General features: G+C 38.2%; 5 protein-coding genes across 6 annotated transcripts in view; 2 read left to right on the forward strand and 3 right to left on the reverse strand.

Moving 5' to 3' along the window:
- The window catches only part of dnase2b (deoxyribonuclease II beta), a 9,004-nt gene extending 7,416 nt beyond the window's left edge, over window positions 1-1,588 (reverse strand). The window contains exons 1-5 of the mRNA XM_057362538.1: window positions 1,473-1,588; window positions 1,161-1,329; window positions 881-959; window positions 522-683; window positions 184-381 (exon numbers count right to left, since the gene is read on the reverse strand). Of these exons, the coding sequence (XP_057218521.1) occupies window positions 184-381; window positions 522-683; window positions 881-959; window positions 1,161-1,329; window positions 1,473-1,588 (724 nt within the window). The remainder of the gene's footprint in view (window positions 1-183; window positions 382-521; window positions 684-880; window positions 960-1,160; window positions 1,330-1,472) is intronic.
- Window positions 1,589-6,865: 5,277 nt separating this feature from the next.
- Window positions 6,866-10,786, forward strand: uox (urate oxidase). Its single transcript, XM_057362539.1, has 8 exons — window positions 6,866-7,383; window positions 7,460-7,672; window positions 8,816-8,932; window positions 9,015-9,093; window positions 9,370-9,553; window positions 9,642-9,765; window positions 9,859-9,942; window positions 10,536-10,786. Exons 1-8 carry the CDS (start codon window positions 7,363-7,365, stop codon window positions 10,608-10,610), a joined length of 897 nt encoding a protein of 298 aa, XP_057218522.1. The 5' UTR covers window positions 6,866-7,362; the 3' UTR covers window positions 10,611-10,786.
- Window positions 10,787-11,466: 680 nt separating this feature from the next.
- Window positions 11,467-15,580, reverse strand: samd13 (sterile alpha motif domain containing 13). 2 transcript variants are annotated; one of them, XM_057362541.1, is made up of 5 exons: window positions 15,471-15,580; window positions 14,317-14,467; window positions 14,190-14,229; window positions 12,715-12,826; window positions 11,467-12,285 (listed from the first exon to the last, which is right to left on the reverse strand). In XM_057362541.1, exons 3-5 carry the CDS (start codon window positions 14,225-14,227, stop codon window positions 12,142-12,144), a joined length of 294 nt encoding a protein of 97 aa, XP_057218524.1. In that variant the 5' UTR covers window positions 14,228-14,229; window positions 14,317-14,467; window positions 15,471-15,580; the 3' UTR covers window positions 11,467-12,141. The 2 variants fall into 2 exon arrangements, with proteins under 2 accessions (XP_057218524.1, XP_057218523.1); XM_057362540.1 differs by having other exon boundaries at window positions 15,466-15,580.
- Window positions 15,581-19,218: 3,638 nt separating this feature from the next.
- prkacba (protein kinase, cAMP-dependent, catalytic, beta a) lies at window positions 19,219-24,750 on the reverse strand. The gene is made up of 10 exons (XM_057362537.1): window positions 24,473-24,750; window positions 23,810-23,871; window positions 23,593-23,721; window positions 22,626-22,724; window positions 22,433-22,515; window positions 22,225-22,351; window positions 22,032-22,127; window positions 20,390-20,512; window positions 19,929-20,093; window positions 19,219-19,836 (listed from the first exon to the last, which is right to left on the reverse strand). Exons 1-10 carry the CDS (start codon window positions 24,648-24,650, stop codon window positions 19,711-19,713), a joined length of 1,188 nt encoding a protein of 395 aa, XP_057218520.1. The 5' UTR covers window positions 24,651-24,750; the 3' UTR covers window positions 19,219-19,710.
- A 2,023-nt stretch (window positions 24,751-26,773) lies between these two features.
- On the forward strand, window positions 26,774-101,953 carry ttll7 (tubulin tyrosine ligase-like family, member 7). The gene is made up of 21 exons (XM_057362543.1): window positions 26,774-26,944; window positions 32,796-33,038; window positions 35,283-35,417; window positions 41,060-41,181; window positions 47,116-47,183; window positions 47,283-47,441; window positions 51,130-51,346; window positions 52,216-52,380; window positions 53,509-53,667; window positions 65,477-65,571; window positions 70,836-70,980; window positions 71,715-71,788; window positions 74,183-74,322; window positions 79,026-79,108; window positions 80,591-80,753; window positions 83,705-84,030; window positions 86,422-86,550; window positions 88,448-88,528; window positions 90,878-91,038; window positions 93,384-93,557; window positions 100,244-101,953. Exons 2-21 carry the CDS (start codon window positions 33,014-33,016, stop codon window positions 100,359-100,361), a joined length of 2,739 nt encoding a protein of 912 aa, XP_057218526.1. The 5' UTR covers window positions 26,774-26,944; window positions 32,796-33,013; the 3' UTR covers window positions 100,362-101,953.
- Window positions 101,954-144,179: the final 42,226 nt, after the last annotated feature.

Raw genomic sequence — 144,179 nt, forward strand, 5'->3', positions numbered from 1 at the left:
TGTAAGGACAGTTTACGTTACATATGACCTAATCTATGCGTGGAAGAAAACATGACGTGTTGAACTTATATAATCAATGCAAATAGTTGCCCAAGCACTGTGTTGTACTTTAGCATAATGTAATAAAAACAAATGATTGTATACCTACAGTATATACAGAAGCTTAAATGGAAAAGTTCTCACCGTCCACATAGTAGGGTGATTTAGCAAAACTGAAAAAAGTTTGTCCTCGTACAGAGACCAGCTTCTCTGAATTCTTTGGGGTTTTTATGAACGGTGTCTTTGCATCGCAGATTTGTGCCATGACTGCGATATGTGGGCGAAACGCCAGAGGGATGGAGCAGTTATACACGTGTGGATAAATAAACGCTAACTGCTGTGCTGTAAAAAAAAAAACAGGAACATGGTCATTTTTAAAACATGTTATTATATTAATGCAACATTTGTTTCTAGATGCCTTTTAGTAGGCCTAAATAAAAACATTACATTGATCTTATAAAATGAGAATTGTATGTGCTTACATATCAAAGGGAACTGTGTGTAGTTGTATGTAATACAGTTCAGAGTCTGGCCGTAGTATTTTCCTGAGGATGGATAACCGTAACCTCTCTCTGGAAATGGAGGGAAATGAGGAACGCTGTGTGTGAGCCAGAATCCTCGAGACTGATCGAACAAAATCACTCCTGCGACCACATACACAATACATACATCAGAAATCTTAAAAAAAGAACTGTTTAATCTTACAGAAAACCTTGTTTAAGTTTCAGGAGTGCATCCATCATTAGACAGACGGGGAAGTTTTTTCTTACTTTTAAGGTCTGACCACATTACAGTTTTTTTTGTATTGTGTAAATGCAATTACTTTGTCACATAAATGCACCTTTTGTATGTCCATAATGGCTCAGGTACTTCAGTTCTGGTGGAGCGTCGTTGTAAATCATATACACTGAACTGTTGGACTGGAAAGTGATTTGTCATTACAGTTACTGTACAATGACTATACTGTACTATATCTATTATAGTTCTATCGAGTAGTACAGTGTATCCATATGTGAAAACCAACTTAAACTTATTTATTTCATGTGTAAAACTGCAAATACTTATTGGAATAACAAAGAGCAATGTTGAAACAGCCGAGGACCATTTAAAGGGTTTCTTACTTTATATTTATAGTAGAGCTGTGTCAATGTTCTGCCCAACGCTCCTCGACTGCTGTTTATTGTGTGTTTACTCATCTGCCAGTTTGTGACTGTTGAATCCAGATACATGTACTCCAGCCCACTTCCCTCAACCTCCATCTTGTAAATGGGAAGTTTGTAAATAATAAACCTTTTAAAAGAATTCAATTAGACAGTTACAACATGGTAACATATTGGATGGCTTTTATGTGTAACGTTGCCGTGTATAGAGCGTGCAGCTGAACAATTGTCAAGTATGTTGTCGTGAAGGCTAAAGCAAAGATTATAACCTACCAGTCCACAGGCCGGCCATCCTCATTCAAACACGAAATAACTGCCTCTGAGAAACAAATCATGAATGACAAGACACACACGGAGAGCTTGAAGAAGAAGAACATTTTAGTCTGCATCTACAAAACAATGTTCGGATACAAACAGAAAACGCCGATAAGCTGAAGTGTGAAACCGTAACATGTCTCGCAGCAGCTTCTCTAATGTGAGAAAGAGGAAGTGAGTCTCATGACATGACAGACATCATGACAGCTGTGATCCAAACCTGCTTTACATCTTTAACACAGAGCTGCAGATATGTTACGACCAAAGCAAGCAAAATAAAAACATTGAACTAATCAAACTGATCGTTTTTATCTTTTAGGATTTTTGTGGCCTCATTTTTTATTTACCTTTGTTGTCTAGATTACATCTCTGCATACTCAAAGACATCTCCATAAGATGCATCTTAAAATGCTTCATAAACATAATAAAGTATGCTGGCATTAAAGGAGCAATGTGGGATTTTCTAGGAGGATCTATTGACAGAAGTGCAATATAATATACAAAACTATTTCTTCAGAGGTGTATAAAGACCTTACGTAATGATCCGTTATGTTTGTAATACCTTATAATAAGCTGTTTATATCTACATACAGAGCGGGCCTACATGCATTGAATTCGCCATGTTGCGCTGTCATGTTTTGTACGGTAGCCCTAAAAGGACAAACAGCTCTACAAAGCAAGTTTCCTCTCCCTCTGCGTAGTCCGGTTGACCCTGACTTTACAAAGAGGGAGAAAAACGTCTACTAAATTACTCCTAACTGCTATCTTACTGTCAGATCAAACCCCTTTAACAGCATTGCTATTTACTGTTAGCTAGCTCTGCCCTCAAAAGTGCTGTGCAATGCAAGCATGAAATGCTTAGCTTTATCATAGCTAGACCATGAAAATAATAATACAAATGAACACAATAAGCGAAGACGACACAAGCATACTGTATACAAGCAGCACACTGGTCCCAGATAAACAATGATGCTAATAATATTACAACAACAACATATCTTGGTTCTAACAAACAGAAAAAGCAATGTTACCAGGGGCGTTGCTAGACCTAAAGCTCTACTGGGGCACAGGCTCCCATTACTTTTTCTACCACATGCGAGTCAATGCACTATAGAAACTTCCCTTGCTTAAACCACTATTCCTACAGTGCAACAATACTGGGGAAGGTAAACATTTATTCATTTAAAAATATTTAAGTGCCTTGAAAAAGTATTCATCCCCCTTCATTTTATTCACTTTTTGTTATGCTGCTGCCTTACCTTAAACTACTTTAAATTATTTTTTTACAGTAATCTACACTCCATGCACAATAATGACAAAACAAAAAACAGATTTGTGACAGCTTTGCAAATTTATTAAAACTAAAATAAGTACATTGCATAAATATTCATACCCTTAACTCAGAAGATGGTTAAAGCACTGTAGCGGGTTCGCTATATTAAGGAAGGAAGAGGACGAGGTTGGTGGGACTGACACGAGCTTTTATTGCTTTGCCACACGAGAAAACAAAAAGTCCATTCATACAACACATGAATCCACAGCTTTTCCTTCAGCCTGGCTTGAGACGATAATAATCCAGCAAAGTCCTTCATTCTTTCCTGCGAGGTTCTGTGACCGTGGCAGCCCGTGTGCAGTCCTTCTCTCTCTCTCCGTTGAGCGTCTCCTGGGTCTTTATATATTGTCTCCCCGCGCCCTTACTGGAATGAGACACAGGTGTTGGTTGTTTGCATTTACTCCACTCACTTACCGCTCGTCTCCCGGCTCTCTCTCCTGCCGCAGACCTCGCTAAACCATGCCCCCCTCGCCACATACCCCCACCGCCCGCCTCAGGCCGGGGAGCCGTCCGGCATGCAGCCCCCCCATTCCTGGAGAGCAAGTCGGCTACAACCATTTGGGCACCCGGCCTGTGGACCACCTGGAACTTAAAAGGCTGTAGCGCCAGATACCAACGGGTGATCCTGGCGTTGGTATCTTTCATGCGGTGGAGCCACTGCAGGGGAGCGTGGTCCGAACAGAGGGTGAATTCCTGGCCCAGGAGGTAGTATCTAAGGGTGAGAACGGCCCATCTGATGGCCAAACATTCTTTTTCGATGGTGCTGTACTTAGTCTCTCTCTTTGAGAGTTTGCGGCTAATGTACAGCACCGGCCGTTCCTCACCCCCCACCTCCTGTGCCAGGACGGCACCCAGCCCCCTGTCCGACGCATCAGTCTGCAACAAGAAAGGGAGAGAAAAGTCAGGAGAGTGTAAGAGCGGCCCGCCACACAGGGCAGCCTTCACCTGGGAAAACGCCTGCTGGCACTGCTCCATCCATTGGACCGGATCTGGTGCCTCCTTTTTAGTAAGATCAGTCAGCGGGCTGGTGAGGTCCGAATAGTTGGGCACAAAACGTTATCCCGCCAGCCCCAGGAACTGTCTTACCTCCTTTTTGGTCTTGGGACTCGGGCAGGTCGCAACGGCTGCGGTCTTATTAATTTGGGGCCGCACTTGTCCGTGTCCCCATTGGAAGCCCAGATACCTAACCTCCACCCGCCCAACCGCGCACTTCTTCGGGTTGGCCGTGAGACCGGCCGCCCTCATCGCTCCCAGGACCGCCCTCAAGTGTTGGATATGCCGCTGCCAGTCGTTGCTATAAATGATGATATCATCTAGATAGGCAGCGGCATATGCCGTATGGGGTCGGAGGATACGGTCCATGAGGCGCTGAAAGGTGGCCGGCGCTCCGAACAAGCCGAACGGAAGTGTCACGAATTGGTGTAATCCGAACGGCGTGGTGAAGGCTGTTTTTTCCTTAGATAATGGCGATAGGGGGATCTGCCAATACCCTTTCGTTAAGTCCAATGTCGAATAAAAACGAGCCGTGCCTAGCCGGTCCAGTAATTCGTCGACCCGTGGCATTGGATAGGCATCGAACTTCGATACCGCGTTCACTTTGCGATAATCCACACAGAACCTGACCGAGCCGTCCGTCTTGGGAACCAAAACTATCGGGCTCGCCCAGTCACTGTTGGATTCTTCTATTAACCCCATCTCAAGCATTGCCGCTAATTCTGTCTGAACCACATTTTTCTTGTGCTCAGGTAAACGATATGGTGCTGAATGAGTTTCGTGCGTCCAGGTAGGGGCGAGAACACGTCTGCGAATTCCGCGTGCAACCTGGCTATGTCCGTGAGCTGGGAGGGTGAGAGATGATCTCCTCCCGGAGCCAGAGCGAGTGATGTTGGTTTTATATTCGCTTCTGGTCCCAGATCATCCTCTCCACTAATTACCGTCGCCAGCATCACTGGTTCCACCTCCTGCCATTTTTTAAGGAGATTGAGGTGGTAAATTTGACGTGCCCCGCTCCTATCTGACCGTACTACTTCATAATCAAGATCTCCCAATTGCCGTGTGACATTAAACGGCCCTTGCAACTTAGCCAGTAATTTGAAAATCGAGGTGGGGAGTAATACAAGCACTTTTTCTCCCGGTGAAAATTTCTGGAGGTTGGTTCCCCTGTTATACAGCCGGCTCTGTTTATCCTGGGCCTGTAACAAATTCTCCATAGATAGCCGCCCCAGTGTATGGAGTTTTGTTCTCAGGTCCAGGACATGTTGAATTTCGTTTTTACTGCTGGAGGGTCCATCCTCCCAAGTCTCTCTCAGGACGTCCAAAACCCCTCAGGGCTGGCATCCAAAGAGAAGCTCAAAGGGGGAAAACCCCGTGGGTTTTTCAACTAATATAAAGAACATATTTGATCTAAAAAAAAAAAAAAATATTTTCTGGTTTAACAGCCAAGTCCAAACAAAGCTGGTTCATTTTTGTACCAACTGTACTGCATTAAACTGTACTACCTATAATAGCACATAGTTATCTCAGCCATAGGTACTGCCAACTTTTTAAGTAATGTCCTAAATAAACTAGAGCTAGTAAATTAAAAATTAATTTCATTTCTGAAAATACAGAACACAAATGTTTTTCTAAGCAACCATGCAATTTTACAGACTTGACAAAGGTTTTCCTGAGATATTTTCCTCTAATGTCTGAGACCTGACTGGCTGGGGATGTAGTAGTTTGTTTATCAAGTCTTACCTCACTCCAACTCATCATCTCTCCTTTCTTCTTCCATTTCCCTGCTTTGCACAAACAAATTCTGATGTCCATCTACAGGGGCTATTAATGATCGAGTCAATATAAAATGATGGAGATTATTTAGAAACTTACTTTAGTTTCGTCATGATTTCATAGCCTGCTGCAGCTGTTGCAAGGAAACACACAGACGTGCAGGGACATGGATTTCTGCGCGAAAGTACGGCAAGAGTTTGTGTTTTCGGACCAGTTAAAATGCTTGACTGCTTTTACAATCGTGAATTACTACTTGCATATAGATCCGTTTTTGCCACAATTATCAATGTAAATGATTACACTGACAAATAAACAAAATTGTTAAAACTGAAACTTGAAATTTATACTGGGGCACAGCAGGTTTATACTGGGGCACGTGCCCCAGTAAAAGGGGTGTAGCGACGCCCGTGAATGTTACTCACATACTGATCCGAATCAAAGCAACCTCATCGGGGGTGATTTTTAGACGATATTTCTCTCCAACTCGAAAGTGTCTCCATAGATATCTATGAGTATCTCTGCTAAAAGCCTTTTAGTAAGATTACCACGGGTCCTAACGCATCTCATGCTGGGAAGTCTTTATCATATTAACGCAGGTCCTAGCTCCTGCCTGACTTTTATCCTTCTTTTTATACCTAAAATCTACAGACCCTTTATTTTATGTAATACATAAGACATCGCTCTTTCTACAGTATTTCTAATGCCAACACGATCTCTTCCCTGCGTCAACATGAGAAAACGTGCCATCTCAGCTGACGACATCTTTTTGTACTGTCTGTGGTGGCCACCGTTGTGTTTCGAAAGGGAGGGGTGAGCGGAGGACTGAGAGATTGGTTGCAATTCTCAAACTCACCGCTAGTGGCCGCTATAAATCCCACTCTAGAGCTTTAAATATTTATTATAGTTATGTTTAATTAAATTAATTTTAAATTATATGCAACTTATATGTTTGAACGATTATATTGTCTACAAAACTAAAATGTAGGCATTTTAGCACCAAACTTTTGATTGAAAGGATCCAGTGTGTCCCAATCTTTGATTGGCATATTGTGAGTATTTTTATAGAATAAACCTAAAACGAAAATTTAGAATAAAACAAATTATTTATATATTTACAAAATATATATAACAAATTATTAGTTTTATGTTATTTCATGTATAAAATGTTTTAATAATAATTATCCTCCTAAATAATAATAATAAATTATAATTTAATTTAAACAAACAAAAAAGTATTTATTGGTTATTTGGTTTAATTGTTTGTGTTATTTAAAAAATGAAATTGTTTTATTTTTTATTACATTTTTAATTAATATACTGTTTGCTGCAAAGAAATTCTATAAAAATGGTTTTGAAAATCTTGTGCAAATGTACAGTTAAAAAAAACTGCTCAGTCCCTACTGTCATGTTCCTCAACATGATGAACTTTAGTTCATCAACAGATAAGAGGGGTGACACGGGGTTAGATGAAATGTTGGGTCATTCCTATACATGAGGTGTAGTAGGACGTGACTGCGGTCAGCATGTGAACCTGTGTCCAGCAGGACAGAGGTATCAGAGAGAGGCGGCTTGTTTTGATGGGCCCTTAGCAAATCAGATTCTCCACATACTATCATGAAGACCAATGACCATTTCGACTCATTGCAAAACACAAAACAGGTAAACGACCCAGCCTCGCTAACAAAACCCTCTGCTCGTGCCAAAACCATCTAAACTCCTGGAGCAGCAGTGAGTTCAGTTACAGTCATGGCCAGTATCTCAAATCAGGTAACTGCATTTAGTTTTCATGCATGTGTAGATGTGTGGACAGGTTTAGTGTCATCTAATGATGTTTGTTCTGCAGAATGTCGAGTTTGTGAGGACCGGCTATGGGAAGAACACAGTGAAAGTTTTTCACATTCGCCGTGAAGGGACTCACCATCATATCACTGAGCTGGTGGCAGACGTTCAGTTAACACTGAAGAGCCGCAAAGATTACCTGACTGGAGACAACTCTGACATCATCCCCACCGACACCATTAAAAACACTGTCCACGCTCTTGCCAAACTAAAGCGAGTAAGTATTTCATTTATTTACTTACACACTTATAAATAAAAGTGCTCCAAAATGCCACAGAAAAAACGTTTGTAGCACCTTTTTAGAGAGTGTAATTTACTCAAAAATAAGGATGCCCAATGTGAGAAACAAGCTTTTAGAAACAAGATTTCATATTTTTTGACTAATTGACTAATTAAACTAACAGAAATGTTGATTTAATGACTCTTAAATGAGAGTGTACACAACTTTCAAATAAATAATTTTCCAAACTGTTTTTATATGCATTTTTGAGTATAAGACATTTTCTTTTTGCACCAAACAAATTCTGCCTTCAAAAAAGTTCATAAGAGTTCATAAACCTTGAAACAACTCAAGTTTAAATGAGTCTTCCTATCACTGACCCATCTAAAGTGTGTGATGAAGTTATATGTACTTTAAAAAGTATGAATCAGGTGTGCTAATCTTAAACAGTTAAAGGGGTCATATGGCGCGAATATGTTTTTCTGTGTCTTTGGTGTGTTATAAGTTGCCCATGCATGTATTAGACACGTAAAATTGCAAAAATGAAAGTGTGGGAACAAAAGATGCATTCTATCTAAAAGCGAATGCTCACCCAGACCTGCCTGAAACGCCTCGTGTAACCACACCCCCACAAATCTACGTCAGTTCATGGTATGATTTGACTAAGACCGCCCTAATGTATACGCAAGTAAGGTGGGCGTACCTGTCAGTACAATTGAAGAGGAACCTGATGTTCCAAATATGGTAAGAGGCGTTACATTTCCGTCACACGCTTGCAGTATTCCACCAATCACTACGCACTGGTTAGCTGGCCAATCATAGCACACCTCGCTTTTCAGAGCGATGAGCTTTGTTAAAAATCTGTGTGTTTCAGAGAGGCGGGGCAAAGAGGAGATACAAACATGCACGTTATGTGGAAAATACAGCGTTTTTGAACCTTAAATCGTGTTTACACATTGAATTACATCTAAAACAAACAATAATATTCGTTTTAGCCGTGTCATATCACCCCTTTAAACTTTATATCAGTATTCATGATGTAATGACAATGCTATAATGTCTAATCTATTCTATTCTATTTGTTTTTATTATAAACCTTTTATGTATAAGAATAATAATTCTTGGATTGTTTTCTTGCAGATTAAGACCATTGAGGGCTTTGCCCTGGATATCTGTGAACACTTCCTCACATCGTTCACGCATGTCACAAGAGTGAGGGTGAACATTGATGAAGTTCCCTGGAAAAGACTGGAAAAGGTGCCAAAAACGACTGTTTAAACATAATAGAAGCCTACAGTTAAAACTTTTGTTATTAATATGACTATTATGAATGTAACAGAATGGAATCGAGCACACACATGCTTTCATCCACTGCCCCGAGGCCTTGCACTTCTGTGAGGTCGAACAACATCTCAACAGTGAGTATAAAAACATGTTTCAAATTCTTCGAACTGTAACAAAAAAGCCTTAAACCTTAAAAATGAAACATCAGTCCAGCATTAGAGATTTTGCCAATTTTATTGAAGCAAGTACAACAATTGTAACGTCAACACTTCACTAACGTCAACATCAATTCTGATGAACTGAGGAAATTTCAATTTCAATTTCAAACTTTCAACATAAACATTTTTGGACCTTGCTTGGAAACACGTGTGAACGAACCATAAATACATTAGTGCATTATATTTTTCCAGTGACTCCAGTGGTTCACAGCGGTCTGAGAGATATGAAGGTACTGAAGACCACTCAGTCTGGTTTCGAAGGTTTCTTGCGAGACCGCTTTACCACTCTCACAGATGCCAAGGACCGATTCTTCTGCACTTCTGTTTATGCAAAGTGGCGCTACAACACCGTCAATGTGGCATTTGATGCTGCATGGTACTGTAAACCCAAAACTTCTTGGTACTGTGTGTTATTTAAACTCAAGAACATAACATGACGGTCTAAGATAAAAATGTCCTTGTAGGAAAACTGTAAGGGACACCATCGTTCAGAAGTTTGCTGGACCGTATGATCGTGGAGAATACTCTCCATCTGTACAGAAGACTCTGTATGAAACACAACTCCTGGTGCTCGACGGAATACCAGAGGCGAGTTGAATCGGTTGTTCTGTTTGATTTTCTTTAACACTTTCTATAGTGTTGTTATTGTTTTCTGTTAATCATTTGAATCTTGTTCTACAGGTGGAAGAAATCGAGATAATAATGCCGAACCAGCATTATTTCATAATTGACATGACAAAATTGGGACTCTCGAATAGGGATGAGGTGAGCGACAGATATCCATCAGGAGTTTAAATGCTTGTTTGTTTGAAAACGCGTATTGACACAGAACAAAGTCCAAAAAAAGGTTTCCGCACTCAAAATATCTAAAGTGATTTTATTGCCAAACTTTTAGGGAAAAAAACTACTATTTTTTCTTTTTGTTTAAATGGATAGTTCACACAAAATGAAAATTCTATTATTAACGCCATCGTGTTTTAAACTTGCATGTCTTTTCCTCTATGAAATACTTAAGAAGTTTTGAATAATTGTAGGCCTATACTGTACTTTCATTAAATGGGTACTAAACATTTTAAACTTCAAAACAAAATGAAACAAATTTTGTAGTGAACTTAAAAAATTCACTAGAAAAGTATCATATGAGTAGTCCATTCAACTCTTGTGCAAAATTCCAGGTCTTTCAAAGATATACAATAAGCACTGTGTTAAACTAACTGACATTAAGTCTCAATTTTTATTTCCTAGTGTATTTAAATCCCATTACTATGGTTCATATATCCAAATCCAGAAATCATACTGTATGATGACATTTTTAAGAGTATATACATTTACAAGTTGCTCTTGTGTATTTGTTTCAGGTTTATCTTCCTCTTGATAATCCATCAGGAATCATCACAGGAACAGTGCGCAGAAAGCCACGAGCCAAACTCTGAATATAGATCGAAAACCTTTAAACACTAAAGATCTTACTTCAGTGAAATTTTGAAGTAGAAATAAACTTTTTAGATAATCTATGCCAAAAAAGAAAATACACTGAATACATTCAAAGTACTGGATAAATAAAAAACGAGAAGAACTGAAATTCTGATCTCAGCTGTCATAGTGATATTTAGTGTTTGCTGATGATTAAGGACACCAGCAGGAACAGAGCTGATAACCACAGCACTGCAGGTCAATATGTGAAATATGGAAGTGATGTGGCTAAACTAAAATAACACTAAATAATATTATTTAAAATCATAGCAAAGATAATAAGGGCTAACACACACACGCACGCGCGCGCCAGAGTAACCAGAGGAAACTCACAGCAACACAGAGAGAACATGCAAACGCCACACAAAAAGACCCTTCAGGGCATGTTTCACGTGAAGATGAAATGCTACAAATAGTCATTCAAATACATCAAAAACAAACAAAAAACATTTAAAGATGTGCAAATGGAAAATCCATGTTTGAAAATTCAAAGTTGAACAAGCATAAGATTAATAAGTAATAAGGTGTAATAAACAGGGAAAATGAGCATAAGAAAAATGTAATAATTGACGTATGACTTTTACCTAATGATTTGTTTTACATTGCATACCTTTAATTTCATAATTTTTATTTAAACTTTTTAAAAACTTACATTTTAGGGCAAGGTTTTGAAAAGAGAGATGCAATCTATCCCTCGGGGGTTATTTCTAGAATAAAAGTCATCATTTAGTCGTTCAACAATCACATACACACACAGTGCACATAAAAGTGAAACTGTAATAAAGTAATGAGACAGTCAGTAGACATGTTCAGCAATCGGTAAAGCACCATTTATTGCAAGCTACACGTCCGTGTTACACACTTCAGCCTTTTTAAAGCACCCTGTTTCACAAACTCATCACAGAATTACAGTGTTGTGCTGCCTGTCCGTCACATTTTTAGGTACAGAATTGAATAAATAAACAGAATTAATAGCAGCACGGGGCACAATCGCTGTGACTGGACCCCTGCAAACAAACCTGGCATGCACCAAGCCATCACTTTCTGACATCGCATCATTTGTGCTGTTACTTTATTACACAAAGTTGGGGAAAAATAGTGGAAAAATGAACAACAAACCAATAAAAGCACCACATTCTTTCCATCTCAGTTCTGTTCAAACGTACTTCATGCTTAACACAGAAACATCTTCAGGAAAGCGTTTTAAATTGGTGATCATTGTTTTTAAAGCAAGCATTTTATGTTAAAAGCAATAAGGATTTATGTACAACCACGACCAAAAGATTTTTAAAGGGGGTAAACATCGATGAGACAAATGGTAAATGTGCATGTACAGCAGAATGACACCCTAAAAGCAATTCACCATGAATTAATTCATTTTTTTATCATTTATTTATTAAGATGCATAAGATGTATTGGTTCTGCCTGCAGTTACCCTGCGTTCTCCTGCTGTGATTGTCTTCTATGCGTCGACGTGGCATGTTGCAGCAGCTATGACACGTTGGTTTTTAAGTGTTGAGTTTGGAGAGGCTTCACGTGATACTCGTATATCTTCAGTGCAGGACCCAGTTTTATAGACAGTCCGGTCAGAACGTCATTGCGAGTCATAAGTAAGAGAGATTTTCCGTCGATTTCCTGTGAATGGCAGATGTGTTTGAGTACATTTAGAAAAACACATGAATGTAAATGTAAAATTATTTGAATTCAAATCCTAATGTAATTCATTATAAAGATATAGTATACAGTATATGATGAGTTTGGGGTTTTTTTTATTCTAAAATCCTGTTTTTTATTATGTTATCATGTTTTTATTGTGTTGGTTAGCTGTATTTTTTGAGTTATTGTTGCTTAAATCAAAACAAACCAGCTGCAGTTTGATTTATATTAATTGGAATGCACAATAAAAAAAAACAGGATTTTTGACATTTAAAAAAAAATGGAGTTATCTCATTTTGGAACCAAACTCTTCATATTTAGCTTGAAATTATTTTGTAGAACATCAGACATCTGCATTTAAAATGGAATCGTGTTGTTATTTTTGAAATCATTTGGAGAGACTCGTACCTGATCTTGGAAAGCGTTGGCTTGCTCCTCAAATCCTGTCGCTTTAAAATAATTGACCACATCTGCTACGGCCCAGTGGGCTGGATCTGACAGCTGCCCGTTCTCCACAGAACTGTCAGGAAGTGAGACATGTTTAATTGATGCATTTGTATGATTTAACCCAATATGCCCAACAATCACTCTGAAAACATTTTAGGCGTCACTTAGTTTGCTGCTGGAAGCAAATTTTATAGAATAGTGTGCATCAAATTACCCAATAACCTGACAGATATCAGTGAAATATGCGTCCTGATATTTCCATGGCAGCAGTTGAACCGAAGTGGGCTTGGAGTTCGGTTGCCATGGATCTGCTCTTATATAATAACTGAGAGTCCATCAGACTGGTCAATTACACAAGATGTTTCGAATTGGTTTTCTACACTAAGCTCCGCTGGGAAAGTTGGGAACTGAGAACTTTTGTAAAACACAAACTTTTTTAAAATGGTTCTGATAAGAGTTCTGAAACGAATGCTTTTGTCCAGTGGACCAGACCAAAACGTGCAGATTTGGACACAACAACCTCCTAGTATCTGTGGCTCTTTTTCTGTTTAAATGAAATATCTCAACCTTATTGTTTATTGTTGTCAACATGATAATAATGTGATAAATGCAGTTTAAGTGCCATGAGTGCTTTTATACACCTTTTTTTGCAGGCAGACAAATGACATTTACTGTGTGGGTATATTATGGGAGAGATAGTGGATTTTGCATTTTTTAGTATGTACATTTTGTTTAGCAGAGAAAGTACATTTTTTAAAAGCATTGCGTAACAAAAGCAGAAGAAATTACTGAAGAAATCGTGAAGAAACCAAAATCAGTAAATAATAATGGAAAATTATAGGAACGAGAAGCTGTAAATTCATGTTTCATATCCACGGAGAAGGCACACAAAGATCTTATATGGCCACTCTTAGATAAAGAAGACCATTAGAAACATTTCTGCATCTTTGTTACTCTTCTCTCATTTTATTCACTGGTTTATTTAATCCGAGTGCTGTGAATTGACTTGGTGCCATGCTGCCAAAAATATGTGAGTGAGCTGGTTATATAAGAACTTTTGGTCTAATATATATATATATATATATATATATATATTCTTTTACCTAAATGCTATTAGATCTGTAATAATATTATAACATATTTATTACGTTTATAAGTATTATACACTTTATTTGGTATTGTTTTATAGTGTATATTGTACTATATTATATTGTTTTTCACATGGTATTATACATTTGTATGTGTACACTTTTTACGCCTTGTCAGATGTATATTGCAGAGCTATTCTATTCGTATGTAACATGTAAAGGGATTTCTTCATTATTTAAGTTGCATCCGCAGTGAAATAAATGTGTCTGGTGAAAGGATGCACTGTATGCATGGCCACTCAAGTTCATCAAAGTGCTTGCTTTGATATCAACACTTTATACATTTACCTTTTGGTGTCGACCGAACCATTTTCCTTAGTTTCCATAACTGTTGAATGGACACAAATAAAACATGGGATTACCTGTAAGAAAACAGTGAGATTTTGATATGGACAGATCTTGAGCTATTGATTACCTGCTTGTCAGAGAGGCGAGACAGCTCTATTCCATTAGATCCTCATGACCTGATCATTCCCTTGTTGTGTTACTCTCCCGCTGTGCCGACCTGCCACATGTTCTACAGATTTACACAAGCCTTCAAGTCTCGGAATAGTTCTTCACTTATTCTGAGAATAAATGCAGCAAAATAACAACAAAACAAAACCAGGCGGTCAATACTCTTAGATCTAAAGAAGACAGTTAAACATTTATTCAATAATAACTTTACAACCCACAAGAAAAAGACTACAGTATTTACTATGGTAAACTGCAGTAACTTTTTTGAACACATTTTAAATATAGTAAATATTAGTGTACAGCAGTATGCACTACATATATGCACTTAGTGTACAGCAGTATGTAGCCTACTACAGTTTATCGATTTATAGTATTTATACTATAAATAATAAAAATTGACTATAGTCAAACTATATTATACCAATCACGATTATCTTTAAACTGAGTAAAGAAATAATGGTTGTGGACCACAAAAAATACTTTAAAGACACTTTGTCTGGGTAAACTGCAAATAAATAACATTTTGTGTATTTTGTAGACAATGCGACGTCGTGTGTTACGCAAAACGGCTCACTATTTTGCTATAAAAGCGCAAACTTGAATCTACATGATAACATTGTTATAGCAGATTATGTTTCACTGTTTAAAATATCAGGATCACAAGTAAATTGAATACACAATGTTTCCCTTCGCACCTCAACTGGTTTGACTGGTTTAGTAATAAACGAAAAGAAACACGATCCATACAAATACAGGCATCGCTTGAAAACGTATAATTAAATTTTTATTCTAAATAAAGACCGCGACAATTTACTGCAAATAAAGCATCTATGATTTTATTCGTTAAACAATATAGTATGTGGTGTATTTATGAACAAATGAATATGTGTGTCAGTATCACTGAACGTGGGAGAAAACATGCATTTACCATCACAGCACACATGTAAGAGCTTCCTGGTGAATTTAAACAGTCGGAGGATTAATATAACACATATCATGAACTCATTAGCCAGCTAGCTTCCATTAACTTCACATCTATGACATTTGTCGTCTTTCAAAGAAAACAAATAGAGAGTTCACAAAATTAAAAAATAGCCGTAGCTCTTACCTTACCAATGACACGGATGTTTTTTTCCGGATGCTTTAAATGTAATTGATTTCTGAACACTGGAACAATATTACGCTTTATTTCCAGCACAATCCGACAAATGCAGGCGCGGCGCATCATGGGTAATGTAGTTCAGAACGACGGGAAATGTAGTAAACAATCATGCGCGATGTAGTTTATATAGAGATGTTTTGGCCAGTCTGCTGAACCTTTTAATAATTTTGTTTTGTTTTGATTTTGACACACTTTGGGGTCACAAAGACACGTGTGCTGTAAAGTAAAATAAACATTCCGTTTCCGTTTGAAACGTCTTTCCCTCTGACCTACTTAAAACCAGTAGCCTACATGCAGAAACACATCGTTTCACAACAGATGAAACATGCACTTCTATGAAAGTGCATAGTGGGAAGTAAGAACATTATTTCTGCTAGGCAAAGAAAATAAATAGAATCAAATGAACCATTTTATTACATACTGTAAGTACAGTTAAGACATTTGTACCTTATACAGAATAAAATTGTCTGTAACCCCAGTCATGTGATGCTGATATTGTACTTTCATTCTTATAAATATGATTTTAAACTGATAAAAATATAGGCTTGTTTTAAGATCAGTTCATTGTGTCATGGCTCTGCTTCCTTAGTCATGTTTTTCTTGGTCCTGTAGCAGAGCCATGACAAAGTCTTTGGTTATGTGTGGAGAGAAACATATTATTGTCCGTTTGACAATAATATACGTTCTCTCCAGTGTCTTGTCATTGGCCCCATTCCTCTCGTTTCCTCGTTGTCTTTCCCTGAGTGTTTAATGTCCCACACCTGCCCCATGTCGTTATCCCTCGTTTGTCTTCCCTATATATACCCTCTTGTTTCTTTGTCCTGTGCTCTTGTATTATGTATGTGCGTTGTTCTGGATTGTGTTCCTTGCATGTTCGTGTGCTTACCCGTGTTCCTGTTCCTTGCCTGTTCGTGTGCTTACCCGTGTTCCTGTTCCTTGCCTGTTCGTGTGCTTACCCGTGTTCCTGTTCGTGTTTTGTGAGTTTTGTGAGTTTTGTGCCTTGTATTGATTTAAGACGTTTGGTCGTGTCTTTGAGTTTAGTTTATTTGTCTTGTTTTCATTTTGCCCCCTCGTGGGAAGTCTCTTGTTTTATTTATAGTTCTTAGTTTCGTTTTCCCCATTGTGGGTGTTTTGTTTCTGTTTTGGTTTAAATAAAAATATCTGTTAACCCCTTCACTGCCGTTGCCTGCGCTTGGGTTCTCTCCTTTGTCAAACCGTGACAGAATAACGAGCCACCAGAACCCAGTAGGCAGCATGAACTCTGGACGGTCCCACCTAGCTCGCCTCCTCTGGGACTCGCCAGGGGAGCGAGAGCGTGGACGAATATGTGGAGAGGTTCCTGGACGTCGCCGAGAATGGCGTCTTTGGGGAGGAGGAGCTTGCGTGCTTGTTCAACTCCGGTCTCAGGAATCCACTCTCGAGGGCGGAGATGAGGGCGTTGAGGCCGCTGGACTTTACGCCGTGTGGCTGTCCGCCGTGGAGTGTCGGAGTCCACGGTCTCAACATATCCATTACCCATCTCCGCTGGTCACGATCCCTGGAGGGTGGTTCCCTGCAGATCGGGGTTGTGGGCACGCCACGCCATCCTCCTCACCCTCTGCAGCCTCTCCACCGTCCACCAGCCTCGTTGGCAAGCGGGGGAGGCGAGCGTCCTGGGGATCCACCTCCGAGGAGTCCCAGCCGGAGCCAGCCGTTCCGTCTACATCCTTCCTTCAGCCGACCACCAGGCGGGTGGCTCGGCTGAAGAAAAAGAGGCAGCGGCGGGCAGCGGGGCTCTTTCCAAGCCGGCGTCCAGTCCGGTGCAGCCGGCGTCCAGTCCGGTGCAGCCGGCGTCCAGTCCGGTGGTGCTGCCGGCGTCCAGTCCAGTGCAGCCGGCGTCAGTCCGGTGGTCCAGCCGGCGTCCAGTCCGGTGCGCCGGCGTCCAGTCCGGTGCACCGGCTCCAGTCCGGTGCGGCCGGCTCCAGTCTTGTGTCTAGTCCGTGTCCAGTCTTGTGTCTAGTCCGTGTCCAGTCTTGTGTCTAGTCTTGCGTCCAGTCCGGTGATCCAGCCGGCGTCCAGTCCGGTGATCCAGCCGGCGTCCAGTCCGGTGATCCAGCCGTCGTCCACTCCGGTGATCCAGCCGGCGTCCCAGCCGGCCATTCAGCCGGCGTCAAGCCCTGTCCAGCCGGCCTTCCAGCCGGCGTCAAGCCCTGTCCAGCCGGCCTTCCAGCCGGCGTCAAGCCCTGTCCAGCCGGCCTTCCAGCCGGCGTCAAGCCCTGTCCAGCCGGCCTTCCAGCCGGCGTCAAGCCCTGTCCAGCCGGCCTTCCAGCCGGCGTCAAGCCCTGTCCAGCGGCCTTCCAGCCGGCGTCAAGCCCTGTCCAGCCGGCCTTCCAGCCGGCGTCAAGCCCTGTCCAGCCGGCCTTCCAGCCGGCGTCAAGCCCTGTCCAGCCGGCCTTCCAGCCGGCGTCAAGCCCTGTCCAGCCGGCCTTCCAGCCGGCGTCAAGCCCTGTCCAGCCGGCCTTCCAGCCGGCGTCAAGCCCTGTCCAGCCGGTCCCTGGGAGACTCCCAGGGCCAAAGACTGTTCCCCCGGGACTCCTCCTAAGTCCCCCAGGACTCAGCGCCCTCGAGCGCAGCCGGGGACTGGGACTGTTCCCCCCAACCCTTTTGGTTTTCCCCCGTGAACTCTTGTTTTGCCCCACCCCCCCTCCCATGTTTGTTGTTCTTGTTATCCCACCCCAATCCTGTAGTCTTGTTGTCCTGTCTACCCCTTGTCATGTTCACCATGTTTGTCTGGTTTTTGTCTTTGTCTCGGTCTGCCTTGTCTTGTCCGTCTACCCCTTGGTGAGCACCTGGAGGTGCTCATTAAAGGGGGGGCTTCTGTCATGGCTCTGCTTCCTTAGTCATGTTTTTCTTGGTCCTGTAGCAGAGCCATGACAAAGTCTTTGGTTATGTGTGGAGAGAAACATATTATTGTCCGTTTGACAATAATATACGTTCTCTCCAGTGTCTTGTCATTGGCCCCATTCCTCTCGTTTCCTCGTTGTCTTTCCCTGAGTGTTTAATGTCCCACACCTGCCCCATGTCGTTATCCCTCGTTTGTCTTCCCTATATATACCCTCTTGTTTCTTTGTCCTGTGCTCTTGTATTATGTATGTGCGTTGTTCTGGATTGTGTTGTGTTCCTTGCCTGCTCGTGTGCTTACCCGTGTTCCTGTTCCTTGCCTGTTCGTGTTTTGTGAGTTTTGTGCCTTGTATTGATTTAAGACGTTTGGTCGTGTCTTTGAGTTTAGTTTATTTGTCTTGTTTTCATTTTGCCCCCTCGTGGGAAGTCTCTTGTTTTATTTATAGTTCTTAGTTTCGTTTTCCCCATTGTGGGTGTTTTGTTTCTGTTTTGGTTTAAATAAAAATATCTGTTAACCCCTTCACTGCCGTTGCCTGCGCTTGGTTTCTTTCTGCCATTCCGTGACACATTGTTCCTCTTATTTTTATGGATGTGGCTTTGGGGCATTTGCATAGATAAACATTTTATTTATTACAACAGCACTTTTATCACCAGTCCAATGTGTTATTAGTCCTACAGCATAACATAGTTGTCAAACTTTAAGGGGTCTTATTTTAAGTGGGAAAGAACTGCAAAATCAGCCACAAGCCTAATCTTTGAGAATGTAAAAGTACACTAAACAGGACAACAAGCACAAAATATCACAACGGAATACAAATAATTTCTTTATTTTAAACAATTTGTTCTAAAATATATACAGCAAATATTGAAATTCCCTAAAAAAGCTATTATAAATCATTCGATGAATGAGAGCAATATGAACAACTAATTCAACTGTAGATATTTTATGTGCAATTTGAGACACGTTCGGTTTCAGTTGAATGCAGAACCATATCAAGATCAAGTTTAATGTTTGATCCTGATCCAGCAGAGTTTTGCTCACATGGAAGTTGACCTTTGTTTAATTCTAGAATAATACTGAACGTAACATAATGATAGAACATAATGAACAATTATGTAGAAAAATCTGAAAACCAGTAGCACCCTAACAATATTTTATTGCATAAATTACTCAACAAAATGATCTTAAAAATGCACAAAATTGTAATAATGGTATTAAATATAAGTACAGAAGGGTGTGCTTTTAATAGGCTTCATATGCAGCCGAGTACTCAAGTATTTTTCTTTTAGCTAAAATAAAGAACTGAATATCTAGAACTCCAGGAACTCTTTAGGACATTGCTCTGTGACAGACACCCTGACATCTTCCTCTTCATATTCATCAAAGTTACTTGTGTCTCCAGGTCCTTTGCACTTTGGTATAATTGAGGCATCAACCTGCAAACCAACACGAGAAATTAACCATCTAAATACAAAAACACAACTGCAAAACATAGTATGGATGATGTGTCAGAGAAATGAGGCCACACCTTCTTTTCAAAGATTGCAATCCAGTCTGTTGTAGCGAACCATCTGTGGTTTTTGATGTCGTTGACTCCGTTCTTCAGATTGCCAAAGCGCTTCGTGAGGTCCACCTGCAGCAGATTACGCAGAAGATCTTTCAGATCTGAGCTGAAATGGGACGGCAATCGTACCTGTGAAGTTGAACAGATTGGCGTGTTTAAAGAAGGGAATTTAATATTTTTCTAACATTAGTGTGTTTATCACATTTGGTTATTTTTTGGGAGGCTGTTCTTAATATTTTGGCAAAGGTCTTACATGTTTTACGTAAAACAAATGTTAAAAGAAGTGTTATAAATACATTTTATTCACTTTTAAGAAGTATGAATAAAAATGATTCATATTTTATCATTTTATTTATGAAGTTGAAAACTTAAATGCACCAGTATGTGCTGGAATGTGTTTAAAGAGTCAAAGTCATTCTTCTGACCTTGCCAGACACAATTTTCTCATAGATCTGAATAGGCTGATCAGCAAAGAAGGGTGGATATCCAGCAGCCATTTCATAGATCAGGACGCCCAATGCCCACCAGTCAACAGCTTTATTGTAGCCCTATACCGTAAAAAAAAATATATATATACATATATTTTTACTGTGTGTCTTGTTTAACTTATAAGAGTAACAACAGCACTGTAAAAATGTCAAATAAGTGTAAATTCTTGTTTACTATAGTAGTTCTACAATTGATCACAAATAAATATTAAAATGATATACTGTGACTTTACATCAGGGATGGATTACTGACCGGGCCAATTGGGCAGTGCCCAGGGGCCCTTGTCTACCATGAGCCCGAGGGGGCCCTGAGCTTGCGCCATCCAGTTTGGTACAGAAAACCCCAAAAACAATGAAAACAAATGTTTATCTATGTTTAAAATATGGGTCCCATAGCCTATACAAGGCCTCTGTGGATACCCTGTAAAAAATGAAATGATCAACAAATCATGGCAAGACATGTTTTTACGTTACTTAAACTTATTAATTAAATTACAGCACATTTAAATTGCACTTTCTGAATCTTTTGCTTGATGATTTGATGTGTCACAGGGGCATTTTATGGTGAGAAATCATTTTTTATTGATGTGATGCATTAAATAAGTGTATATTTGACAGTTAATTAAAGACGTGTGTTTCATACGCGTTAATTTGGTCCATTTTTGATTTTTCGCTGTGTAGCTAAATTTAGACTTCTATAAACCCTGTACAGGTTATGTTTAGCATAGCGCAGGCATTTGACTCAGAGCGAGAACGGCTTCAATATTCATTATCATCTTAACTTTCACTTTCTATAACTGTAAATGCGCAGCTAAGGGAAAGAACAGAAGAATTGTGGGAGGGGCGGGGCCCTTTGAAGTCATAATCCATCCCTGCTTTACAGTGAACAGGATCAGGAAATGACTGTATTCTAACACCATTGTATAGGATCACAAGGATTATGTATCATCATTCCAAAAATCTGTATAATTTTATTGTATATTTTATTCAATAAAAAAGTGTAATAATGTGTTCTGCCCTACAAAGGCAAAGTGCAGTAATGCACACACTTTCAGACAGAGATTGCAGCTGTTATACTGCAATTTTGACACTCTTGTTTTTCTGAAACAGGCAAAATTGAACCAGGAGACTGTTCACAAGACAGAACAGATGTCAAAGCACATGTCAAGCCTCATCTCAATTTTACTGCACTTTGCCTTTGTATGGCAGTTTTTACCACAGTACTTTCCTGTGATCCCAGCATGAATCATTTATACATTTATTTTTAATTCTTTGTTTGCCGAGTTATTTTGCTGTTGCTCATTGTTGTTTTGACTTTTTTGTTCATTTTAACAAACAATTCATTTTAACTTGCTTGTTTTCAGAGTGCTTAGAGTTCATTTTAATCTGCACTTATTATGCACATATTGTCACCTTTCCTAGCCAAAAGGAACGCCAACACCATAATGAAAAAACATACTATTTACAAAAGACCCCTCATTCCCTTTTTACTTTATATCTTATGTTGTTATACCAAAAGAATCTCCTTTACTGTTTTTGGAATTTCACTGTAAAAATCAACATAGTATTAAATGACAACCTTGCTGAGGATGATCTCTGGTGCCAGGTATTCTGGTGTACCGCACAACGTCCAGGTTCGGCCTTTAACTCTTTTGGCAAAACCAAAGTCCGTCACCTAAATCACACGCAAGAGCTATAGATTCACCAGGTCAATTTCAGGACATCAGAAAAAAACCCAGAAAACAGAGAGTAAAGACAACATCGATGCACACCTGGATGTATCCCTGCTGATCAATGAGCAGATTTTCAGGTTTCAGGTCCCTATAGACGAGGTCCAGGGCATGAAGATACTCAAATGTGAGGACAATCTGAGCTGCATAGAACCGAGCGGTCGGCTCACTGTGAGAAGTCAAAACACGGTTATCAAACTCACAGGAACATAAATACGTCTGAGGTGTGTTTAGTGTTGAAGCTATTTACCTGAATCTCCCAATTCGTCTCAGATGTGAAAACATCTCACCACCTTGGACATACTGCATGACCATATATAAATTTGAATTATCCTGTAAATGTAAACACGTACTGTAACTGAAGCATCGAATAAAAAGCATAATGTTACATACAGCATGTAGAAGTTATTGCTGTTTTTTGCATAAATCCTCATGTGGAGTACCTTAAAAGCATACTCGAGCTTCACAAGAAAAGGAAAAGAGACCGCCTGTAATATTTTCTTCTCGTTTAATGTGTGTTCTATCTGTTTGAGCTTTACCACCTGAAACATATAAAAAAGTCAGATTAGAAACAAGTCTAACTAAACAAAAAGTTACAACACAAGAAATACGACAGTTTAAAACAAACACATTTTCATGTAAAAATGAAATAAATCATCTTTTGATGTTTGACGGGGCATTGTTTCAAATCTCTACTCTCATGGTGTTATTTTGGATGATCTGCTGTACTATATTTGATTTAGTTGTGCACATTCTGTGTGTGCTTTGAAATAGGCACTGAAAAAGATAAATGTGGTATTATTGTCTGTATCTGTATTTCTCCAGGTCCGAGAGTGCTATCATGACATAAGATCCTGTATGCCATAAATACACCGCACTTTAAAAACACTCATCAGAGGAAACTCATTATCATTATAGTGCTTATCTGTTTGGAACTGTTTGGAACCACAGTATATGTGTCCTCTATAAGATCTGCAAATACATTCAAATATCACCATAACCAAATGAGACATAAACCAGACAGAATCTACCGAAATTGAATTTAGTATTGAAGTGAATGGGACGTTTCTTGACTCTCATTTCGATTTGGGGACATAACATTTTGCACAAATTCCAATATGGTAGTAGATCAAGTACACTGACCGCACATAAAATAAATACAATGACTATTATGTCAACCCAGTGGAAAACGTTATTGCTCAGAAGTTGCTCTGGATTTCTGGAAATCTGGATTTGGGGAAATTTGATGAGAAGATTTCAAATTGAAATCTTCAGTTATATTGACTTTTGATTGCAGACTTGACAAATCTGAGCTCAGTTTGACACATCTCTTCACATTTAGACATTTGTGAGATTTCCGGCTCTTTTTCTGTCAAAAATGTATAAAGAACTATATGAATGTGTTCTCACTTTTTGTTTGTCCAGGATCTTCATAGCATAATATTGTCCCGTTTGTCTGTGTTTGACCAGCATCACTCTTCCAAAAGAGCCTGTGCCGAGAGTTCTGAGTCTATCAAACTCATCCAGACACGATGTGTTCTGCAACAGTAGACCAAAGTTAACCAAGTTAATACCGAGCTCTACTTGAGACAGTTTGACCATTGCATTTACAATAAAGCTCTGTTACCTGTGCTTGACTCTCCCATTTTCTTATGAAATCCTCTTTGGCTTTGGCCAAGTATTCTTTCACTGTACAAAACATACACTGCATGTTAAATAAACTAACATTGACTAGATAATTTTTTAAAAATGCAGACATGTGATTAATAAACGATTAAATCACTGGAAATCTTTGTTTAAAGAATATCTACACATTTATACACGAAGACTGATCCAAAATTTTAGTTATGATGTAATGTTTTATTTTTTGCAGCAATGATGTGCATGCCTTTGACATTTTAGTAATCTATTTAAGATTTTCAGTTTCACTACAGCGTTCTGTAATTTAGTTTAGTCAATCTAACAGTTCAGGCTGTGAAACTCAAAAACTTGTACGTGTAGTGTCTGTAGGCTGTGAGATGGAAACCGGTCTCTTCCTGTCTAAAACCACAGAAAGTCAGACAACAATGAAAATGTACAGAAATGTGCACATAGCATCTACACATTACTTGACAATCAAACTAACAATAGAGGCACATTATTCTTCATTCTTATTGGGAGGTTATGACAGTAAGTTTGCAATGAACGAATAATGGAGAAACGTGTCAGTGTATGAAGAGATGGTACTTGTTTTTATGCTCTGTCATTTTAAAATCTATCAAATGAAACAGTGTTAAAAAGCTTGACTTACTTGTTGTGTCCCAAAGAACAGTGTATTCTGACACATGCGGCCCCTCATTTTCTAGCGTTTTCTCCTGGCTCCCTTTGCGATATTTGTAAAAAAATCGGCTTGCTAAGGTGTCCAGCTTCTGAAGGGCTGAATTAGTGCCTGCTGGATGCCCAAAGTTTGGATCTTTTCCCTGGGCCATAACGCACAACGTTCACACACTCTCAATTTGTTTGACAACCACAGACTTTCTTCAGCTAAAGTCTCTGGAGCTCAGAGTCATAGTCATTTCCTGTTTGACATGCATGGTGTAGATTAATATAGTGAGACTTTGTCTTACCACCAACTGAGCTTGTTATACTTCCTGTTAAGGGTCAACATGCAAAATGGTCTGGGGAAAAAATAAACAAACACAAAAAACACTATGATGTGTCAAAGGTCAATGCAGCAGGTATGCATTCATTTTCAATGAGTGATAAGCTACAATTTAGAGACACACATTAGACATGAACTAACAATGAAATAATGAAAATGTTTTTTTATTATACGTTCAGCTCATGCAAAAATAAAAAATCCTCATGGATTTTAAAAATATGACTTTCTTTCTTTGTTCTTCTGCACATAAAAGAAGATATTCTAAAAAACGTTGGTAACCAAACAACACTGACCTTGACTTCCATTATATGAACACAAAACCACATTTCTCAAAATATCTTTTTTTGGTTTCACAGACATGTTTTAATGACATGAGGGTGAAAAAATGATGACAGAATTTGTATTTTTTGGATGATTTATTTCCTTAATTTTTTTAATGTTAATAAATACCAACCCAGTTGTTCATATTCGTTTATGTGCATTAACTCATTCTAACAAAATAAAATGTTTGATTTGAATAATGTTTTAGTAAATGACAAAACATTTAGGAATAAAATGACATTCTGACCATCATGAGACGATTTACGATTTCTTTCTCCAGTTATTGTATTTTCATCTCAATATTTTCAGACACGATCACGTTTGTTATTTTCAGAATTACATAAAAGTCCACAGATTAATTATGTAGCCTAAATCAGTGGTTCTCAAACTGGGGGGCCCCAAGATGGATCCAGGGGGGCCACAGATTTTGTGGCATTTTATAAAATATAGAAATTTATCATAGATTTTATGCAATCAAACAATGACACCACCAACCAAACGAATTGAGGTTCCAGCATTGTATAACTGAATGTTTTTGGTTTAATTAAAATTCTAAGTTTAAGATTATACGTCTTTATATGGGGGGCCGCAAAGCGATGCACTTAACACAAAGGGGGCCTTACAACGAAAAAGTTTGAGAACCACTGGCCTAAATGTCAAAAGCAACACACTACATATCAATCTGCTGGTTTAAGATGGCTAATTTTAGTTTTAAGATACTCACTGTTCTGTAATAATAACGGAAAACAACTACAAAATGGCTAGTGAAAAGGTAGACAACTTCTAGTTTATTGGTCATTGTTTGTGTTTTTACCGATTGGTAAACATTACGTGAGTCTTGGCGCCATCAAGCGGATGACAGATGTCATCGTTGAGAAAACCTTTCCGATTTACATGTATTCATGGTGTTTTATAAGATAAACATAATTAAGTTATTATCTAAATTGAAATGAAACACGTTTGATATCTGTAATAATAGCTAAAAATCCCTTAATTTCTGCTAAACTACAACTTTACTGTGTTTCAGTAAAACGGCAAGAATGTATCCTACGCTTTAACTAAAAGAAAACAAATGAACAAAACGATATGGATTGATACGATTTTAACCGTAGCAATATTAATAACTCTATGAACTGTATAAACAACCCCTAAGCCTTTAAAATATTATGTTAATACGCTCAACGTACTTTAGAATTCATTCTTAATTCTAGATTCAAGAATTCGCGAATTTAATTCTAGAAAGTATATATTTTTATTGTTTTTATTTAAAATGACTGAAATCATTTTTATTTTGTTCATTTATTTATGTTTATGTTTATTATTAGTCATCTGAATCGGAACCCGGATGGAAACAATTGGTTTGTTGCTAAGAGTCCGTACGCTCCGGAAGAGTCCATTCATTTAACAGTGGGGTAAATATATTAACCATACCGTAAACGGCACGAGAGGAAACAAACACATACCGTGATTATCCTGGAAATAAGTAGTAATTTTAATTCTCAGTTTGCCCATATGAATGTTAAGGAACGTTAAATTTGTATTTTATTAGTAGGGTTGTAAGATATACAGTATTTCTTTTGCCCCATTTGAGCAATGGTTCAGTCCATCTTCATCGTACACTTGTTTTAACAGGGCAATATACAGGACATGTACAGTGCATTCATTCCAGACCTAACCTTTATTTATCTCTAAAAATAAACAGAAAAGTACTTTTGACAACAATAAGGTTTATTCACAAAAAAGACAGAAAAGAGCGACGAACAGCGACAGCACCGCGACAGAGATTTGGAGCGTGTTTAGGTAATCAGTCTACCTATAATCTATCGTCTAAATTTCGTTTTCATCGTTTTCCGTCTCATCCTATCTGTCACACTTATTTATGTAGAATAATAATTTACAGCTATTAACAAATGTCCCGTCAAAGATTTGACCAGCCCTAATGTCTCGTGGATGCCGCATCCCTCATCCTGCATATCTGCTGTTTGTGTTAAAGTCGTCATCTGCTTTATTAATACCATGCTTTATAACATCCATAGCATTGTATTTTGCTCCGTTTATGAGTGCAGGCACCCCGGCAAAAAATCCTGCCAATGCAGCTGTTTTATTATTGGGCTTAGGCGCATCAGTATCGCATTGAATGTAGTTGCGAATGAATGAAAATAACACGCCAGTGTACAGTAGTTCGTGCAGTATTTAACTGTGAGCTGTTTGGAATGGTCCTATTATGAAGTGTTAAAAGAGTAAAGCAGGTGTCTGGATGCAGATCTGGTCGTGAGCATCCTTGTGCGGCCTACATACAAGCAGGCCTTGATCATGACTAAACCAGTGCAGATGAGGCACATCAATACAAACCAGGACAAATCTGAACCATGTGGCTGGAAAAACAGCAGTAGGCCTATAGTGTTGGTCTTTCTCTCTGTATGTGTATGTGTATGGTTATGGTCAGCAGCTTAATACACCCATTTTACCCTTTGCAATAAATCAATGCTAGACGGCCACTGAGTCACATTTAAAACACATTTAGAGTTTAATGTCATGTTTTAAAGGACATTCAATATTTGTAAATGAAGCCATATTTATTTCTTATTAAATTTGATGTCTTTAATTAATGGGTATTTGAAACCCAGTGAGATCTGTGTGTTATTTACTCATCAGTCTCTCCATCCATCTATCCACAAACATCCATCTGTATTTGTCTTTCTCAGACCTTCAATCTGAATTTCACAAACTGGCTTCATTGCAAGTTGTAAAAGTTTTCTGTTGTGGATCTTGCGTATATTTGGTGAACTAGTGGCTGATATCGTGACTTGCAGGTCATGAGCTGCATGGCTGAATGCGGATAAGATCAGCACTGCATTATTTTCAGCTTTCTTACATAAGCAAATCAACTAACAAAATGACTCTGGTCTCCAAAGGCAGTTTAATAACTCTTTTAGTTTGGCTTGTATTTGTGTGGGCTGTTAGCAGTAAACCTCACATACAGTTGCATGTTTGTCCAGGACGTGCCATGAGCTCTGTGCCGTAACAAACCCGTGATTGAAGAGCAAGAGTGGATTGCATCACTGCCGTCTTCTGAGAGGATGACTTTCAGGATGAGATCAGTCAGTTTTCACTGCTTGTCATTAAAAGTTAGAGCTTTGAGTTTGGTGGTTGTAGTTTTATCTGTGTGTTCAGGTTTGGCTGCCGAAGTCATTTTGGTGTGGTTTTTAGGTCGCCATGGAAACACACTGTACTGTACTGTAGTGTACTATGGCTTAAAGCTGTTCCTAATTTTAGAGCACATGAAACTTAACACCCCATGCTTTGCTTAACTCCACACATATGGGCACATCAGGGGTTTTGAGTCTTTTCTTAGTCTTGCCATGTTTCTTGATGGTGTGAAAACTGGCATTTTCTTAGCTGACACAATACTCTCAATACTCACAATATGAGATAAATATAAGACTTGTTAAAACAGTTTGTAATTGTAAACACTTAATGCTGCTATTATCTTATTTCTATACATTTATTCAATTATACAAAAACACACACACACACACACACACACACACACACACACACACACACACACACACACACACATATATATATATATATTAATTTTTTAAGTCAAAGTAAAAAATGGATGAATGTCAGTACATCGAAGAACCACATTTAAACGATTTAACCTTTGGTAAAATACTTGGAACTGACTTCATACATTCACTGAAATTATCGTAACTCTAGTAAAATGTACTTACAAAAATGACTAATAGATACATAAAGGTCTTAAAAAAATCAAGCATAATTTGTTTGCAGCATGTTTTTATTTTTTCATCTAAGATTAACACATTTTTTAAGTGCGACTTCTCTGTTTAAATTTAAATCTAATCTCACATAAGTCACACATGAGTCTTATAATATTTTACAATATATTTTTTAACACATGGGATATAATGGTCTCAATTAGTTATCCATTTTAATAACTAGATAGTGGGTAATTTCATACACAATTTTCATCACAATGATCTATATTCTTGTTAGGAAGATTATATTATTTAATGTTGCCTGAAATGTGTATCTTGATCTGTGAGATCATTATTATGAATGGTTAATAGAAGTGTTTGTTTGGTGTGAATGAGTTAACGAAAAATCCTCTACTATCAAAGAGACACATGTACTTTCATGCTTTTCATCAACCAACCAACCAACCAACCAATCAATTTATTTATGAAGCACAATTAAAAACGTTAAAACAATTAAATGACGTTGACCAAAGTGCTGTACAAAAAAGTCAAACACTTAAAAAGACACCAACATTAAAATAAACAGACAGTAAGAAAAAAAATCATGGTTTCTTGAAAGTTTAAAATAATAAAAAAAGTACATCTTTAAAAATGCGATAACTTTGCACTTTTTAACAAAGCATTTTTTGGACATTGTTTAACTTCTGAAAAGTTTTTATTTATAGTTTAAATTTGATTATTTCACTGTATGAGCGTGTTAAAATCCCATTATTTGTCCTAAGTGCAGCTTTTTACAGAAGGGCCTCAGTAACACATTTTGTAGTTTCTTCAAAGCGTCACATGATGTTATATTTCTTCCCTTTTTATTGGAGATTCTACCTTTTTCAGGTATTACAGGCCTTTATTAGTAACAGTGACATTGTGTTTTGCTCTCTGGCTCCCTCTACAGCTGAGAGAGCCAACCGGAAGTGATGCGACGTCTCAGAGGAAATCAAGAGTGAGTGGATTATGGGTGGCGCAGCTGTCAGGGTGATACATGAGACGAAAGATTACTGAAGCACTCATTCATCATACAGCGGCCTGCCTGTCAGCGCTATAACAGCTTGACTGTAGCTCTATACGTTGTCTCAATGTCTCTTTTAGCGACTGGTCTAATTGCATTAGTACTTTACAGTTCGGGAACAGAAGTGATAGTTACTGAAACAGATGCTTTTTATGCAAAGAGACGTTCAATAATGGCAATGGCACATTGGTGACAGGGTCCTCTGGAATGATTTACAGTTTGTGGATCCCTGAGTGGGATCAAACCTTTGATGTCTGAATTAGAGCTCTGAGACTGCTGCCATCTCTCTGAATAAACCTACATTGACCGAGTCCAACGTGAAGATTTGTGGGAATGCATGCCGCAGAGGGAAGACCTCTGGGAGAGAGATACAGAAATGTTTTTGAGTTATGATTCCTAAGAAAAGTCTGCCTCCAGGAGCCTAAAGTCTTCTCATAAAGACTGATATTGTTTTAGATGTTGTTAGTGAAATTGATGGAGATGCTGAATCAAACATTTTAAAGCTACAAAAAGTTGCACTTTTTAAGAACATTTCTAACACTTTAAGGTGGTCTTTGTTTAACATTAATAAGTACGAATATGAACTAACAATAAGCAATAGTTTTTTAAAATGTATTCATCTTTATGAATGTTAGTTAATGTTACGGATCGTGTACATTGTGCTTTAACTAATGGTAACAGATACAACGTTTGACTTTAAACATGTTTTAAATAAATGCTGTATTGTTTACTGTTAGTTCATATTAAATAATCTATTAACTAATGTTAACAAATACAGACCATTTTAAACTCTTGAGTGTAGTTACGTATATACATATTCATTGTAATATCAACCCCAAAATGCTAAAACTATAGGAAATGTATTCAAAAGGAACTCTGAAAGCCGGCAACAGGTGGTCTCGTTCTGTGAAGAATCCAATGGCAGGTGTAAATAGTGATTTGTCTCGGTTGACCACTTGTGAGTGGATCACCAGACACAGATGTTAATACCAGCTGTAAACAGGAGGGCCATTGTGAAAGTGCGATGAAGTGCTTTTATTCAAGAGTTTTCATGTAATCTGAAAATATTTACCAGAAATGTTATTTAAATCAACTGATCAGCCATCTTATTCATGTACAGTTCTTAACTGTTTTTTCTTTGTGACATTAGTGTGGTAGCTTGTCTTTAGATGCGTGGAAGTGCACTTCGCAAACGCAACACCAGAGGTCAGTGTTGTCTTGTGTTTTGCGGTTGTGCGTTCCTGAGATAATCGAAGTTAGAAACGTTTAACAAAGATTTTAAAAAGTGCCTTACAGAGCATCTTAAATAAGAGAAGTAATGCGTTCAATGAAGAATCTAAAATGATGTTGTTTTATCAAAAACACATTTTAATGAAATGTTGCATATGTATTGACAGAATCAGAATCAGAAAGAGCTTTATTGCCAAGTATGTTTGCACATACAAGGAATTTGTTTTGGTGACAGGAGCATCCAGAACACAGAAACAGCAACAACAGTACACAGAGACCATAACACAATAGAATACAGTACACAATGATTTAAATAAGGGCCTATGGGTATAAAAAAATTAAGAAATACAATACAATAAACATAAGATAAAGATATAGAGAGTGTTTTGTGTTATAATAACAATGACACGCATTTAATAATAATAATAAAAAACAATTGTACTGTATAAGAAATACATTTACGAAAAAAGTATCTCTAGATTTATTTTGAATTTTTTAGATCTTTGAGTTGAGGCTCATTTGCATCAATGTATTTAATTATCCGACAAATTAATATATGTTAATGTACTAAAGTCTTTAGGTTTATCTAAATGAGGTTTTATCAGAGGTGTGCGGATGGTTTTTATTTGTTCTTAACACCATTCCAGCATCTCTGGCTATTTTTATATATTATCTTGTTAATCTAGATAATATAATGGATTTTAAGAACACTGTAAATTCATAAACATTTACAAATATTTGTAGCCCCTTTGGCGCATCACGTACGAGCAACATTACGCTATCAACACCACTATTCTTTAAAACCATATCACATCATTCATTTCATCATCAAGTAGAAGTAGACTATTTACATTATTACTAAACAAATGATAACACACAAGAGTATTTTGTATTAGATTGTTTGTAATTGTTATTATTACTAAGGGTTGTTCGGATGCTGATATTATTAGACAGCTTTTTCAGACTGTTAGTCAACAAACGCTCAGTGAACACTGCTGGTGTAATAAACGTCTCCTGTGCAGAGGTGCAACATCAATTTAACTTGTAAAAACTCCCCCACAGATCCTCATTCCAAATCATTTCACATTCATTCTGGTTCACAGGAGTCTGAAAGTGCTGCTACTTGTTTACTGACCAGTCAGTCTATTTATACCAGTTTACCCGGTTCGTGTTTCTGTGGATGAGCTACCTTCCTTGCATACTGTAGAATAAGCCTGTGTGTTGAATTATGTTGGGTGGGAGATTTGCATCATCACCATCTTTGCTGTTGAAAATGTAAATGTCAGAAATGCATTTCTGTTATTCAGTAATGTTTTTTTTTTTTGCAGAGCTGTTATGGCGTGCTCGGCTCCATAACAGATTACAGGCGTGTCCGTCAAGCATTAGAATGTTAAACATGCAGAAATCTCACAGGCTGATAGCCAGCGACGCTAATGTTGCGTCCGTCTGACAGACAGCAGACAGAAATTGCTCTGGCGTAGTTTTCGTCAGGCGTTGAGAGCTGATCAGTGAGGTGAAACCCGCTGTCAGCCCGCTTGATATGTTTGAGTGACACAGCAAACGTTTGGCCAGGCTGTGCCGTTTCCTCCAGTGTTTCTCTCTGTCTGACAATACCCATCTCACTGTTTTTCAGACACCTTGTCCATCTGTGGCTCTGTGACTCTGTGGAGAAGCCTTGACCTCTTTCCTTCAAGATTTACGGTCTACAGCCGCCCTTTGTACCGTATCCTGTCTCGTGATCTTGGAGGACAGATGATCTTGCCACCTCCTGAAACTGTTTCAGTAAAGACAGCGAGGGAGAAGTAGACTGGTGCCAAAAGTCACAGAGGCTGGGCAGATACTGCTTGAGATATGCCCTCACCCCCCCATGATGGAGGTAAGCATGATACTACTGTCCAGAGACCCCAAAAGTCAGCTAGAATGTTGAAAGAACTTGGGTTGGATGATTGACAGGGTGGTTTTGTGCAGGCCCAGATGAACTTTTTATTTTTCATCTTCAGGCTCCCTCATAAAGCCCTCATAGGCAAATTATGTTTGATGGAAAAAAATGAAACATCGTTCATCACTTATTCACTCTCATGTCATTCCAACCTGTATGACTTTCTTCTGCAGAACACAAAAGAAGGTATTTGGAAAAATGTTGATAACCAAACACCATTGGACCGACATCCATTGTATCCACTTTTTTTGTGTCCCTGTGATTTAAGTACATTTAAAATTTAGAAGTAAATTTGCTAATTACTTGCATACATTCTCCTTTCTGAGGACCAAGACTGAAATTCTGGTTTTAATTCATTTTGAGAGAATAATTGGGGAATGATTGCCGGTATGTCTATGAGGTGTAACCAAAAAAATCACAATGAAATTCTCAATAAAACACCATATCAGATAGCTTGGCATGACCTTACATTAGTCCTATTTAGTAGTAAATAAAAGTAAATGGAACACCATTGTTCTAAATATTATAATTAATTTGGGGAATCATGAGTCAAGTCAAATTCATGAAGTGTCAAGGTGGTGTAACTACCATTTAACCAGTTATACCAGTTATAATTTTGTTAATTGTATGCAAGAAGACACGTGACAGGAAATTAAATCACAGAGAAGAACCCTGGTGACTGCTGCATGCAAAGGTTAGAAACCATTTTTAAAAAGTGAAACAATTTGACATTTTAAGGGTATGGTCAGGTATTCTTGCATGTCAAATGGTATTACCCCAGAAATACATTGATATTTCATCATTATTCTAAAAATGAGTATTAACTTTAAAAATTGCATTTGAAATATTCCAATCAATGCCATATGTGTTTACGTAGGTGTCTATTTATGCCTGTCAAATTTGATTTTAAATTGAAATCTCAAATAGTGTTACAGGTTACACCATTGGACTAATATAACAAACCTTTCTGTTAGGGGCCAATTTAGTCAAATATCACAAATTTATGATTCTTATTAAATAATATAAACTAAACTACTATTCGCTTCAGTCTTAACTTTTATAAAAGTGGTGCAAATGTTATTTGTAATGACACACAATCAACTTAAATACACGAAGTTCATTTTAAAATAATATCTGATACATGTTTTTAAAAGCAGTTTTAAAAGATTTTACATTTTCTCATCTTGCCAACCCTGTTTTGTTACCCATAAACACATTACCACTGAAACATTTCTAAAAAATGTGTGTTTTTACAGAAGAAAGAGACATACAGGTTCACAAAAAATGTGAATAAATAATGATAGATTTATCATTTTTGGGTGAACTATATCCCTTTAAGTAGAGTTTAATTTAACACTTGTGTGGTGTTTGTGTCTGATGGTAAACCCATGTTCAATGTTTACTAAAAATGTATCATTGTTTTTCATCTCTGACACTTTTATTCAAGATAAACATTAAATAGATTTTTCTTTATGTAAGCAATTATAGAATATCAACTTATACTGTAAATATGATTTAACAGAGGTTTATGACAAATATTTCCCATATATGCTGCTTGTGTCGCTTGTGATAAAGTAAAAAAAAAAACTATACACTAAAATATACACTGTATGCTACCTTACAGTATATCTGTGATAGGATTATAGATAATACTAGCTTTGATAATTCAATTTTAGGAAACGTGAAGAGAAATATTTGAGGCGAGTTCATAAAATGTGTAATTTATTGTGAGATCTCTGGTGTTGATACCAGACTGTGGTATTTTGGAAAATCTAAGCATTTATAAGCACTCTTCTTATATTTAAAATAAAACACTTGGAATTGCAAGGCTATTTTCTCTGGAGAAATATCTCAAAAGCAACTAAATGTCATGCTGTTGTTAGTGATTTAAACCCATATCCTGTGTTCAGCTTTGCCAAGTACAGTAAAGTCTTCCCATATGACGCTCGCCTATAGCCAAGAGTAAACTTTTCCGTAGACTTAAATAAAAAAGTTCAAAGAAGAGTGAATGAACAACATGGTGCCCAGTAGCAGCAGCTTAAATATTCACTTTCCCTTAACACCTTACTCATATATTATTTCTCTGTATATTTGAATTTAAATCTAAATTCGTAATAAAATATCTTAATTTAATGAATAAATGGTTTTTTTTTTTTTCTAATTTTTGTTTATTTCCCACAGACGATCAAGGAACGTCCCCCGTTAACATGACACCTGTTCTGTCTAATCAGAATGGAGTAAAGAGGAAGGTTCACACCAAGAAAAAGAAGAAAGGCTTCATCACAGCCAACGTCACCGGGACAAAATATGAAATTGGTAAAACCAACAGTTTATCCATCTTATTATCTTATCAACAGAATAATCATATAACATGATATTTTAAAGCACAATAATGGATATTTTGCTCAGGTAATTTTTACTTACATACTATTGAAGCTGTATACTTTTACTGAATACACGTTTCTTAGAAAAAAAAAGTAATTTACTCTACAAAGTAAATATTACTAAAAATCTCTTGTATCTCTTGGAGTCGATCCGAGCTTTCGTTTTCGATTGTGCTCCTTGGTGAACAGCCGAGATATTCGCTTGCGATAAGTTTCTATTTGGCTCCCCCTATCCTTAACGGAAGGTCCTACCGCATCGAGTCGTATATCGTCGGAAAGGTCTCATCTCATCTGTCTAGGATTTTTGACCCTGGTGCTATCTCTTGACCCGAAAGTCCTTTTGCTTCAATTTTTAAGTCACAAAAAGCTTCTTTCCGACGACCGACGGTCACACACGATCAGTAAGGACCAGTAGAGGCCCCATGAGCTTTAGGTTGAGTTTTGGTGAGGCTCAAGTCAGAGGAAGGTCTTTAAAAAGAGCGAGGTGCGAAGGTGGTGCGTTCAGGGGCAGAACTACGAGGCTCGATAGAAAAGGACAAGTGTGAACTATCTCGGTCGTAGAAGCTCATCGTCGGTGTCGTTGGAAAGGGGGCGGATAGAGCTTTCCAATGCCACCACCCGCAGGACTGTAGGACGTCCCTAGGCTGAGATATTCGTATAGGGCGTGCGGTTGCATTTGGTGGAACGAGGGCGTGCTTGGTCCCGATCGGTGCATGCTTGGTGTCGTAGCTCTCGACGAGACCTTTCCAACGACACCTGTTTGAAGGTTGTGCGACGTTCGGGGGATGAGATATTAGGGCTGTGTATCGCCAACAATTTTACGATGCGATACGCATCCCGATACAAGGCCACGATGCGATACGTATCCCGATACGGGTCAATTTTTTTATTACATTTATCATACGACATTAGTTGCAGAATCGATACGGAGGCAGATGTTCAGCAGCTCATGACGATGTATCGTCATATCGATATTTTGAGTACAGCCCTATGAGATATGTGTTTTTTTCATATACTTCCTAATTAAAGTGCAATTAAATTTTACAAAATCGTGTCCAAAAATTGTTTATAAAAATACTACATGATATGTTCCTATTTGTAGTGTAAGAAACATTAAGAAATAAATTCATTTCTTAAAGACGACATCATTGTAATGGAAATTGAAACTTAAAGATGTGATGAACTGAGCTTGTTTATTGTTTTATACTGTTGTATGAGGTCTACTTATGATGTTCGCGTGGTTTTTACATTCAAAAACATCAAAATCAATAAGTAATAGGCTATTTTCTAGCCGGGTTTTGAGGCCGGCTCTACAGACGATCGGTTTAAATGGGCGTGCCGCATTGAAGACTTGAAAGTAAACGCCCACTGCTATGATTGGATAGCAGTTTGCGTAGTAAACTTAGTTGGAGCCTTATGTGAATTTGGTTAGACACGTAACGTTAGATTACACATTAGCACCATTCGCACGAGATTAGCATTATCTGGGGACCTCGTGTGATTTATAAATGACCTCCCCACATCAGTATTTCATATGACGCATTCGTACGGGATGATTTTACTCAAATTAACTGACTTATTTCCAGGATGTGATGGCAAGGCTTTACGTATAGTTTGTATAGCCTATACTTGTATTGCGTTTAATGATATATGACCGTACCTGTCAGCATTTGACACCCGTGATCGCGAACTGGACAAAAGATCACCGCGATCGCGGGTCTCAAATGATACGAGTTTCCATGATAAATAAACAAACGGGAGACTCCCGGTAACTTATGGATATCACCCAGCACCCGAAATAATACCAAAACACTTCAAAACAGCCTCCATTATTCGCAAACGGTGGATAAAACCTTGAAAAAAGATATATGAGCCCGCCAAATCACAGAGATGCCGATTCGCAAGGGATTAAGATCACAGACAACCTCTGCAATTATTACAAATGACTAGAGGTCCCCCAGGTAATACTAATCTCATGCGAATAGTGCTCAGGGCACATCAAGCGATCTCTAAGAAAGCAATAGTGACGCATAGTACAAATATGTTTTACTCACATAAGATTGCTGCGCCATTCCTATCAGATCCAATATGGACGGCACAGCACTGCTTTTTCATTTTAGTCTCTCCACAAATCCAGCGTCAACCTGTAACTTGTTCACAAAGGAATCCTAGGAGAAATGAAACGAACAAACGCTCCATGTTTTTCCCACATGAGCTGGAACGTCTTTAAAAATAAACTTTAACCACGCATTCCTAATATCGGAATCCGAAGGAAGGTTATGCAGCGACTGTGTTCTTCCACAACCAGGGATTGCACAATATTTAGCGATCTTTAACGGCATGATTGTTTATTGCTTGCTCGCTCTATCTGGTTCCGCGCAACTTGTGTTACTCCAGTATTGTCATGCTAGTGGGCGGGGCTAGAGAAGTAGTCATTGATATTCTTTCAATGGAGGCGGTGTTCAACCTATCATGTCGTCATAGATAGGTGCATTCCAGAACCTGGCGTTCACTGAGCCTGGTGTCAATAACAGTTGTTATCTCAGTAACAAGGGCGTTTTCAGGTCTGACACTTACATGATGTTCGCGTGAATACGATTCCCTCTTATATAACAAAAGCTCGGGTTAAAATTGAGGTCTTAATTCATGCCATCTTTAAAAGCGCTGAGTCACTGAGAGATGCAGCGGCTTTAGTTCTGCTCTTTTGAAAGGTGTAATCGCACAAAGCAGTTAATTTCTTTGCGTTCAACAGTATTTTAGGTGGCAGTGTGTCGGATTCGATAGGTGAAGCACGTCAGTGTAGTGCCAAAGTGTCACGATGGATGCGTTTTTCGGAGCCGCTTTGGAGAACACAGATAATGCCTGTGATGCGTAGATGTGGGGGTGTAGAGGAGTTTCTGAGGAATGACGATGTAATCATTCCACTGTTTCCCACAGAGATCGTAAGCGTTCAGGAGTACCTCGACTTTGAATTTGATTTTGATGGCATTGTCATTGAATTTAGGGACGTTTCTGGTCTAAAAGCACGCATTCACTATTTGTTCGTCGGGCAAGTTAATGTTGACATGATTAAGCCGCATTGGCATTTGTTGAAAAAATATTTTCCCCTGAAAAAGTACAGTGCCAAGGGCATTGCTGCGGTCCATGAGACGTTCGGGATGGTGTTGGGATTTGTGGACGGAAGGAATTTCCTCAACCTGAGCTGCGTGCCAGCTGATTGCAAACACCCAAGTCCGATTTTCGGGATGGAGTTTGCCATGAAAGCACAGGCCGTGCACATGATCAACTGTGTATTTGCCCATTTCAGAGAGAAGTTGAAAACACTTTCACCAGAGAATTTGAAGCGTCCTTGTTTGTTCAAGAACAACCTGAACAACTTGCGTAAGATGAACATACTCGCAGAAGATCAGATGTTCATACTCGAGTTGTTCATGACGTGCGTGAGACAAGTGGAGCGTGGTTGTTGTACGATGACGTTAGTCTTGACATTAACCAAGTTCGGTCAGAAGGACGTGGGCAAGTTCGACATCTTGACTTTGGTGTAAGGGTTAGCAGTCGAGTGCGTTTCCTATCACGTCCGGTGCACTATTTATGCCCAAGATTTCGTATTCGTTCAGTGGAAGATCTAACCAATTACATGTCCCTTCACAGCCAGAACTGGAATGCTATGTGCTGACGTGATGCGAATGAGAGCTAACCAATACTATTTTGTTTTACAGTTTTTAGAGAAGTGCATGACATGAATTAAACGTAATGAAGTCGTTTTTATTTGAAAGAACAACAAATGATACAAAATGCACACAAAACACCTGTGCTTGCAGTACAATAACTGAGTAAACAGGGCTTGCCTAGTCTTGACATTAACCAAGTTCGGTCAGAAGGACGTGGGCAAGTTCGACATCTTGACTTTGGTGTAAGGGTTAGCAGTCGAGTGCGTTTCCTATCACGTCCGGTGCACTATTTATGCCCAAGATTTCGTATTCGTTCAGTGGAAGATCTAACCAATTACATGTCCCTTCACAGCCAGAACTGGAATGCTATGTGCTGACGTGATGCGAATGAGAGCTAACCAATACTATTTTGTTTTACAGTTTTTAGAGAAGTGCATGACATGAATTAAACGTAATGAAGTCGTTTTTATTTGAAAGAACAACAAATGATACAAAATGCACACAAAACACCTGTGCTTGCAGTACAATAACTGAGTAAACAGGGCTTGACATTTTCCATGCAATAAAAATGACCATGTTAATTTGTCTGTTACATTCAACCATCAGCTTGCATTATTTTATTATTTTCGTGAGGATCTTTACATTGTGTCCGTTTCTGTTGAACAAGAGACCTCATCTTTGTTCACGAACGAGAACCAGCGGGTCCTTTGACTCCTTTCGTTCGTGTACGAATGAGATCTCTCTCGTTCAGACTCAAATACAAACACAGGCTCGTTCGTTCGGTGAAGGGTGTATTCTTTCAGTACATTCAACCAATCATATGCTTTGTCAAAGCTCACTCTCGAACGCCATTGGCTCGTGCTTTAGACACTCTTTTAAGCCAAGACGCTCTGTGCTCGAGGGAGAGATTTCAGTGAACGAAAAATATGAGTCATTGCCTTTCGTGAACGAGAACTATTCGTTCACTTAAAAGATTGGTTCAAAAAGAACGATTCGTTCACGAACATAACATCACTAGTGAGTACACTGAAGCACCCTGTCAGTTGGCGTGTGGCCTTCATATACAAAAGCACAATTAGGTGTTCGTACAAAACGGCACGCGTTACGTTGATCATTTCGATGATCTAAGCAGAAAAAATATGTGTCTTTGTATTTTGTCTGACTAACTGAGATAAGCCTGGGCCATTTTTGTTTGCTTTTGAAAGGAGTGTTGCTTTAACTATTGCTGTCGGTCTAAAAACTATATTCAAGTGTAAAATTTCCCTTTTTTGAGTGGAGGAATTTGGGGTAACATCGTATGTGTCCTTTAGTTTCAAGAATCAAGACTGAATAGAAATTTGAACCTTTGTAAATGTAAAAACAGTTTTACTTCAGACTCGAGTTGTTTATTTTTCATTTAGTTGTAATTTTTGTTTGCATGTTTTCTTTTTGTTTGTGTGCTATCAGAACTTTTTTGTTGTTCTGAAAAGCTTTTACCATAATACTTACAATGCCTGTTGCCAATTAACAATCAAATATTTCCTTAACATGGTTGCCAGGTCTTCTAACTTAGCTTTGACCGGATTTCAGTGTAAGCTTCACTTTATCCGGTAATACTGATGTTTACGAAGCCAAAATCACATCATGATTATAATATGACCAATTACTGCAATTACGTAATGTTTCATGGGAAGATCGTGAAATGCAGCCTTGACAAAAACCTATCGACTGCCGTCACGGCACAAACATCATTAAAGCGTAATCATTATTAAACATACGTTTTCAGTCAAGAAATGAAGGGGTCGCTTTCCGTTGATGAAAGGGATTCAGTTGTTTGTGTCCGTCCGGCCACGGAGACAGAAACGCGATCTGGTATTGTCAAAGTCATTGCATATCAAATGAATCTAATGTGATTTGTTTGCAGTTCGTGTCATAATAGAAGAGGTGACTTTTCATAAAGTCAGAGACGATGATGAGACGGCCAATCTCATCTGGAATGACTCGGCCGTGCAGCACGAGAAAATCGCTGAGCTCAGGAACTACCAGGTACCACTCAAAGAAGGAATTAATGATAACATCTGATGGAAGTGATGCTACAATCTCCCGCTAATGTTTGCCCTTATTTTCCTTGGGTTTGCTTAAGACGTGTGACCTTCAGAACTGCATATGAAAACTTTCTTAAAACCCTTCACAGACATATACTGTACAGCAATATTCATTGTTATGAAACCTACATGACTGAAAGGTAAAAGCTCAAGTACCTTATATCAATATTATACCTGAGATGTGAAACTCATATTAATTTCCTTTCATTAAAGAGATAGTTCACTCAACAATGTCATACTCACCCACACGTCATTCCAAACCTGTATGACTTTCTTTCCGCTGCAGAACACAAAAGAAGATATTTTGAAGAATGTTGATAACCAAACAACATTGGCCACCATTGACTTCCATTGTATGGACACAAAACCACTGAGCCATTTCTCAAAATAACTCCTTTTGCGTTTTTCAGAAGAAAGGGTTTGAATGATATGAGCATGAATGAATGATGACACATTTCTTTAAGAGGAAATGTTAATGTTTAGGCGGTATACACAAAAGTGGCCATCCAGGAGAAAAATGCTGAGTTTATTTACGATTAATTATTGTACCCTTTTGACAGCCCTTGTAATTTTTATATTCAGTTTCTAGTTCATAGATTTCACACAGCAAAATCAAAGTCTTTTCAACGAGCTCCTGGGGTACAAATCCCGCTGGTTAGGAATAACTTTTGTTGAGCATCAAATGAGGTCTGTTGAGGTCAGCTGTTTTCTGAGGAACAGATCTGAACCAACAGTCCTTTTAACAAATCAGTTCTCTCGTGGTAATGACCCCCAGGCTGCTGTTTTCTAGTCCAGCTCTTACAGTATCTACATGTTGCTGGTGCTCCCAACGAGAAATCACGAATAAAATCTCTGAACCGTCTCAATTGTTTAAAATGCTGTTTTGTGAAGTGATACAAAAGCATTAAACAAACCAAAATGTTTGACATTTTCAGAATATTGCATTTAAAAAAAAACTGTCAAATCTGTCACTTTTTCATATTTCAACTGGTTATTTGGTTACTTGACACCAATAACCATAAATGTCAAAACTGAGTGCATACAAATGAGATTTCACTACCGAGGAGAATATTTGAACAATGACTCAAAGGGATAGGTCACCCCAAAATGACAATTCTGTCATCTTTCACTCACCCTCTTGTCATTTCAAACCTGTATGATGTACTTTTGTCTGCAGAACACAAAGAAGATATTTCGAAGAATGTCGGTATCCATTCACATATACAAATTCACATTTTTCAAAATATGAAGAGTTTGGTTCCAAGATGAGATAACTCTCTATAATCTTAAATTTTTTTTAAACGTTTTTTTTTAGTTATTATGGCTTAAATCAAAACAAACCAACTGCAGTTTGATTAATATTAGTTGGAATGCACAATAAAAAAACATGATTTTTGAAAAAAAAATGAAAAACGGTGTTATCTCATTTTGGAACCAAATTCTTCAAATATTCTTTTGTGTTTTGCAGAATAAAGTAAGTCGCACAGGTTTGAAATGACACGAGGATGAGTTATTGNTGAAGTCGAATCTCACTATTAAATTTTATATTTACAAAAACACTGTAGGTATATTTTAGGAGCTGTTTGATTTGGGGTAAGTTTTACTTTTTGATAATATTTGTTTTTCTGAGGGTCTAGACTACATGCAGCTACTATCACTTGACGCAAAAAACAGCGGTGGATGACATTATGGATATATCGTCATTTTTATCGTTATCGCAAGAAATACCAGGAATTATCGTGATAAAGTTTTAGGGCCATATCGCCCATCCCTAGTCTTGACATTAACCAAGTTCGGTCAGAAGGACGTGGGCAAGTTCGACATCTTGACTTTGGTGTAAGGGTTAGCAGTCGAGTGCGTTTCCTATCACGTCCGGTGCACTATTTATGCCCAAGATTTCGTATTCGTTCAGTGGAAGATCTAACCAATTACATGTCCCTTCACAGCCAGAACTGGAATGCTATGTGCTGACGTGATGCGAATGAGAGCTAACCAATACTATTTTGTTTTACAGTTTTTAGAGAAGTGCATGACATGAATTAAACGTAATGAAGTCGTTTTTATTTGAAAGAACAACAAATGATACAAAATGCACACAAAACACCTGTGCTTGCAGTACAATAACTGAGTAAACAGGGCTTGACATTTTCCATGCAATAAAAATGACCATGTTAATTTGTCTGTTACATTCAACCATCAGCTTGCATTATTTTATTATTTTCGTGAGGATCTTTACATTGTGTCCGTTTCTGTTGAACAAGAGACCTCATCTTTGTTCACGAACGAGAACCAGCGGGTCCTTTGACTCCTTTCGTTCGTGTACGAATGAGATCTCTCTCGTTCAGACTCAAATACAAACACAGGCTCGTTCGTTCGGTGAAGGGTGTATTCATTCAGAACATTCAACCAATCATATGCTATGTCAAAGCTCACTCTCGAACGCCATTGGCTCGTGCTTTAGACACTCTTTTAAGCCAAGACGCTCTGTGCTCGAGGGAGAGATTTCAGTGAACGAAAAATATGAGTCATTGCCTTTCGTGAACGAGAACTATTCGTTCACTTAAAAGATTGGTTCAAAAAGAACGATTCGTTCACGAACATAACATCACTAGTGAGTACACTGAAGCACCCAGTCAGTTGGCGTGTGGCCTTCATATACAAAAGCACAATTAGGTGTTCGTACAAAACGGCACACGTTACGTTGATCATTTCGATGATCTAAGCAGAAAAAATGTGTCTTTGTATTTTGTCTGACTAACTGAGATAAGCCAGGGCCATTTTTGTTTGCTTTTGAAAGGAGTGTTGCTTTAACTATTGCTGTCGGTCTAAAAACTATATTCAAGTGTAAAATTTCCCTTTTTTGAGTGGAGGAATTTGGGGTAACATCGTATGTGTCCTTTAGTTTCAAGAATCAAGACTGAATAGAAATTTGAACCTTTGTAAATGTAAAAACAGTTTTACTTCAGACTCGAGTTGTTTATTTTTCATTTAGTTGTAATTTTTGTTTGCATGTTTTCTTTTTGTTTGTGTGCTATCAGAACTTTTTTGTTGTTCTGAAAAGCTTTTACCATAATACTTACAATGCCTGTTGCCAATTAACAATCAAATATTTCCTTAACATGGTTGCCAGGTCTTCTAACTTAGCTTTGACCGGATTTCAGTGTAAGCTTCACTTTATCCGGTAATACTGATGTTTACGAAGCCAAAATCACATCATGATTATAATATGACCAATTACTGCAATTACGTAATGTTTCATGGGAAGATCGTGAAATGCAGCCTTGACAAAAACCTATCGACTGCCGTCACGGCACAAACATCATTAAAGCGTAATCATTATTAAACATACGTTTTCAGTCAAGAAATGAAGGGGTCGCTTTCCGTTGATGAAAGGGATTCAGTTGTTTGTGTCCGTCCGGCCACGGAGACAGAAACGCGATCTGGTATTGTCAAAGTCATTGCATATCAAATGAATCTAATGTGATTTGTTTGCAGTTCGTGTCATAATAGAAGAGGTGACTTTTCATAAAGTCAGAGACGATGATGAGACGGCCAATCTCATCTGGAATGACTCGGCCGTGCAGCACGAGAAAATCGCTGAGCTCAGGAACTACCAGGTACCACTCAAAGAAGGAATTAATGATAACATCTGATGGAAGTGATGCTACAATCTCCCGCTAATGTTTGCCCTTATTTTCCTTGGGTTTGCTTAAGACGTGTGACCTTCAGAACTGCATATGAAAACTTTCTTAAAACCCTTCACAGACATATACTGTACAGCAATATTCATTGTTATGAAACCTACATGACTGAAAGGTAAAAGCTCAAGTACCTTATATCAATATTATACCTGAGATGTGAAACTCATATTAATTTCCTTTCATTAAAGAGATAGTTCACTCAACAATGTCATACTCACCCACACGTCATTCCAAACCTGTATGACTTTCTTTCCGCTGCAGAACACAAAAGAAGATATTTTGAAGAATGTTGATAACCAAACAACATTGGCCACCATTGACTTCCATTGTATGGACACAAAACCACTGAGCCATTTCTCAAAATAACTCCTTTTGCGTTTTTCAGAAGAAAGGGTTTGAATGATATGAGCATGAATGAATGATGACACATTTCTTTAAGAGGAAATGTTAATGTTTAGGCGGTATACACAAAAGTGGCCATCCAGGAGAAAAATGCTGAGTTTATTTACGATTAATTATTGTACCCTTTTGACAGCCCTTGTAATTTTTATATTCAGTTTCTAGTTCATAGATTTCACACAGCAAAATCAAAGTCTTTTCAACGAGCTCCTGGGGTACAAATCCCGCTGGTTAGGAATAACTTTTGTAGAGCATCAAATGAGGTCTGTTGAGGTCAGCTGTTTTCTGAGGAACAGATCTGAACCAACAGTCCTTTTAACAAATCAGTTCTCTCGTGGTAATGACCCCCAGGCTGCTGTTTTCTAGTCCAGCTCTTACAGTATCTACATGTTGCTGGTGCTCCCAACGAGAAATCACGAATAAAATCTCTGAACCGTCTCAATTGTTTAAAATGCTGTTTTGTGAAGTGATACAAAAGCATTAAACAAACCAAAATGTTTGACATTTTCAGAATATTGCATTTAAAAAAAAACTGTCAAATCTGTCACTTTTTCATATTTCAACTGGTTATTTGGTTACTTGACACCAATAACCATAAATGTCAAAACTGAGTGCATACAAATGAGATTTCACAACCGAGGAGAATATTTGAACAATGACTCAAAGGGATAGGTCACCCCAAAATGACAATTCTGTCATCTTTCACTCACCCTCTTGTCATTTCAAACCTGTATGATGTACTTTTGTCTGCAGAACACAAAGAAGATATTTCGAAGAATGTCGGTATCCATTCACATATACAAATTCACATTTTTCAAAATATGAAGAGTTTGGTTCCAAGATGAGATAACTCTCTATAATCTTAAATTTTTTTTAAACGTTTTTTTTTAGTTATTATGGCTTAAATCAAAACAAACCAACTGCAGTTTGATTAATATTAGTTGGAATGCACAATAAAAAAACATGATTTTTGAAAAAAAAATGAAAAACGGTGTTATCTCATTTTGGAACCAAATTCTTCAAATATTCTTTTGTGTTTTGCAGAATAAAGTAAGTCGCACAGGTTTGAAATGACACGAGGATGAGTTATTGATGACAGAATTGTAATTTTTGGATGAAGTTTCCCTTTAAATTTTGCAATTGTACAGCTTCAAAAGACATAAAATAGCACACAATCATATGAACTAATATTACAGAGTTTAGCTATTGTCAAAGAACAGCGCTAGAAAAAATACACCAAATAATTGGCTTTGATGCTCCACTTCATGGAACGTTTTATATAAAGTTGTTCACTATGTTTTTCTTTGGACAAGCACATCTTCCTTACGCGCTTAAAAGGTTTGTTCTTTGTATATTTCGCTGTGATTGGCTCGGTTGCAGAGTTACAGGTCATACGAGTCAAATGAATGGCCCCGTTCAGCCTCATTTGCTGAAAGAATACAGAAAAACACCTCCACCCCCGCCTTCCTCTTTGCATTCAAAGCAATTCATTCATCTGTCAGTACGTACAACTACACGAGCTCTGATGCAGAACCAATTACTTTGGCCCTTAGAGTCGAAATTGATCGTCTTTTTTAGTTTTAAATTAAAAACAATGTGGGGAACTAAATAGGGGTTAAGAAAGGTCTGACAACCACCTTTTGTTTTGAGTCCGTAATTGGACATAAATGTCAAAATCTTATAGTCTCAGTTCAAGACTTTGGCTGTAATGCTGTGTTTTTTCTCTCAGAGGTGAAGAACCAAGTGCCCTCTAACAGTATGATTCTTTTCCACAGAGGATAAACCATTTCCCGGGAATGGGTGAGATCTGTCGGAAAGACTGTTTGGCGAGGAACATGGCCAAGTGAGTTTGCAAACAAGTGACGGATGGCAGCTGCCCTCCAGCCGGGGAAAGTTGACTTAACTCTTTTGGTTTATTTGAATATTTTCTTCTGTTTCTAAGAATGATTAAAAGTCAGCCTCAGGAATACAGCTTCATCCCCAAAACCTGGATCTTCCCAGCTGAGTACACTCAATTCCAGAACTACGTGAAGGAGCTGAAACGAAAACGCAAGCAGAAAACGTTCATCGTAAAGCCTGCGAATGGAGCTATGGGCCACGGGTAAGAGGTTATTTTAGTGAACTAAAACTATCAAAACATTTCTGTTAATTGAAATCAAATAAAACATTGGACTAATTGAAAACGAGAATTGTTGCCTGAGCACTAAACTGAAAAAGATTTAAAGGTACAGTGTATGAAATTTAGCGGCATCTAACGGCTCACTCCCCCCCTCCCTTTCAAAGCACTACGGTGGCTGACACAGGACTAAGATGTCGTCATGTTTTCGCTTCTTTGCTGAAGGAGATAACGTATTTATGAAACACATTCTGTGGAGCAGTTTGTCCGTTTAGGGCTACTGTACTAGAAACAACATGGTGAATTCCATGTAAGGGGACCCGCGGTGTATGTAGATAGAAAGAGCTCTTTCTAAGATAAACATAACGCTTCATTATGTGAGGTCTCCTCTGAAGACATAGTTATGTATATTATATTGCATTTCTGTCAATAGATCCTCCAAAAAATTACACATTGTTCAAAACATAAGTTCAGGCACAAAATGTGTTACCTGAAAATGAATAAAAACTGAACTAAAAATAAACCAATATAGCAATATAAAATTAAATAAATAAATAATAAAATGACAAAAGCACATAACAAAATTGCTAAAAATAAAAATAAAATTAACATAAAAAATAGCTAATTAAAAACACAAATTAAACTACAATTAAACTAAAAGCCAAGCTATAAGCTAGTGGTTAATTAAAATGAGTATTTATTAAAAATATTTTAATAAAATAAAAATTGCAAAGATGTTGGTACATAATTCTTTACACAAATTACCGAATTAAAATCTTTTTTTTAATTAAAATTTTCATTAAATACTGCTGAATAGATTTCCATCTGCATCTTTTCACAGTTTTTTGTATCCTGTCTTGTGACTCATTTCTGACGCTGCTGATTGGCTGAAGATGGGGCACAAAAAGTCCCTTACTAATAGCAATCCTGAGCTGTAACATCAAGTCATTTTCTGGTAGTCCTTCAAAAATTGTCACTTGTTAAACATTTACTATAATAAAATGAAATACTTGCAATTTGCGACGTAATTCAATACAGAATGCACAAATAAATTTGATCAGTGGAGAAAGGTATACAGTATATACACCAGTGGTCTCATCTCCAGTCCTTATAATCACTTTAATATTCCTCACAAACCAATCCCAGCTGTAAGTGAATTTAAACGTGTACAGCACCAGAAGACAGAGCACAAGATGTGTTTATGGCTGTTTATTATCATCCTGTAGGAAAATGAACGTGACTATGCTGATACACTATAGAAAGCCACTACTTATTAAAAAGAGAAGTCATCAAAAGGTTGAGTTATTGTGGCGCATTTAAGCAGCGAAAGAAGATCGTCTGCTCGGCGGAGGAGAGACTTGGAGATTAAATTTGAAAAGCGTAGCGTGACGCAGGAAATTAAGTTATATCGTCCTACGTAATTTATTTCTCAGGCCCAAAACTAAATGAATATTGTTTGTGTCTAAGCAGAGGCTTGTTAAAAAGTGTGGAGGCCTCAAAGACGAGATTTCCAGCGCTGCCAAATTAAATAGTCGGCCAAAGTGGGTTTTGATTACCTGCCATAAGCCCTCATCAATCATGTCACGCAATTCAAACAACCCCATTATCCCGTACGACATAACACAACGCAACACAAGCTACTGGACGCGAAACAAACACACCTGAGCCAGCGGACGGCAAGCCTGAGCGTCATTACCTGCGAGATAAGGAAGGTTGGCTTGAGCGCTGCCTTTGACTGAGACCCAAATTCAAATGGCAATTAATATTTAATTTTTAATTATGAAGTAACTTATTTATGAAACAAAACACGTTTTAATGATAAGCCGTGATAGATGTGGCATTTCTTATTGAAAACAGAACACGTGCGAAGTGCAATAAATTCCGCAGACCCCTCAGGAGCCACTTATTACGCCAGCAGAAATGAGACTCAATCACGGTAAATCATTTTGAATCATTTTAATAGGGAAAATGGAGTGACTCGACGTTACGCTTGTCTTTCTGTGGCCCTCAGCCTTGTTTTTCTTCATTATGTTGCAATTTTGCTCTCGTTCGAAACAAACAACTGTGAATAATCAGAGGTCACATATGTATTTCGTAACGGGGCGTTTCTTCAACTACAGGCACCTTTATTTCCCAGAGGCTGATTGTTATTAAGACTAACAGGTTTAAACATTTGTTTTATTAAGGTCATTTTAAAACTGTATGGAAACTTTTACATGCTGTAATGAAAACTTCTTTATGCTTATAGACTTGGGATTTTAAAATATGTAAATAGAAAAGATTACAATATTACATAAAAATATTGAAAATATTACATTTAAAATGCATTTACAAATATGACAATTAGTAATATATTGCAATCTAATATTATAAAATAAATATAATCCATTTATATCATGTCAATTTATACATAATTTACTACTGTCCCATGTTTCCATGACAACAGACTATTTTAGACCAATAGCTTTTAATTGAAGGTTAGTATATCAACAGTGTCAGTAAAGATAGTTGACATGCATTATGATACATGTGTAATGTAAGAAAAATGAAGTTAAATATCACATAATTGAGGCAATTTTTTTGTAATTTCAAATTCTGCTATAATGTGAAATTGTGTAAAACTTGTGATTATTTGTTTATTTAGCTATATATAGACTTGATTTAGCTTTTATGTCTCTCAAAGAAATGACATCTCTCTTGTGAAGCATCCATACATGGGCTGCAAGATACAGAATTATTGAAATATTGCGCATAATGGCTCGCAAAAACTAAATGATTGACACATACAATACACAACTTTTTGAAATATTGCAAAGTTTTAGATCAATTTCGCTGGCAAACTAGATTTTCAGTTTCTAAATACATTTCATTTTTTATTATATATGTGTATTATTGTATCGCACATTGCATATTATTATACATTATTTCGCAAGAATATCACGCAGCCCTACTTTATACCCACTGTTGGACATTGTTAGTACGATTGAAGTAAAACTGTGTTTTGGAGTAGTCCTCAAGGCCAAAAGTACAAATACTTGAAGCAACGGCCAACCGCACGAATCCTAAAAGCGTTCAGCTGTGTTTCTGCAAGCGCCGAGCCTCCACGTCTAATTGCACCAAGAACAAGCCGACAAATTCAATTGGCATATTTATCAGCTGACACGGCTAACAAATGAGCTGTGATGACCGTGCCCTCCTTCAGCAGCTCGGGGGTCTTTGGAAACGACGGCGTCTCAGGTGAACGTTGAGGCCACATGCAAAGCGGAGGAAGAGAAACATGTAACTAATTAAGTCTACGCAGACCTAAGGCCGTATATTTTACCATCCAAACTGGTTTTTCTAAGGCCCCTTTGTTTGTAAAACAGCCAAACTTCACTTTTTCACGTGTTTGGCATTTGCTTGCATGTCGTCTGTATGCTGGAGCGGTAGAGTGCTGGAGACCTGCTCAAGCTCAAAATGAAAGGAAATAAATGATGGCAGGACTTGAAAAAGACAGAGACGTCGGGTCCTATTACCCTGGACCTATTCAAGCTCCATAAACCAGCGTTTTAGACAGAACCTTTATAAAGCCGCTCTCTTACGCTTCAGAGATTTGAGTTCTTAACTAATTGTAAAATATACTCTATATGAGGGACCGTTTTGGGATGTTCACTACAGAACCTTTCTGTTGCAGCATATCTCTGATACGGAACTGCGAGAAGCTTCCGGTCCGGGATCACTTCATTGTGCAGGAATATTTAGAAAAGCCCTTTCTCATGGAGGGCTATAAGTTTGACTTGAGATTCTACATCCTCGTCACTTCCTGTGACCCTCTGCGTGTCTTCCTCTACAATGACGGCCTGGTGCGGATGGGTACGGAGAAGTACCATGCACCCAGTGAGTCCAACCTGGTAAGTTAGGAGCACTGTGAAAATGTTAGGTATTTTACATTGTAAACTGTTCGCAAAACGAACCATTTCTATGCAAATTGTCGAACGGTACAAAAAAAACATGCGACATAAATTGTTAAATTCAAATAAAACGCTAAATTCAATGTGACAAATAACGTAAGAATGGCTTTACAAACAGTTTACCCAGTGCATTGTTCTACACGTGCCTAGTATGTTTTGGTACTATGAAACTATGAAATTCTAGTGAACATTTTAAACTCTTTCCCTCCATGTGATGAGATTTTCCTTCATTTATGACATAAATGCTTCCCCGCTGCTGTTTTTCAGACTTTCCATGTTTTCACTGTTTTAGATTAGGGGGCGCTGTTAGACATCTTCTGAAAGAGTACATCATCTACGCGTCTAAAAATAACAAATACCCTTATTGATATTTTAATCATCAAATTGAATCCCATCGTAAAAAACACAAGTTTTACAGCTTTTTAAATCACAATCGAGAGGTGATTAAAAAAAGAACAAGTCAAGATGAATAAAAACGAATTTTAAATTTTAGAATTCTTTCTTTGTTTGTTTAAAAAAGGTGGTCTGTTCATTTATTTGATATATTATAGGTCTATATATTTACAGAAGAAAGTATTCTAGGACCAACAAAGATTTGTGAAAATGATCAAATATATCATCAGATATACAACAATACAGCATATTGAATGCATTGTTTGCCTCACAGAGTCTCTTTATGTCTTTGTTTTGTCTTTTGCTTTAAACGTTTTTTTGCTTTAAATGTTTTTTTTTATTGGTTTTGTTTGCATCAAATAAATAAATTTGATCTTCTCTTAAAATAAGTTGTTTTTGTTGGCTCTTTCTTTCAGAACCAGCTCTACATGCACTTGACCAACTACTCGGTCAACAAACACAACGAAAACTTTGAGCGAGACGAAACGGTGAACAAAGGCAGCAAAAGGTCCATCGGCTGGTTCACCGAGTTCCTCCGAACCAACAATTACGACGTGGCCAAATTCTGGGGAGACGTATCGGTGAGTCGATTCGTCTCTGTTGCGTCTCCTTTCATCAGCCTCACAATTTGATCATATTTTCCTTCTCAAAGTGAATCTGTTTCCTGTCAGCGCGTTAGTGGTGTGACAGCTCTGCCCTTATCTTTCTCCTTTTTCTGTTTACGCTTCCTCATTCTTCCCGCCGCCCATCTAATTTCTCCATCTTTGTAAAATGAAACTTCACTCTCTCTTCATTTCAGTGTTTGCTGACGTCTTGACCAAGTGCACGCACAAGAGTGGCAGTTTACCCAGCGTGCCTCTTGCTTGTAATCCATTTGCCCCTTTGTTGGCTCACAGGTGTTGATATTAAACGCTCCTCATTTACTGAAGTCTTTTCTTCAACGTTAAAGCAGCTCAGAGCTTCGGGAATTTCTCGCACACACACCTCCTTCTGTTGTCCGGGTAGGGCGCGTGCTGGGTTCCAAACCGTTTGTTCATGCGTTCGAGGTCCACTGTACAAACGGCCCGCCGGTTATCAGACTTCATCACAACCTCTGTTTAATCATGCAAGGAGACCACCGGCCTGCCAGACCCGTGATAAGAGAGTACAGCAGCTGATATAGTCCGTCTGTTCCTGTCTTCCTGTGACGGGTCCGTGACTTCCTGCGGCAGGCTGTCAGTCTTTGACCTATCATGTCTCTTCAGGGTGTTGGGATGTTAATGAGTCGCTCATATGGGCAACTAACGGGACATTCAGCGATTGAGTGTGCTTGAACGTACTGTTTGGATGGCATTATTCTCATCAACAAAGTTTGTGGGAGAAAATTTTGATTAGAAAATATGATTTGACAATTAAATAATTTATTGAAATCAATATGATTATATCGCCAATAACAAAAGTGGAGGTTATAGGGATGTATTGAGAGGCCATTGTTGAGAGATGTTTGATACATGTTATGTAACGATTTCATCGCTGATCATTTCATCATTGGCTAAAATGGAATGGCATTTCAGTGTGAAATGGACTAAACCGCCAATTACTTTTAAGATAACGAAATATTGACCAGGACGTCGTGGTCAAAAGACAAAATGTCTCCAACCAAAAACTGTGTCTGTGTCTCAAACTTCTGACTTCTGTTATGAAACCAAATGGTGTGGATCTGTTTGCAGGAGCTGGTGGTGAAGACGCTGATAGTGGCCGAGCCACATGTTCTCCACGCCTACCGCATGTGCCGCCCCGGCCAGCCACCAGGGAGCGCCAGCGTCTGCTTTGAGGTGCTGGGTTTTGACATCATCCTTGACCGCAAGCTGAAACCGTGGCTGCTGGAGGTCTGTTCTACTCAATCGACCTTTCAAAATCACATTTCATCTCATTACTCAAGCTACGCTGTGACAGCAAGGGCTGTCTTAATGGGACGAAACCCCTTTTTATTAACCACTTTTGCATGGCTTTTTGCATTTTATATAGGCAGCGAGGCACGCAAATATTGCATTGTTGCTGATCTTATTGCAACACATTGATGCATTTTAAGTGCAGAAATACCCAGCACATGCAAATATTGGGTCTTGCATAATGTTTGAGATGTTTATACATGCCATCTAGATTGGCAGTACATTAAGATTTGGAACAGAGCTGTTTAGTGGAACACTGACTTTGATTTTTGAACTTTGTGGAAATGCGATACGTTCACCTCTCTAAAGATGTCTGGGGATTCGAGTCCTTTTGTTCTTTTAATGCAGCTAAACAAGTGTGTCTCATTGAAAGATGATCTGAAGAGGCAGTTATTTGTGTGGATGAAACCCCTCAGTTCTTCAGATTCTTAGGTTCGGCGTTTCTTTTGTTCTGTTTCTTATTTTCATTTGCGTCAGCAGCGTTGGATGACAGTCATCTAAACAACATTTTCCAGTCGTTCCCAGAGCCGTTCCTTTAACTCTGCTAACATAAAATGATTTCTCAGACTCCGCCATGTGTTTTTCATGGTTATTACTTAATGAAAAACATCTCTTGTGGCAGCTACAATTTTTGGTGAACCGTGCAGTACTTAAACCGGGGCTCAACGTTAAGGATTTTCAAGCTGACCCCGTCGGGTTCGGGATTATTAACGTTAATGAAGACTAAATAAAAACATGCTTGATAACTGAAAATAAAGCAGTAAATGTTTTATTGAAAAAAAAAGTACACTAAAATATATTGTGTATATATATATATATATATATAGATGTCTTCGCAAAAATGATTATTGTATTTTAAATATCAAAAATATATTATGTATTTAATATACATATATATTATATTAAAATACAGTATTAAAGTAACTTTAAAGTTACTTTGAATGTACTTAAAAAAATATAATCAAATCACATTTATTTTCACACAACCAAAACACAGGAGTGTAGTGTTCGGTGAAAGTCTTTGGTCTGCATGATATGTACATTAAACCTATACAGAAATAGAACTAATATCCAAAATATGCATATAATACAAAATATATACAAATATACACAACTCAGTACAAAGTGTACACTTTTAACTAAAATAAGTCAAAAAAGTATGAATGAATATAATAGAAAATACACAAAAATATATATTTTTAAACCTGATATAAAAGAATAATTTTGACTGACTTGACCAAATACGATTCTTGTATTTTAAAGGAATAGTTCCCATTCAAAATGAAAATCGGTCCCCATTGACTTGCATTTGGTTTTGTGTCCATACAATAGAAGTCAATGGGGACCAAGGGTTTTTGCTTAGCAACATTTTTCAAAATATCTTCTTTTGTGTTTTGCAGAAGAAAGAAAATCATACAGGTTTAAAATGACAACAGGGTGAGTAAATGATGACAGAATTTTCATTTGGAAGGTGAAGTATTGCTTTGAATGTAAAATATATTTTAATAAAATAAATATATTGTAAAAAATGGTAAAATATTACGAAAATTTTGATTTTGTTTACAAGAGTTTGATTCAAGCAGAATGTAGAGTCTAATCTGTTCGTGTTACATTAAAGTTCATCCTCCGTTCTTAGGTTTAGGCTGTTGTCATACTGTAAATATAAAGACTGGGCCTCTTAGAATTGAACATTTTTTAGGCTTATATTGAGATAAATATGTCAAATTTGTCGTTATTTTTGGCTCGGGCAATGTGGCCACCTTATAAATGTGACTCTGAAGTGGGGTTCATGCACATATGAAGTCTTAAATCGTAGCACGTTCAGAGCCTGACGTTCAGGGCGAGAACAGACACACACTCAGTCGTCTGACAGACACGCTGCAGAAATGTAGGTCAGAACTGAAGCTTAAGACGGTTTGGATGCGGGTGCGCCGCTGCTCTTACACGCGCCGTTCGCTCCCACAAAGTTCCATGTCAGGTTTTGCAGATGGCCCTCGCTTGTGTGCGGCAGTAAAGCCTGACCTAAATCTTTTAACCCAAACTTCTGGCAGCAGCTTCCCACTTACGATCTGATTCTGGGATGTCGAATGCTCGGAGATGATTATTTTTCTTACTATTTAGTTAAAACCCCAGAATCATTTCTTTTTTAGAAACTGAATTTATTGATGTTTGTATTTGTACAGACAACAGACAGGGGATAATGTCGCAAGCCAGATTCGAACCTGCATCTCCCACGTGAGCACCTACATGTAGCTACACCAGAGTGAATATTTGTTTCATATTTGTTTATTTACTGTATTGTTGTAAGTGGAGTCATGGTGGAATTTCTCTCGGGGATTTAGGAACGTCTGGTCTTGAATGACAGTGGTTCCTCAGCATCACCCGGCCGCGTGTACGTCTCTCTGCAGGTTTCGGGAGGAAAACACAAAGCGTGGCGGTAGACGCAGTCGTTCGGCTTCAGTGATAATGATCCCTCAGTGCTACTAGCAGCCCGCCACAAGCTCCCATCAATTAACATACCACAAGCTCCTCACTGAGGGGAAAAAAGCTGTTTCTTTTTCACGCTACATTTACGAAGCGAACATTTATTTCCGATTTCGAGTGATTAGTCAAGACACACATCCACACTGCAGCATTTGAGTTTCAAAGCCGACTGTTTCCTTCTTCGACGGACCAATATCGTGAATCACTCTGCATTTTTATTCATTCATTTTGCTTTAAGAAAATGGCACTGAAACCAAATGAGCTGATTTAAAGCAAAGCAACGGCATTTCAAAAAGTAAGGGTCTTTTTTGTACATTTTCTCAAATCTGACACAATTTAAGTTGATTCTGAAACACAATTTCAAACACACCCCTGTTGAAAAACCCCCAGCATATGCTGGTTAGGTATGTTTTGAAGCAAAGTAGCTGGATTGAACTGGATTAAGCTGAATTAAAATGAAATAAAACTAAAATAAAAAAAAACAAAAAAAAAAAAAAAAAGAAAAAAAAAAAAAAAGAAAAAAAACAAATTAAAACAGCTAAAACCAGATCAAACCAGCTACATTGCTTCAAAACATACCTAACCAGCATATGCTGGGGGTTTTTCAACAGGGGTGTGTTTGAAATTGTGTTTCAGAATCAACTTAAATTGTGTCAGATTTGAGAAAATGTACATCAGCACCAATTCCCACGCATAAACACACATATGTTAAAAAAAACACACAAATACATACACGTCTTAAAAACACATCAGATAGATCAACACACAGCTTAAATGACTCATTATACGTTGTGTTTTACTCATTTTAATGATGTGTGGCATTGTTTTAACACACTTAAACCCAGCTAAATGCTGGAAGAAAGCGTTTGGCTTAAACAAACACACACTCAAATGCGCATTATTGAAACGCCAACACGCAAGCTAAATGAACACTTAACGCACAAAAAGCCCAGTGTTAAAACAATCCCAACACACACAAACACATTCAGATGCTCATTATTACAACACCAACGCATTAAAAACACACACTTCAGCTAAATAAACACTTAACGGATGCACTCGAACACACACACACACACACGCACGCACGCACGCACGCACGCACACACACACACACACACACACACACACATGTTGGGTTTCCATGTTTTATGGGGACATTCCATAGACGCAATGGTTTTTATACTGTACAAACTGTATATCATATTCCCTACCCCTAACCCTAACAATCACACACAACTGTCTGCTCTTTTACATTTTCACAAAAGTTAATTCTGTATGATTTATAAGCTTGTTTCCTCATGGGAACCAAAAAATGTCCCCTCAAGGACAAGGATTTTGGATATTGCCATCTTTGTGGGGACATTTTGTCCCCATACCGTAGGGTTTACCCTTCCCACACACACACACACACACACACACACAGCAGCAGGATTCTAGGTCTGGTCAGACAGCTTTTGTTCTGATCTTATCTCCTCTGTGGGTTTTTATTCCCCATCCATTGGCATTCAAAACATTCGAGTCATCGATACGAGCAGGGACACAAACATGGAAACCGGAGAAACCTCACTTTCTTTAGCTCGGACGCGCAGAGGCACCATTGCCTACGTCTGCACCAGAGCGCGCCATTAACATGTTAATCTGGGTGATGCTCGTTCACGGGGCTGATGGGAAGGTTCGGCCACTCTACGGGTCAGACCGGGGCATCCAGAGGGACCTGAATAGCCATTAGTCAAATGCTGTGGTGCAACATTGATATCACTCCCCCGTCCCCCTTGGGCTTACCTGCTTTTTTTACTTTCCAGAGACTGCACACACTGGTGATGTTAAGCTGGCGTGACGAATAATGTAAAGGCACAAAGAGAGAGAGAGAGAGAGAGAGAGAGTATAGTCTCTCAATTGGGCTCATTCGAGGAGTGGAGGCGTTCAGTGAGAGCGTGTTTGGATGACTTTGAAATCATTTGTTACTGTAGCTCCATGCATCCCAAAATCTAGTGAGCTGCTTTTCTGTGAAGTCTCCACACACACACACGCACGCACGCACGCACGCACGCACGCACGCACACACACACACACTCCTGAAAATGTTATGATGTTTTCTAATATACATCATTTTGGTTGAATACTGAGGAATGTATCCTTCGTATCCTGTATTAGCCGAAGCAAACCAGCTGAAACATTGAGAAAATTTGAGCCGAAACAAATATTATTTAACTTGAAGACAGACAAGACAGAAATACAGGCGAGTTAAACCAGGGGCGTTGCTGGGGTTTGAAGGGATAGTGGGCTTAGCCCCCTGAGAATAACATTCAGCCCGACACATAAACGCACACATCAAACTTAATGCCTACATTATACTCGATCAGACAGAACGCGCCAGATTTGAAAACCGGGAAACACAGCAGAAACCGGAAGACAACAGATGGTGATCGCTTTTTGTTCCTCATATAAATCCATCGTTTGACCTCGGGACACTTGGAATATTTGTATTTTCAAACATTTGAACTGTTTTGTATCTGTCTCATGTGTTTTTAGTTATTTAATAAATAAATGTGTTCATTACTTGCTCAAAATGCCTGAACATGTGTGTATGTGCAATGTAAATACAGTTATCACAACATTTTAAAATGAAAATCAAACCACAACGCATGCTATTATCGTAAAATAACCCCCCAAAATGTACATTTAAATACATTGCATGACATTCATGCGTTTGGCAGTCGAAAACAAAAACTAAACTGAAACTAACAATCCACTCATACACTACACAAATGACTAAAATGATTAACAAATCATATTTAAAATAGTATTTTTGAAATAAACGGTATCAAGAATGAACACAAAATAAAAGAGAGCAAATTTATGAAGGGCAAACTGATGCTGGTCATGTTTTAGATCTATTTTTACACAAATAGACCAGCGGTGATCCGAACCAATGTTCTTTTCACTCTGTCTCATGGGTTGAACATCATTGCAGATAAGGACAAAGTAGGAAAACTCAAACAAATTGACTTGATTTTGTGTTTAGCTGTGTTGGAGGTTTTGTCCTTGACGCTGTTGGTTTTCTGACAGTCATTAGGGAAGCAGCGAGCAGTTGTCAAGTGTGTGCCAAGCGCAGGTTAAGCAGAACTTTAGAGCTCATCTGTCGAACGCATGCTCATCTTTACTGCTCACCTCTTCACTCATTTTCTACCTCTCTGTCTTTCTCAGAATTACAATCTTGAGGAATTGTTCTTTCTTGTAGCAGTGGTTTGTCATTTTCCTATCATGGTTATTGTGATTAAAATGTTAGAAAACTACAGTACATTCAAAAGCTTGAAAAGCACTGTAGTATCAAAACATTCATGTTTGTTTGGCGTGTCTCGACCGGCCTGTCATACCAACTTTGGCTCAAGAAATGATGTGAGGTTGGGATCTGTTGACTGGTGTCCTGCATCCTGGCTATTGGACCAGTTTTACATCCATCCCATTGTGGGATGCCATAATATTGAGAGACCTTAAGAGAAGATGAATGTGTCAAAAATGTTCATGTTTGGGCTTTTTTTATTTTGGGATTTATAACATACTTTTAAATTCTCCCACTGAAAGGCGTCCGTTTTTCAGCTTGTGAATTAGTTTTTGCACATTAAGAATTTATGCATGAAACAGAATTTTCAAACCCCCAACTTCCTTAAGATTTCTCACAGGACGATCATAAATTATGCAACGCGTGCCTCATAATATCAGATATCTGCTTTACTGTATGTATCCTTATAATGGGGTTCAGCCTTGAAAATCTGAGATTCAAAATCTAATTTACACCTGGAATTTTGGAAAATATAAAAAAGGTACGTTATGTCTTGAAATTATTTGTAAGATTTATGTTTTTTTTTTTTTAGGAGAAATATGGGAGACGCAAGAGACTTAAGGAAAGGTTTTCATTTGCTCTCTATTTAATCTGATTAATATCTACACTGTAAAAAAAGAAACGTTGGTTCAACTTACCTGGCTGCCTTAAAATATTAGTTAACACAACGAGTTTGCATGGAATTCATTAGTTAACTAATATTTTTAAGTTGAATGAACTCAAATTTTTACGACAGCCAGGTTACTTTCTAAAGTTAACCCCCCAAAATTATTTTTTACAGTCATTGAGATATTAAAGAGATCTCATGTGTGATTTTTCTAATGGGAAGTTATTGTGTGACATTGAATATGTGACACTATTTTTTGTAAGGTGTGATTTCTTTGCTTCCATTGGAGCACATGAGATGCTGTTTGGAACAAACCTGTGGAGAGCATGCCAGCCGAGTGCATTTATTCTGCAATTCATGTTAATTTTTCACACAAATTGTTATGCTGATAATATAATTTGCAATGAAAAGTTGTATTAAATTAGAAAAATGCAAAACAGAAGCATCTTGACTAGTGGTCTCGGACACATCTATCACATTCTCTGTTGGGTTAATTTGATTTTCCCCGCGTGCATTTGCCGTCACACTTCTCAATTCGATTTCTCTGCTCTTAATTAAGTCATAAAAGTCGTGTTGCGGTGCCGAGAGACTCTAGATGGCAGTGTTGAGCTGCTGTGCTCCTCTCTTCAGGTTTATTAAAAAATGATTACCGTGATGCATTCATCTGTCTGTCTATATCTGTACAAAACTAAATTACGTTGCTTTTTTTCCGTGAGACTGCAGTAAAAAAGCCGAGTCGAATCTTTTAGAGGAGGCTACAGCGTTCTCCGAAATAAATCTTTGAGTCATCTGGATGTTTATTTTAAGCACTGTGACACTCTGTGGGTTTGGGAGTCTCTGGGAAGGGGGGGTCAGGTCGCCGGCCGGCCCTTAACAGGCATAGAAACGCTGATTGGGTTTCGCTGCTGGAATCGAATGCGAAAATAGAACAAAACCGTGATTGATAAGGACGTGAAATGCGATCCGCACGTCTCTTTCCGCAGCTGCTGCATTAGCAAAGCCCGGATCAGTGTTCCTGAGCATTCAGAGCAATGTGAATTTGTGCCGTTTTGTTTATCGTGATGATGTTTGTTTTTTTCTTGATGTACTGGATGCATGGGATGGCACATATAGTTCTGCATAATAATGCGTTGCAACAGTGCAAAAAGAAATGATATTTTCTCACCATGTGTTTTAAATTACTGGAAGACCATAAAGACATCACAAGTTTGAGGTAAAAGTTGCATTGTTTTCACACAAATACTTTTTTTGGACTGTATAATAGTCAATACAACAGTAATTTCCAACATTTTTGAATGCGTTTGGTCATTTTAAGAGAAAACCTCACTAACAAATTGCAAATGACTTAAATGAGTCGGCTGGGTTTTCAATGCGATCCAATGTGTATTGGGTTTTAAAGGTGACACGGTTCAATGTTTGATGTTGAAACGCTTTCTCTAATCCCAGCAGAAGTGTCCTCGAAACAACTGAAACGTAACATTGGCTCAACCAATGGCATCGCTTTAAGGCGGGGCTATTTGTTTGCCCGACCAGTGGCAGACAGAGAGGGTTGAAGAGAAAGAAATGACTTCGTTTTCACGTTCAGGTGTACACTAGTTAGGCCAGTGGTTTTCAAACTTTTTTGTTGTAAGGCCCCCTTTGTGTATAGTGCATTGCTTTGCTGCCCCCCAAATAAAGACTTAGAATTTTAAACTTAGAATTTTAATTAAACCAAAAACATATTCAGTTATACAATGCTGGAACATCAATTCATTTGGTTGGTGGTCTTATTTTTCATACAATTCATGATAAATTTCTATATTTAAAAAAATTCCACAAAATCTGTGGCCCCCGGAGCCATCTTGGGGCCCCCCGCCCCCAGTTTGAGAACCACTGGTTTAGACAGACCAAGCGAACGACTAAACAACAAAACTCAAGAATGCTGGTTCATTAATGCACCACAAGTCTTTGTAAAACACAATGAAAATGTGTCATTTAAAATCCTGCGATGGCTGCGAGGAGCTTTGCTAAAACCCACTTGTGTCGGAACGATTATTATCAAAAGATGTTGAATTATTAAGAAAAAATCCAAAACTTGTCCGACATCCTAACTCCCGTGTGGCAGATCTCGACGAGGCGTCTTTTTTGCTTTGTGAGACCAGCGAGGGGTGACGTGGCCCGGCCCGGAGAGCTCAGAAAGCGTGAGGCGGATCAGTTAGCGCTGCTACGGTTACCGCTGCTAAGGTTACGGCTGGCACATTCATTGATTTCGTCCACCGTCAACCACCCCTCCCGCTGATCCCCCCCTCCGACGCTCAGTTGTGATGTAAATATTATCTTACGGTTCTCTTCTAAGCGATCACCTTTCTGAGAGAGAGAGAGAGATTAACATCCGAGCGGGGCAGCTCTATTAAGAGCCCAGCGAGGGGCAGCTACGGCTGCTGTCATTCCTCTCCGCGGTTGCCATCTTTCTCTAACCGTTTGTCCGTGCTGACACAGAAACACTAATGTTGTGTGTCTTACCCGCAGTAATGTGCAAACCCAGACCCAAAACCAATTTTTGCCATATCGGAGCTGGCAGCGGTGAGCGAATGCCTCTGGTGTTTATTTGTCGAGTGTCATGGATGGAATACAAAAGAGCATATTATTGTCTGAGGTGAAGAAATCCCTCAATGTGCCGAAATAAGCAGGATTTTTACCTGCTGATAAATGCTGTCGCTAACTTGAAGGCACAGTTCAGCCAAAAATACAAATTCTGTCATCAAATTGATTTTTTTTAGTGGAACACAAAAATGTGTTTAGCAGAATGCTATGTTTATGTACAAAGCAAATCAATTGTGACCAGCTGGTGGGGATAAGCTCCAAAACAGACATTAAAGAACTGTAAAAGTAGTCAATACGAGTTAAAGCAAATGTCAACAATGCAAAAGTCATTATTATAGAGATATTGGACGTTAACAAAGAATATCTTATCAAATGGCCACATTGGATAAAAATGTGTGTTACTGTAGCAACCAACGGATGAAAATTTGTTAGATTTAGTTCATCCGTAATAGTACAGTCATATAGTGAGCTTGAGCATTTTAAGGTGTATTTAGTATGTTTTTTTTTCTGTTAGATAAAACATTTTCGCTGTCCTTTCGAAAACTTGCATGTCCAAATTATGTCCAAAAAATAGCTATTTTTCAGGAAATGGATTAAATACTGTATTGTCAAAGTTGAAAAGGACTTTTTAATCCTTTTTGACAAACATACCCAGTGACAACGAAATATGGAGATACAAGGTTTCAGAAGGACAGCAGTGATGTGTTAAATTGCTTCTCATGATTTGATACACATTTGTTGTACATACTTGGCAACATTTAAGGTTTGAGTTTCAATGTATGTATATTCATAAAAAATGTATACTGTCGGTCTGTCGCTTGAAAATATAAAATGGAAATGAAAATTAAGAAAGCTACATTTTTCAAATCAGTGAAAGCACAAATCTATATAACAAAACATTAAAACATTATTTTTGATGCAGCTCAATTAAAAGGTCATGTTGTAAGGTTTAATTTGCGATATAAATAGCATATATCACATCTCATTACAGCCGTATTAAAGCTGCAATCCGTAACTTAAAGGTCCAGTGTGTAGTTTTTAGGAGGATCTGTTGACAGAAATGCAATATAACATACATAACTATGTGTTCAGAGGTGTATAAAGACCTCACATAATGAAGCGTTATGTTTTTATTATCTTAGAATGAGCTATTTATATCTACATACGCCACGGGTTCACATAATTCACCATGTTGTTTCTATACAGTAGCCCTAAACAGACTAATCGCTCTACAGAACATGTTTCATAAATACGTTATCTCATTCAGCAAAGAAGTGAAAACATGACGACATCTTAGTCCTGTGTGAGTTTCCGTAGTGCTTTGAAAGGGAGGAGGGGTGGAGTGAGCCGTTGGTTGCAATTCGCAGCCTCAGCGCTAAATGCCACTAAAATCTCCACATTGCTCCTTGAAAAATAAATACATAAGTATTAATAAAAATATATAGGTTTTGTGGGAAATGTCAGTTGTTTTTAAATATGTAAGGATAAGTATGCAAAGTAACCTGCAATTTTGTCTTTCAAACTGAGAGGGCGATAGAGAAGCAAAAGTTACAGATTGCAGCTTTAATGCCTCTACATTCAATTTTAGTGCTCTCACTTTTTATTGTAAAAACTGAATTTTTGTGCTGTACTACAAAAAATGTGTGTATGTAGGACAATACACGTCACTTCATATGAACTGCAAAATATATACTTGCTGAAGTTTTGGTCAACATTAGAAACACTGCATCATTACGCAGTGAAGTTGTGAGTGAATATACCATATATCACAGTGATTGTGTAGATATCGCAAGCTGGACTCATTTCCTCTCCTGTTTTTCACATCCACTCAGGAAAAAAAGAACTCTGGCATCTGATGAATTTGCTGGTATTGGCAAGAATGCGACAGATCATACTAATGCACGGCAGACTGATGCTATTGCTCAATTATCTCTAATTAACTGCTCAAATGACTCCGAATAATTATAAATGATCAAATTCAAACAATGTAAAGCACAATGCAAAGATTTGATTCTCATGCACTATTATACCAGCTGAACCGCATCAAAGCGAGCCGATCTGATATGCCACGATGCAGAAATACGAAATGTCCATCACGTTCTGTATTGAAAGGACTCGCACTATATTAGTGAATTTACTGGGGATTTTTATCATACTCAGCTGTCATGCCTCCACAGTTTAATAGATTCCCACAGCGAGATAAGAAAGAATCGTGCCCATCAAGTTGTGGCGTCTATCACCATCTGCACTGCCAGTTCGGCATAATGGACTGTTTGGTTTGTTGCCTGTTTGATCGCTGTGAGATTTGCTAAAAATTCTTTGTCCCGTTCAGACATCGTAATTAAAGAACCGCTGCAGATGTTTTTGTCACGTAACCACGATCGCATAAGTTGAAGGTTGAAGAAAGTTGAAGAAAAATGGGGGTTGAATTGCAAACAGGATTGTTATATGGTGGGAAGATCTGCATCTCTCATGAAGTCAGCTGGATGCTTTTCGCTTAAATTTTCGCACGCATCCCATTGTTCTGAACATCAATGCCAACTGTGGTTCTTGAGACTGAACCACGACTATTGATGCCAAGCTCAGTAATGCAACACAGAGACTGTTTTCAATGTGTCTTCTCAAATTTGCAGATTTCTGCAAAGCAGTGTTCATGTTTTCATTTAGAAATTGAGAACAATACATATGAAAAAAAAAAAATCTTTCTCATTTTTTTTCCTTCGCAGATCAATCGTGCTCCAAGTTTTGGAACCGATCAAAAGATCGATTACGACGTGAAGAAGGGGGTTTTGCTCAACACCCTGAAACTGCTCAACATCAGGTAAACAGCAACACTCTCTCCAGAGTCCCATTAGCAATAAAAAAAGAAAGAGTTCATCAGAAACCTCACTCTTCACTGTCTTTCTGAAAGTGTCGATCCACTCCAGAGATACTTGATACTCTTTGACGGGTCTTCATGTTGTTGCTACTGTTTGATTTGAAAGAACAATATTAAGGAAGATTTCAGACATTTTGTTATTTGTGAGCGCATGAAATGCAAGACTTCGTGTGAGCCTGTTTATACATGCATGTGTTTGAGTTTGAAGGAGAGGTTTCTTGCTACTTTTACGCAAATGTAATATAAATCTGAGGGGTCCACAGAATGTGTCTGTGAAGTTTCACCTCAAAATACACCGCAGATCTTTTATTATACCATGCCCTAATTGCCCAGTTTTGCATGTGAGGAGAAACGCTCTGTTTTGGTGTGTGTCTCTTTAAGTGCAAATGAGCTGCTAGTCTCCGCCCCCTTTTCACAGAAAACTCAGCCAGGGCTGTGAGCCTGTGCTTCCATCGACAAAAGAAGGGTCACATAAAGCGAATGAGAAACGCTGTTTCCGTCTTTAAACACCAAACACATTGTTTTCTATAAGCGACTCCAAACAAAGGCGTCATTCACACAAAGGCGTTTTCTACATGCGAAATTACACATGACAAACCGGTCGCGTATTTACAAACCGTAACACTGCTTTGTGCTTTCTATAAGTGAATGTACCCATGACAAACCGGTCGCGTGTTTACAGACCATACACACTGCTTTCTATAAGTGAAGACACTCAAGACAAACGCATCGTGTTTTCTCTAAGTGAAAGTAACGTCACACAGGACAATCCCGTTGCGTGTTTACAAGCCATACACATTGCTTTCTTTGCGTGAACGGAAAAACGTTTCACAATGACGTTTTACCTACTTTTAAGTTGCCACAGGTCCCTGAGGTCTTACTTAAAAAATAACGGTACTTACAATGTCTTTATTTGCAGCTTTGCCTCGTTCAGTCTGGTGGATTTCCATTGAAAACAAAATAAATCCATTGCTCTCCTGTCAGGCTGGGAACAGTGTTCTGTGCTGCTCTGTGCAGCCAACAACACAACACTTCGCATGCTTTGCTTACTTTTGCCATGGTGTCGGAACTAATTCACATATGTCGCTTGCGAAAACAAAAATGGCGGCAGCCCCATGGGTGGACACATTCAGAAAAGAGGGCGGTAATATTATAATAAGAACGACTACCTACGTCAGAAAGCGAGCGAAATCTGAACGGCTCGTTTTCTCACAGGCTTGCAGAGATAGGCTCACGTAAACAAAGTTACTGGATTGTCATTTTTAATGTTTTCTGAGTTGGTAGATGCACCAGACACCCGATTATAGCACTTAAACATTGAAAAAGTCAGATTTTCATGAAATGTCCCCTTTAAAGGATAATTTGGTCTGAATACTAAATTATATAAAAGTTACTATCCATGGACAGTACATTTAAATTAAATACCAGAGGGTTTAAAAGCATTTTTGTTACAGCGTTTAAATATCTTTGAATTATGTAGTGAAGATTGTGTAGTGTTTAAACTGTAAAATCCGGACTAAGGCCGTGTTCACAATTGACTTCTTTTTTGACAAGAAAAAGTTGACAATGGCGCTTTTTTAATAAAAAAAAAAATGCTTTCAGCGTTGTGGTTACAAATAGCAGCCAGCAATGTTCAAAGATAGCATTTGTGCACAACGGCAGCTTAGAAAGACAGGCTTCATAGGCAGCGTAACGGAAGTCTTATTTGAATTATAAACAGAGAGCGTCTTTGCAATAACCAATCACATCTTTAAAAACTACAATACTAATTTCGCGCTAGAAATGCAATCAGAAGTTATCGAAAATGAAACTTACATTTATTCAAAACTATGCTCCAACGGGCGTTTCGGCCGCCATTTTATTATTTCGAACTTGAGCCTTCTCGACCAGTCACGTTCCTCGCATATTGTTATGGAAACAACAGGTCTCTGTCATTGGTTAGCTGTGAAAAAGGTGCTTGACGTAGGTCTTTTTTTTCAGAAAATTTTTTTCAACCTCAAAAGACGCTCTGAGCTGCAGAAAAAGACGCTGGCGCTGCCGTTTAAAAAAAGCGCTCAGGACTTTTTTTTTAAACACGGTTTAATCCATAGTATTATAATGTAAAACAGATGCTAGCAAAAGAAGTCAAGTGCGAACATGGCCTAATATTTTCATTAAAAGAAAACATAGTAATGTCTTCACGTGGGGTTAAGGAGTGTGTTAGTTATAACAGTACAGTATGTCCTTTTCTGAAAGTTTTGTTATTTTTATCTGGTATTTTATCATTTTAAAGTTGACAGGTTTACTAGGTTGGTAAAAAAAGATAAGTTTGAAAAGCAATACTATCACACAGTTCTATTAGTCTCATATTCAGACACATAATATAGATGGTTTTGGTGGCAAAAACAAATGCTATGTGGCCAGAACTGAACTTCCGGTAGACCTCCGTAAAGAATCACTAGCTGTTCAGTAGTTTTAATAAAATGAATATACATTAAAATATTGATAATAAAAACTTTATATAAAATACTTGATATACTGTATAATAACTAAACACAGACCGGAAGTTAACTTTGAGCCAGCGCAAGATGTAAACATTGGTCCAGAGGCACTTCAACTATTTATTTATTTACTTTTATTCTTTTTTTAATATTACACATATAATTAAATCTTTAAGATATTTGTTTAACGTTTTGATTTGTTTTGGACCAGTGTTGGATCAGCATTATACATGTTACATTACATGTTTTATGGCTTTAATTTCAAAACATTCTGGGGTGGTTTCCTGGACAGGGATTAGACTAGTCCTAAACTAAAATAAATGTAAGAGCTGTCCAAACTGAAATCAACTTACACTGACATATCTTAAAATACGTCAGTGCCTTTGTGTTGCCTCAAAATGCACACAAGTAATGTTTTTAGTAAAGCATGTTTGTTAAAACTACTTAAATGTCCTAATTTAACTAAAGCCTAGTCCTGGTTTAAGATAATCCCTGTCCGGGAAACCGCCCCTCTATGTATTATTATATAAAAAAAACATTTGAATGTCCATTGATCTAATATACTTAAAAAAAGGTTACTTGCAGAAAATACTTTTTTTCAATCACTGACTGGTAACATTTTACATCAGTGTTGTATTTGTTAACAATAGTAAATGCATTAGCTAACAAAAACAATATAGTTTCAGCATTAATTCATCTTTGTTAGTGTTAATAAAATTATTCATGTTAGTTCACTGTGCATTTACTGATTATTAGCATTTACTAAATTATTATACATGTATTAATAAATGTTGAAATAAACATGAACTAAGATTAATAAATGCTGTAGAAGTATTCGTCATTGTTTGTTGTTATTAGCAAATGCATTAACTAATGTGAACAAATACAACATTATTTTGTAGTGTTATCCATTAAGTCTAAATGATCGTTGTATTTCTGTACATTTACAGCAGAATATTCCTTTAAATGTGTTCCTTTGTGTACTTTTATTGTGTTTATGCAGGTGTGTATATGTCTCATATGTGTATGTGCTTTTGTTTATTGAGTGTGTTGCCTATGTATTTGTGTGTGTGTGAATTTGTTTGCACACAGGGTCACCTCTGATTGATTATTGTAGCCCTGCTCTTCAGATCCCTGTTTCACCCTTTGTACTAAATATAATCCAGAGTGGCTTTACAATAGTCCTACAGTATAACAGCAGACACACTCAGACACACTCAGACCAGCAGCACATCAGGTTTCACGAATGCTAGCTTACGGCTTAGGCGGTAGAATGGTGACAGTAGAGAATGCCATATACATCATACCGGTGAAGATTCAACCAAACAGTTAACACAGCTGTAATATTGTGCTGTGTATTTACCGCAAAGCAAATAAATAGTCACTTCTTCAAACTGCTGAACTTAATTATTTGTTATTGATAAATATATTTTTTATTTACACCCCTCAAATTCAACAATAAATAATTAAAGTGTATAGTATTAAAAAATTATATTATAGACGGTTTCAAAGCAACAACATAAACAAACGTTACTGCGCATGCGTGCGTTCGTGGACTGCCCTTAACTTCTGGTACACATTCACAAACAATAGAGTACCTGTAGATTATTTCTGATAACAAGCAAAAGAAACAGAGAAGAAGCGTTACTTGGCTAAACTTGTCTCTCCAATATTTAGAATTTAGACTGCGATACCAACCTCAAGTTCTTGATGTCAATGTACCATACGGTTTCTCATGGGTCAAAACTACACAACCCGTTCAACAGAATGTTATTTAATAATATTAACATACGTCAAAATTCAACAAATTGTTTATTTAATACTATTATTATAAAATAAAATAATAATATAAATGAATGTTAACATAAATTAAATAAAATATAAATAGCTATATTATTAGACATTAGCCAGACCGATAAACATACACAGACGACAGTTAACGGCAGTCCAGGAGTGTGCGTCCGATGAAACATGCGTCTGTACTGAAACATGAGTAAAAAAATAATGACATGGTTATGTAAAAAATATAAAACACTTGGATAGTTGAATTTCCAGGAAAAAAAACTCTAGACCAATTCGCAAACATTGGTCCAGAAGCACATCCGGTTTCAGTTTTTATTTATTATTATTATTATTAGTTTAAATCACACATATATAATTCAATCTTAAAGATATTCATTTTAAAACATTTTAAAATTGGTTACAAATATTCTGTTGGTTGTATTTTGTTCAAACGTTTGTGTAGTGAAACAGGAACTTCTTCTGTAATTCTATAATTGATAAATATATTGTTTTTGTGATAAGAAGTGACCCACCTTGATAATTTTAGTCACAGCGTTCACCCCTAATTGCAACCATTTTGTTGCATTCAATTTGTTGTAGGTCCCTACACACATTTACTGTTTCTCAGCTGATCCAAAACTTTCATTGAACCAGCAACATATCAAAGCCTGCTTGTGTTTCTTATTTTCACGAAACCAATGACTTGGTGCATTTTTATTCACGCCACCAAGCAGCCCAAAGTGCGAAATTGAAGAAACGACCCCGCTGACCCTGAGTGGCCATTTACAACAGCAAATTTAAAGGGCCAGTGACCAATGAAATCATGAAGTGCTGAAAGCTGTCAAGCCGAGTGATGTATGGAGTGTGGAAGTCCGTCAGGATTCAGGCTGGAAGTTTAGGCTACTTTGAGTGCCGTTTCACGAGCGCATTCTTTTTTCTATCTAGAGCAAGTGATAAACGGCGGAATCTGGCCCAGCAGAAGGCAGAAGCCCAGCGCCGGCTGTACGGACAAGGATCTATGAGGAAACTGACGGGGTCATCTGAATGGGAGAAACAACGTCACCTACTGGAGCGTAGGAGAGAGGAACTGGTGCGGCTCGTATTTAAGTTAAACAGAAAAATACAGTTCATAGGAGCTAGTTCACCAAAGAATGAAAATTGAGCTGTGGTGCTCATGTGGGAAGAAAGCGAAAACGTATACTTACTGAAAGTCCATTGTGTGGTCCTTTGCATCTGTAATTCCGTTGCGAAATAAAGATGCCTGACCAAGTAGCGTTTTCAGAGGCAGTTCAGTGGAAGATGCTTTTGTGCATCTGTCCTTGATTGGTCTTTCAATCAACTTTTATTATAAGAAGAGATGAATGAGTGTGAGATGACTGCAGGTAGGTGGTATTTTCAAAGGGCAAAGCCGACTGAAGAAGAGCCGTGGGATGGGCGATTGGGGGCTGAGCGAATATGCCTGTACCAGCATTTAACAGAGATCAGTGACTATAATAGGAGACACCCTGCTGCGCCACTGCAAATTGACCAGCTGACCTTTCCACAATTATAGTTTTTGATGTATTAAAATGCTACGGTGGGAGTTAAATCTATATGAATTATGAATGGGCCCCCCGTATTAACAAGTGTCGAGAAGAGGCTGTTATTCGTGCCCGCTAACTCTCAGACTTCATTAAGGTGCCTCTTAATGTGGGGAAGGAGTCATCCGTCGACATTGTTATTGGGTTTCGGGTGTCTAAATTGCACCGCAGGATAGCGCTAGCTTTATTTCCACATTTCTTTGCTGCTCTTCTCACCACTTATTCACCCGTGCTGTGCTTTCAGAAAGAAAGACTGGCCCAAGTCCGCAAGCAGGTCTCCAGGGACGAGCACGAAAAGCGACACCTGGGAAACTACAGGTAGGGGGTCTCTTAGCGTTTGTTGTACTGCAAGACATCTCGCTTACACCTGCGGGTTGGGATACGTGACTGTATCCTTATGAGACTCTTAAATGGGGATGGGGCGAGGACAACATGTTGGGAACACGAAAGAAAAACATCGGTGCGTCCCAGAAATGCGGCAGATGTTCCGTTTCAAAACCCAGCAATCTATTTACGAAGGAAGCGTTTTAAAGAAACAGGTCCGCTAAAATTTTTAGATTTTGTCACCGACTCGCCACCATATTGTTTCAAACTTGTTGCATGTCCATTCTTTTTTGAAAGGGACATTTTAGAGAAAAGGATCAAATCTTTCATCATTTATTCACGCTCATGTCATTTCAAACCTGTATGATTTTCTTTCTTTCGCAGAACACAAAAGAAGATACAGTATTTTGAAGAATTGTCCCCATTGACTTCCATTGTATGGACACAAAACCACCGAGACATTTCTCAAATGATCTTCTTTTGGGTTCCACAAAACAAAGAAAGTCCTACAGATTTTGAACCATAAATGATGACAGGAATTTTATTTCTTTAAGCACACACAAAAAAATGTGAGGCAGGATGGGAAAGTTAAAAAAATAGCTTCATAAAAGTAAGTGCATGTACATTTTAAGTCCACTGTGGTCATGATATCTTCCTGTGAGAAACAAAGTTGTTATTCCCTGAAAATCTTGACCTCTGTTGACTTTCACATGACATACTATGGACATACAGCCGTGGCACGTCAATATGTAGAAATCAATTTAGAGTCGATTTTACCATGTGACACAACCCATGAGACGCATGAGACCATTAGGCTTGTTCGACTTGATGCGGCGCCACAAGATCCAACAGGCGGATGACATCAGAGTACCGCGAGAGCGATTCGAAAAACTATAAAAACGTTGGTTTCGAAACGCTCTCGCGGTACTCTGATGTCATCTGTCTGTCAGATCTTGCGGCGCCGCATCAAGTCGAACAAGCCTATTGCGTCTGCAGTGCCTCTTAAATTGGCCACTTGTGAGGGTCCATAACATTCAGGATGTTGTCTTTGAAGGTAGCTGCTCACTAGGTTTTGGAACAAACCTTAATACTTAAAGGACCAAATGTCATCAATTTGCTTAATGATCTGAACGCAGATTTATATCAAATCACTCTTTGATGACTTCTGATGTTTTACAAAGAAGGCAGATGCATCAGAAGCTAAATGAATCCTGTATTTTATTGCACCACCCATTCATTGTATTTCATGCCAGACACTGCTACATGCCCAACGAAGACCTGACTCTTTGTTAGGGAAGTCAAGCTAGTGTGTCTACTTCAAAGAGAAACCACGTCATTAAGCGTACACTGCATTTTTCACACGTCAGATCATTTGTAATTGTAACAAATCACTCCATAATACGACCTCCACTGCAGAGCCTCGGAGGAAAAATCCAACAGGAAGCCGTTTTCTAAATAGGTCATTTAACGCCCATGTGCTTTTCTGTTTTCTAAATAAAAACACCCCAAAAGATGCTGAATAGGAAGAAAAACGTTGGAGGTTTGTGGGTCAGACCCGGATTTCAACACGCGCCATATGCGCCATATGCGCAAGACTAAAGCCCGCTTCCTTTTGCTAGATTATTGCCGGCGCACAAGTTTGTCCGTCCGTCATGCTTGTAGCTCTTAATGGATTTGGGACGGTTTATCTTCTGATCTGAACATTTACATTACACGAGCTTCTGATTACGCCCAAAGAGCCTGTTTGAAAGCTCTTGAGTTCAGTTTTTTCGTCCGAAACATTGACAAATTGGAGGTACGACATGCCAAGCTCCTTGTTCAATGTTTATTTTGATTAACGCACCGCTATTGTTTTGATCAATGGTTCCCGACTGGGTCCTCACGGTGTCCAGGAAAAAATTTATGGGTGGCCTTCTTCTCCCTAGAAGACCCTGGAAGGGGCAACATTTCGGGTTTCCCAAGGCCTATTCACTTCAAGTTTGAGTAAATGTTTGATTTTCAAAGACATTGTTCTTTAAACAATTTTGCGTCTGCGTTGGGACGCCGATGGAAGTCTAACGTAAAATCCGTCTCCTGAAGCGAAAGCGTTTGAGAACTGGTTTTAATTATATACAGTATGTGACCCGGTACGGCACCCTTCGGAAGATCGGTCGTTAGATACGGTGGATGGTTTACACTTCTCTGGCTTTTGTTTAGTCTGAACATCTAATAAAGACAAACGCATGAATCATTAGCACGCAGCAGTAATGGACATGTGCATGTGTGAAAAGAACGATTGAGGTTTGTTTAGCTGATTAGAAAAGCAGGCGGACCAGACTGCTAAATCAGATAATCAGATAAAACTCTCTCTCTCTCTCTCTCTCTCTGTCTCTCTCTCTCTGTGTACAGGCGTATTTACCCTCCCGATGACAAGCTGCTCCTGGAGAAATATGAGAGTCTTCTTTCAGTTGCCTTTCAGACATTTCTCGCTGGGCGAGCAGCTTCACTTCAAAAGGAAATGAATAATCCGCTGAAACGAATGAAGGCACGTACCTGAGCGGCAACTCAACAACCTCTCGGTCTTTTCCCTCAGATCCCTCCCCATGTCACTTCTCCTCCTCTGAGAAAACAAGATGCATTGAGGACGACTGTGGAATGGTGTTCTTTTGCAATTCATTATGTCCTCTCCATCTGATTCTCATTACGGGTGTGTGCTAGGGCGGGCATCACGATTACTGTTGCTTATACTTGGGCTTTGTTCAGATCCATAGCTCTCAAGTAAGTGAGGCAATAAGGGCTAATACTTCTATAAGTGATCAAACTCGCAGGCAAGTATTTCCTGAATAGGCACCAGAGTCCTGGGCCCAGTTGCATACACTTAGACTACGTTCACACTGCAAGCCTAAATGCTCAATTCCGATTTTTTGCTCAGATCAGATTTTTTTGTTCGGCTGTTCACACTATTTTTGAAATGTCGCCAATATCAGATTCCAGTGTGAACTCTTGATGGTTCTCAACTGAATCGCATGAGCAAAACAACAATAACAAGCAGCAGGCTGTCATAAATAAGCCAGGGGTCAAGGGTCACTCAAGTGCTGAGTGGACCGTTCTCACGGCGCGATTTGAGAGCATTCCCGGTGCAGTCCGTATAATGGATCCTATAGCGGCTCGCGTGCGGTGTAGACAGTGCAAGGGCTTATGTTTATAATCTGATGCTTAAAGTTTGGCAACCGAGCTGTAAAGTGCACTTCCCTCAACAGAATGGCTCGTGAAGCTTTGAATCACCGCAGAATTGTGACGCATGTCGATCTACAATGATGCAAAAGTCGCATGAATTCCGATATGACCGTTCAGACTGAGGTCGCATTGCGAAACATCCGACCTGTATCTGATTTAGGACCACATATGGAAGTGGCTCAGATCAGATTTAAAAAGATCGGATTCCATGTGGTTTGTGCTGTTGACACTGTCATGCAGTAAACAGATCTGGGTCACATATGAGCAAAAAAATCGGATTTTGGTGGCCGTGTGAACGTAGCGTCTTAACAACTAGTCTCACTGACAATTCGTTTGGACTAATCGGTCTTACTTTTCATATTTCAATAAGCCCAGTCTATCTTTTATGTAACTGATTTAAAAAAGTTATGACCAGTCCTGAAGAAATAAATGAGATGACTAACTTTTAAGACTAGTCCAAGCAGTTTATGCAACCGGCCCCTGGTCAGCACTTATACGTCATTCCAGACACCTCCGATTTAAGATATTTCCACATCAAACCCGGAAATAAAGTCTGGATTTTGTAACATTTCAAGTAAGTAAAAGAGTGCCGTTCCAGTAATTATTTCCGATTTGAGGTTGGAAATATCCTATTGCTGCATTTCTGCCAGAAGCTGCTACGCTTTATTTGTTTTTATAACACCCTTAATGCAGCAATCCATTACTTTTTTGGTTTAAAGATCAGTTTTTGAGCAAGCACTTAAAAAAAATAAGTGTTCAGCGGTAAGCTTGTACTGCAGGAATAAATTATAGGTTGAGATATTGTATTTTGCGATTTTGCGGAAAAGCCGTTTGATTTTATGTTTTAAACAAGATGGCGACAGAGAGGCAAAAGAAACAAATTACAGCTTTATTTCAAATTAGAGAACATTTTGAACTGGCCTATTTTATATATATATATTTCTTGTTTTTAGCATAAACCTCATTATAAACGATAGAAAGACTGATTAGATTGGATTAGAATGGATTTTTAAAACAGAGCATAGCACAAACAGACAGACAAGACAGACAGATCGATAAACAGATAGATAGACTTAATGTTGTATTTATTTTTTTGTACGGATGGGGTGTTTGGACAGATGGAAAAATACAGACTTGTGATAAAACATAATACAACAGATAGAAAGACAGAAGAAATACAGATAGATTAGACAGACAGACAGAAGAAATACTGACTTCTAATAAATACAATAGATAGATTAGACAGACTGATAGTAGAAAAGACAGACAGACAGAGAGACGTGTAACTCAATACAATACAACAAACTTTACGATACCGCATATTCACAACATATAGCAAAGCCCTGACAACCACCCTCATCATTCTCCTATAGTGCAGCATCACATCAGTGAGCTGGGCACTGGCAAACGCCACTCACATTTTCTTCAGAAAATGACAAATGATGCTTTGTGTGCCTTATATAGAAGTTGTCCTGTGGCCTGTGCTCCTTGTTCTTTTTGTTATGAAGGCCTCTGTTGTGAAATTCAGTATTCAGCTGGAGTTCATTATTGTGCCGTTCGTTCTTTCGTGAAACCTCTGGATGTTCATTTTACGGGGATTTTCAAGGCCGGATCTGTGTATCCATGCATATGAATGTGACATATTGTCGGAAGGGTCTCATCTTCATAGCACATATTGATGGAATGTGAAATGGGACTTTGGAGTGTGGTCGCACATGAGTTTGAATTGCTGAGCGGAGGCTCGCCGGCATTGGCGAGATGGTCGTTAGGCAGGTTGTATTTTGGAGGCAGGAGCCGTCTGTTAATGTGGCAGGGGACCGTGTGAGCTGTTGCCTATGGAGCTGGTGTCTGGCTTGTTTGGGACTCAACCAAAAGCCATGAGCTGATGCCATTGCCGTGTGGACTTTGACCTTCCTGTCCGTCAGTGTGCTAAAGCTTTTCTCTTCAGATCAGCGCCTTCATTGCCAGCAACCCTGAGCATCAAACTCCAGTCCATCAGCCCCTCATAAAATACACACAGCGTCCAGCAGCGTGGGGAAGTCATCTCGACAAAGTAGTTTGTTGAGTTCCTAATGACTTTTGCTAGATTGTAATGGGATTACTTGAGTAATTATTCTCCGTCTGAAGAGTTGTTCTTGGACTCATTGCTTGTTCTAAAACCCACATTAACAATATAAAGATGGACACCAAATTGCCCATTCACTTCTTAAAGCTTTTCGAATTAAAGCTACAATCCGTAACTTTTTATTTTGATAAAAAAGTACATCAATATCTTCGTACAGTGCCTTACCTCAATTCGTAATGGTCAGTTTATAATAATGATTCATAAGTTGAGCTGTCTAGTGCGATTTTGCAGGTATCTGTCCGTTTGACTTCAACCTACGTAAAGATAAGTGTGGAAAATAACCTGCAGTTTTATGTTTTAAACAGAGATGGCGATAGAGAGGCAAAAGTTACGGATTGCAACTTTAATCTAATAAATTGTTCACGGAAACATTGTGTTAATGCGGATGTGTTTATCCAAAGTGAGTTACAGTGCATTCAAACTATATATCTGAATTTTTGCATTTGCAGGGAGTCGAACCCTGGAATAAACGATTGAAATAGTATATTGAATGCAAAAGAATGTGTCCACCCATACCCTCAAACCTGGTTCTCCAACAGAAAAATACCATAAAATCAGCTTTGTTAAACTGCGCCCACATCAAGGGCAACCAAAGCAAAATTTGCGGGTATCTCACAGTAGCAAACATTGGCAAATATTGACTCATCACCTGAAGTCAGAATGTGGGCTTATTGCGGCCCATCTTCCCTCAGCTGCCTGCTCGAACAAAGAGTCTGGATTTGAGGAACAATGGAAGGCAGATGAGCAAAAAAACAGGGTTTAATGCACTTAAACTCTCTCTCCATCTGAGCCAGAACAACAGATCAATGGCCGTCTTATTGAGTTAGAACCAGGATAATGTTTCTGCTTGAGAAGCATGCAACATTTGTAATGGAGAAACATCAGAGTCCGTGAGGCACAGATCTTACAGTTTTTCAGGGGAATGAAAATGTGTCGGAGCACAGATTCTGAACGGTATCGATCAGCCTCTTGATTGTGATGACTCAATCTCTACCGAATAACATTTTTGTGCTGTCATTGTAATGTCTGCCCTCTTCTCCTCTGAATCTTTCTCAGCGAACAGTGCTGTTTTGGCACAAATAACTAAACCAACATTGATTTTTTAACGAACCACTGGGCGCTCAGTCCTTTTGTATTCGAATTTAGATTTGGATAAGAAGTCTAATAAACAAGTTTTGTGCCAGAGGGAAATTGGATCAGTTATTATTAATACAAAAAGTTAAGCAGATTTGTTTAAAATAATACAATTAATATTATTATAACATAACTCATTATTATAATTATTATACATTATTATAACATAACTCAGTCCTTTTGTATTAGAATTTAGATTTGTATTAGAAGTCTAATAAACCAGTTTTGTGCCAGAGGGAAATTTAATCAGTTATTACTATTACAAAAAGTTAAGCAAATTTGTTTAAAATGATAAAATTAATATTATTATAGCTAATAATAATAAACTATAATGAACAATTAACTGTGTATCTGTGTAATCTATAACAAATATGTGTAATCTACTCCATTATTGACTGCTGTCACAGTCCAATCAGATTCCAGTTTATAAAATCAAGTCCCACCTCAAATTGAAAACTGTGTCTCTCTTCACACACATGTCTCTTCATGTCACGTTTCAAAAGATGACAGCATTCACGAATGAGGGAACGTTGGTTCAGATCCCGAAGAGATTTCTCCGGTTTTGATTTATGCCAAGAAATGATTTAGGCGACATGCAACATATGCTGTTTTGATTCTGAAAGTTTCCAAACACGACTCAATTGCTCATAGTTTAGAATAGTTAAAAAATACAGCCCACATATTACATGGAGCTGAATATGTAAGTGTTTGTGGCTTTGGTTTTAACTGTATGTCTGTTTATTGTTCTTAAGGAAGAGGATATCCTTGACCTGCTAGAACAGTGTGAACTGGATGATGAGAAACTGATGGGAAAAACCTCCAAACAGAAAGGACCTAAGGTAACCACACACACCACGTGAACTATATTAGTCAAAAACTCTAAAAGACAAAATGCTTTTCACATTTATTTATTTCACATTTATTTATTTATTATTGTTGCAGTAGTGCTGTCAGACTGCTTAAATCACCTAAGCCTGTCCTCCTTATTATACAAAATCAAAGTTTCTTTAGGTAAGGACTCTTGTAGCTATTCAATAAGAAATGCCTGATAGTCCACAACTACACAGCACTGCTTTAAGTCAGTAGTCGACTATTAGTTTAATCAAACCAGAGACTAATAGATTTTGAGAATGTGTCGTTTTGCTCATAGTCTTTATTGGGTGCAAGTCATTCTTAGTGAATTTGCCGTCTTCATAGTTCTGGGTGATTTCATTTAAAGCTCTGTCCAAATTAACACTGTGGGTGTAATCACAAACAGAGCGTCCCGGTGGAGAGTTTTATTACTTTGGGTATCGCTCTTCTCGGGCTCAGGAGACCTAATGGAGTTCTTAGTTATGGTTCATTTAAGCATCAACTTCGTCGGAGATGTTTCTCCTCACGTTTTAGGAGACGTTAAAATATACAGTACACAAATGTGTTGGAGTAAGAGAATACAGTAAGAAAATAGATTTATACGATTTATAGAGTTCAGTTTAGATAGTCATTTGTTTAATCTATAGTAAAAGAATCTGGTAAGAAATGTGGTAATACTCCATTTATTGCAGACGTCTGAAACTGAGATCTCTTTTAATCTCAACAAGAGAGACATGGTTCTTTTTCTTATGTTTCTCAAAAGAAGCGTTTTTAAAACAGGACACCTAAAATAATAATTCATCTAAACTCACTCATAATGAACTCACCAAATATTACATTTCATATAAAAAATACATATTTTGTATACAAATGAAAACATAGAATCACTTACAATTAACCATTCATATGTGTATAAAGTGATGGATATTTGTTATAAAAAAATCTTTGTGTTTGACTGAAGAGAATGAAGTCATATACATATGAGTGTGAGCAAAATGATGTGAGATTTTTGACTTGAGGGTGAACTGTCCCTTTAAGGAAAACTGCAGTTACTTCTTACGAATCTCATGGATCTCTAGAACACACAATTGATACATTGTTGAAATCTCATCTGGGGTTTTTCTTTCCTGTCGGGTTGAGCCAGATTACGGTTGAAAAGGTGAAATTAGCGCGTTCATGAGGCTAACAGTCAGTTCCTCCGAAGTGCGGGACAGTTATTCAATTCATTGTTCGATAACTTCTTGAAGGACTTAATAGATTAATTCCCCTGACGTGCGTGCATGTGTTTCGGAGCGAATAAACATGTTCCTGCAGTGACATTAATCAAGACTCGGCGCATCGGGCGTGCATCAGCGCGCCCCGCCACCCTGCCACCGGTGACAAACGTTAATTGGACTCGGGGTGAAGGCTGCAACACTGACATTTTTCTCTCTCCCTGCGGATGTGTTTGTGTGATTGTCTGTCTGTAGGCCCTGTCCTCCATGCCTGAGAGCAGCCCGTCACCCAGAGGGCACAGGGACCCTGAGGACTCCTCGGGCAGCTGCAGCGACAGCAGCTCCGGCTCTGACGCCGATGGAGAAGATGAAAGCAGCAGCATCACGCAGGAGAAGCTCAACACCTCTGAACGCTCTGGTGAGTTTCTCTGCTTTGGGTCTGTGAGGAGGGAAGGTGGTCTGGGAACCTCTTTATCACCGGCGGGCCAGGCATGTTAGGGGGATGGTGTCTCCTGTAGCCAAAACTTTGAGCAAATGACATAAAGTCTGATCTACAATGCAGCTTATGGCCAAATATTGTCCACCTAACAGACTGTGACCAGCGAGAGTTCATTAAAGTTAGCTTAAGTTAATAACTTAAGTTAATAAATAAACATGTTGTAAATTGTCTATTTCCTGGAAGTTGCATAAAAACATCCAATCAGATTACATCTTGCAAAATTAAGAAATAAAGAGTGAATTCAGATTAATTGGTAACCTGAAATCACCCTGTTTCCCTCTTTTGTGAGACATATGCTTTAGACAGTCCGTGAACGGATTATAGAAGATGTGGTCGTCCAGTGTTGGGTGTAACTAGTTACTAAGTAATTAGTTACTGTAATTTAATTACTTTCCCCTTGAAAAAGTAAAGTAAGGGATTACTCTTATTTTTCCTGTAATTTAATTAGTTACTTTTGATGTAATTAAACTAAATACTTTACTAAATACTTCGTGGAGGCAACCACCCGACACGAATCTTGGCCCGGAGGCCAAGATTCGTGTCGGGTGGTTGCCTCCACGAAGTGCATTAAAATCCTGTAAAGCACGGCTATCTGTGGATTATCCCTTACTAAACGCACACACATAATCCTGATTGAGGATGTCATAAATCCATGCATGAAAGGGTTAAACAGATACTTTTACATAGTCACGTATAGAACGAATTCACTAAAGTGAATTATACTTTCCACATTTCATTTAAAAGTGAGAGCGGATTTCTTAGGCGAGTGGTTATGATAAATGCGTCTGTGTGCTGTGTGCGTAATACTCCACCAGTCTTGTTTAAAAAAGTAGCTTGATAGTGTACTGTTAAAGCCACTCTGTTTTAAAACTGACCTAGTGTCATGACTCTGAAAAATGTAGTTGGGTTAGTTATGTCGCTAGTTAGTTAATCCCCAAAATCCCAGCGAGGATCGGAGACTTTCTCCCTTCTGCACTGCTGTCTGTTTTACGATTGCTTCCATATGACAACAAGAGCTGCTTACTACTTCAACTTTTCCCAACCTTTTGTCCGGCCAAACGTATTAAATCTACAGGGCCGTTTGCCGAGCCCAAGCTAAATTACAGATGTAAATCTACAATAATGCATTTGTTTACCTAATTAATTCCTGAAACAGAGAAAATCCATCTTTTTTAATTAGGGTCACAGCATTGGCTGGCCCGGTGCGGTGGCTCTTAATTTGAGTGGCTGGCTACAGCAGGTGATGTCGTGAGAGGTCCCCCGGCTCTCATGCGCCGCACCGTTAATGAGCTTTTCTGATGTTTCAGTCCAGCGGTTTTAAAGGCAAACCGGGAAAACACAGGTTGGGGAGAAGTTCACTGAAGCAGTTTCGGCGTACCGCGAAAACCACGCAAACAAGCCTCGGAAAGCGTTCGTGTTTTAAGGTAGAAGAGTAGTGTTCCTTGGGGTCCATCAGCTGAAACATTTTGCGCATAAGCCGTTTTTTCTTTTATTGTAGTTTGCCATGTGACTTTTTTATTAGCATCGCTCAGGTCGGACACTTTGCAAGAACAGAGTACAAAATAGGGCTTGGAAGTCTTAAAAAATCTGTCAGCAAAAAGGGGTGCTTAACCTTCAGAAAATGACGTGTGTTCACCTCAGGTGGTCAAATTGATACGGTTTTTAAGGAGGTCTTGGGATTTTCAACCCTGTTACTAAAATTTGAGTCATGTCTTAATTTGTTTGAAGCATTTAATGTCCAAAAATTTGGTAAAAATGTATTTGATTAATATGAAGGAAGTTTTACAGCGGTTTTATTTGCACTGCATAGGATTGTGTTAGGAGTTAACAGAAATGTCCGCAAAATTCATTTTTGTTAATTTAATAGAAATGATCTATTCATTTTCTTGGCAGAAAATTACCGGTAATTTGACTGTTTTTTTGCCCTTTTTACAGTGTGATTTGCTTGATTTTGTCATTTTCTAGCAATAAACATTAAACAAAACACACACAAGAATAGGTAACAGGGTTGAAGATTCAGCCCAATTTTGATTAATAGCGATTGCCAAATTCATATTTTCCATAAATGAAACAAGTTTATTGTTTATTATTTGCAAAATCTTTCAACAGGGTTAAACATATTGAAAAAACACAAAGAACAAAGAGTTAAATGTAAATGAATTCACAATTTGGAAGGGAGTGTACATAGATTTGATCCGTTGAAGACTAGCTACAATGTACAACTTTTATGTCACATAACAGTTTAACACCTCTAGTTGTTCTTATACTCTAAAGAACACGGGTTTTGTACCCTATTTACAGAAAGCCCCACAGCATGTGCAGTCCATCCATTATTTGTGCCTGAAGCAATTGAAGCCATGACTTTTCCATTAGCCGCTGAAAGAGAGACAAAGCAGCGAGCTGACAGGTTTATTTGGTGTGCGAGGGGTCGCCGGTGATTGGGTTGCCCAGAGAGGGAGCGTTCGGGCATTCTGGGGTGACTTTGTTTTGCCCCCTCAGCCACACACTACCCTAAGGCCATCTGCAGTGGTCTGAGTTAAGCTTCTATAATACCGCATTTGGCAGGTTGCTTCCCTCAAGATTCACGGATGGAGCAGCGATGCTGCTGGCCAGCTCAAAAACTGGAGGTCATTCAAAATCACGGAATCATATGTATGTGTGTCGGCCCTGATCCTGAGCTGGAAACCTGACAGCCGTCCACGTGACGTGGTGATTAATCAAAGCCTTTCATTAGATTTTTCGTCGGTTGTTGGCAATTTCTTACGCCGGACTTAATTTCCCCCGTCATCCGGGATGGAGTACGTGCGTGCGTGCGTGTCTTAAATCTTTTAAGTCGAATGTTTTGCTGATGTCTTGGTTTTGTGTTTTAGGTCGCGTGCATTGGAAACCCGCCCCTAAACCTCAGCGGGGTCCTTCCTCCTCTCCCAACCTTTCCGGGCTCATCCGCCGTTCCATGTCCTGTCCGCGCTCCATATCCTCTCTGACTGCGCAGTCACCTACCAACGAGACCAGACGGCCAAAAACAGCCACTCACATGGCTAACGGCCCAACTGCAGCCTCTCAAACAGCACCCGCCGTCACGCCCATAACCCCGGCACGACCCCACACGGCGTCTCGCTCGCAGTCGCTCAGTCGCAACACTTCAGCAAACAGAGTCCCACACAGCAGCAGTCTGGGTGCCATTCACTCCAATACGGCAAGTGTCTGTTTAACATGGCATGTTGGCATGCTTCCTCTGTGCAGTTTGTGTGTTGTGTGCACTGTACTACTGTCTGGATGCTAACGGGGCTTTTATGTCCACATAAAAAATACATAGGGACAGATAATAATGATAGCGATGTTTGAAACTTTTATGCCTACTTTTTAAAATAGTTTGCAGCTGTGTGTGTTATTTACAGCACAGCACAGCATACAGAAAGTTGTGTTCTCGGATAGTATTGTATTTCTAACGCAGTCATCCTCACAAACGAACACATACAGTGCAATACATGCACATCTACCCAGAAATATCTTTTTTATATCTCTAGATGTCCTCTAGAGAGGTCTGAACAGATGTTCACCAATATGGGCAGATTTACGAAAGATCTGGCAACGCTTCTCCTGTAAAAATGACAAATATCATTTTTATTTTCCCATCGCTGTCCCGAGTCGATTCAATCCATCAAACAATAAAGATTCGGCACACATACACCCTCACAATCGCAATCTTTGCCATTTGAAGGCTGTAATATGAGCTCTGCTACTGTAGTCTCACACCTCACAGAGGAAAATATGTCATATCTGTGCAGAATTTCTGAATATAAAGCTAAATTACGCTTCTATTTACGAGCGCATTCATCTCATGGATACAGGCGCTCCCACTTGTTCAAGCTCTCATTAACGAATATTAATCCGAAAAAAACAACACACACTGCTGCTATGTTTTATGCCGTTTAATAAGACTTTCCGTAGTTTTGCAAGACAGACTACTGAAGCTACATGCTTTCTTCATCCTCTGAGTAATAGGGTGCATGATCATCACATTTATGAGCTAATAAGGCTTTATTTTCTAATATGAATAAAACCTGATGCTTTGTTTAATTAGGCGTTGTGTTCTTTTCATGATATTCTTCTATTAATAGGACTTTCTGCTGCGTTTGGAATGTTTTGGCCTCGGCTAAGCATCCATAGGCTTTGTTCGGTCTAAAGCTTACAGTATGAACAGTTTACAAAGCCTTTTTGAGAAAAATCATCACATATCACCCGAAAAATGAAAGCTTTTTTTTTTCTTTGAGTAGAGAAATTTATTTCTTTGACGTGTGATTCTAGACACTATACTGTATATGGAGTTTATTATATCAAGGCGTATGTCTTGGCTTTAGAAGTGCATGACATTATGCAAACATTGCTACACAAATAATAAAAAAAGATTTACATTCTTTTGTTACCGTCCTGCCTAAAACAAAATTCCAATCATCTTTTTTTAAATTAGAAACAAATGCAATTGTCACATTTGTAGAAATCAGACTTTTTCTTTTTTTGGGCTCCGCCAAGCATCCATAGGCATTATTCTTATGTCTTATGAAGCTTGTGCTCAGTGTATGAAGAAATAAATGTCCAAAATCACACCCAGGTCTCATATCATCCTAAAAATGAAAGAATGAAGAAATTCTCTAAATCTGTTCTTTGAATAAAGATATTTAATATATTACAGGGACAATATATATATATATATATATCAGTAGGAACACATTTATTTATTTAATTGACTAATAATACGTGACACTTACTGTCATCCCACACTGTAAAAATGTAAAATTATAGAAATAAACTGCAAATTTACAAGATGCATGTAAAATAACATGAGAATTACATTACACATTTTTTACAGTGCAGAAATAGAAAATAAAGAAATTTTCTACATTACAGTAATAAGAAATTGGATTTTTGTCATAAAATTGTCACTTATTATGTAATAATAATAATCAGAATCAGAAAGAGCTTTATTGCCAAGTATGTTTGCACATACAAGGAATTTGTTTTGGTGACAGGAGCATCCAGAACACAGAAACAGCAACAACAGTACACAGAGACCATAACACAATAGAATACAGTACACAGATGATTTAAATAAGGGCCTATGGGTATAAAAATTTAAGAAATACAATACAATAAACATAAGATAAAGATATAGAGAGTAAAGCTATGTGTGTATATAAATATGTACAAGTAAAAAATAAGAATAGACTATTGTAGTACAAGGTATGTGCTATATACAGCAGAATGAATGAAATATAATTTACAGAAAAAGTTGTATAAAAATAGATAGTGTCTATTTTTTAGCTGTCTAATTCATAATAATAAAATATTATATTTTTGCATGCATGATTGTATTAAATTTTGGTGTAAAATATGACTAACAAACCTTTATAAAACCTTGGTTTAGGGTGAGTTTAGCCTTCTCTGCTTTTATGAATCTTTATTTCAAAAAGTAGACACCTTGCTGGGAGCGAAGTCTCTTTGCCGAAACAAAGCTGATGACTGCGGAGAAAGTCGCCGCTGTCTAATTCATCTTTATTGTGCCGCTTCTTTGCATGCACGCGTGCAGGGGGAGGAGACCCTGCTGAGTAAAGAGCAGGAGGCCGAGCTGATGCAGCAGACGCTGGCGGCGCTCAGAGAGATGAGGATTCGTTACCCGGGGAAGAGCGAGGAGGAGGCCGAGGCCGTGCTGGACGAGGTGAGACGCAGCTGAGACGAAGCGCTCGGTCGGGGCGGCCGAACCGGCTGCTCTGTTGCGCTCGCTCCCTGAACTCATTTGAGGACGGCCGAATGCGGAGCCGTTCGTGAAGTCTCTTGCTGTATGTAGACTCATTAGCTGTCCACCTGTATGCTTAATGAGAGCCATTAGCTGTCTGCGCAGAAACACAGCTGGCCGACAGCACCTGTTTAATACACTTCTCAATGTTCATTTACAGCAGCACTTCAGCGTGAGGGGTCTGGGATACATTTACACACCAACGATAGGGTAAACAAAGTGTTTACGGAAGAGATACAAATGTTTATGATACTTACATGTTTTGTCTATCAAGATTATCTTGAGGATTTTTTAAGCTTAAATACAAACTACACAACGGTTGCTCGACATCAACATCGCCACCATGAAGCCTTTGACAACGCTTTTTAAAAACTGGTTGCCTTATAAATAACTACTCTGGGAATGAATATCTATCCACATTTTTAGAGATTTGTGTCCATGTGGAAATACATTTTTTTTTATGCGTAATGATGTTTAATGTCCACAACCATGTCTGTAGTCGCTTTTACGCACTATAAGTTAATCATCAAAATGTACTCATTTTCTCCCTGTTAATCAGAAACATTTACTCAGTAACTCAATCAAAAGTCACCGAGTGCAGACGTGATGTGTCAGAGGAGAACTGGCCCTCCCGGCTGAGACTGGTTTCTACCAAGAATTTGCACACAACAAAAACACGTCATCCCTGTGACACTCTATTGCATTACGTTAAACGCAAATGTCATAAGGTGCTTCCAAATCGCGCACATACGCACTATTCTACGCCATTTTGTGGTATAGTATTTACTCACACAAATAGTGTGAGTAGTGTATTCACATTGAAAATTCTCAAAAAAGAAGTGCACTTTAAGTACCGGGATGATGCACTCATTCAATTGAAAACATGAAGTCAAGTGTGGAAAGCAGGACACTTCGCGCACTCAAGGGTTGCAGTTTCGTTTACGTAGCGGAAGGGAGGCGGGGCGAGCAAAGTTCTCCTGCGGAGTGATTACACTTCAATCTGACGGTGACTGAAGTCATGATGGACAAAACCGATGAAAATTACATTAAATGTACAAATTGATTTTTATCAACACTCATTTTATTGTGCGATTTGCCCTCGCCTCGGAAAGCGCTTATATTTCTAAATAGTAGAAAACGGTGTTGTATTACATTTGGGACGAAACTATCCTTCTGAAATTCATACACTAGATGGTTGAGTGCATGGGGTATAGTTTGTCATTTGGGACACAATTATGGATGCAAGTCCCAGGAAACACATACTGATAATGTATAGCTTAAATGTAAAGCTTGAAATAAAACGCTCTGCAAAATGCATAAATGTAAATTTTGGTGGTTATGTATTCAGCGGGACCAGCGTTCACAGCAGGGGCGTAGCCAGAAGTTTTTTTTTTAGAGGTGGCCAGGTAAGACCCAGGGATTTTATTAGGGTGGCCAAAAAATTCTGTAATTTCAACTGTAATTGGCCACCATGTAGCTACGCCCCTGGTTCACAGGTGTGTGCTGTACCAGCCGTACTCTACGAGGAGAACCCGTGTATATTATTGATCACATAAAATTATGTAAAAATATTCGAACAATCAGATTAATGTTACAACGTTTTAAAAATGTACGTGGTGGGGAGAGAGTCTGCGTGAATGCACTGTTCTGATTCAAGGTCTTTGTCTTCAGAACATGAAGGAAGGACAGAGGTATGGAGCAAAGTGTAAAACAGATTAACTAAAGATTAAGCTAAAATGTATACAGTGAATGCACTCCAAGTTTCTGTAAATAAAAGTGTTCGCCAAATGTACGAACGTCAATGTTTCTGTTCCTTCAGATTCTGAACAACTGGAAGTACCATAAACCAATGGTGGCATCTTACTGGCTGGTGAAGTTAGACGCCACCAAACAGAGGAAGGTGAGTTGACAAATGAAGTTCTGCAAAACTTAACACTTGCATTTGATCAGTCAGAGCTTTTTTTCAACTTGGGTGGCAAAAGTGTGTGATGGATTTTATAAATGTCTCTCGATTCTGAGAAACGAACGACATTTGTATCTGCCTTTAACAAAACACATGATGCAACAAAATGTAACCGATCAAAGCCAGCACTGTTACAGTAGTGAATGACAGGTGATGCCAGCAGGTTACAGGTGCTTTGTGTGGAAACGGTGATATAATGAGGGATTGTCTCGTTGCACAATGTGATTATCAGCTGAAGTGCAGGGATCAGTCAGAATAGAGTTAACATGTCTCACACAGGGCCATTAATTCAGCCATATTGCTGAAAGACACATCACAGATGTCGACGTGCAGATGCGGGAGGGGGAGCTCGAGCTTCAGTCATTACTCTCGTGTTGTTCTTTGCCATTTTGCTGCTCTTCGCCCTTCAAGTTGCATGGCAAACTCTGATTAATTCGAGCTTAGTCAGGTGTTTATTTTAAATAAATGATGACATATTTATTTTGGGGTGAACAATCCCTTTAATATTACGTGTACATGGGTCATTATGTATGACATCATTGTGTAGCACTGTGTTCATGAAGATTGTGGATAGATGGGTGATGTGGGCGAGAGATGCCTGCGTGACTCTATTATCAGATTCATGCTGACTGCATTGGCATAAAAAGGGCAAAAAAAGTCATGTCCTCTTCACTTACAGTTACTGTCAGCCTCTGGGTTCTCCACAAAACTTCTGTATAGTCAGAACATCTTATAAGTGTGCATTGGCTGTTAGGATGTTCTCATGGATGAGCTTGACCTTCAGCCTCCACGTTCCAGGTAAAAAGCCTGCTCAAAAGGAGCTGCCGGCGATGTCTCAGCAGAGCAGCAGTACTTCATAATCCAACCTCATTCTGCTTCTCTAACTGCGATCCGATCAATTCCTACATTTTGTTCTTATTAAATATTCTCTTTAACTAAAAGATTTTCACAGTACTGAAGTAAAATGGGTTGTGCTGTATTTGTCCCTGATAGCACACATACATCTGCCAGACATCTATTTGATGTCTGCATTTACTGTACGCAGTGTTTGCCAAGTTACTCTGAAAAGTAACTAATTACTAGTTACTAATTACATATTCAACCGTGTAATTAGATTACTGTACAAATTACTCTCTCCAAAAAGTATTGAATTACTTATTACTAATTACTTTTTATATCCTATATCAACTTTGATTAGTTAAGTGATTCAAGGATAGACATGAAACAGCTGTTCTTTAATTCGTTCAAATAAATGATATAAAGCTACATAAAGTCGTATTATTAACTGACCAAAGTACTACAAATGTGAGAATGATACATTAAGGCCCAATCCCAATTCTATTTTCTACCCCTTCGCCTACCCCCTCGCCCCTTGAAACAAAGTGGCAAGGGGAAGGGTTACAAATTTTCCGCTAAGAAATGGGACACCACTACTACACTGGTATACGTCATCATACGTCGTTGCTAGCTCCTAACGTTACGTCAGAGGACATGCACCGATGCACCGGGTATATGACATAAAAATATGTTTTCTAATATCGTGCAATCAATGCTGTCCGCTAGCAAACTTTAGCGATTTTTTTTGCAAACGTTAAAAGAACATCACCGTAAATACAAGCACAAGATTGAATGTTACATACATAAAATGAAAAATTGTCATGAAAATCCTTATTAATGTCAAAAATTACTTACATTTGGGTCTGCTTGCTTGAGTGAGCAGCCATGTTGGAAATTTCTCTTAGCCTTTCTTTTGAAGTGAGGTCCCGAAAAATCTTCATTTTAAGGGCTATCTGGCCCTTAGCCCTACCCCTCCAACCAAGAGAGAATTGAGACACCCCTTCACGTGAACGCGCCAAACGGAGGGGTAGGGGAAAGTGTAGGGGTAAGGGGTAGAATTGGGATTGGGCCTTAAACACAGATTTTAAAGTTAGATTTAGAATTTTGATGTCAATTCCACTATAGCACACACATATATTACACACAGTATTTAGTTTATTTACATAAGAAGTAACTGCAATTCAATTACAGAAAAAATAAGAGTAATCCCTTACTTTATTTTTCAAGTGAAAAGTAATTAAATTACAGTTACTAATTACTTAGAAACTAGTTACACCCAACACTGACTGACTGACCGTTTTTTTTGGATAGTTTGCTCATCTGCAATATGTCTCATAGATGTCATAAACACACCTAGAAGATCTATCTGGGGTCAAACTACAGTTTCAGACCGTTTCCTCAAATCGGTCCATCGTTGTTCGCTCATATTGATTCAATCTTTGCTTGAAGGTTTTGGACATCATCCGTACCAGCATCCGGCAGGTTCTGCAGGGCATCTGGAACGAAGTGGACGTGGAGAGCCTTCGCCTTTATCGCCTTCTCAACCGCGTCTTCAACCGCCTACTCTGGAGTCACGGTCAGGGGATGTGGAACTGCCTCTCCAGCTCTGGGTATGTTCACATTCAGCCTTATTTTTTGATGTTTGGAAGTTTGACCGTAAGTAAAACGACCTCAGTTTTGTTCTTGATTGACTGAATTTGAAAAGTCTTGATACAGACATTCAGCTCCATTGAGAGACATATAGAAACACACAAGCTCACCGCTATAATACACGTAGACTTACGCATGCTGTGATTTTATCAGCTCTGAGAGCAAACAGTGGGGAGCCCTTTTTATCGACCGCCCCTCTCCCTCTACTCATTGCGGGGGCTTCTCAGGGACATTGTATGGCCCGCTCGCTCTTGTAATTGCCACCGAGTGAAGGATGTTATATAGCCAGGTTCAGACCATTTGGAGTTGATGAGAGCGAACGCAGCTCTGGGGGATTAGAGGCAGTGCCGGCGGCCCATGCTGTTTCTGTTTAATCAGGGACTGATGTGTGAAGGTGGCCCGTGAGCCGTTAGCACGGGAAGGAGATCTCGGCAGGAGAGCGTTGCAGAGCCTCCCCGCCTGTAATGTACAATTCAGATCCACAGACGTTACATTTCATCATCTCCACAATCAAACAAATCTCTGTTGCCGCGACGACAGTTTGAAGAAACGAGACTCTCGGCGCGATTCAAATGAACGAGAATCAAACCCCTTAACTTATCCAGACGATTCGTCTGTTTCGTTAAAAGATGGAAGGATATTTTAATTTGACACTGTAGTAGTTTGTAGGTCTTTGACGGCAAATTTGATGTGCAAATTTATCGAACGGTAGCTGCTGTTTGAAGACACGCTGAATAGGTGTGGTTGTATAGATTTTTTTATTAAGTTTAATAAATTTTATTTATATAGCGCTTTTCACAATTTTGCATTGTTGCAAAGCAGCTTAACATGCAATTAGGCAGTGGTTACTGTAGTATTAACACAACAGCAGCAATCCTCCTTAATAACATGGTGACTTTCGCTGCGTTATTTACAATATTCTAATGTGCATATTTTTGACATGGTTTTAGGTTATTTGCATATACTAAATTCAAAGAAATGAGGTAGAGTTTGATAAGGAGTACTGTCTGGATTAATTAATTAATGCGCGTAATGTGCGTATACTAATATCAATGCACTAGTACTTAACGTAAGATGACTTTTTCAGTACTTTTTAATGTAAGTTTATAATGTTAAGTGTTCTTTAAGTGTAACAGCGGTAAACTTTGAGTACACAACGAATTTACAACCATGTATTTCATTTGTACGGCAACTGTTCCACTTACAGCTATACTAGTATACTAGTGAACGTACAGCTACTGTACACAAGTTAAATACTTGTAGTACAATACTAATTCTGCATTCACACCAAAGCGAATGAGGTGATTTGTGCGAGTAAATTACTTACAAAGTCAATGCAAAGACGCAAATAGACGCAAACTCGCGCGGGGCAATTCGAATCATGCGAATCAGGTGGGGCAATTTCCGCAAAAGCGTGTCAACCGCACAAGTTGAAAAATTTCAACTCAAGCAATAAATTTGCGCGACGAGCTCATTGACACCTACTGTTTGACACTTCCAGACAAGTGAAGACACTTACCATTGTGCAATGTTTTTCGGGTCACTCATGCGAAAATAACGAACTATTCACACGAGTAAAAAGAGTGAGGAACGTGATGCTTCGCGTTTAATGTAAAAACAGCATAATACTTGTTTTAGTTTATGTAAATACACTTTGAAGTATACTCTCAGTAAACTACTACTTTGGTCGTTTTTATATTGCATGTATACTTTAAAGTTTCTTTAAGTGAACTTAACATCATACTTATAGTTTACTATTTAAAGGCGGGGTGTCCGATTTCTCTTAGCCATTGTTGATGTTCAGATCACCAAAACAAACACACCCCTACCCCTATCTGTCGCTTTCATCAGCGCTCGGCTCGGCTAATGTCCGTCCTGTGCACTGTGCACCTTACTGTGATTGGCTACAAGGCTGTTTTGGTACTCGGCCCGACTCAGTTGTCTAAAGTGTAATTCGGAAATCGGTTACCCCGCCTTTAAGTAAAAATAAAATTAATAGGCTACTTCAACAAAAGAGTATACACAACTTCAAGTCAAGTATGCAGTGCTTAGAATATTTCCTTTTTTGATATCGGTTCCTCTGTGATGGAATGAAATGCCAGCCTCTACCCGAGCTGCAGCATCCTTCACAACTTTCAAAAAACAACACAAAACATGCGTATTTTTTAGGTTAAAAGAAGTATATGAGATGAGATGAAGTACTTCTCTTTTTTATGATAAAACAATAATGTAACCCTGATTTTCACTATGGTGACCCATACAGTGTAATATTTATCATTAATGTGTGTGTATGTGACTCCAGCAGGTCATCGTGGCAGAGTGTGTTCAGTAAGAGCAGTGAGGTGTTGTCCTCACAGGAGCTCAGGTGCTGTCAGCGAGTTGTACAGCTGTGCAGAGACTGTCTGCTCGTGGTCTACAAGTTTGTGGCCGACTCCCGCGGTTCTCTCAGCGGACTCAGTCCAGACTGGGACGACACAAGGTACAGTTACTCTTTTCGAGTATCCACTGTCCATCAGCCAGCCATCATGCTTGTTTCAGCCAATGACAACACTGCAGAATGGAAATGTGTATTAGTAACGCATTACATCAGAATTCACACATCAACTGCATTCAATATTAAAATAAAACTATTTAAACAACATTAAGTGATTTGTTGTTTCGGTAATGTAGTCATTGAAACAAATTTGATAAGATTTTGGGGTCATGTCACAAATCATCATCCCCTCATCCTGTGAGTTCACCCTCTTGGACGTTATCATTTTCCGCCTCCTCTTCATCCACCATCCGAGCCAACATCGGCTCTCTCCTATCACTGGTGTTCTCTCTGGACACGCCTCATTGCCGACTCAATGCTGGAACGGCCCTCAGGGATCTGTTGTTTTTCAATGAGCCCACATCTGCGTCGCCTTGTTAGGATGATGATGTCTGATCCTGTCTGAGTCTCAATCTGGCTCTCTTACTCCATCCCTACTCTTCCTCGACTAAATGTGTCAGGTGACCGTCCTCTCTCCAGACTTGTGTTAAACGTGAAGTCAGATTCGATCTGGTTTACTTTCCTAACACACCGTCTGGGGTGGTTATTTCAAAGAAATACGTAGAACAACTTCCTTCAGGTGAAAAGGAAGGTCATTTCGGAGGTGATGTCACGAATCCCTCGTACATTAAAACTGCCCCACAGCTACCTGTCATACAGAGAGTTCCACAATCCAGTGCTTTCCCGGTCAACAGAAAGGTCTTGACAATTTTTAACTGTTTCACCCAGAGAGTAAGATGAGTTGTGCGTTTCATTTAATGTTGACATGAATAGAATTCAAACGTTTTACTTTTGAAAGTAAAGTTGCGTTGTTGCATTGCATTTTTTATGTGGCATAAAATAAATGAATGCTTCCAAAGTTAAACATGCAAATGTGCCATTAAATTATTGAAATATTTGATCAGTAGTATTAACATAGCTATTGTTGTTATTACTATAGATGCACCGATATATCGGCCAATAATCGTTATCAGTCGATAAAAGCAACTTTCTCACTATTGGCTTTAAAAAAAAACAGCTGACCAGGGCCGATATATCCTGTCAATCAAAAGAGGACAGAATAATGCAATGAATTTGTGCTCTGTATATAGAAAATGTTAAGAAACATCACCAGTTTAATGTTCAATATTAATAGTCATTATATGAATTAATAACATTCATAAAGTTAAGAAATATTCATTTAATCTTCCGAATCGGTATCGGCAGATATTACTATGAATAATCAGCTATCGGTATCGAGAAATTTAGTATCTCTAAATATTACAAATTTCAACAAATTATATTTTTTATAACAAATGTAAATTACGTATGATATAAACTTTATTTCACTTAATTATCTTTTTACAATTGGCTATATTTTTAAAGAATCTTTAGAGTTTCCAAGATGGCAGATTATTGTTGTACATTTAAGCTTTTTACATTAACATACACTAATAATAATGCTATAACATTTATTTGCAATTAAATCTTTCAATGAAAACAAACTTGTAAGCAATTTGGAAAAACAAAACTTTTTCGCAGAATGGTAATTCCACCCTTTACAAATAAAAAAGTACCGAACTGAACAACAGGGACATCTTCTGAATGCACAGTGCAAGGTTTACTTGTGTTGCCAGATCTTGAATAAAACCGTGAACAAGAGCCATAATAAACCAAAATGAACCTAATCACAAATCTCAACTGAATTCTTAAAAAAATAAAACACTTAAAAATTGTGCCCACTTTTAAAACTCCATAAACAATAAATCACTTTATGAGTCAAGCCCAAAAAAGGTTATATTATGTGTAACATGGCAACATTAAGACAGCGTTCTGCGAAGCGACCCGTGTATAAATATATATCTGTAAATTGTATAAAACTTTATATGGGTCGCATCAATTTAAAATAAAAAAATGTATACACATATTCAGTACGAATAGATGTTGCTGCACTTATAGACAGTATAGCGTAGATGGATTATGAGGGAAATAAAAACAGGAGGCTGTCACAGGTCTATGAAATGATAGCTTTTGACAGTTATGTTATCAACTACGGAGACATAACTCCATAAACGTGAACCACGAACGATGAGCCATTGGTTTTCTCTCAAAGCGTCGCCGAGATTTCTCGTAGAGCTTCAGCGTCGACGTGGCAGTTGGACGATAGAGTGTAGGATTGAGACAAGCAAACAGAAGAGATATGTGCAGATCTCAGAGTGATTGTGTGTAATTAGTAAAGCACACAGTCTTTGGAAGGTTAGACAGCTGGCGGTTCTCTGGGGGCTTCACACTGGCAGGTTTTTCCATGAAGCGCTCAATGATCAAAAGCCAAAGACCTGGTGAAATCCTCAAAGAGGTCCAATTAAACACCGCCTGCAGCCTGATTGTCCCTGAGTGATGGAGCTCTCTCTCACGGATGAGACTTCCTTACTGGGAATTCTTCAGAGCCGGAAAGACCCGCCTACGTATATGTTCCTATTTGAATTTCATATTCCTTTGACATTTCCTTTTGTTGACCACACTCGGCTGTCTGTAGTAAAAAATATGGTAATGAGACTTTCTTGAGATCTCACCTGTCTGAGTTCCCGGAGGGAAGGAACCGGTGAATGAGGCCTGCTTTTTAAAAGCTTTAATGAAAGGAACGCGAGAAAAGATCACCAGCGCATGATGCCAAAGGTTGGCTCAATATGTTTGTCCATGTTGGAGATCGAAGACATCGATATTCATCATTGCAGGAAGATTTTTATGATCCGTAAGTCTGGGGTAATAAAGAAAGCAGGCTGTCCTCTTTGATGATTACAGAGCGGCGAGTGTATGCGCTGCGGACACGTGCTTGGCGTGGTGCGGTACTGTAGTGTGTACTCAAGAAGATTCAAGGACGTTCTTTAGAGTTAATTTGATTCTTCCCGTGTCTCTTGGGTCTGTCTTTCTGCAGAACAAGAACAAATCTTTTTACCTAGATAAGCCGCTGTCCTAATTTGTTCTGGCAATATTGTAGTTCTGCTATAAATGCAAGTAAATGGCATCATGTTTACAGTGATTTAAATAGAAAAAAAGTAAATACACAAATAAGTACATGAAAAGTTTAGGGTCACTTGACAAATGTTTCTCATGGTCTTCAAATCTTTTCACCCGAAGGTGTATGCTAAACTAACATTATAATGAAAAAAGTTTTTATATGCACAAGGTAATGATGTGAAATAAGACCCCAGAATAGATGGACATCATTTATGAGACACGGTCCTTATTTTTTAAGAAACCTTCCACATTCAAAATAATTGGTAAAAGTAACAAATGAAGAATCGTTGTCTGTCTGTCTCTCTGTCTGTCTCTCTCTCTCTCTGTCTGTCTGTCTCTCTGTCTGTCTGTCTGTCTGTCCGTCTCTCTGTCTGTCTCTCTCTCTCTATTCTGTCTGTCTGTCTCTTTGTCTGTCTGTCTGTCCGTCTCTCTGTCTGTCTGTCTCTATGTATGTCTGTCTGTCTGTCTGTCTCTCTCTCTCTCTCTCTCTGTCTGTCTGTCTGTCTGTCTCTCTCTCTCTCTCTGTCTGTCTGTCCGTCTCTCTGTTTGTCCGTCTGTCTGTCTGTCTGTGTCTCTCTCTGTCTGTCTGTCTGTGTCTCTCTCTGTCTGTCTGTCTGTGTCTCTCTCTGTCTGTCTGTCTGTCTCTATCTCTGTCTGTCTGTCTGTCTGCCTCTCTCTCTCTCTGTGTGTCTGTCTGTCTGTCTCTCTGTCTGTCTAACTAACACAATAAAACACAATAAACAATAAAACATGATAATATAATAAAAAACATGATTTTTGAATTATGTTTCAAAGCAAATTATATGTTCTTAAGTTTAACATTTTCAACAGTGCAAAAAATTAAGTTACTTAAAAATATAGTGCATCATTTTTGCGACCATTTTTTAAACCCAGTTCTACAAGAAATTTTAAGCAGCATTACCTAAAATTCTTTAGTAGGCATTGCTTACGTTTTTGAGTAACCCTAACCCTATTCCCAGCAAGCGATTTTGCTTATTTTTTTGGTTGGTGTGACTCAATATTTTAAGCTGTTTTTACTACCACATTTTTGTTATTTCTACCAAAAAAGTCTAGTTTACACCTATGATAAAATGTAAACTCATTTAGATTAATAATTTTATGTTCTTAACACCTAAAATACAGAAACAACGGACAGCCGTGAAATGTTGAAAGCTTTATTTTTTCGCTGAATGAATTTAAACATGAAACATCCAGCTGTTCAGAAATGTAAATTTCATTGTACAACAAAAAATAAACATTACTAAACAACAGACATTCTGACAACATGATAACAACAGTACCCATCATCATGGTTTTTAATATTTGTGGTGTTGTATGCATGAGTGCAGTGTAGAGTTGTGTTATTTCTATAATGTTTGTGTGTGGTCTTGAGTCCGGTGTTGAGCTGAATATGGAGATCAGGAGGATCTGGAGACCCCCCTCTGGTTATTACTTGCTCTGCAAGGTTAATTAACTTCACCATTATTGTCCTGAAACAAAACAATATGATATTAATGTATAATATAATAGTATAAAATATACATACTGAAAATTAAAAGAATGTAAAAAAAGCTATGAAAAGAAACAACAATGTGAAGAATCAATATGAACTGTTATGTTAAACACACATCATGTGGATTCTCTATAAGTTCCTCACTTTGAAAGTCAGGTGTCCCAAGATTTTCTTTAACATTCATCCAGGAATTGTTTTTACTAAAATATAAAACAAAGATATTAAAGTCACATAATGGAGTTTTACCAGAACTTGACAACACTGCCATAGAGTAATGTCACACTAACAAAATTGATTGTACTTATACTGTGTTGTTCACTTATACTGCTCAGTATGCATATTGTGCGTTTAAAACACACACAAACAATTATATAAGTACTACAATAAAAAATGTAAATTAATCACTAGCCGACACAGTTCTCTTCTATCGTGACTGCAAAGTGACAGTGTGCCATTTTAAGGAGGTTTCTAACCAACACAATGCATAGAGATTCTGAGCGCGATGTATCAGGCTTCAGTTGAAGCGCCCATATGCATGCATGTTTATGTCCTTTTGATATCTGGAGCTTATTTAAAACAACAAGAAACGTGCACCTCCACAATTAAACTTATTTAAAATTAAAATTTTAAGAAACATGTATCTTCACACTATTGATAGAATTTATTTGATAAAACAATTTAGTATAAAACAAGTTTAGTTTACTCACCTTTATCATCCGAGGAGATGATTTTCAGAAAATGACCGACAGCGCTCTTGAACGCCAGTTCATCGTTACATGATCTAACCAAATCGTAAAAAAATGTGTCAAATTGACTAATACCCAGATTCATGTGACTTTACTAAAAATAACTGTTTTACTGAGCCATATTTACTATGGCCATGAATCATTTTTTACAGTGTATGTTTACATATTATTACAAACATTTCTAGGGGCCATTAGAGGTTTGTGAAAATGATAATAAAATGCTAGCACTTGTTGTAAACTTATGAAAAGCATCTTATGGTGAGACCTCAAGAAGTCACTTAATAAAATGCATTAACATTTGTAAAAATTAGGCAATGGATGACTATATTGAAGATACTAAAATATAACATAGTTTTAAATTATTTAACATTTGTGTGTGTGTGCGTGCACGCTTTGTTTACTTTTAAAGAGTTTACTCAAATATTAAGAGAAGATATAAATAAAAAATGATCAAGGAGTCCTTTATTTTTACTGGGAGTGTGTACAGTATAGATATACAATATGCAGCTACAGCAGCTGCAGAAAATAATAAGGATTGTGTTTCATTCTGTGAAATTTAACCACATTTCTTGCAAATTTCAAATGAATTTATGGATTGTTTGCAGAAAATAGAAACAGGTCAAAATGATAGACTGGTCATCTATTCAGGGTGTCTCCTGCCTGTGGCCCCTGATGCTCCAGTCATTCTGTCACACTGCAGTGTTCAGATACATCCCTTGTGTCAGAAAAACATTGTGCGTATAAGTATTTATGATATGGATTTATATAATATATAGCAAAGACATATGATGCCAACATCCAACCATGCTCTGACCGTCTATGTAGCCAACCTGAACAGAAAATAACAACCTGGCATGGTTTAAACTACATCTCTTCAAAACATTTTTCTCTTCATTTGTTACCGACCCCTATATTCAGAAAGATTTTGGCAGCTTGAATGAAGGACTGCAGCATGTTTAATTCAACATGTTGCTATTGTCACCATGTTATTTAATGAATTAACTTGAAATAGCTTTGGTTCAAGCTCAATTCTAATTAGGCCGTTGTGTTTTCACACTGTGTGAGTAGTCAGCTGTCTCTGGTGCTTACTCTCCCCGTCTTGATCCAGGCAGTAATTATCTTACCTGTTATCCTGTCTCGGACATCCTGCACATTAAACAAGTCACGTACAGCCCCTGGTCTCACTCATTGTTAAAAATGGCACCGTTTGGACACGAGGGTCAGCAAAGGGGACGGGAATCTACAGCGTCGGTTGAGGGAGGATTTGAAGCGGAGAGGTGCCTGAACTCTTCGGGCGACCTTTTGTGCCTCTAATCCTGCCTTTGAGTCTGATGTCCAACCTCTATTTCTCTTTCTGTTTCTCTCCGTCTGTGTAGGAACCTGCTGCTGGTCACATCCCAACTCCTCATCAAGTGGCCATCCTCCAGCGTCGGCCGCTCGGCGTCCTCGTCGCGGCCCCGCAGCGTCTTTACTGCACGGATGGGCCACTTCTGATGGCCGCTGGACTTGGATTAGAAAATGCAAGGATCTACATGGAAAAAACAGATTGCATCTGCCTGCGTCGTCCATGCGTCGGATGCAGACAATTGTGCAGTTTCTGCCTCCCATTTGCTGTAAAATAGCCGCTGCACTGCTGTCTCCCTTAGGATGCCACTGAAGATGATGAACACTATGGATATATTTTCAGTTCTTCCACCAATTGCAGTGAATGTTACAGTCTAATGGAGCTTCTATGGTCGATCATGATGTTATTTTAGCGGCGTTTTTACCAAATTATTTGATCGATTAATGCACAAAATGTCACTTTCTTATTTCACTTCATGTTTTACTTTAGTTCTTTCCAAAGTCAAGATTACAAGAGTTCACACAGGATGTGTTCTGACGTACAAAAAAATAAGTAAATTAAAGTTCGTTTTTTACTTGACAATAGTCTTTCCTAAAGAAACCCGCAAATACAAAAATAATATTATAATTCAACACAGATTTCTTTTATTATTAATGATATTATGAAGTACCAGTGAAGTACAAAATTCTGAAATGTATAACCAGTTTTATCTATTTTACAAACGAACGCATGTCGGCTCATTTAAAAAAAAACGTGACACAAAATTCATCAGTGGTGCAGAAAACACACCACTAAACAACACCAACACCAACAAAAAAACAGACTCAAGAATGCCTCCTGTGTGAAAGTCCAAGAGTAAATGTCAAGGTTAGCGTTAGAGGTTTTACGTTAGAGCTTAGGGTTAAGGTTAAAGCCTAGATCTAGGGAATTATGGGTAAATTAGAGTTAGGAAATGAATCATGCTTACTATTTGAATGCTTTATGAATGCTTTGTTATACTAGACGTTGCCTGTTCCGAACGTACAGCTGAGATCACCCGTCAACTTGCGGGACGTAAATCTCCTTGGCATAACTTTAAGAGCCATATTGTGTAGATGCAAATATTAACCTCAACGTCGGACCTGTCTGATGCGTGTCCTTGCGGAGATGATGAATGGGACCTTCGGTATCGCCGTGGGTGCGACAAACTGTCCGCGAGATGGACGTGCTGAAACTTGGACGGCTGCATCTTGAAGATACTTGAATTAATTTATGCTATTTATTTCGTGAAAAAATGTCTGTTTACATTAATATCGAATTTCTGAGATATGTTTAAGTGTTTTCTTCACGGCATTAGCGATGTATCATTGGTTTTATGAATGGAATAACCTTTAATGACAGTACTGTAATAAGTGCTAATGGCAGAGCTTCGCTTCGGATCTCATTAGGATTCATGCTCATGTCGTGTTTTAGTAAAAGTGACCTGGATGTGCCAGCTCAAAACACGCTGTGCCAATACCACTCACAACCAGCAGTGTGTGTTCACGAGGAGCCGTGTGACGGCTGGCAGGATTTATAAAAATGTGGCTTTCTTTTATTTAGTTATTTTTGTCAGTAAGGAAAATGACAGTGACGATGTTCTAACAGCCAACTATTCAAATCCTTACGGCCATTAAACGGGCCATTTCACCCTCCATGCCACAATGCCAAATATTATTTTCATTCAGGATAATGGTTTTTAACAGCAATAAAAGGCTTAAAACACGTAAACAGACTCCAGACTTGTATTTGAGATTCTCATGGAGTGTCTGACCTTCTTGACTTCGCTATATTTTTTCCTCATGAGGGCGTCTTACCATGAGCTACCGTACGCACGCATAAACCGCAGCTTGTACCGAACTGACATTACATGTCATTCCACATGGTCTCGTATGAGATGCCAGAGCGCAACCTTGTCATGTTTTGATCTAACCTGAGGTCATTCCACAAAACTAAAAACTACACCATAGAACTCCTTGTTACTACTCGTTTTCTTCCTTGTCTCGTACAACAAAAGCAAGAATTTGACAGCGTTACTTGGCAACAGTGAAAGTGGCACACGCTTTGACACAGAATGATTTTTCTATAAAAAAAATCATTAAGTAACTGATACTTTATGTGAGTGTTGGTTGAGTCAATACATGTCATTCTAGTTAAAGTGATTTTCTGTACTGTCTGAGGCATTTTTGTGCAGTAGTCAGGTATAGCTCCTGCAGGTGGCATTTTTGGTAGAGGTCAACAATTTAGAAGTTAAGATACACCGTAAGCGATTATAGGGAAAAAAGGTTTATTTTTGTTAAAGTTTGAATAGTTTATTCAGGTGTTAAATTAGTATGCTTTAACTATAATATAGAATAGTTTTAACTAAAAATAAGAAATTGAAGAGATCAGATGCAAAACCCTCTAAAAGCCACCTCCGTCAAAAATGAGATGTTACAGGTGCAGTGAACTAGGACCATAATTTTAACCCGAGCTTTTGTTGTATAAGAGGGAATCGTATTCCAGCGAACCTCCTGTAAGTGTCAGACCTGAAAACGTCCTTGTTACTGAAATAACAACTGTTATTGACACGAGGCTCAGCGAACGGCAGGTCCTGGAATGCACCTATCTAGGTTGAACACCGCCTCCACAGAAGAATATCAACGACTACTTCTCTAGCCCCGCCCACTGGTTCGCGCATGACAGTACTGAACACAAGCTGCACGGAACCAGATAGAGCGAGTGTAAGCATCGTGCCGTTAAAGATCGCAAAATATTGTGCAGTGCCTGGTTGTGGAAGAACACAGTCGCTGCTTAACCTTCCTTCGGATTCCGACAGTAGGAATGCCTGGTTGAAGTTCATTTTTAAAGGCGTTCCAGCTCACGTGGGGAAAAAATTGAGCGTTTGTTCGTTTCATTTCAAGCGGATTCCTTGAACAAGTCTTTGCGGAGAGACTAAAATGAAAAAGCAGTGCTGTGCCGTCAATATTGGATCCAATAGGAATGGCGCAGCAATCTTATGTGAGTAAAACATATTTGTACTATGTGTCACTATTGCTTTGTTAGAGATCGCTTGATATGTCCTGAAAGTATTACCTGGGGACCTCTAGTCATTTGTAATAATTGTAATCGGCATCTCTGTGATTTGGCGGGCTCATATAGCATTTTTCAAGGTTTTATCCACTGTTTGCGAATAATGGAGGCGGTTTTGAAGTGTTTTGATATTATTTCTGGTGCTGGGTCATATCCATATCTGCCAACACTGTCGTTTTGGCCGGGAGTACCGTTTGTTTATTTATCATGGAAACTATAACATTTGAGACCCGCGATCGCAGTGATCTTCTGTCCGGTTCGTGGGTCTTAAATGCTGACATGTACGGTCATATATCACTAAACACCATACAACTACAGTATAGGCTATACAAACTATACGCAAAGCCTTGCCATCACATCCCGGAAGTAAGTCTGTAAATTTGAGTAAAATCACGTTACGTAACGTTAATTCACAGTAGGCTCCAACTAAGTCAACTACGCAAGCTGCTATCCAATCATAGCGGTGGGCGTTTACTTCCAAGTCTTCTATGCGGCCCGCCCTTAAAAACCGAGCGTTTCTCCAGCCGGCCTCAAAACCAGGGTAGAAAATAGCCTAATACTTATTGATCTTGATGTTTTCGAATGTAAAAACCACGCGAACAATAGTATAAAGCAATAAAAATGGCCAGTTCACTGCACCTTTAAGTGAATGCTCTCCACACATAGTATATGTTAGTCAAATAATTTTGCTTCAAAACCCACTAAATACCAAACTCTGACCGGTCTGAAATATCTGCTATTGCTTGAAGTAAATGAAGGAGCCTGATAAAAAAAATGCTTGTTTACACAAAAAGTCATCTGACGGATTAGGGTTGGGTCACATATGACTTCTCTTTTGAAGCTACTAGCGTCTGCTTTTCATTATAATCCTATGGAGTAAACCGTGTTTTCAAAAAAGTCCTGACAGCTATTTTAAACGCCAGCGCCGGCGTCTTTTTCTGCAGCTCAGAGCATCTTTTGAAGTTGAAAAAGCCCTGCGTCAAGCACCTTTTTCACAGCTAACCAATGACAAGCGAGTAGCGAGACCTGTTGTTTCCATAACAACATGGGAGGAAGGTGATTGATCGAGCAGGATTAAGCTCGAAAAAATTAAATGGTGGCCAAACGATGGTTGTGTATGGAGTATATGGAGATTTGTATAAATGTAAGTTTCATTTTTCACTTTAAATAACTTTTGATTGCATTTCTAGTGATAAATGTGTATTGTAGTTTTTAATATGTGATTAGTTATTGCAAAGACACTGTCTGTTTAACATTCAAATAGACTTCCGTGACGCTGCCTATGAAGGCTGTCTCTCTAAGCTGCCTTCGTGCACAAATGCATCTGAACGTTATGGCTGTTATTTGTAACCACAACGCTGCCAGCGTTTGTTTTTTTTACTAAAAAAGTGTTATTGTCAACTTTTTCTCGTCAAAGAAAGAAGTCATATGTGAACACAGCCTTAGAGGGTTTTGCATCTGAACTCTTCAATTACACTTTCAGTCTACATGGTATAAGCACAATAATTACTCCTATTGACAAATCGCTTTATCGTTTCCTTTTTCTGCAAGTCACGTTGGATAAAAGCGTTGACTAAATGCCTAAATGTTAATAAAATGTAAATGTACATCCAGAAAATAAATATAGAAGTATACTTAAAGTTACTTTAATATACATGACTTATAATGACAAACAGTCTAAGTATATTTGGCCTTTTTGTGTACTCAACCTTTTTATCAAGATATACTTCTTAAAATATGAATGAAGTATTCTTGACTCGTAGATGTGTTTACTGTTTTGATGTAGCAACCTTTTAAACCACATTTTACGTTTTTCCACATAGTTTTCATACTTTCTTATAAACACGCACATTCAAGTTTATATAGTCATAAGTCAGCTTTGGGATGGAGTAGATGCTAAAACTGATTTTTATACACATTGATAATAGGAAATATACAATAAAAGGTCCATTTCAAGTATGAAAATTAATACATACAGTACATAAGACTAAAACAATATATATTTAAATAGTAAACCATAAGCACGATGTTCAAAAAAGAAAACTTACAAGAAACTACTAAACCACAGTAGTAGTTTACAGAGAGTATACTTCAAAGTGTACTTTCATAAACTAAAAAAAAATATGCTAGAAGGATTGAACTAGTAAACTATCAGTATACATGTAGTACAAACGAAAATCGTACTGTTACATATTAAAGTTCATTTTTATAAACTACAATTTGGCCAACTTAGTCCCAAAAATTCAATATTACATTTACAAGTATCTTACTCAACAGTGGCGATCCGTGCCTAATCTACAGAGCCAGCAGTAATTCAAAATAAAGAGTTTATTTCTAAAATGAGGTAAAATCATGCTTTTTTTACTGTGCATTCCAAATAATATCAATCAAACTGCATCTGTTTTGTTTTAAGCCATAATAACAAAAAAATACAGCTAACTAACACAATAAAAACATGATAACATAATAAAAACGTGACTTTTGAAAAAACGTTCAAACCGAGTTATCTCATTTTGGGAACAAACTCTTCAAACGTGTGTTCAGCGCGTCGTGTGTGCCGCGCGTCATGTCAAAATATGTTGAACCTCTGTGCATCGCGCATCATGTCAAAATACGTGCCTGCTGCAGACACTTCGAAATGGTTTATGAAAAAAGAGACGCTCATGTTTGCTAGATACAGATGACATGATGCACAATGCACATAGGTTCATGTGACGCGCCAAACACGTATTTTAACATGACGCGGCACGCACATGACGGGCTACATACCTGTTTTTCCTAGCTTACTGCTTCCCCTGAAGAGGGCGCACCGATGGCCACTGCTACACATACACTGTATATTATACTTATTACATATTAATAAGTATATTTATTTTTGTAAGTGCCATCACAAACTCATTGAGTTGGAGTCAGAGGTTAACATGTTAAGCAACTGACAGTGCTGAAATATTGACGCAAATCAGAAAGTGGACTTACGAGTAGCTTATTACTTAAATAAATAAAGAATTCAAAAAAAGCTATTGAGCAAGTATTTTAGGACGGCTGTGATACTGCTGCTGGTAATCACAGTGTGCTGATGTATGGCACCGACTTGATGTTGATTATAATGGGTGCGCTCTAGTTTTGACTCATTATGATACACCACACTCATCGGCTGTAGACAGGGTGTAATGTGCAATTACCATTTATTTAACATCACAACACATACCCTCTTCAGAAGTCGAGAGATGCATTTTTCATACTGTAGGGTTCACAGGGTGCATCTGGTCAGGATAACCCTTGATTCACATAAGTGATGAGTCTTATGTCTGAAGGACAGAACATCAGAATACAGAGATGCTTTAGTCCCATCAACACCATTAGACGCTCTTGTACAGCCTCTCTATAAAGAGACGTGCGTCAGCGATGCTGCATCCTCCGTTCACGTTCTCTGTTTATCGAGTGCGAGTGTCTCTTATTAGAGCAAATATAGAAAAACAGTATTGTTTTGTGGTTTTCCTTCATTAAAGGCTGCGTTTCGTGAAGGTCTGTGCACGTTTGAATTACAGCCTCTCATATTATAGCCTTTCTGCTGCCCACATACAAAGGTCTCTGGGGGCTTTTCTGTGGATCATAGCTATAGAGGACTCCGTGTGCTTTAAAGTGCCAGTTTAAAGCCTCAGATTACATGTGAATGGCCAACAAGGAAACTACGATTCTGAATGCCTCCACTCTTGGATTTGAAAGCACTTATGGTGAAGGTTGCTTTCCTGGCTGCCACTAAACCGACTGCAACCACAGCACGGCCATTTTCACCGTTGAGCTGTGAGGGAGTGCTAAAGCCCATCCGCTGTCTGGGGGCTCGTCCGGATCCTTCTGGAGATTATCGATGCATCCACTCCAGCCAGTTTCGCAGACAGACCCCCGTGCCCTGACTTCTTGAGCTCAGAGACTCAACAGCTGTCTGACGGTTTCATTGTCAGACAGCGTCTGGCTCTTTCTCTCTTTTATGTCAAGTGCTGATGTATCCGTCTCATTCAAAGCACTTGGCTAATTAGAACTCTCGCGTGTTTTTCAAGTCTAGTGATTCATACCATTACCTTTGGCTCCCTCAGTCATCATGAAGGACAGTTTACTTAATGAATACAGATCCATCGGCATTGAAAACTTTATTCAGCTGTTCCCCTCATTCAATCTTCTGTGGGAATGCAGGAAGTCTAGCTCCTGTCCATCTTTTCCTCACCCGCTTACGGGTATTGATTTTAGATTATAAACAGCCACAGTCGTGGCTCGGTTCTCACTGAGCAAGTAACTTTTAGAAAGCCAAGCTGCTACCGTGAGATCTGGTGCTCAATTAGCGAGGAAAACGAATGTTCTTTTCAGCCCGTTGTATGTTGTGGGGAGTTGTAGTCAACATGTTATTTATTTGTAATCCTACACGTTCCTCTTGCAACCTGGACTCATTATGCATGTCTTTTCTTCTAAGGTTTCCATGAACTGGAATGCCAAGACCTGAAAAATCCCTGGACTATTTATGAACCCCACATGTTCCCAAATGAGACAAGACTTGCTTTGAACAATCAACTTCTCAAGTTTCAGTTTAACGTGATTTATGATTTACTCTCCACTTCTGAACATAATGAAGTGCAGATTGACACTAATGGTTATAATTATTATAATTGTTACAATGACTACAGTATATTTATTAGAAGAGGGATGAATGGACAGATTTGATCTGGGAAAGCGATTTAAAAACAAATTGCTGCTGGAATGAATGGGAAATATATGACAGTAATAATCCACCAGGTGTTTATATCAAATGTTTTTTTGGAAGTATTGAGCACAGAAGCCAGAAATGATTGGACTATAACACTGTTATCTGCTTCTTAGCTGTTTAGAGTCTTATCAAGCTCATATTATCAGTTTCACACAGGGAGGAAAGATGCTTGTAGTGCAGGATCCTTGAGGATATCCATGTGTGCTCTCCAAACTTTGCCCAAACTGTGACACTTCCACAAAGACCCTCTACAGTCAAGTCTTAAACTCCCTGGATTAACAGCGGAATACTATCTTCTTCAACCAATTCTGTTCTAAAAAACTGTATGCTTTGCCCCTTTAAAAAATGATTTATTTTTCCATTTATGTACAGTACTAGTATGTTGAAATGAACATTTTGTTTATTTTTTAAAATAAATGTTAAATGTTCGTACATTTTACAAAAGCATATTTACAGATATGTAATTACTATATTATTCATTATATATAAATATGAATGATATATTATTAATTATTTTATCATTAATATTTAAAAATATGTCAATAACAAAAACATTTGTATTAATGGACAGCTATAAAAAATAATCAATTAATCAACCTGACCAATATACAATTTGTTATAATAAATAACAAATACATAAATATACAAGGAAACAAATGCATCAAGGAAAAAAGAAATGTCTTGAGAAACTAAAGGTGGGGTATGAAGTGACGACACATAGAAAGGCGAAGGTCAGGGTGCTACAAGAGGTTTGGTCCAGGTATGGATGAGGCCTGGCAGGTGCATGAATTCCTCTTTTGGTTCGTGGTTCGAGGAATAACAGCTTCTTTGCGGCCTATCATCTTGGCTCACCTCCCAGTCGGGACATGGGTCCAACATCTCATTCATGCCATCTACCTGCATTCTGGATCCGCAAGGACACTATTGTGCATGCACAGAGGAAGAGACTCAGTCTCCTGAGAAGAGTCTCACTTGGCATTTAACATCAGAGGTGGTGAGACACTATTTACTTTATTATTGTCATTGAAACTATATACAGCTTTTTAAATCGGATTGAATAAGGATCTGTAGGTAGCGAGTGAGAATGAATGGTGCTTTAATCTGAGCTCACCGGCGACTGGAGACAAGATTTGAGTCTCTGACTGGGCCAGCGAGGGATTCGTGGATGAGCCATTATGAATTATTTGAACAAGTGTACACGTGTAACTTTGAACTTGCTTTACTGAAGAATACAGCGCTTTTGTTTGTTTGCTGTTTTACTTTTGTTTTGAACTCGAGCAGCGAACAAAAATCCTCGCGCATCCTTTTCCCTTGAAAAAGTAAAGTAAGGGATTACTCAATTTTTTTCTGTAATTTAATTACAGTTACTTCTGATGTAATTAAACTAAATACTTGACATCAAAAGTCTGACTCTAAAATCCATGTATGATTCTCACATTTGTAATACTTTGGTCAGTTAATAATACTACTCTATGTAGTTTAATATTATTCATTAGAATGAATTAAAAGAGCTATTTCATGTCTATCCTTGAATCACTTAACTAATCAAGGTTGATATAGGATATAGAAAGTAATTAGTAATAAGTAATTCAATACTTTTTTGGAGAGAGTAAATTGTACAGTAATCTAATTACGCGATTGAATATGTAATTAGTAACTAGTAATACATTACTTTTCAGAGTAACTTACCCAACACTGCTCACCGAGATGATGCAATTGCAACATATAAAAATACATATAACCTGACATGATTTCTAAACTTTTGACAAATTCTGTTCTCATCTTTAATACTGAATATTTTCTTAGACGCTTTCCAACATCCCCCCACCAAAAATGGATGTGCCAATGTTGGTGCGAAGCCAAACCATCCGTAATTTTGCGATGACAGGGGTGAGATGTGTTAGTAATGTAGCATGAAATCAGCAGAGTAAATAAAGCTGTCTGTTATCTCTCTAGCATGTGATGAGTCGGAAGCCAAAGGATTTAATAGGACTTACTCAAGAGGGAGTTGATGCCCGCAGGAGAAAGCAAACAGCTCCCTGTCAAAAAGCGTCAGACTTCAGGCTTCTTGCACTCTTTGCTTTCTCACCCCGGTCTTAATTCCTCACCGAGCGACTGCAGAGATAAGTGATTTACTTTGCATTACATTGTTGAAACAGAATTCACTGTGGAAACATCGTTGACGTAGCAAAACATTGATTTGTCTTGTGCCACTTCCTGTCACAAATAATAGATCTGTGATTTGTTGGGATCTGCATTGCCATTTTAAAAGGAAAACTTCTCATATATCGGGTTGAAAAACTAATTTCCATCCTTTTTGAGAATTTTTTACCCAATTCAATATTTTTCAGCCGAGCGAATGTGCTCACTACATGAACATGTTGATTCTGATCAGATTTGATTCATTTCAATGTTATGCATTAAGATGTTTTTTCAGGCCTCGAAATCAAAATGTATCCTATACTATATTTCTAGGTTTTACGTGACCGTAGGGACCATGTTGTACTACTATACTTTCTAGTCTGTGCGTTGAAAAACAAAACCCTTTCCCGTGGCACTGAGCAGATTTATGTCAAGAGTTCAAACACTTGAAACCGCATTACGCTGCAAATCTTCAGGCATTTTAAGATCAAATCTTTTCATGACACCGAAAGGCACATTTTCCCGTCTCTTAATACGTGTTCAACGATTCAGCATTGTTGGAAGCCAAATGTCTCACAGCACTTTATCATGAAACACAACTATTATGAATGTCATTGCATTAAATAACAACACATTAAGCAGTGGCATTTATTTTAAATAAAAGTATAGCACTGGAACACATTTCAAACAATTGATTTCAAAAGTCAAGTTATCAGGTATTAAATGATAAACGATTGAAGCGTTTCGACACTTTCTGGTTGTCAGACATAAGTGAAACAACAGCTGAAAACACCTGTGTTAACATGTGAGGGAATATTGTGCTATTTCACGCCATTAAAGTGTGACTTGATGTCCAAATGTATCTAAAATAATTGATCAAATACTTGGTATCATAATAACGGTTTACTACAAATCTAGTGTCTGTACTTCAGGTATCAGGTCAAATGTTTCTCAACGCTTCAAGCTCAATCTTTTAATGGCCAGATCTATTTTCTCAGCAAGCGCCAGATCTTGCCACTTAATTTTCCACAGCATAAGGAAAGTAAGACCCTTCCTCAACAGCTACAACCAAGCTCCAGGCTCCAGTCATTTCTCAGCTTGACTACTGGAACCGGACTACCAGCATCTGCCACGCGTCCCCTCGAGGGCATCCAAAATACCGCTGGCCGACTTGTTTTCAACCTCCAGAAATGTTCTCACATTACACTTCTCGGGTCTCTTCACTAGTTGCCAATATCTACTAGAATTCAATTGGAAAAGCAGTTGATGGCGTGCACGGCTGCCAGAGGCCCCGCGGTACCTTCAGACCTCCTTCATGCCTCTCCATCTCTCCATGTGAAACAACTTCTACATTTTCCATCCTCAATGGTGGAACGCTGGAATTTGAACGATGTTCAGGAATTTGACTTGTGCTTCCTTTCTTCTGAAGTGAGTAAAAAGAAAGAAACATACTACGCTAGTAATAAACACATTTTTCACCATCTGCTGGTTTCTATTCGACAACTGCACCACAGTATAATGAAAATAAGACCCTTCCTCAACAGCAGCCCTACAAAGCTCCCGGCTCCAGTCATTTCTCAGCTGGAACGCACTTCTCGCTGGACTACCAGCATCTGCCATACGTCCCCCCGAGGGCGTCCAAAATAATATTACTCTTGAAGACACGCTTCTTCATACATACACCTACTCTACATCTCACATTGAGCTCATGCAACAGAGTAAAATATCGATTACCTACCCAAAACAATAAAGAAAAAAAACAAAATTACATATTTTATGTCATATTTTATCAACAGGTCTTTCTTTGAAGTGTTCACTTGTGCATGTTATTTCAAAATGACATCTTTCTTTTTGTAAAACAACTCAAATTCCACTGATGGGCAATTCAAGTGTTACGGATGTGACATTTTCAGTCATATAAATGTATTTATATATTTTTAAATGTATTTATTACCGATATATTGAATAATTATATTTGACTAAACCCCTGATGATAGAGTCCAGACATAAGAAAAATATCAGTCTACAGTATACACAAGTTTTCTATTTTAAAAGAGAGAAAAATTAAGGACAACATTGTAACATTTCTGTGAATGAAAATGTGCAAACCAGAAGCAATAATAATCAACAAATGGAGAAGGGTTGAAAATAGTGATTTTATTTTCATTTTCATGTGCCCGTTTATGAGGAATATTGACCGTTGTGGATGTGACAAATCTGTTACGGGTGTGACAATTAATTTACTATGAAAAACTGTAAACCCAAATGTTCATACTAGTTAAAGTAGTGTAAACTTAATTTTATATAAAAAATGTACTAACTGAAATATTTTCAGTTCCTGTAACTAATTCTTACTTTTTAGCAAGTTTAACGTAGTTTAAGTTAGTATAACTTAATTTTAACAAGTTAATTCAAGACGATTTGTTGAGAATGATTTTCAGTTCCCAGCATGCTTTGCGTGAGACTGCATTAGGAGAGTAAATTTTGAAACGAAGTGTTATTTAATGCGTTTTTAGACAGGATAAAGCCTCGTTGATGATGAATGTTCATTTGTCTTGGATAGTTCTGCTTACTTAAAATTGGGAACATCGTAACTCAAAAGATTTGATGCGACTGATTGCCTCACGCTTTAAAAACCCAAAGTGCTTTAAAAACTTTACGAGAGACGTGACAAGAGTATTTATACCACCAAACATTGACATCTGACCTATCCGATGAAACCATTTGCATGGAATTGCTCCGATGTCACTCAGGTCTATCGGTTAATAGCTATTTAAGCACTGTTTTAGCAAACTCACATTCAGTCTCGGCTCAGTTCTGTTCTGGTATGCCTGCTTTTTCACCAATTCAATAAATTCAAGACGGATAAAATCAAATCCTTAATTTGAAGCTGAATGCACATTGTCTGCATCCTTGTTTATGTTTGCTAGCTGGATAATAGGTCTTCGACTCCCCGTCACATAGGTCTACGACTAAACAAATTTGTCAGCTCATTCAGAGTCTTGTGAATTTCTGAGACCTTTTTAAGAGCAAGCTTCTTTTGTTGGAGCGTTTAAACCTCGTACATGCTCGAATAACACTAACATTACAGTTTTGTTTACACATCAATGCAGAACTTTTCATAACTGAACTACTGGGTACCAGCTACCAGGTTGATTTATCTGTATTTCGCCAACGGGTCCCATAACCTTAGAAATGTGAACGTCCTGTTAAATATAGAGCGAAGCCGTACGGTATCTGTGTTCTATCCGCCCCACATCGGCTAAACACGTCTAATCATTTCTGCCTTGAAAATGAGTTGCGCTAATGAAATAAAAAATGTTTTAACCCAACACAACCCCTCAGGAGCAATAAATAACAGTGTGTTTCTTCCTCACACAAACACACGCGCATGCATCAATTGTGTTGTTGCTTAATTCTGACAGAGGTGAGATGGTGTGTACAGTATTTATTCCACAGGGTGTTTGTGTGAAAGGAACATACTATTATTTAAGAGTCCTGGAGGCAGAGCTGCACTATTCTCAGAAAAAAGCCTCAAACATATTCATAGGATTCATAGTACAGAAGAGAATGAGAATGATACTCCACAGAGGAATCTACAGTATGAAAACATCTCCGCAGTGTAACTTTTACAGATATTCGGTACTGTACAGATGTTCTTTTGACCATCGCTGACTCGTACCTCCTACAAGCTTTGAAAAACAAACGGTGATGTAAACAGCCTGTTTGAAGATACGGTCAGCTAAGCTGAGCACAAGATGTCCTGGGGATGTCGAGGAACGAGGGATGCTGATAGGTCACGAGAGAGAGAAAGTGTGATTTCAACATGAGATAGAGTGCAGGCTTTGTTAAAGTAAAATGAAAAACATTCTCCCCCCGCCCTCACGTCCACTATCTGCCCTCTGTGGACACTGGATTGTTTTTGCAAGGTTTAGTGAATTGTTGGGAAAATTGTAGGCTGAAGATCTATCAGTGTACTGTAACTGACCCTACATAACTGATGGAGAACGTAATAAATCATCACAGGACTTGCTGCGGCCAAAGCTGCTGATGTGTTTGTACTGGTGTGCGATTCGTGTTTGCTTACTTTGTGACGATTTGTGAGTATAAGCATGAAACATTCCTTGAAGGAATTCTGTCATCTTTTACTCGCCCTTGTGTTGTTATAAACCTTTATTAACCTTTATTTATAAAGCACTTTTTAGAAACAACAAGTGTTTGCCGTGCTGTACAAGCATACATGTCAACAAAATGCAACAAAACCGATTTTTAACAAAACAGACCTACTCAAATGTATCTAACCTAACTATTTTCACTCGTTATTGTCTAAAAAACTTTCAATCAGGAGACGTAATTCCCGAAAAGCTCCCATGGAGTGAAGAAGAGGTGGAGTTACGAGACTTCTCAGACAGTTGAAGAGATTTGCTCTCAAGCTATTTTCAACACATTAGATTGGTTAATAATTTGTAAAAATAACAGACCCACATGGGGACTGACCAATAGCATCGATTTGTGAAAAAATATGAAATTGACCAAATTTGGACATAGGAGGTTTCCGCCCGACAGCGACGATATTTGTATTTTTTTTAATTACTTTTTATGTTTTTATGTTTAGTTCATTTTTTGCAATTATGTTATGTACTTTTGCATTTCAAAAATTTTAAATATTTTTATATTGTTAAAAGTAAAAAAAAAAAGTTTTTATTTGTTTTTAATTAATGCTTTACACAGTTTTTGTTTTTTCACTGAGGCAACTGATCTTTGTTTATTTTTCCAAAAATATTTCTATTAACCAAAATGTTTTGATGGTTTTTGTTCTAGCAAAACCCTGGTTCGGACCTGGAGAATGTATATTTTTTCAGAAGAATTTCAATGGTTCCAGTCAACTATTCTGTTCACTGTCATTAAACAAAACTTCACTTTGGAATTGTTCATCAGCATTACCTGAACTACAGCATGCGTTTTTGTGAAACATATCATGCCTAGTTTACAATTCCGCTCATTGTTACTCTTCCATTTGATTGAAATGTTCCACTTCGAAGCTTTTCCCAGAGTACCGAAGTCTCCGCTGCCAAGTAACATCAACCCAAAAGAAGTGAACACAGCGCTCATTATGTATCCCCGCTGCCCTGCTGATTCTCACTAGCACTACGGCGGACAGATGGTCACGAATACTGACCAGCTATTTCCTGGTCACCTGAGCAGTGAAGGCGGCACACTTTGAGCTGGCTTCCTGCCTGCCTCCCCGGGTCCTGGGAAGGGTCAACGTGAGCCAGCATGTGAAAGGAGCCATACTGCCATATTTGTTATTCCAGCAAAGTCTTCTGGAGGAGAAGAGGCCACCGACATCTTTTTCTGAATGATAATGTGGATTTTCAATACAGTGTAAACTTACACTGGACATAATCGGTTTGAAAAGCTTGTGAATATTAAGCAGCCGATTCCTAGAGACCAACAACAACAGAGATGTCTACGAGTGATTAAGCAATAAAACATTCCGGTTGATGTTTAAGAAATTGCATTGTTAATTCGATCCTGACGGATAAACAACAAACACTGGAAACCACCCAGAGCCTCCGCTCGTCCAGAAACAAGACGCTCTTCCGAGCAGATGTTTTACAGAAGTCTCTGGGAGATAAGGTTTGAATTATAAAGGGAAATATTTATCCAGGCGCAGGAATATTACTCTTCCCTGTCATTCGGCCACACATTCGCACAGGCGGGACACAATATCTAGGGGAAGTGTGGGAGTTAACCTCATTTGTTGCCAGGGGTGATAAAACCAACCCAAGATCAGCCAGTAAGATATACAAGCGCCCCTGTCCGCCTACCGCTTATATATAACTACTGTATATATTTTATATGTTGCATTAAATAATCACAGCAGGGACACTGGAGCATTCGAGCCATTCGAAAAAAGAAAAGAAAATCGCTCAGATCCCAGCGTCATGCCTCGCTCACTTATATATCGTAACTGCGGGTCTTGTACGCTGAATAGCAATCTTTTGGGGAATCATTTTATTAGCTGTAAAGTTTACCGCTGAGCTGTCAGCGACTGATGACATACGATGATAAAACGCTTAAAAACTCCAGCGTTCCATTTCACGACGTCCTTCAAGATGTAGATTTCCGTCCAAATAAAGCATAAAATGTCACAATGGCATTTGACATTAATGAAATATCCCATTATACGGGGCTTCCGCGACGAATTTAAAAAATCATTAGGAGATGCATTAACACAGATCAAGCTCCTCGACTTACCAGAGGAAAAGACACATTTTATCCAGCCAGCCGTGAGATGAATGCTTTTCTAAACATGATTAATGAGCGTTATTTGTGCAGACGGTCCTTGAGTGACAAGTTACAGGTGTAAGGTAACCCACAACAGCCTCCTCTTAACAGAGACCTAACAGCTGTCCGCTCGTACCAATCTACCTTCTCCATCAGCGGCCGGACGCCATGAGCGGGAGCCAAAACCTTTGACTGTGATGATAAACATTTTCCAGGCGCACAAGGAAAGTTTTTGTTCGCTTCCAAATCACGGGGCGCTCACGGCCCTTAGCGTTCCCAATGGGCCAGCCGAACTGAGCAAACAGTTAAGCTGTCATCCGGCAATCAGACACAGCAGCCCACCAGACGTTCGCTGAGCAGTTGGCAGGATCCACCACGAAAGAAATCAAAGGGACCGAAAGCAACTGGAATCGGGATTCGCGTCTCTGGATGGAACGTCTGCGAGACGACAGAACATGTCAGGAGTTTAAACTCCATAATGATCTCAGATTCCTTGATACTTACCTCCCCATTTGTCTCTGTCTTTGTTTGATCTTTAATAAAAGGCGTTTTCCTGCGATTTTGTTTTGGGGACCTGTGGAATTTTCATTTTTAAAGAAGCTCAAACTTCCGCACTCTCATTTGTTTATTTGATTCGTCGACTAACGGCGTTGACATAGATCACAGGAAAGCTGTGTCACTTTTTGGTTTGTATTTCTGCTCCATATCCGGATTATGTATTCCGTTTGATAACGTTCTGTTGTGGAATTGACATTTCAAACATTTTTGAAATAATACACACTGTAAAAAAAAGATATTCAGATTATATATACAGATTTTCCACGTAAAATGTAAAAAATGAAAAAAAAACTGAATGTTACAGATTTTTTATGCATTTTTTGAAATATGGTCAAAAACCGCAAAATTACAGAAAAAGACAGCAAATTTGCAAGAAAAACAGGGGGACAATGTAATTTTACAGGGAAAACCTATTTTACAGTTTATTTCTGGCGCCCCAGCTTTCAAAGATTTCTTTTTTTACAGTTTAATTGTGATATACGGTCAAAAACTATAAAATGACAGAACAAGACAACACATTTACAAGAAAAATGGGTAAAACTATTTCATATATATCCTTATATCCTATAATTTTACAGAATAAAATGTTTACGGCATATTTCTGTTTTTCCAGTTTACAGAAAATTTCTGTTTTTTTTACAGAATTTTTTTATAGTGCAGCCAGCACAAAACTTTTTGCGTCATTTTTTGCCAAAATTGCAGCTTGATCGGAAATTATGCGACCCATAAGAAAGAAAAAATACAGATGAGGATCTCTTTAATATAGTTATTTTTCCTAGATGTTAACTGGAATAAAAAGAGAGCACATAGAAACTATTTGACCAATTGTCTCTTGTTTTCTTCTCTCAGACAATTTCAGGAGAAAAAAGAAGTTAATGCTTACAAAAAACACATTCAAGTTATACATGATATTTACTTGTTTAACACATTTTATGCTCTTTATACCGTCATCTTCTTTACCGCAAAAAACCCTAACCACAATTGTAGAACAAATTCCCCAAAATAAAGCCAAGTTAGCATCTCTGCATGTTTTATGTCCAGAAAGATCTAAAAGTCCATTATCCGCCAGGGCAGTCTGTTCCCGGGGGCTCTGTGTCTTGCTCAAGGGCACGCCGGTGATAGAACAGGACTGTTATCTCAGTAACTCCGCGCTTCATGGATCACTTACGACAGAACAGGCAACCTTTGTGTGAGCGGCCCGCTTCCTGTACCATCAGACTGCCACCAGAGCCGCAAATGAGTCCGCCGGCAGGGAAACATTTCAAGTCGCTGGCATTCCACTGTGGTCTCCTGTCTCTGCCGTAACCTCACCTGCGCTCAGACGCTCTGATCAGTCTTGAGCCATCTGGCCTTAAAGAGCTACGGCGAAGTTTCAAAACCCCAGAACATCGGCCAAATAATGAAGACAGTTGCTTTCTTTGAGAAGTAGACGAATGCTTGCTTCGGGTTCAGAGCACAAAAACAAGACAAAGAAAAGTAACAGAGCGGCTTTCCTCAATGAGCTGTGGGATGAACGGGGAAGGACAAGATACTGTACATCCCAAAGTACAATAAATGATAGGTAGGAATGTTATTAAATTAACGTTTCAGTTTCATTTACAAACTAGAATATTGGTTAGATAGCTATGATCTGGGACTTTGTTGTCACACTGGGTTATACGTACTACAATGACTCATGTAGAAAGCTGAGAAATTAATCAATTCTATCAAGCTTTACTGTAAAGGGGCGATTCCATGCAAAATCAAAATCAAGTTTTCACAAAATGTTTTGACCATTACTAGCAGGTAAAATGGCAATACTTGGTGGTTTAAAGATCCATGTGAAGACTCTCTTTTAAACCATTTTTTGTTTGTTTTTGAAGCAGAATGGTCACATCTATGATGGAATTGTCACCTCCATAACAGTTTATATTATTCATAAATGAGCACATGAAAATTAAAATAAAACAACTATTTTATGTTCTATGAAGAGTCATCCCTTCTTCATTTGTTTGCTATTATTGCTTCTGGTTTGTACATTTAAATTCACAGAAATCCCACAAACTATGTGTCCTTTTTTGTCACATCAGTCATCAGTATCGTTTCTTCTTCTCTTTTTAAACAAAAAACGTTCTGCTGTCTTCAGGGGTTTAATAAAATAAACAGATGATTCAAAATTTATTTAATAAATACATTCGGAGAATTTCAAGTTTTGACTGAAAATGTCACATTCATAACGTCAGAATTGTCCAAGGCAGCTTACAGACGGTACACTTACTTTATTAGCGAACATCTATACAAACCTGACGTTAAACGTCTTATTCAAGAGCATATGGTCATATATTAATGAACTCTTCTGGGGTTTGAACCTACCGGCTTTGAAATATCAACATACTGTAAAAACATACAGTATTTACACACTGCCAAAATGCGTAAATGTACTTTAACCACTAAGCTACTCCACCCCCACCCCTCCAAACACTCTTTAATGTCACTACCCACCCAGCACAGTTTTATTGGCCTAAAAATCGCTGCTGTTATATTTGGTTGGTTTGCTGTAAATGATTTATGAAATTATTCATCTCCGATGTGAGAACATAACAGAAACAGGTGTGGACGGTAATGACTCTCAATGACTATGAGGTTACAGGAAAGCCCACAATTCCACCCACCCATTAACCGAAAACCCCAATGCAAACTCCACCCAGAACCACCCACTACACCCCACTCCACCCAGTTCATAAATACCAAAGTCTGGAACTGGAACTCTTATAATGTTTACGGCTGTTTTTCTCTGTTACTACCAAATCAGAAATCACCAGCTATACCAGGAACTACACTGTAAAACTTTGCTGTAGTTTTTGCAACAGGTTTGCCAGTAACTTACTGTAGATTTAATTACTACTTTCCTATTAGTACTGTTTTCAATTACTTTATTCAAAATTAAAACACTTTGACTTTTGAGATTCAAAATGAGCAAGAAGAGACTGGCATTAGCACAGCAACACTGCAAAAAAGACATTCTTCCGAAGCATTTTTCTCTTGTTTTCTGTAAAAATATTTAAAACTTCTTAAATTACGATACATTTACATTACAAGAAAAGTCACCCAAGATATTTAGTCTTGTTTTATGAAAGAAAAATAAACTAGGTAGGTTTATGCTTAAAACAAAATTAAATCTACAGTAAGTTACTGGCAAACCTGCTGCGAAATTACAACAACGTTTTACAGTGTACAATTCAGGAGAAAATGTGAGTGCCGCTTGCTCAGTCACTAGGGTGTGTTGGCTGGTTGCCATGGCATTGCTCTGTGGTTGCTAGGGTGTTCTGAGTGGATGCTGTGCGGATGCTTGCTGGCTCAGGTGAAAAGAGCTCACCAATGCTTCAATGAAAGTGAGAATCAATGAGATTTTTTCACTCATTTAAAAAGCTCAAATAAAAGCAGCTACAGTAAAAAACAGCAATAAAACAAAAAAAATAATCATATGAGGCATTGTTCACTTCTGTAGCACAAAATATCTGAGATGAATCACATGCCAAAGTCCAATAATTTGTGTTAGGATTGTGTTCAAATCCCTAAGCATGAGCAATAGGAATAAAACAAAATTCACTCTTTTTGCTAGCAAAATAACCCGTTATAAATAAGTCAATAAATAAGGATGAAACATAAACAGCATAAAAGAGTGTGTTGAGTGATTTAAAATGTTAAAAAACAGCCCCTAGAGCTAGTCTTCAAACTTGGACGGTTTTACAGAAGCAAACGGGTTCAAAAGAAAACAAGACGCCGCAGCTCGACTGCATTTAGGTCAAACACCCGAGCACTAAATTCTTCACTGCCAATGTGCACACTCATGTCTGATGGTAATCTGTCTTAAACAGGTCTGAATGAACACAGCTGAGATGATGATGGTGGCTTCCGCTATGAAATGGGATGTTATGTGTGATACCAGTTTTAACCAGATGATGGTGTGCTTCACAACACTTCTATAAACCGAGTCCTCATAATCCGCGTCCTATCCTTCCTTATTCATTAAAAATCTGTGAATAATAAGTCCCAGAGAAAGGGAGAGCATGCGATGAAGCCATATTTAATAATGTATACATCCACCTCTCTGCATTTCTCCAGCCTCCGTGGTGACTATTGAGGGCTCTTGAAACTCTCTGTTCTCTCCGCTTCCCCCAAACGTGCGCGCACGCTCACGGTAACTGAAGTAAACACGCATTTAAATGTTTAATGCGCCTTAAAATATGACGCGTGGTGCTATGAATGTGAATCAATACACGGCCCGTTTTACTCGGGGAGAGTTTGGTAAAGATTTGTTTGGGATAAACCAGAGGCATATGGTGAGTGATGTGCAGGAAAAATAATAACAGATGAGCTTTTATTCATACGAAACCTGCTTTCTGAACACTTGAATACAGACAGAAGACAGCCGAGGGAGAGAAAGTATTCAGCCTGTCGTATTTATCTTGCTTGTTTATTTTTCATTTTATTTGATGAAATTGATTCGGTTTTGTCTAAATCTGCTCGTTTGGTTTGTCTGTGATGTAAAACAGATTTAAGTTCAGTATTTGGCATTTTGACATTATCAACACTTTGGCAATTCATAATTGTATCGGATAAAAAGTCACAAACAATAAAAACCCCTCAGTGTTTATTATGCCACTTTTTTCACCAAATATTGTGTGAAAATACCGTTTAAGCTGTTAAGGTCTCGACTGTCAAAGTATTCTGCACCATTAGCATCTTTCCCCAAACGCTTCTGATTGGCTGGATCAAATGAAAGCCCCACCCTAAACTCCTGCTATTGGTTGAGCCATTGTTACCGTGTCAGGCCGGTCTAAAGTCGTAAACAGTAATGTTTCACACATTTTGGATAAAAAAAATCTAGGAATGTCTTACTTATATAATCAAGGCTTTTATTATGTAGATCGCATCAAAGTTATACCACATGTGTAAGATTTTATTTGGGAGATTTCAACTGTAAAAAATAACCACAGGTTATTTTCGGCATTGAAATTCCGACTGTAAAAGCAGAAAGAGAGTAAAATGGAGCATTGTGTCACAGACAGCCTGTCGTGGACGGAATGTGTGCATGTCTACACAGACAAAAGAAAAGATGTGTGTGTGTGTGTGTCACTCTATTTGTGCGGCTCAGAGCACACCTGGCAAAACATGTTTCTAATAATGAAATGAATTTTGCATCATAAGCTCCATATGCAGATGCACAATTACGTGCTGGTAGATTTTGTCATAAATTGGCTCAGCTGGAAGCCCGATACACACAATAAACCACTATCAACAACACCAGCACACACATGACGGATGTGTATACTGCGTCTTATTTTTACATCCACATAATATAACAATTGTCCTTTACATAATGTCAGTGCAAATCTAAAAAAAAAAGTATTTGTTATTGGTTAATGTTCTTTCATCTTTCTATTCGTTGTGTTTGTATTCGCAAACACAGTAGTGAACAAATACTCCAGTCCGGTGCTGATGAGATTAATTGGCTTTCTCCTCCATCACATCTGATTTTGTCTACCAACAGATGAATAAAACACAGAAATAAAGGCTGGCGAACAATTCTGCTGGCACACGTGCAAATCAAACATTGAAATGCCTTCATTATGATAGCTGACCGTCACACTATTATTTAATAGTTTGGAAAGAATGCGATAACTTTGTTAAACGCCCCCATATATTTTCAGTGAGTATGTCATATTTCGGATGAAAAACTTGAAATGTTCACTGCAACAATTACGATGGCACAAAGACGCCATATGAAGCCATTAGTTCCACTGATAAAAAGAGGACAGTAAATTTCTCAGATTGCAGGATTCAAGCTGGGATATTAATGTAGTGTTGCACTGATCATTTCCGCTGAAATTAATCTAACGTATGAGAGAACTCAACAAAGGATCATATTCATAATAAAACCACACTGTACGGATTTCAAATGATGAAAGTGATAGCATATCATAATGAATAGTAACCATCAATTTCTTCTCATCTGTCTGTCTGTCTATCCATTTATCTACATATTCTGTCTTTTCGATCTGTTTTTGTAGCCTTGTTTTTTTGTTTTATTACGCTAGTGGGGCATCTTTTCACACTATATGGGAAAGTTATTAAATTGCCTATTGTGGCCTTAACAGCAGTAACAGTAAAACTATTAAGTGTAAATTATAACATACAACATACAAACAGAAAGTGTATTTAAAACATTATTAACAATTCCAACCTATGAAACATGTGACACCTTTAACCTCAATTTGAGAACGTTCTAACCTTAATGTTAAAACCTTTTTTACATTCATTTCTAGATTTTTGCTTGATTATTCACTTCTTATAAAAAAGTACAATATAATGCAGTGCACAGACTCCATTAAACAGGCACAACTCCATTTCAATGCCAATCCAAATCAACACCCGCGGGTAACCGAGACCCCATCGGATGAATGCTCTGGAACGACCGAAATGTGGCAGTATGTTTAGCCTCCGTCATGATAAAAGCCCCTCATTTCTGTTAGAATTAACAGTAGCTTTTCTGTGGCCCGCTGATGAATATTTGCAGGTGATGAAATGCCGCTCGGAGCACAAAGGGGTCTCGAGATGTTCAAAGGAAGGTCTGCCGATGTGTATCTGCGTGTTGCTTCTAATAATCACCATCTCACATGCTGTGTGGTGGTAATCCGGATAATTAAAACCCGCTGACAGTTCACCGTACGTCATTGTTGTTGACCACTGAACCTTATGGGCGCTTTCCGACCGAATTAACCACGTCCGCGCCACGTACATTCGAGGCAGAGCTATATAATCCACAGCACAGGCCTTTCTGCATTTAGCCGGCCATACTAAATTAACACAAACTGCCAAAAATGTTGCCATCCAGACGCAGGCAAAGTCGCTGGCTGGGGAACACGCACATGGCAATCTATTCCCGCCGGCCAATCAGACAGAGCAACCGAGAGATGAAACCAGCGCTTTACCTCGAGCCCGCCCGAGGCGAGTCATTAGGGGGGAGGAATCTGATGCCCCGTGCCGGCGCTCGGAGCTCTCAGATACAGAAAAGTTAAAACTCATCACTTTTCACCCTCCAAATCAGTGTGTCCTTCAACGTGTCAACAGTGGAAGACTTGCGGAAGAACGTGTCGGGTGGGGATGAGGGGGGCTGCAGCCTTTAGACATCACTCTGCTTTCAGAAATGAATACAAGCTCAAACAAAATGTCATCTTGTGCAGGACCCCATGCTCAAACGCAGCTCAAATTTGCTACAACGCGCATGAGCCGACGTTCTGCAGATGCTTGCTGTTCTTAAAAAACGACATTTGTGTGTATAAAACTACCCCTATTGTGAAGGGTTAATGATTTTCCTTACACCGTGTCTACACCGGACGGAACGTGACAACCTGTTCTTAATGGGTTGTTGCAAAATTGAACAAAATTTAAAATGATTCTAATGCGTTTCTAACGTGTTTTGTCGTGTTGCGTCGCGCCCGGTGTAGACACTGTGTCAAGGGATAGTTCCTCCAAACATAAAAATGATTGAACTATTTATTCACTTTCATTCAAAATTGTATATGGTTCTTTCTTCTGTAAAAACACAAAAGAAAATATTTTGAGAAATGTCTCAGTGGTTTTGTGTCCATACAACGGAAGTCAATTGGGGTTGTTGTTTGGTTACCAACATTCTTCAAAATATCTTCTTTTGGGTCATACAGGTCTGACATGACATGAGGGTGGATACACGATGAAAGAATTTCCGTTTTTGGGTACGCCTGTAGCAGCGAGCATCCCGGCCTGTACATCGAACGCTCACCATTATAACTACTGAAGCAGAGGGACGATTTATCTGTCTAAGAAAAAAAAAGAACGTGGAAGACAAGGAAAAAGGACCCAATGACCTCAGCAAAGCGTTTCAAACACTGGGTCATGTGTATGTATGTTCTTAATGACTTCCAGATGTGTTGTGTTCTGGACACATGCATATTTCTGCTGCAGGAAATGAATGCGGTTTTGTTTGAATGGCTTCTTTTCAGAAAAGATGTGTGTAGATGGCTAGATTTAAAGGAACATTTTTCCATGCATGACTTTACAGCGTCGGAATTAAGCGAGATAGCATCAGCACCCAAACACGCAGCTTCACGTCATTGTCGGGCCGGAGACGGGCTCCTGGTCGTGTCGCGTACATCGCAAGCAGCAGAAGATAGAACCGTTGCTCAAAAAGGGGCGCAATGCATATTTCTTAGTTACTATGGCTGAATAATATATGTGGGATGATTTACAGGCCTCTGGGCCACACTTAAATATTTTGGTCTACATGCTTACCCAAATACAGATGTTATATTATTTCTCGGTTGGTTTAAGGGGGAGAAATCACGTTTTATATAGAACGAGTGCTGCTTTCATAAAAACGAATCTCCATCAACCTATAGGAACAGAGCACTTCCGAGCGCGCATCTTCTGCAATAAAGTGTCAGGTTTTGTCTCCAGAGACGTGCCGTCATTAGATATTCCTAGTACGTTTCTAAGAAAAGCAAACGCATATTGAGACTAGGCGGAAAGCAATACGGACGTTGTTTTTGTCGCAGTAATAATCAAATTGATGGGATTAGGTGAGATAGTATAAACCGCAGCTGTTTTACTACAAAGCAGCAAGATTGTGAAGTGGCTATGAAACGTCGTGTTTTTCTGTTCTGAGAACGAACAAAACAGACGAGAAAAAAAACACGGAGCCGGGAATGTGCAGCATCTGTGTAGCCGCGTGCCTGGGATTTCCATGCCCGAGGAAGATCATTAACACCAGGTCCCACCTCCCTCTCGGATTCTGCCAGGGCAATTTCCAAAAACAAAAGCATTTAGGCTAGTTCACGGCAAAATCATGCGTGTGCGAGAGAGAGATACTAGCAGTCAGGGATAAAATAATGGGTGGGGAGTGCATTAAAATGAAGATAGGAGGTCCAGGTTCCTGGTTTTCTCTGACCTAGATTACAAGTTTGTGTGTGTGGAATGAGAGAGAGTGATGGTTTTCAAATCCAGCAGTCAGACAGTAACGCTTCCAGATGACCTTGGGCCGAAGCGTGACCATCTGCCACCTCCATTGTTCAGAGCACGACTGTCACGCATGTCACCTTACACTCAACATGTGCTGAAGAACCTCAGTCACAAACATGCAAATATATACACATGCCGTACATCCAACAGAAACAAAGCTCTAGTCAACAATACCTTGTAAGACACTAAAATGCTTTCAACGACATTCAAAATCTTCATGTGTATGCTTACATTTCTGAAATAACTTTTGTTGACAAAAATATAATTGTGACTATATTATATATTTTTTTATTGGAAAACAATACTATTCTTTAAAACATGTTTTTGAAATGGATGCCTTGGACCAAATAATGAAGAAAACGCAGCCAATAAGAGTGCAGCATAGATCAAAATTGACCGAATTGTGCTTTCGGTCTTTTTCTCTCATTGCCAGATGATGATTATCTGTGAATCTTTGAAAAGTTTTGATGTGTTTTCATGGAGATATTGGACAAAGTGTGTTTTGTTTAGATTTATTCATCATATGTGTTTTTGGTTTCTCATTTAGGTCTGTAAGTCACCGAATCCGAACTTATATTATCTTAATCACTGTCTTAAACACATAGCACCATATTGAAACATGTCAACCACTCCTAGCAACTGTTAACTGGTTAGTTGTAACACAGTGTTACGATCAGTGTTGGGTGTAACTAGTTACTAAGAAATTAGTTACTGTAATTGAATTACAGTACTTTTCCCTTGAAAAGTAAAGTAAGGGATTACTCTTATTTTTTCTGTAATTTAATTTCAGTTACTTCTGAAGTAATTAAACTATAAACTGTGAGTAATACATGTGTTTGCAATAATGGAATTGAAGTCTACCTTTAAAATCCGCGGTTTAATGTATAATTCTCACATTTGTAATACTTTGGTCAGTCAATAATACTATGTAGTTTAATATTATTCATTTGAATGAATTAAAAGAGCCCTTTCATGTCTCTCCTTGAATCACTTTTAACTAATCAAGGTTGATATAGGATATAGAAAGTAATTAGTAATAAGTACTTAAATACTTTTTGGAGAGAGTAATTTGTACAGTAATCTAATTTCACTATTGAATATGAAATTAGTAACTAGTAATACATTACTTTTTCAGAGTAACTTACCCAACACTGGTTACAATCAATCCCAATGTGTGAAAATGTATACAAGACAATGAGATTTAAACAATGTCAATTCCATAAATCAAAATCATAACTGAAATTACAATATAAGTAAATGACACATATGATTTTTTTGTTGGTTATAATTGTGCAGCCTTTTCTCATAAATCTATCGTAGGATGGTTAGATAAGGGGTGGCTGCATGATAGTTATCGTGTTATAGACAGATTGATGTTGAGTTATTTGTGTTGGAACAGAGTTTTCTAGCAAGTGTTACAACTAACCCTCTGTCTGTTATGAACTCTTAAAACAAGTATGTTCTTGCATTGATGCTGATAGTTTCCAGTATAGAATCCGACACCACTTTTGTTATCAGTGCAACAAAAAATGTCAACCTTTAAGGAAAAATGGCCTCCCTTAACTTGCCATTGAACTGTATTTCAAGTGCACTGTAACACAATTATTTTCTCAAAGCGTTCCTGAAAACAACCTTTTTGATTTAACATTCAAATTAAGAAAGTTCATGTGTGCCTTAATTCCTTATAAGAAATTAGACATTTAAAACATGAAGCTATATTATATTTACCTCAAGCTAAAATGTTAATGTGACCATATATTATTCCAAAAACTAACCGAAATATTCTCACCCGGAACTATGATTATGGTTTTGGGAAGATATAAAATATCTCGATATTGATGATATTTTCGGCCACATAACGCTTTTCCTCAAATTATTGCAATTTATATTGACAATTATGCTCTTGGCACACATTTTCTTACCACATTTCACAAGAAAGTGCCTAAGACGCTGAGTGTAAAGCAGCTTTAAAATAAACCTTATGGAAAAGTATTACTATTACAGTTACACAAACTTAAAACTTGCTACGTGAAGAGAGCCTAGAACAATCTCATGACAGTTAAACTATTTTAGCCAATTGTTGGTATGAATTTGTATGATGTAACTTAGATGTTTTAGTTAGATTTTGTTAGATTTACGTAAAATTTATACAAAATTGCCACCTCGTAAAATGGTTAGGTTTTCCTGTCAGATCAGGTTGACTGAACCCAAGTATTAAACCCATCTTGCACTTTTTTTCGTTGAGATGAATGATGCAATCTTGATGTGTTGAGAAAAGGTTTGCTTTAGTTAAAAGAAAAAATCGTATTTATGATTTTTGTGTCAAACAAAGCACAAAAAAATCCCAAAGCCTTACATTGAACGAAGGAGCAGAATATCATTTTTGACTTGGGCCTGTAGGCAACAATCCTGCAACCACAACGCTCTGGCAACCACAAACCCACATAAAAAAGGCCCACTCGGTTTTCTTCAGGAAATGTACAAATCTAGTTATAATTGTAGCGTTATCAGCAGGTAACCGAAGTACCTCCACAAACCTGAAAATCCATCAGATCTCACCCCAAAGTTGGAACACCTGACGGTCTTCACGTTCCAGGTTCAAACAGACGATGAAGGAGATTTCTGACCCATCATAACGTGTTAATTATCTGCTGCACTTCAGGAGCGCATGAGATCCAGCTGGACTCTACATTCCAGAGGAGAGATAAGAACCCAAGGATCAGGCTGCTTATTAGTGCCGTAATCCTTTAAATGAAGCCTCCTGACATTTCAGGCTGCAGCTTTAGATGAACATCCTCAGTTCATAAATCTAAGCGCTCGCTCCACGAGCCCAATTCCTGTTCTAAGGCAGGAGATTTAGATGAAAACTCTGAGCTAAAATGATTGCCAAACATCGATGTGCCATTCAAGTGATGACGTGAATGGGTCAGTTACATGATGCATTGGACTGCATTGATTTTAAAACATTAGTATTTCACTAAAATAAAATGTAAAACGTGGCTTTCGATTGTAGTCAGGGTGTGGCTCTCCTTAACAAAAAAAAATCATGGTTTCTATTTTTTTATATATCATAAAACCGAAACTATGTTCAGTAAATGTTGAAAAATATGTTAAAATAAATTAACATTAAATAATAATAATAATGATAATAATTATCCTCTCCTTAACAAAAAAAGTCATGGTTTCAAATTTTTTATATATCATAAAACTGAAACTACGTTCAATAAATGTTGAAAAATATGTTAAAATAAATTAACATTAAATCATAATAATGATAATTATCCTCTACTTAACAAAAAATGTCATGGTTTCTATTTTTTATATATCATAAAACTGAAACTATGTTCAATAAATGTTGAAAAATAGGTTAAAATAAATTAACATTAAATAATAATAATAATAATAATAATGATAATTATCCTCTCCTTAATGAAAAAATGTCATGGTTTCTATTTTTTTATAAATCATAAAACTGAAACTATGTTCAATAAATGTTGGAAAATGTTAAAATAAACTAACATTAAATAATAATAATGATAATGATAATTATCCTCTCCTTAACAAAAAATGTCATGGTTTCTATTTTTTATAAATCATAAAACTATGTTCAATAAATGTTGAAAAATATGTTAAAATAAATGAACATTAAATAATAATAATAACAAAGCACATGTTTTTATATACTGTGCTATTAACAGTACCCTATTTTACCAAAATTAGATCAAATAAAAAAAACATTTTATAACAATTGTAAAAAACAATTTTATAGTATTAATTGAGATTTATGTGATAAAGCTCAGTGCTCAATAGTCGCAGATTCACCGATTTCAGTAAATACACCTGAACCCATTTGCACATTTGTCATATATTCCTCCGTCTAATCGGTCCCTGTCTGTTTTTCCTGCCATCTGAAAATGATATAAGAGGGCACAGCACTGTTGACCTCTGCTTTGACTATGGGAAATTGCAATGACCTTGCAGATCTTTTGAGCGGAAACAATCCGGCACATACCGAACAGGATGAGGGTTTGAGCTCGAATCCTAGGAGAAAAAAAACTCTGCTTTCATTTATGCACGCAAAGAGCACCTCACCGATCACGTTACACCTCTGTCAGCTCATAACACACACACACACACGCACGCACGCACGCACGCACGCACACACACACACACACACATTGGTGCGACTGGTACTTCTGTTTAGATAGAGCTGCTGCTGCTATAGACGTGACACTGGAACATCAAACACATGAAGGATAATAATGAGAAGGGGCTTTGAAGAAAAACTGGAGGCGCTCCAATATGTCCGAAGACTCTCAGAATATTCAGTTTTCAACCCAAACACCACACACGCACACCTCAGGGTCGCACACAAACACGACCCCTGACACGCCATCAATAACGTGCTTAACCGGCCTCCGTCAAAACAAAGAAAGTGAGAATGCTAATGAGATCACGTTCTCACAAAACTTAGAGAATTACAGAAACCCCAGCGCTGGACAGTTTACATTTTAGCATTTGGGTGTCAATTTCGGATTATAAAAAAATATTCAACACATTCAATACATTTGATTCTTCAGTACATAATCCTTACATCATAAATTAGAGAGTTTTAGATGGTTTTAAACCAATTTTTGTTTTATATTGTTAAACAAGTATGCAACAGATCTTTTGAAATATTACAAATATTATTATTAAAGAATGCAGTTTCTGCATCGCAACTGCATAAATGATGGCTGTTTATCAAAGAGAATTCCAAAATAATCCCTAGCTTGCCATTGGTCAACCAAATAAATAGCCCCACCCCAATTTTACGCTATTGGTCGAGTCAGTGTTGCTATGTTGGCCTGCTTGGGATGTTAAAACGGGGCAATGTGTTGATAGCACCAGCCACATGGCTTACGTATAATCACCTCTGCACATTAAAATAATTACACACTTCAACAAATTTAACTATTTATAAAAAACTGTGTCTTTCAAAGGGCTGGGGCTGGGGTGGGGGGCTATTTCTTGGTCCCCTCCAAAAATATCTGGCAATTAAAATAATAAAAAATTAAATAGGCCTACTTATTATTAAATACTTGCTTATTACTTATTTGTATGATGATCTGTCGATGTAACCACAGAAAAATGTAAAGCTTATGCATGCAATGAACTAATTGTTGTTTTCTAAATGTAATTTTACTTTTTTGCAGAGTTTTTACATTTTTGAGATGGTTTGCCATTGTATTTTTTGATGATGCTTGGCTCGAAAATGTACAGTCATAATCTGACAAATGATTGAATTATAATGCATGCTTAAAAAAAGACTTTATCAAAACAACAAGAAAAGCACGTTATGATCTAAGCATCGCTGTGATTGAAAACACTATAAGAAATGTCAAAGCAAATGTCTTTGGTTTTGCCAGGGAACTAACAGTGAGTGAATTGTTCTGTGCTGTGGCAGGCGATGCATTTTGCTTAAGTGATGTCATGTGGCCTGCTGTGTCCGTCTGCGAGAGGCGGTCGGGAGCATTTCTCATTTCAACAGCTACTCACTCACAGTTGGGGAGGAACTACATCTCTCTCATTTGCAGGATGTATGGGGAAGGTGGGCAGAAATACTTCAGCTTCCAGTGAAACTACACCCAAGAGTTACACTAGGGCGATACACGCACAACCTTTGTGTGATACCAACTCACTGTTCTGCAGCAATATTACAGCAATTTCAGCTCTTTTAGAGTCAAACCCTTATTTTCTCACAGCGTGATGCAGTGTTTGGTTCGTCGCTGTTAAAACAACACTAGTTATAATGAGAGAGTTAAAGCGAGAGGTTTAACAGAGCAAAGGAAACTAATCAGAGGACATTTCCCCAAATTCCCAAAACTCTTACTTTACACCTTTTAAAATAGATTAGACATTATAGGGAAACATACAGCAAAGAAGATTGTACTGAAAATGACTTATTCTCCTTTTATAATTGCTTATAATCGTGCTCATTAAATTTACTCTAAATAATGCAATAAACCCAGAAAATATGTTTATATTTTTGTATATTTTTGCGTTTTGTTGTAGTCAAGGTAAATGGATAAAACAGTATATAAAAACTGTAACAAAATAAATAATAGTAAAATGTTTAAAAGCTAAAACAGAACAAAAGAAAGAAAGAAAGAAAGAAAGAAAGAAAGAAAGAAAGAAAGAAAGAAAGAAAGAAAGAAAGAAAGAAAGAAAGAAAGGAAAAGATTATGTTAGACAGACGTATTATTAGACCAAAATAAATGGTACTAATTTTACTAACATTCATATCATATTACTAATTGTGCAACAAACGGTTTAGAAGTAATAAAATATTTGTAAAATTTGTTTGTTTTTATAAAGACCAAAAATCTAAAAAGTATATATTAAAGGTTTTAAAGAATATTTTAGAGCTCAGAATATCTAGAAAAAAATATACATTCACTCTAAAAAAAAAAAATGCCATGAGCTTTCAAAGACTTTTAATGATTGTTTTTGGTCTAGAAAAAAACATTCTCAGATATGTTTTTGGTTAAAAGTGAACACTGATTAATATACACTTTTGTTGGTTGTCGTGATACAGCTATACCAAATGTCCATGGATATCTCTCCGCAGTCTGCACAGAAGTGTAAATAAAAACACAGATTCTATTTTATTATCATCTGCAACATCATCTGCAACAGCTACACTAACCATTACAAAACGCTCCTGTAGTTCATATTTACAGTATGTTATAGAACTTAAAATGGTGAAAATGAAAGCCAGTTATTATCGAAACACAGACGACCAGTTTTATTTTATGATATTAAAAACACGCAGCCCTGCAGTATTACACCCAGTTTACTTTAATATGTGCTTTTTACATCAGCATATCTCAGTATCTACTCTTTAGTTCTGCTGTTCCAGCTCGATTATGCTGTAATATAGTCTTACACCTTGTAATGTTTGGCAATAAAAGAGACAATAAACAAAGACTGTTAAAAGCCTTTATGGTGAATGACTGCTGCATAATGTGAACAATCGACCACACCAAATGGCTGTTTAATTAAATAAAGTGCTTAAATAAGTGTTGCTTCATTTGCACTAGAAATCGTTCCAACGGTTTCAAGGGCCAAAGATTAGGAGTCGCTCGGAATACAAAACATCGCCAGAAATACAAACCAATTTACGCCACGGCGCAGACTGCGCACGCAAATTTGATGACCAAAAAGCAAGTAGATTAACAGAAAAAAGCAAATACGCGGCTAACGATCGCAATTACGCCAGAGTAATATCAGCCCCGAGGCCGCGGCACAAACTTCCTCAGACGGCTTTGTTGGCTCGCCACGTTTCGTACTGTTTCCAGGCTAATTGAGAGTATTTGCATGTCGGCTGGCTAATGAAGGTCTAGATGAGCCGGTAGCCTCTACTGTTACACTAATTCAGATAAAAGCCTGACTTCAGCTGCCACTCTGACATCAAGGTGTAGGACATTTCACTTCTCCTCCATCAAAATGGCCATTAAAGGCCGAGGAACCTAATTAGCACGACAAGATCTAAAATACACGACTCCTCCTATTCACAGCACGCGTTCCTTAATCAGATAGATTGTGGCTAATTGCTAAAACATTGAGATCATTTCCAATGTTGGAGCGCGTGCGCGCTCTCCGGGCGACTGAAGATCAACGCGCGGTTACGGACGCTGTGACACGCGTAACCTGACGGAAGCGTTGAAAGCAATGCGAACAGACTCGGTATTGTTGGGGAGACGTGCGTCAAGTGAGCTGAAGGAATAATAATCAGAAATATATAAAGATCCTGCGCACTATATACAAAGGTCACTTCAATTATTTAGATGTCAAGCATGCGCAGGCTATCAGAAATACATTTCCAGAAACATGATCAACTGTCTAGAAATGTCTAGGCAATGACAGCCAAAGAGGAGGGACAACATGAAATCCTTTAGGTTTGAATCAGTGACCTTGGTTAAATGTCAAGATTCAACCCTGGTTTAAATCAACACTTCCTTACAAATCAAAGCAGATTTTTGTTTTCAGTGAAACGGTAAAAGCTTTTTATTGGACAAAAACATGGAAACGCCCCTCAATCATGCACATGTCAAATAAAAATATGGACTAGATGCCGCAAAACTCTCATTTTTGTGCTTCGGGTCCTTTAAAGGAACAGTTCACCCCCAAAATAATTTCTCGACTAACAAACCACCACGTCACTCAAAACCCACACAACTTTCTTTTGTGGGACACGAAATGAAAAATTCACCAGAAAGACGTCAGAATTTTCATTTGGGGTGAACTATCCCTTTAACATCGCCGGATCCCTAAAGCGTTACCAGTGGCATAAAACTTTTTCATAACACGGGCCTGGTCTGCAGAGACCACTGACAAGATGATTTGAGCAGCGTGCATTAATTCCACTTAAACAGAGCTGCAATAAAGTAACGGAAAAAGAATTGTGGAAACACATGAGACCCACCGCAATCTGGAGAGCCAAAACGAAATCTCATGAACTTCACGACGAGAGGATGCAATAAAGAACCGCCGCAGCCGACCAACAGTCTCTGACGGAGAGAAATGCTCGGCTCCTACGGCCGACAATAAATCAGGCGCGGGCGAATTAAAAAACCAACAGAAGAACAACAAATATGGCATGTCTTGCTGGTTTTAAGTGTCCATACCTTCCCCCTTCACTGCAGGAGGGGAACAGTATAATAACTACACCTCGATCATCGTCACCAAGAGAAACATTGGGATGGTTTTCAATATGTTTTTTAATTACGCTTGCTTATTTCATCATTAGCTTAAAAAAAGAGCAGTGGAGCCACAAGTGGCCAGAGTCGTGTGGGGATAAAATGACAAAGAAAAAGCGTTGATGGGAAAAGTCTCGCGTCGGGGAGGATGAAATGAATGAGCGAGAGAGATTAGATGAGAGTAAGGGAGAGAGAGAGAGAGATGAGTGTGTGGTTATAGTGGTGCTGGAAAATTACGGCATTAAAAGGGATCAGATGGACTCTGGCCTGATGTCGATGACGGATAAAGTGCAGTTTTGTAGAGCTGTCCAGACCTGGGGTCTCATTTATAAAACTGTCCGTAGGATCCTTACTAAAAGTGTATGTGCACCTGAAAGCCAAAAATAGCATATGCCAAAAAATACTCAGACTTATAAAACCGTGCGTGCGCACACCTGTAAGCAATATTCGCTTTATAAATCACAGATCACCAGCAAGTGTGCGTACGTGAATCAGCTTCATATCAGGCCCCGTACACGGCCATTTTTACCCATATTAGTCAATGCAAAGCACCTCATGAATGCTGATTGGTATATTAATAAGCCTGGCATCCAATCCGCTTGTTAAGCCTGACGTCACGCATCAGGGCTGGACTGGGAAGAAAAATCGACCCTGGCATTTTTAGGCCCGCATCGGCCCTCCACCGAATCTGTTGATGGGGGGGGGGATTGCATGCATACGTGTCTTTTGCATCCACGTTGCGTGCATTCACATTAATAATACGTCCGTCTAAACGGCCAACGCCTCCGTTGTAGCGGCAAACGCTCCGGTAGGGCCCCATACGTTAGTGGCCAACGCCTTCTTTCAGGCCCCATACGTTAGCGGCACACCGGGAAAACGCCCAGTATGCCAGATGGCCAGTCCAATCCTGTCATGCTCCATAATGGCCGTATACCGTTTCCGGGTCCAACCGCTATCAGATGCCATAGGAAAATAACAAAAAATGATGTAAAACTGCCGAAAACAACCGATCTCATCCTTTATCACCGCCATGAAATCACAAATGTCCACACATAAGATTCACTACGATTTACAAATTGATAATTGTTATAATTATTATTAATAATTATTATTATAATTAGATTTAAGCCAAAGAAGGTATCTGCAGCATTTAAATGTTTACAGCATTTAGACTGATCATTAACACCTCATTAAAATCACCTCATTAATTGGTGTCCTTCACCTGAGATCAAATTTGAAGACATAATTGTAAAAGACGAATGTTTCTTCATTCCGGTTTTGTTATGATCATAATTAGGACTGATAACGAGAACATAAAGAGAAACGATTGTGCGAGAGCTTAATGGCTGTATTTCCAGACTTTGACATTTGATGATTACGCTCAGTATTTAAGGAAAATATATTTAATATTTATTTACACTGTGTTCTGCAGTTATCATATTTGATGCTGTCCCTATTCAGTCGGATCATCTCCTCCTCATGCGCTCATAGTGTGATGGTGAGACAGCGCTGATTAAATATTTAGATTGAATTTTTATTTAAGATTTGGTTGGATTTTACAAGCAGGTGCATTAAACAGTTACTCAATACAAGCGCAAATAACTCTGCAGATTTAATCTTCGTGATATTGTGGATCTTTAACGGATATGAGGTCAAAATAAATGTGTGTGAGACATTATAATTGTTTTTATCACACTTAGGCCTACTTTCTGCAATCTAAGTTCACTAACTCACCATTTGTGTCGCCCCTTGTCTCCAGAATGTGCGTACGCATGGGTCAGAGTTTGCTTACAGGTGCGCACATTCTCCCGTCGAGTTTGTTTTTAATAGATCACAACTTTTGCATGGAAAGTGGCGTACGCACGTTTCCAGCCCCATTTTGTGCATATGCAACGTTTATAAATGAGACCCCTGATCAGTATTATAGTGACTGATAGCCAGACGGTTTTTAAAGTGATATCAGCAAAAAATATATATATATATTTTAAGATATTTTGACTTTGATATGAACTCAAATTTAGGAGTAGTTCCTTTATGAATTAACTTTTTTTTGCATTCAGTTATGATGGCAAGACAAGCCAATTACCGTATGTTCTCTGCATTGCATTCTGAGATTGCTGCTTCCAAAAATACATGGCAGCTTACAGCGTTTTGAAACAGATCTGTATATTATGAAAAACGCATCAAATGCTTAATGACTGTGTTTAATTGTCTATATTCCGCCACCAAATAAATGCAATAACTAATTTAAAGGGATAGTTCACCCAAAAATAAAAATCTGTCATCATTTACTCACCCACTTCTGCAGAACACAAAAGAAGATATTTTGAAAAATGTTGTTAACTGGCCCCCATTCACTTGCATTGGTTTTGTGTCCATACAATAGAAGTCATTGGGAATCAATGTTGTTCGGTTACCAACTTTCTTCAAAAGATCTTCTTTTGTGTGTGCAGAAGCAAAAAAGTCATATGACTTTGATGAAGAGTAAATGAAGAGTTTGGTTCCAATGACATAACTCATGTTTTTTATAAATACAGCTAACTAACACAATTAAACAATAAAAACATGACAAAATAATAAAAAACATGATTTTTGACAATTTTTAAAAACGGAGTTATCTCATTTTGGAACCAAACTCTTCAAATGATCATTACAGTATTTACGGGATATACTCATAAGTTACGCAGTAAAAATTGCACTAGTAAACTCAAAGGTTCTGTTGGTGGAAAAACCTGAGGGAGATTTTAGAAGAGAACATTGTGAGACTGAGAGAGAAAACATCTGTCTGCATATGAACTGCACGTCTGTGTGTTTCCTGGAAATCGAACCATGACATTGTGGCATCATGCTCTACCAGCTGAGATAGATAAACCCTCAAATGTAACCAAAGCAAAGTTTACAAAAGCCCTTTCTCAGGAAAAATCAAGAACCGTAACATCAATTCCCCAAGCCCACGATATTCACTATACAGTACTGCTGTGGAACACAAGCCCCATAACATCCATGTTAATGTATGCATATGTAGTTATTCAAATGTGACGGCAAAACAAAACAAACAACTGCTCGCGCTGATATTCCACGAGTTTTATTAAAAACTTATTTATGTCAAAAGTGACATGCATTTCCATTGACGGCTTTAATTTGACATTATTCAAAACATGAAACTATATTATTAAGATTTTATTTCAAGTGATTGACAAAGGTCTTAAATGATTGTTTAAAATATCTGTATTTATTTTTGTGTGTACCAAGAATCACAATCTGGAATTCAATTTCTCGTTTCTTTGGAAACGGCATGTGAGTGTTAACACTATACTGTATACAATGTCAGTGTATCTCAGAACCTTGAAGTGCTACACAAGCATCAGGTTTGATCTGAGCAGATATGATGTGTCTATCCATGAAATCATTCTTCTGCCTGCATTCCATCAGTCACATCATCAACACAGACAACACAGACACTGTTCCAGTAACAGACGTATACCCAAACCCAACCAGTGTCGCCAGCACATTTTACAGATGACAACTCTGCTCCCATTCCAACATTCTACTAAGGTTCATGTTTGTATCCTCACAACATTTTTAAGCAAAGAGCAATTTAAACAGTCTTTGATCCCCATCAGTTGCAATTGAGTTGAGTGCTTTTGAGTTCTTGATAGCTTCCAACAGCTGCAGAAAGATGATTTTTTGCTGCTATGCTTTTTTCTTGATAGTCTGGCCTCTTCTCTCACAGTCTGCTGTGCTTTGCCAGGTGCTTTTTCTGCTGCTCAGCTCACTGGTGTTTAATACTAGTTCCTGTGTCTTGGCAATATGCCCAACACTTCATTTTGACATGCCTAATGTTTTTGCAGCATGATCGATCGTTCAGTTGGTTTTACGCCGAGATGAAACGGCAATAGCCTGCCAATGCAAAGGCAACTGCTAAAGTCAACCCTCTATATACAAGATTAAAATGAAACACTTGTTTTTTTCTAAATATGGGGATTTCTACACTGACTGGTGTAGTTTTTATATTGAGCTAAACATATTTTCTATCGACCAACCTCATACTCTCAAACCTAACCCTCACGCAACATCCTTTCTGCATGTTTACATGTTCACTAAGATGTTATTTTGTAAGTTTATTAAGACGTTTTTCTCATGAGGACTATTGACATGTCCCCACAGTATATAGCAGATTTCAGGGTTTATTGTCTTTGTGGAGATCTTTGTTTGTCCCCTTATGTTTGCAAAATCTGACACACAGTCTTTTTAACGTATTATTTATATTGTATATTGTTTTATTATATATTTCCTTTAAAAACTGTTTTGGTTTCTTTCCACCCTTCTAACAATAGCATGGCCTGATTTCTTCATCATAGTGGATATAGAATGATACAACAAAGGCTAATTTGAGTTTGGCACTCCTCATCACAGTCTTCATTGATTTCTCAATATGGAGGGAATAACACTTCATTGGTTACTTTATAATATATACTGTATGATATATACCTCACATTGTGACCTACTAAAAACTTGAAATGGTACAATAATGGGTCAATTCCCACAAACCAGAAGGTCAAAGCCTCAAACGTGTGTCTTTCACAACTTGTCAGCTGTACTATTCTTCCAAACAGTCACTTAGGGAACGTACATATAGAGCCGAATGTTTGGTCAAGGTTAACCTGAATCTTACTGACGCCACATTGCCATGGGCAAAAATAGTGTCTATTTTAATCTAACATTTGTGATCAGGTTCATTCTACAAAACAAATGCCAGTTGTGTTCCTCGATGCATGTGTGAAAGATTATTTGAACTATGAATAGCTGATGCCAACTTTGTCATACGATAAGTTTTCTGAACACACCAAAAACCATTTCAAAGACCACTTTCAATTTTTCTGAATTCAATATTTATAAGTATGTGTTTAGGTAAAATCTTATTTTTTTGTTTCATTCTGTGAACTACTTACAACATTTCTCCCAAATTTCAAATAAAAATATTGTTTCTATTTGCATTTATTCGTAGAAAATGAAAACTGGAGAAACGGGTCAAAATAATCAATCATCTTATAGCATCATATTTTGATAAATGAATTATTGCTTAAATAAGAAAAGAAAATCAAGTACCAAAGTTATTTTTATCATTTCATCTCATGTTTGTTTGTCATCTGGGAACAATCTTCTCAACTCTGTTACCAGGACATGTAGTATTTATTTGATATGTGTGGAGGAATCAGCTTTAATTTCCATTGCAAATAAACAATAAATCTATCAACTGTATCTAAATTCAACTGTAAAACGTGTTCCAATAAACCATGTCGTTTTCTGAAATACAGTATATCCCAACATACATTGAAAGCACACTTCACCCAAAAATACCAATTCTGTCGTCATTTATTCATCCTTATGTGGCTCGAACCCTGTATATGACTCTTTCTTCTGTGAAAGAAACATGCTTTCCATGACGACCTTCTACAGCGGATGAACAAGAGGACATGACTTTAAAAACCTTTGCATGGTTAAATAAACTCTCATCATTAGAGTCGCTCAGTCCAAACAGTCTTTTAATTGGGCATTTAGAGCCAAGTGTAGAGGTTAACTCAATGGTTATTGAATTTCCATTTACCAGCCACTAAAAAAAGTCACTTCAGCTTATCTTCACTGCGATACACAAGCGTCGAGCTAGCAGTGGGTGTCATAGCGCCAACACCAGATCAGGCAGAGCGGCTCAAAGGGGGCACCTCCTGTTTGGACACGCTGGTGTTAGCATTCTCAGCTGGAGCCTTGTTCTGTTTCACAGCCGAAAACAAAAAAAGGAACCCAGGCGTCCCTGTCAGGGCCAAACGGAGCCGTTGTGTAGATAACAGACACCCATCTCCCGGCATTACGGCATGGACAATGCCTCCGGAGTAATCCCTCTTCATGGGGTCTGATTTCCCCGTCACCGCCGAGCGTTAGCCACGCTGAGAGGCAGCGTCTCTAAATGACATCAGCACAAAGGCAGAGCCCGGGGCCCCCGCTGGAGGCTGCCGGGCGTAGAATCGAGAATGATGGGGGCACAGAAAGCGTCCCGGGTTCCGAATCCCATGGTGTGACCACCCATCAAATCCCTGGGCCCATTCGGACAGCCCGTTACCAAACTCATGTGGCCCGAGATCTGACAGATGCACCCAGGATCCCTCTTGACTATGGGGCATAGGAGGCGGAGCCTGTGTTTATGTTACTCTATTAAAGTGGTTGTGAATTCATGGCTCAAACACGGGCTGTAGGTCTGTCCTGAAAGGGTCGCCAACATCAGAAACAAAATATTTTTGCCATCAAAGGCTGTGTGTCTAATCAAACCAGATTGATAAAAACGAATTTGTCAGTTGGTACTAGAGTCTAGCCAACATTTGTATATGCCAACTATGTATGCCAAAATAGCTATTTTTATGTACCTGTTAAGTGTAAGCCTACTTGTACATTTTTTTAACGTTGGATAACAGATAAACACTGAAGTGTACCATTTTAACATAATGTCAGCATGTATAATGTAAACCCTTTTACGAGACATATATCTTTACAAATCCTCTGATGCCGAAACGTCTGCGTGGGTAAGGCTGCAGGTGAATGAGTTATTCTCTCCCAGAGCAAGAGGGAATACATTTGTGCAGAAATCACAACTCAGAACTGAATGAAAACCTTATAATGTCAATTCATGTCAACGTACTGTAGAAACCATACGTTAAACGCGTTAAATATGTGTGATGGCGTTAAATGTTTAATTTACGATTAAAACAATGAAACAAACCTGTGAGTTCCAAAAATTCAATATGTATATCATATATGTACTGTATGTTTGTAATAAAGTTCAAATGTAAAAGGTTTTACATTGTCGATGCTTTTATTGATATTGTGTGTCCATCCCAGGGTACAAAATAGTATGTTTGCTAGAATAATTTAGCATGCAAATGCCTAATTATTCAATAATTTAAATGACTATTTTACATTTTTAAGTGTTTTTGCATTACTTGAATTCATGAAAATTAGTTAGTTGTTCAACCTAAACAATAAAATGCGGCTAACCTCAAATAAGAAAAAAATATGCATGTGTAAAAGGGAGGAGAAACCGTTTCTCTCATCTTGTGTTATGTTGACGTCACAGGCGGTGCGTCCAATCAAACAACAGTATTTGAGATCTGTCTCTTGCTGTCAGCTGTTCCTATTTAGCCTATACCACATATCAAGAATTGGAGCATTTTGTTGGGCTTTTGCGCTTTCTGGTGACATTTTTGTTATTTGTACGATGATCAATTGTGGTTATCGTTCATTTGTAGTCTTTTGTAGATATTTTCAAGCAAAAACAGTGGAGATCGGCTATTGTGAGGCATTATAATGCATTACAAATGCCCTTCTAATATATATCACAAATGTAGGCCTTTTAGGAAACGTTAGCCAGAGTCAAACAAATACTCCACTACATACTGTATTCTTTAACAAAGAAAGCTGTCCACATTTCTGAATCATTCGACTTCTTATTGTCTTTAAAGGAGAGCTTGTGGTTTCATCAGAACCCGAATCCTTTCATCCCCATCCTCTCCTAATGACTCAACGGCTGCTCGACAATCACTTTTGTTCAGCTCACTCATGGCTTCTCTGTCGAAGTTTTAATAGATGAAAAATGAAATGGAGTCTGTGTGACTTTTAATGAGCGTTGGCCTGTTATTCCCCTTGTTATCTGGCAATTAGCATATATTAATGTTCAGAGTCGCATATCCTGCTAAGTACGTATATATTTGATCAGAGCTTTATATATCTGCCAATCAAAAGCGCGGAAAAATGAGTCTCGAAAAAGAAAGACACATGAGAAACAACCTAATAGCAAACTCATTTACAATGGTAATAAGCATCTTCTCTTTAATGAAATGAATGGCTCTCTCAATAAACTTAAGTTATATGAGCAGAGGACAGCTGAGAAGGCGTCTCTGAGCGCAGGTGGCTCTAATCAACATTTCTGCGGAAATGTCAACTTATGAGGTCCACGAGCTCTTGGAAAAAGGTAACGGATGTCACAAAGGAGACGTCGAGTGGGTTATAAAAAGAACGTCTTGTGATAATGACATTTCGGGAATCTTGATTTAATGAGAATGCATAAGAAGGTACAGAGAGATGTACACATTAATTATAACAGTAAAGACAATCCCTGAATTATTAGTGATGGGTGGATTTCTAAAGATGACACGGTTCCTTCAGTGGAACACTTAAGTTTACTTTACAATTTCACAATGAATTGCAAGTCATGTTTATTAAATGTAAATTATTTAGAAAAAGTAAATGGTCTAAAATGACTTTCTCATAATTACACTCTTAAAAAAAGGCGCTTCAAAAGGTTCTTCAGAACCTTTTGAATCCATAAAGAACAATTATCCGAAGAACCTGAAGAACGAAAAAGGTTCTTCAGATGATAAAAAGGTAAGAAAGAGATGGGTCGTTAAAGAACCTTTGACTGAATGGTTCTTTGTGGAACAAAAATGGTTCTTCTACGACATTGCTGTGAAGAAACTTTTAAGCACCTTTATTTTTAAGAGTGTACTATTTAAGTGATTTTTTGGTCAGCAAATTTGCAAAGTGCCTTTCATAAGAGACTATACTTCTAAAGTTTTGACTGTGCATTTAAATGTGTATTCTCAATACATTTAATGAAGGTTACAAGGTTAAAATGTTTTTAAATGTTGATGGTTGTATGATCTCAACAGCAAAGCTCAAATGTATTTTGTTTTACCTTCTAACTCTATCATGGTTCGAGGATAAGGAAACGACCCTCAACCTGTCCACACTGTAAATATTGCTTAAACACAAAATAAATATCAAACAAAACAAAACAAAACAAAAAAACACAACACAACACAGTATGTACACTGTCAGAATAAAATGGTCAAAATGGCTAATAAAACATTTTCAAATGCTGTCATTGGGGTGTTACCCTTTCAAAAATACACCTTTGCACCTAAAGAGTGCATATTAGTCCCCCCGAGGTTTTATTGGTACCAAAGAGGGCATATAAATACATCAAATGTACATACTGTATTCATACCAGGGCCGGCTCTAGGCATGGCCAGAGGTGGGCCGAGCCCACCTAAACGTCTGTCTTGCCCACCCAAGAATTAAAATAATACACCAAAAATTACAGTATTTTCTATTGGCTGAAAACAACGTCACTCTTCACTCACAGAGCGGCTTTAGTTTATGTAAAATTAATTGTGCAGTAAAATCAGATTCATTTATTGTAACGGGAGTTTTTGCGGTCTTATTTTGTGCTGTTAACAAACAGCTACTATTTGCTTGCAAAATATAGGCTAGATTTGAACCTATTGACAGCCTGTAATGAC

Source organism: Triplophysa rosa, linkage group LG20, assembly GCF_024868665.1.
Source record: "Triplophysa rosa linkage group LG20, Trosa_1v2, whole genome shotgun sequence".
Lineage (NCBI taxonomy): Eukaryota > Metazoa > Chordata > Actinopteri > Cypriniformes > Nemacheilidae > Triplophysa > Triplophysa rosa.

Excerpts from the sequence above, each read along its gene's own strand:
- prkacba (XM_057362537.1), bottom strand. The coding sequence starts at position 24,650 with ATGGCCCAGGGAAAAGATCCAAACTTTGGGCATCCAGCAGGCACTAAT. Across the intron at positions 23,722-23,809 it reads AATGGGAGAGTCAAGCACAG|AACACATCGTGTCTGGATGA; the intron begins GTAACAGAGCTT and ends CTACTGTTGCAG. Across the intron at positions 22,516-22,625 it reads AGCTCGAGTATGCTTTTAAG|GATAATTCAAATTTATATAT; the intron begins GTACTCCACATG and ends TTACATTTACAG.
- samd13 (XM_057362541.1), bottom strand. The coding sequence starts at position 14,227 with ATGGAAACTAAGGAAAATGGTTCGGTCGACACCAAAAG. Across the intron at positions 12,827-14,189 it reads GGTTCGGTCGACACCAAAAG|TTCTGTGGAGAACGGGCAGC; the intron begins GTAAATGTATAA and ends ACTTCCTGACAG. Across the intron at positions 12,286-12,714 it reads CCAACGCTTTCCAAGATCAG|GAAATCGACGGAAAATCTCT; the intron begins GTACGAGTCTCT and ends TGCCATTCACAG.
- ttll7 (XM_057362543.1), top strand. The coding sequence starts at position 33,014 with ATGCCCTCACCCCCCCATGATGGAG. Across the intron at positions 33,039-35,282 it reads CTCACCCCCCCATGATGGAG|ACGATCAAGGAACGTCCCCC; the intron begins GTAAGCATGATA and ends TATTTCCCACAG. Across the intron at positions 71,789-74,182 it reads CGACACCTGGGAAACTACAG|GCGTATTTACCCTCCCGATG; the intron begins GTAGGGGGTCTC and ends CTCTGTGTACAG.
- uox (XM_057362539.1), top strand. The coding sequence starts at position 7,363 with ATGGCCAGTATCTCAAATCAG. Across the intron at positions 9,554-9,641 it reads GTGGCATTTGATGCTGCATG|GAAAACTGTAAGGGACACCA; the intron begins GTACTGTAAACC and ends ATGTCCTTGTAG. Across the intron at positions 9,766-9,858 it reads TGCTCGACGGAATACCAGAG|GTGGAAGAAATCGAGATAAT; the intron begins GCGAGTTGAATC and ends CTTGTTCTACAG.